The sequence below is a fragment of the Toxorhynchites rutilus genome, chromosome 3, assembly GCF_029784135.1.
Source record: "Toxorhynchites rutilus septentrionalis strain SRP chromosome 3, ASM2978413v1, whole genome shotgun sequence".
Classification (NCBI taxonomy): Eukaryota; Metazoa; Arthropoda; class Insecta; order Diptera; family Culicidae; genus Toxorhynchites; species Toxorhynchites rutilus.
Window position 1 is genome coordinate 235,347,604 of NC_073746.1, and position 125,540 is coordinate 235,473,143.

General features: G+C 38.8%; 2 protein-coding genes and 1 long non-coding RNA gene across 5 annotated transcripts; 1 reads left to right on the forward strand and 2 right to left on the reverse strand.

Annotated features, from left to right (window-relative positions):
• Positions 1–6,131: 6,131 nt before the first annotated feature.
• On the reverse strand, positions 6,132–109,809 carry LOC129778803 (CDC42 small effector protein homolog). 3 transcript variants are annotated; one of them, XM_055785912.1, is made up of 6 exons: positions 109,661–109,809; positions 109,029–109,200; positions 69,713–69,769; positions 22,479–22,825; positions 7,064–7,170; positions 6,132–6,915 (listed from the first exon to the last, which is right to left on the reverse strand). In XM_055785912.1, the coding sequence occupies exons 4-6, from the start codon at positions 22,618–22,620 to the stop codon at positions 6,907–6,909; spliced, it is 258 nt and encodes an 85-aa protein (XP_055641887.1). In that variant the 5' UTR covers positions 22,621–22,825; positions 69,713–69,769; positions 109,029–109,200; positions 109,661–109,809; the 3' UTR covers positions 6,132–6,906. The 3 variants fall into 3 exon arrangements, with proteins under 3 accessions (XP_055641887.1, XP_055641886.1, XP_055641888.1); XM_055785911.1 differs by having other exon boundaries at positions 109,261–109,802; XM_055785913.1 differs by lacking the exon at positions 69,713–69,769 and having other exon boundaries at positions 109,029–109,802.
• LOC129778802 (uncharacterized) lies at positions 63,269–64,647 on the forward strand. The gene is made up of 2 exons (XM_055785910.1): positions 63,269–64,290; positions 64,355–64,647. The coding sequence occupies exons 1-2, from the start codon at positions 63,316–63,318 to the stop codon at positions 64,442–64,444; spliced, it is 1,065 nt and encodes a 354-aa protein (XP_055641885.1). The 5' UTR covers positions 63,269–63,315; the 3' UTR covers positions 64,445–64,647.
• A 1,438-nt stretch (positions 109,810–111,247) lies between the features above and the next one.
• Positions 111,248–111,833, reverse strand: LOC129774735 (uncharacterized). The gene is made up of 3 exons (XR_008742760.1): positions 111,723–111,833; positions 111,513–111,662; positions 111,248–111,446 (listed from the first exon to the last, which is right to left on the reverse strand). It is a non-coding gene; the product is annotated as an uncharacterized LOC129774735 (long non-coding RNA).
• Between the last annotated feature and the right edge of the window lie 13,707 nt (positions 111,834–125,540).

Here is a 125,540-nt window from a genome sequence, read left to right on the forward strand (position 1 = left end):
AAGTACTAGACAATTTATAGTAAAAGGAAATTGTAAAGGGTCAAAGGGTAATCAATCAATGAAGATTTCAGTGATTGGACTCACTAACGTTCACTAAGTAAGAAAACGTGGATGTTTAAAAGTTTTCAAATCAAAAAATCTATTTTGGGCGGGTCAGTTGGGAAGTTCGTCGGGTCAGCTAGTTATTTATAAAGAAAAAACTTGACAAATCAGAGTTATCCATTATACCCATACCTCGCTATACGGCCGCTCTTTATACGGCATTTCAGGCACGTTTTCGAATTACGGCCTAAAATGTTTCGTTATAACGGCAAAAAAGAGGATTGATTCAAAATCACTTTTGTACAGAAGTGAACAAATATTTGCGAGACAATAACTCAAGCAACAAAAAAATTAGGTAAGTATACATACATATATTCCATGTAACTTGAAGTTGTTTCATTTTGGTTTATAGATAATTGTTTGGTTGTATGTATGTTGTATGTATTGTATGTATTTTTGATTCAAATGAAATAAAAATAAAAAGATAAAATGTATTTTGAATAATGAACCATGTTACATATTCAACAAATTTGGAACCGATCTGATTGAATTTGTATGAAATTTTATTAGAATAATTGATTCCTTATACGGCTTTCCGCTTTGCTGCCAAATTTCGTGGAACGTATCTAGGCCGTAAAGCGAGGTATGGGTGTATATTTTTAGGCATCTAAATCTTCGTATAGCTCACAAATGAATAGCATATTTATCACAGCTCAGTTTTTGAGAAAGAATTGGAGCAATATTCACTCAATTAACGGTTTATCAAGTCAATAATCATTTCTAAACTCATAATTTTCAATCATTTATCAATATAAACTTTATCAATATAAACTTCCTAAAGTTAGTTTAATGAATGCTCTATATACAACAATTATTATAAACCTTGAATAATCTAGTAATGAATTTTAGATTCCTTCAATATGATTGTGAAGACATCTGAAGACATTTTTTGCAGCATGTGAAAACATATGAAAAAATCACCTGGCCTCCCTAATTGAAACTCACCGAACGCAGAAATCCACGGCTTACAGAGACAAGGCTAGCTACTCAGAATCAGTCATTTTTTAGTGACGTCATCTGAGTCGTTGAAGTAAACAATGTGTTCTTATTTTTTATTTTTCGTGCTTTGTAAGTTTGTGCGTTGATAATATAGTTGATTATATTTAACACCATGAATAGTTTGATAAAACATTTATCCACAAAGAACATAATACTCGATTTTTCGGAAAGCGAAAGAATCTCTTTTTTGGCCCGATAATGTCATTTTCATAATTTATACACCCGCTCACAGGGCATTGAACCATTTTCGATTTTTCATTTCAGGAACATTTACGCGTAAGTCGGAAAACAAAATACAACTGGCGACTGTTTACACTGACGATTCGGATGACGTCATCAAAAAAAATGTTTACTCGCTAAAGAACTAGCCTTGTCTCTGTAAGCCGTGGCAGAAATCGAAATGTTAACAGCGATTTAACGAAAAGGTTGCCGGCATACATAGTGCGCGACTCGACATGCTAGGTTTAATCAGAAAAGTTAGTTCGACCTAGGTTGCCAATTGCCTAGTGTGTATGCTCCCATTTGATTACACATGTTCTCAACCTTTTTGCGATATTCATTAAGTTGGTTTCCAACCTAGATTGCCTAGTGTGTAGATTGCCTTAGTGTCAGATCTAAACAACCACGGCTTACAGAGACAAGGCTAGCTACTCCGGATCAGTCATTTTTTAGTGACGTCATCTGAATCATTGAAGTAAACAATGTGTTCTGGATTTACTTTGATGAACATCAACAAGGAGGAACATTTTGTTTTTCGGAAAGCGAAAGAATCTCTTTTTTGGCCCGATAATGTCATTTTCATAATTTATACACCCGCTCACAGCGCATTGAACCATTTTCGATTTTTCATTTCAGGAACATTTACGCGTAAGTCGGAAAACAAAATATAACTGGCGACTGTTTACACTGACGAATCAGATGACGTCATCAAAAAAATGTTTACTCGCTAAAGAACTAGCCTTGTCTCTGTAAGCCATGTAAACAACCAGCTGTCAAAACCTAGCGGTGCATCGATGAAGAAAACACAGTAAAACAAATTTACGTAAGTGGATTTTTTATGTCATATGTCATATTATAGGGTAACACGGGGTGAGTTGGACATACGGGGTGATTTGGACCACCCCATTATCTCAAAAAGTGTGGCCCAACTTGGATTTTTTATAATGTCATTCTTTTATTGTTGAACCGTATGTAACTAACGTAAAAAAACTTTGGTAAAATTTGATAGAAGCAAGGAAACGGTAGCATGAACACAGCAAGCACTTTGATTGTCAAAAAATGTGAGTTTTCCAATCGTGGTTTTAAGGTTTTTCCCGCTGATTAAAAAAACTTTTCGTGTATTGTGAAGTAAAGTTCTGTTCGCCTACAGAAAAGGAACAATTTGATGCAGCGAAACAGTAAGCTTGATAACAATAAATGAAATTAATTGCATTTTAATTTTTGGATGTTGTGTGGGGTGACATGGACACGTTTTTGTGGGGTGAATTGGTCCTACAGATTTGAGGCTTTTCTTTGGTCTAATTGATTCCAGATGCCGCTAAATTACAAAAAGAGGATGGGCAGACTACGTTGGAAGAAGGAGGAGCTTGAAAGAGCAACGCAGGCCATCAAGAACGGATTTTTTTTGACCAACAATCGATAGTGTTTGAAGATGCTCGAAAAACAGTGAAAAGATCCATGCAGAATTCGAGATGGTCTCAATCAATCCAAATTTCGAAGGTGAAAAATGAAGACCGACTCTACTCTCAGTAACTTCGCTTCGACTACAACTGCTTCGGCAGTCGCCCACAACAAAAAGTGACTTGACTAGAAAAATAATTGACTAGCGTTGACTGGTGAGGATGACTGGTGAACTAGTCCAGTCAGTGGTTATTTTAGCTGATTCGACTAATGAATACAAATCTGCCTCTTCATTCAACTGACTTCAATCCACATTTCTAACCCCCTAGGAACGAAATTGTTACCCGCGTACGCAATCTTATTTTTGCGTCCAAGTAAAGAGGAAAGAAAACATGATTTCTGATGCAAAAAGAAGTTACCCCATCAATGGACGGTTTATTGTCTACCCATCGTGCAAAGTACGTAGAATAGAAGGTACATAGGCGCGCACACAAAGAAGATAGTAATAAACAATCCTCAATTTGTTCGATGTTCGGAAGTTTTTGCAATATTTCTTGTTTTGAAAAGTTCAAAAAATCGTAAAAAGTGACCAAATCGTAGGTCGAGCCGACGATAATCACGATAATGTACCGCATTTTCACTGCAGGTAAGGTTTGATGTGATTTTTTATCGATTTCATACTGAACAGTGTTTGTTTACTCCAGCAATATGTCGAAGTGCAACGTCCCGCGATGCCGGAGCAAAAAAAATTTGAAGAAAGTCGGATAACTTTCCACCATTTTCGACCAACAAATTGTTGAGACGGAAATGGTTAAACTTTTTCGAATACAAAAGCTCGTTCGATACGCGAAACATATTTGTTTGTTCGCTTTATTTTTCGAAATGTTTTTCTCGTTTTCCAGAAACGCCAATTTGGTCCCTTAAGTGGCCCCACTACGGCTGAACACTCCAAACTGAGACCAATGAAAGCGTCGCGATGATTCATGATGGATGCTTCAATGAAAGGCAAAAAAATCAGCAGTGTTCATCTTTCATCATATTATCAAATTGCGGGAACGACACTGCTTCGATATAACCTCTCCACACATTTGTTCATCGTTTTTTGCGTTACTTTTATAATACAGGTGCGATAATTTCACTGTTTTTAATTTTAAAATGATTAAGTAAACTGTTGTTTCATCCCCTGGAAACATATTTTGAGACAGTTCTTTTGTTACAATTTAAAAAAATTCTAAAATGTTCGAATTTATATGAGTTCAATCGATGGTTTATTACAATTTTTTGCTTTTTTTCTTTGCCTACCACTACTTGAACAAAGCAGGGAGGAGACTACCTTCTATTCTACGTACTTTGCCCATCGTGAACTTAAACCAACGAACTTGGACATTTATCAAGTATGCTACAAAGGTCCTCGCGTTAGTATTAGTTAGTATTAGGCGTGCAAAATAGCACACACACACTGCACGCTATTTTATACGATACGAAAGAATCTAGCTCACCTGTAGCGTATGTCAAACCACGTTCAACTCAAACATCGATGCATGCACACGTACATGGGAGAGAGAAAGAGAGGAACGAATTCGTTTTGGGAGAAGCCACTTCAAAATGCAATGAGGACAATTCGACTGGGAAGAATGAAATGATATTGTCGAGTCGGTAGAGGGAGATAGCGACTAAACGCCCGACTGACTGTTTAGTCGTTTTGGCGGAGAGATTGCGTGAGGAAGCCAAAAGTGATTACTAACTGAATACGGATATATTCAGTCAGATAGTCAGCTGACTATCCTCAGTTGACTATGACTATGCAGAGCCCTGGTCCTACGTCTCTCCGGTTATGTTCCCGATATTAACCAACATTATTCAGTAATTTTTTGGCGCCAAATCCCAACAACATGGCGCAACATCAATGTACACGATAGGAGAATGCTGAGTTTCTTGTGTGTATGTTTTGATCTACGGTTGACTTGTTGGTTGTTGGTTCTGGAATCTACCTGCTACCATAGTTTGTTTGCAAAGTCTAAAAAAAAGTATGTGTTTTCTTCACTTGCCTCGCGATGGAAGAATTAATTCTGCACTCAAAAGTTATGAAAACCAAAAAAGGGACAAAACCACCATCCGCTCAGTGTTAAAACGTTTCAAGGGACGACTGTCTGTTTCCCGGAAGGTCCAATCAAGATTTCGAAGCGGTACAGTGAATCGGAAATTGCACCAGAACGTCATTAAGGCTTCCAAAATGAATCCAGGACTTTCGGACGTGGATTTGGTCAACAAAATTGGTGCTGTTCGCAGTACAGCTCGGTCTATATGCATTCGGGAAGGTTTCTTCAAGTATTAAGCTATCAAGAAACCAAACAGGACCGTAAAGTAAAACTTTACGGCAAAAACGAGGATGAAAGCTGTATGGTTAGGTGCTGACTAGGTATTTCCGTGATTCCGAATTTCCTTCGAGCATGAAAAACACATTTATTTGAATAATAACATGAATTAATATATTATTCAAAGTATTGGCCATCGCTAGCCACTACTTTTTTCCATGTTTCTGGCAATTTACGGATTCCGTCGCGAAAGAATCGTTCATCTTTTGAAGCCAAGAATGAATCCAACTAATTTTTGATACCCTGTTCTGAAGCATCTATCGAAACAAATCATAATCAAAAGGGGCGAGGTCGGGGCTATCAGGCGTGTGAACTAGAATTTCCCATCCACTATTTTCCAAATTGTTTTAAATTTGAACTGCAACATGAGGCCGAGCGTTGTCTTGATGGAATACTATCGACTCTTGTCTGGTCGCATAATCTTAACGTTTTTTGGCCATAGCTCGATTTAAACGGATCAATTATTGCATGTAGTAGTGTTTATTGATCGTTTGACCCTGACAGCTGGTAGTAGCTCATAGTGGATCACGTCCTTTTAATCCCACCAAATACAGTTCATTAAATCAAGTAAATCCAGTTGAGATTTCAACCAGCGTACGAATATGAGTTTGAGTCAGTTTTCATACATTGGTACATACATTCGCCATTCTTGAAGAAATAAAAACCAATATTCTGGAAACAGATAGCAAACCTTTTAACTCTCATAACTTTAACTTTTTCTAAATAGAATGTTCAAAAACATGTTTTCGACTTTCAAACGAAGCGAAAAGAGATCTACATGGTGGAGTACGATTACGAGTTTGAGTCACTGTATTTGATTGAAAGCCTGTCGATTCCGATTTGACAAAGTTTTAGCGAATGAAAATACAAAATAAAATAAAAACAAACAAACTATATAAATTAATTGAAACATTTCGACAAGTTAATAGAGGTGAATGAACTGCAAAGTTTGAAGCTTCTCAAAAACGTACAAGGTAGAAACGACAAGTATTACCCCACCATTGGATGTTTCGGATTAAATAATGCCTCTTAAAATTGACTTTAAATCGATCATTCAACATCATACCCCTTTGTTATTATCTAAATATTGATATCAAACGGTTCCGCTTAAAATATGTGCTTTTACTGTACGTAGATTGTATATTTTTAGTAACATTATAAATGTAAGGCATACGAGAGAATTAACATAGATGCGTACACCAAGTGTACGGTTGGTGTAAAAAACCATAAGTGTGATCATAAATCTAGTACAGCATTAACTGATATTCATCTGAGGAACTATATACAACAATATACACACGCACGCTGGAGAGTTATTAGTTTCATTCATTGCATTCATTACTTTTATTCTAAACAATTACCGTGGAGCACCTCTTATTGTTTGATTTTCTTTATTTGTTTATTGGATAAAACTAATGTCAACTATCATTTCCCAAACGTACACGCTCGAGCAAGTCGGTTCTTCTCTCATCGCAATGGCCGGAGTATATTAACGATAATTTATAGTAGTTGGGTTCTATAGGTAGTTCGCTAATTACTGTTATCTCTATTGTCTTCAAATTGGAAGGATCGACACAACGAACATAGTTTCGCTCCAAGTATCAGTGAGTTTTGATGATGAATCTTCGCATAGGCGCGTAAACACGTCGTTCTGCTCTGCTTATCTACTCCTCGTAGCTCATTGTTATGCCTCCTTCCCCTTCGTGAAATTAGGACTTAATATGTTTGCCCATTTTTCCGCTACGGTGTCGGGGTTCTGAATATTGATAACCTTACAAACTAGGAATAAATACACGGGACTGGTTATTCATCAGCAGGCCTGCAACGGATCGTGAGGGGTGAGAGGAGAAGACAAGAAAACTTTAGATGAGTTACTAATTCCACCGTTTGTGTGGCGTAACCGACCGCAGCGGTTCGGTGGCGAAGCAACTACATTACGGTGCCGGTGGCGATGGTGAATTACTCACCTGCAATCTCAGCGAGTTCGTTTCGTAGCCGCCTTTACTCTGCATCTGGTTCTGGATCGCCGAGAGATGATTCGTTGTAAGCTCCACGTCGTTCGATCCGATATGGCCTGTAGATAAACGGGAGAGACGATGAGTCAACTATAAAATATAAGTATCGTTTTGTCTCAAATTCCGAACTCAAAATGGTACTGTTTCACAAAATTATTTTAATTCTTGGATACAATAGAATCTTTTTTTTTATTATCCAAAATATATATTTTTATTAAGGCTCATATGGCGTCAACCTGACGGGGCCGGGAGTTCAATATTTCGACAATGTTTGCCTTATAACTATGTTAGTAATATGTAACCGATTACTCGCGGTTGGCTCGAGGTTAGTATTACAAGTGTTTTCGTAATGGTGATGTTGCTGTCTTCAATGCTCTGTACCTGTGCCCGACACGGGATACTTCCTATTGGGATGCAGCTGACCATTAATCAGCAACGCCCCCCTAGTACCCCATATCTAGCGTGGTGCGTCTTCTCGACTCGAGGAATCCAGGATAGAATGGTCACTAGCCGGCGCAAACATCAGCTCGTGTAGAGTTGTCATGAACGGTACAACCTTTGGTTCTTGTTGAATGATAAGTGGACTGCACAACCTTTGGCCCGTGTATCTGTAAAGAGTGTGTGTATGTATTGCCGCGACTAAGTAAAAGTTTATAGATCGGATAGGAGGGATATGAAACATGGACACAACGAAGGAAACATCATTAAACGTTGACATCGGCGTTTCTGAGGAACAGGTATAGACGAAGCAGAAGATCAGGATCACGGCTACCTAAGATATCCCGGACGGGGATATCCGATTGTCTGCCTTTTGCTCTCAGTGCTCTAGAGAGCTGAGAGCGAGCAGCATGGAACCGGATACACGACCAGACAATATGCTCGATGTCGTGGTAGCCATCGCCACAATCACAAAGAGTGTTTGCTGCGAGCCCAATGCGATAGAGATGCGCGTTTAGGTTGTAGTGATTGGACATAAGCCGAGATATCACGCGAATGAAATCACGACCTACATTCAATCCCTTAAACCAAGCTTTCGTCGAAACCTTAGGGATTTTTTTTTCTTTATTATAGAGACCTTCAGCCGTAGGCTGGTTCATCTCTTACCTTAGGGATAATCGTGTGTAACCAGCGACCGAACTCATCTTCACTCCACATACGCTGCCAACTAATGAGTGTGTCCTGACGAGGGATGTGAGAAAATTCGTTATAAGCAATTTGCCTTTCAAAAAGTGTGCCTTCTGAAGCGCCCACCTTAGCTAGCGAGTCCGCTTTCTCATTCCCCGAAATCGAGCAATGAGCGGGAACCCATGCTAAGGTAATCTTGAATAATTTTTCGACCAAAACACTCAATAGATGTCTTAAAGGGTGTGTCACATCAAATTGCATCACGGAAAAAACGCTGTAGAAATTCGCCCAGTAAACCGATCCTTTTGAAAATTTTAGACAGTAAAATAAAAACTATTAAACAACTTTTGGCATTTTCTTTTTATTCATACTTCGAGCCCAAGCCCGTATGCTCGCACCTTCCTCTTTACCCCGTCCATAAGGTTCTATACAACGTCAGGTTGTTGTTTTTTGAACAGAAATCCATTTTCTCTTGAAGTCCGCCTCCGATTTGACAACTTTTGGGTTCTTCCGGAGGGCCTGCTTCATAATCGCCCAATATTTCTCTGTTGGGCGAAGCTCCGGCGCGTTGGGCGGGTTCATTTCCTTTGGCACGAAGGTGACCCCGTTGGCTTCGTACCACTCCAACACGTCCTTTGAATAGTGGCACGAAGCGAGATCCGGCCAGAAGATGGTCGGGCCCTCGTGCTGCTTCAATAGTGGTAGTAAGCGCTTCTGTAGGCACTCCTTAAGGTAAACCTGCCCGTTTACAGTGCCGGTCATCACGAAGGGGGCGCTCCGCTTTCCGCAAGAGCAGATCGCTTGCCACACTATGTACTTTTTGGCAAACTTGGATAGTTTCTGCTTACGAATCTCCTCGCTGAATTTGTCCTCTGCGGAGAAGAACAACAGGCCCGGCAGCTGACGAAAGTCCGCTTTGACGTAGGTTTCGTCGTCCATTACCAGGCAATGCGGCTTCGTCAGCATTTCGGTGTACAGCTTCCGGGCTCGCGTCTTCCCCACCATGTTTTGCCTTTCGTCGCGGTTAGGAGCCTTCTGAACCTTGTATGTACGCAGGCCCTCCCGCTGCTTGGTCCGCTGGACGAATGAACTTGACAAATTCAGCTTATTGGCGACATCCCGGACCGAACTTCTCGGATCACGTCTAAACTGCTTAACTACGCGCTTGTGATCTTTTTCACTGACGGAGCATCCATTTTTGCCGTTCTTCACCTTCCGGTCGATGGTGAGGTACTCGAAGTATCGTTTTAGTACTCTGCTGACCGTGGATTGGACGATTCCCATCATCTTACCGATGTCCCGATGTGACAACTCCGGATTCTCGAAATGAGTGCACAGGATTAATTCACGACGCTATTTTTCGTTCGACGACATTTTTTCCAAATTTACGAAAAATTGACAGTGAAGCATGGCCAACGTGATCTATACACTCTTATCTGATTATAAGCGAAAGCTGAAGATATAATTCCTAAAAATTAAATTTCTACAGCGTTTTTTCCGTGATGCAATTTGATGTGACACACCCTTTATTCTTGTTAGGAAATAAGATGAGTGTTTATCAACTTTCATTGAGCGGTTTGCCTCTATTGAGCTGAGACTGTCTGAAAAAAAAATAATGGTCGATGGGCAGTGTTTCAATGATCCCAAGAGCATAGTATATCGCACCCATTTCAGCGACATACACGGAACAATGATCTTTGAGTTTGAAAGAGGCACTGGAATTTTCATTGAAGATGCCGAAGCAAGTGGACCCGTTTATGCATGAACCGTCAGTAAAGAACATTTTATCAGATCTAACTTTCCCATATTGTGCCGAAAATATCGGCGGAATATAATCGGAGCATAGATGATCTGGGATTCCATGGATCTTTTGTCGCATGGACAGATCAAAATTGACAGAGGAATTGCAAAATTATGGGAAGCAAACTTGGTTGGAGATGCCCGGTGAAGGGTGCGCTTCATGGGTAAGGTACTCATGGTATAAAGACATAAAACTTGACTGAGGAGTCAGTTGGAGTAGATTTTCGAAGTTATCAAACACCAATGGATTCATGATCTTGCAACGGATGAGAAATCTGTAGGATAATTCTGTGAACCGAAGAGTAAGCGGGGGTACTCCTGCCAAGACTTCGAGACTCATCGTATGTGTCGAATGCAAACACCCCATGGCTATACGCAAGCAACGATATTGTATTCTCTCCAGCTTGAGAATATGAATCTTGGCAGCTGATCGGAAGCAAAAACTGCCATATTCTAACACTGATAATATCGTTGTTTTGTGCAATTGAATGAGGTTTCCTGGATGGGCGCCCCACCATGTTCCGGTTATTGTTTGGAGAAAATTGATTCTTTGCTGGCATTTCTGTTTCAAATACGCAGTGTGTATTCCCCAGGTACATTTAGAGTCAAAATATACTCCAAGGTATTTGAAAAACCCGAGTGCCTGATCGCTTTACCGGATAGGTGAAGCTGGAATTGGGCGGGTTCGTGCTTCCTAGAAAAAACGACCATTTCGGTTTTCTCCGTAGAGAATTCGATACCCAGCTTTAGAGCCCACGTGAACAGGTTGTTCAGGGTATCTTGCAAGGGTTTTTGCAGAACGGCGGGATTAGTACCCGTGATGGAAATAACTCCATCGTCTGCAAGTTGTCTCAGTGTGCAGTTTCTAGTTAGACAATCATCCATATCATTCACGTAAAAACTATACAAGAGGGGGCTTAGGCAGGAACCTTGTGGTAGGCCCATAAAATTGTATCGAGAAGATTTCAAGCTGCCATGATTGAAAAACATGTGCTTTTCTGACAGTAAATTGTACAGGAAATTATTCAGAATTGGCGAAAGTCCACGATTATGAAGTTTCTCTGAGAGAATTTCCATGGAAACTGAATCAAATGATATATTTAATATCGAGAAAAACGGAAGCCATTTGTTCTTTGCGAGCAAATGGGATTTGGATTTCAGAAGATAGCAGCGCGAGACAATCGTTCGTCCCTTTACCTCGGCGGAAGCCAAACTGCGTATTTGACAGCAAATTGTTCGTTTCAACCCACTTGTCCAAACGAAGTAGAATCATTTTCTCTAACAATTTACGAATACAGGATAACATTGCAGTCGGCCTATACGAATTGTGATCGCAAGCCAGCTTGTTGGGTTTTCGTATGGTTATCACTCTCACTTGTCTCCAGTCATGTGGGACTATATTCAGCTCCAGAAACTTGTTGAACAAGTTCAGCAAACGCTGTTTTGCCAAGTCGGGAAGATTCTTCAACAAGTTGAATTTAATCTTGTCCGACCCCGGAGCTGAATTGTTACATGAGAGGAGGGCAATTGAGAATTCTACCATCGAAAAATTCTCATAATCGCCTTGGAGCGGAATGTCGCGTACGACGTTTTGTGCAGGAACGGAATCGGGACAAACCTTTCTTGCAAATTTGAAAATCCAACGGTCAGAGTATTCCTCACTTTCATTTGTATGGTTCCAGCCACGCATTCTCCTAGCCGTATTCCAAAGAGTGCTCATAGCTGTCTCCCTTGACAAACCATTGACGAACTTCCGCCAATATCCACGCTTTTTTGCTTTAATCAGACCTTTTATTTTGGCTTCTAGAGCTTGGTTCTTTCGAAACCATTCCACTAATCCAGTTTCCCTGAATTTTTTGAAAGCGGATGATTTTTCAAGGTAGACCTTTGAACACTCCTTGTCCCACCAAAGCGATGGAGGACGACGTCGGAAAGTGGTAGCAGGAACACGTTTCTTTTGAGCTTGAAGTGCGCTTTCGTAAATCAAACTCGATATAAAGTTATACTCTACGAGTGGAGGAAGTTCATGCATTGAAACAAGTGCTTCAGATATTATTTCTGCAAATTTTCTCCAGTCAATATTTTTCGTGAGGTCATACGCAATATCGACTGACTCACGAGAACCTGATTCACTGGCGATCGATAAAATTATTGGCAGGTAATCACTACCGTAGGGATCTTGGATTACTTTCCACGTGCAATCCAGGGATAACGAAGAAGAGCAAAGTGATATGTCTAGCATACTTGCCCGTACAGGAGGGCAAGTTCCCTAGTTGCTTCCCCTGTATTTAAAACTGTCATGTTGAAGTTGTCGCACAGATCATAAATCAACGTGGCACGGCTGTCATGGTAGTGTGACCCCCATGATGTTCCATGTGAGTTGAGCAATGCGTCGATGATATCAAAAAACTGATGGCGGCCGACCATGGTTCTTGGAGGAATATATATCAAGGCAATGCAGAAGTCTTTGCCATTGATTTGTATCTGGCAAGCGACAACTTCAATGCCTGTCATCGATGGGAGAGTGACTCTATAGAAGGAGTGACTTTTTATGATCCCCAATAGTACGCCACCAAACGAGTCATTTCGATCGAGGCGAATAATGTTGAAATCGTGGAAATTCAGCTCGTCGGCTGAAGGAAGCCATGTTTCACAGAGGCAAAATACATCACAGTTAGAACTATGAACTAAAAATTTAAATTGATATAGTTTAGGGATGATGCTTCTGCAATTCCACTGTATTACAGTGGTCAAATCCTTGACCTCTTGCACTGAATCAGGCATCGAGGGAAATGAACGCTGCTAAAAATCCACATTTTTCTTTCAAAAATGTTCTCACATTCGGAAGCAAACATAATACTATGCTTTTAAGAGGGTCATTTATATTTAAAGCATTTAAAATGTTGTCAGAAAGCGCAAGCAAACCAGATTGTGGCTGTTGCCTCGACCGCGAATATGGAACAGACGGGGTGGGTGCTGCTCCGAGAAGTGCTGAGGACCCCTGGTGCGTAGAAGAACCGCTTAAACCAGGAGGTACTTGCTTCGGTCTATTCTCAGCACGTTCAATTCGAGTTTTCATTCCAACTTGGGAAGTTTCGGTCGTCTTTCTGGTGAGTGATGGAAAAGAAGTAATTTTTCTTTTCCTGAAGGCACCCTGCGATGTACCGGAACTTCCTGCATTGGGAGCGTCAGCAATAGGTTCGTCGTTCTGCAGAATGGAGTAGGGATTGTCCTGAGTCGTTGGAACGGAACTCTTAAGCATTTCTGCATAAGTCCGCTTGGAATGTTCCTTTAAGGAACGCTTGATTTTTTCCCCTCGTTGTTTGTACACCGGGCATTGAATAATATCATGAGGAGTCCCGCCGCAATGAAGACACTTGTGCTCTTTCGCGCAAGCATTCTCATCATGGCTCTCTCCACAATCTGCGCAACGTTTTTTATTACAGCAATTGTTACAGTTGCATACATTTGTTGCATTTCATTACCCGGGGTACGGGGAACAACCCAACAGGTAAACGAAGTGCACCTATTGCAACGTAGTTTGGAAGAGCGGAACCCTCAAAAGTCACACGAAAAGAGTTTGTCCGATTGGGAACCCTTTTGTCATTTTTTTGTGACACAGATTTCAGTCGATCGCATGCTAGAATCTTCAGTTTTTAGTGAAGAGTTCTTGAAGCGACCGACACCATCGATAATCTCTTTTCGAGTCAAATCCTTTTCGGTTATTACGCCGTCTATTTCGACGTTGCAACAGGGCACGTATACGCGATACTCAATCGCAAAGAGGTCGCAGCGCGTGATTTCGTTCGCTTGGGTCCTGCTTGAGACGACAACTCGTAGTTTGTCTGGCCCCATCCGTGTAATCTCGGTAACTTCGGAAAACTTCTGAGTAAGTTCCTTCGAGATACGAATGACATTGAGAGGTTTAGATTTTCGTCTAAAGTATACAATTAATGGGCATTTGGAGCCTTCAGGGTATTCTTTTGGACGAAAATCCTGTTTTTCGTCAATGTCCTCATCTTCGGAACTTACAACTTCATATACAGAAGTTTCTTCCTCAATTTCTGCTTAATCTTCCTGCTCTTCAGGAGGAGGATCGGTAACGGAAATGGCGTCGATGGGGGATCCTTCCCGCCCTCAGCCATATCAAAAAAATCGGTCAACTGTTCGATATGAACAGAATATAATGATAATCAAAATAAATAAAAAAGTGAAAAAAAAATTTTTTTTTATAAGGTTATGATGCGAATATTAAATTCAATTTATCTTGTCTACAATAAAATTGTGAATTCCAAACACCATTTCAGTCACTGATTGAAATTCCAAAAAGCAAAAATGCAAATTAGATATTCCTCTCTCGTTTAAAAAAATCATAAGTTTTGACCTACTGAACCAATTTAGATGATCGGCATATCAAATTAAAGCTAATTAGCTATTTTTTTTTTGGAAAAAATATCACATTTGCAAAAAAACAAGAAGTGGGTTATATATGTGATATAACCGCAAGGTATACGTACTACTACCTCTGTAATGGTAATCATTTGTTTGAGGGATAGATCACTCTAACATTTTATCTTTTGTATAAAATGATTATCAAATCATATAAATCTTATAATCATATCACTTCATTCGGTCGCCCAAGGATCATTAACATTCAAAATCTTGCACTCCAAGTGTCACGCTCTCGTTTTCGAAGCTTTGAACTTACACCCCGGTACAGAAATGAAAGACGTAGTCCTACGTCAACATTTTGATTTTGTTTTCGTAATTATTGATTGTATTAGTTTTTTTATGATTTACATGGTTCCGGGACCTATTATAAAGAGCGCTATATGTTTTATACTTTTTCTTGAAAGCTGAGTTTTTTACAAAGGATACAAAAAATTAGAGATGTGATTTTTTATCAGTTTTGCGTTATGATTTTCCAAAGTTAAAATGCTTTAGTTTCTGTAGCTTATTGGACCGAAAATAGGATCATGGTAAATCCAATTTTCCTGCGGGTGTAATATTTTTTCGAAGGATACCAACTAATTGGATATTTTTGATCATCTGAATCGGTCCAGTAGCTCAAAAGTTATGAATTTTTGGATAAAGTTATCTGTGGGAAAAAGGGGGAAAATTATTGATTTTTATTATGGCTTTTCGAAGCTCCTGAAATGGAAATGGGCACCCTCATGAAAAATTAAAAAGTACGGTCTAATATTTTGCGATAAGGAACAAAACTACCACTTCTCACGAAATCCTGAGAACCACTACATCGGTTTGGCATGGAATGGGTGTATATTTTTGTTTTTTTTTAAATATAAAAGATGGATTTAATTTTTGATTCATTCCCTTAAAATCAGAAAACACCTTTCTCACAAAAAAAAATTATATGTATCTGGAATCTTTCTGGAGATGATAGAGGACCATATTTGGTGAAAAAGAATATCCTTCTACGCATACGGTCGAATTTCAACAATGATAGATTTATAGAAATTTTTTGTTTCGGGCTCCGTTTGCCTGAAATTGGCTCTCTTTAAAAAATACGCTGCGTAGATCGGTTCTGTTGCTTCCGTTTGAAAGATGAGAAAATGTTATGCTTTATAATTATATTTTTTACTAGCTAACCCAGCAAACGTTATTCTGCCATATATTTTTTTTTCTAGTGAATAATTTGGTTGTTAAATGATAAATAACTAATGTATTTTAAGTGTGTTTAAATGTTTTACCGATCTATAAAATTAATCGAGTGTGATCGGTAGAATAGAAAAAATGAAATTGTTTGAACCAAATTATGTTTGTGCTGCCGGAAATGACGGTGCGGATTGTCATTGGACGGCCAAATTTATAACTGCTGGATCCCGTTCATGAATTGAGAAACTAAAGATACACCAGAAAACGTCATTGGAGCTGATGTTCCGAACAATATGGTAGCGCATTATTTCGTCGTTGTCATTCAATCGAAGAGTATTCACACTGGTATTCTGAATTTGGAACACAGCTTTTCACAGCTGAAACACATTACTTCCCAGCCATAAGCAGTATTTCTTCGTTGATATATTGGAAATCCGCCCACGTTTGTGACCGTATAGTTGATGAATTCTTTAGGAAAACTTTTGTACATTTTCTATAAACATTTCAAATCCTCGCATGGGCCATGAGCCATGTTTGTGGTAATAATATCAAATTGTCACCCATATTCCGGAAACCGATGGATTGAAATTCGATCGAAATCGACAATTTTATTCTTAGTCCATCCGACTCATATTCAAGAGTGCTATGTAAATTTGGCATCTCTGCCTCGACACAATACAAACGTCAAAATAATACAACCGTATTTGTAGAGCAAATTTATTCTCATTCATCAGATTGGCATACACGAAAGCAACTTCAAATTGTTGGGCCTTGAACGAAAATTATTACTCGAGTTATTTGAATATCTGGAATTCATATTCCTGATTGTAATTTAAACATTTTTCTATGAATTTCTGCCAAAACTTTATACATAATATAAAATCGTTATCAGACACAATTTAGATTTTCTCCACTTTCAGAGAACGTGTTACTCTGTTACATAGAACACATATTTGATATCGTAGAGTTATTTCACCCGCAAATCCGTTTCCATTTTTGCTTGAATTTTCACCAGGAATTGTTTATACCGATATTGCAGAGAAATTCAGATAGATAGAAGTTGGGCGTCAAAGAACAAATTGTAGAGCGGTTAGAGAGCTTTAATTTAATTGATAGAAACAATCATGTTTAATATGAATTTTTAGGACAACATAACCAAATAACACATTAAAAATTACTATCTTTTAAGTTTTTCACATCCAAAATGTTATTGAAATTCACTAATTTAGATGTTCCACTACTGTATCTTGTACTAAATTTTCTCATCTTGCAAATAGAAGCAACGGAATCGTCTTCCGTAGCGTAGTTTTTAATGTAGAGACAGTTGGAGGCAACAACCGAAACAAAAACAAAGTTCTATAACTCTGTCATTGTTGTAATTCTAACATATACGTAAAAGGATTTTTTTCATCAAATATGATCGTCTATCACATCTTGAGAGATTCTGGATAAATTTATTTCTTTTTTTAATGTGAGAAAGGTGTTTTCTGACTTTAAGGGGAATAATCAAAAATTAAATTCTACTTTTATATTTAAAAAACGAAAAATAAAAAACCAATTTTGACTCGAATATATACAAGATTCGATTATATACAGTGAAAAGCAATCCGAGATTGTATATAATCGATTCCGCCCTGTTACTTCAGGAAGCCGGTTTAGTTGAAAACCTGGCCAAAACATCAATTTTACTCTCGTTGGTTTGCGCCTGTGACCTATGAGAGTGCAATAAAAGAGCTTATAAACACTTGTTTACAAATGGTGTTAGGTCTTTTTACAGCCAAGCTCTCTATACAGCCATTTCATGCCATACCGATATAGTGGTTCTCAGATTATCGTCAAAAGTGCTAATTTTATTCTTTATCGTAAAACATTAGACCCATATTTTTTTATTTTTTTATTAGGGTGCCCATTTCCATTCCAGGGTGGTCCGAAAAATCAACTTTTTCCTCTTTTTTACAAACTATACCGATTCAGATGATCGATATATCAAATTAAAATTATAAAAAAAAGGAAAAAAAAATATTTTTCGAACCATCGGTTAACTTTGAAAAACCATAACTCAAAAACGAAAAAAAACGCATCCTTATAAAAAAAATTAAAAAATACGGGTCTAATGTTTTGCGATAAAGAGCAAAATTACCACTTTTGACGAAAATGTGAGAACCTCTATATCGGTTTGGCATGGAATAGCTGTATAGCGACATTCTTTATAGCGATAAATCTCTCTATAACGGCATGTCCAAAGGTCCCTTCAAAATCGCATAGAAATTCTTTTCATTATTGCGACATTTCTCTATAACGACCATTCCCTGTAGCGACACATCACCGCTTATACATATCATTCTCTATTGCGATAAGTTTCAATACCACTCCATTCACAGTGCTATAATAATTAGATGAATTGAACCTAGTATATGATTATGAACGAAAATATTCTATGTTATATTTTGTGAACATTAATCATCTGTTCGCGCGTAACTAATATGAATTTTCGAATACAGACAGAGAATGGATTTTGGAACTGGATGAAAGAACGGTGACTGAAGGAAGACGTATCATTTTGTTTATTGATAATTGTCCTAGCCATCCAAATATCCAACAAAAATTGAGAAATTGTAGACTGCACTATGTTCCTCCAAACCTCTGTGCTCCAACCACTTGGAATAGTTAAGGTGAAGGTGGAAGCTAGCCACAAATGGCTGCCACAATGGCGCTCATTTCTTTCATCTCTCTCCCTCATCCCTCGCCCGAAAATCAATAATTTTGCGAAACAGTGTGAAGAAAATGATCGTTTTCGCACACTTCCCATCAAGTAATATCAACCAAATTCTAATCGATTACTCACAAGATGTTAAATTTTCATCTGCTGTCGCACTGTATAGTGAAAAACGTCGGAAAACTCGAGCAAGTGCTCTGAAAGTTAAATTTTCATTTTTCAATCTTCGGCAATGGTTTTGTTTGTATTGGTGAAAGCATCGTTATTTTTTCGACACTGATGCCAGACAACATCATCGAAACAGTTATAAAAACCACTCAATAAAATGTTATTCCTGAGTCATAGCGTTTCATGTCATGAAAATCAATAGAATAAAATTGTGTTGATATCAATACAATTATTATTTTTACGTTCAATGGGTCTATAATGTGAGTTTTAGCAACTTTAACATTGGGTAAGAAAATTGTATTGCAGAGCTCGGAACACTGCCACGGCTGCCTATGCTTTCAAAAACAGTAAACGGAAAAGTATTACGTTCAATCAAAATGCCTCGGCCAACGAAGAGAAGGGTTAAGGCTCTCCAACGTGAATATGTGAAAACAATACGATTAACGGAGGAAAATATTTAGATATTATCAACATCGAGTTACTATGCGGAAGAACTTGTTAATACCAAAAGAGCTCCAGTTCGCATGTGTTATAAATTTGCTCATGTTACGCTCGCGTATAATCAGAATTTTAATTCTTATGCAAATGCACCTTCTATATATATTTATATTTGCAATTGTTCATCGGAACATATCGTTCATACATTTTACTTTAGTATTGAATAATTTTTTTTTTTCAAATGTATTCAGACTCGTGTCAATGAAGCGCCACACAGTCTGATAAGTGAATTGATCTATTTACGTGTGCTTTGCTCTTCTCTCACAAACACTATTATCCCATTTTTACTCGTGGGTTTACCTATACTACTACAATGGCTAGCTTCCACCTTCACCTTAAAGCATTGAAAGTACACTACTGCAACAAATTAGAAAAGATGAATCGTTAAATGTCAACCTTTACAGTGTATTTGTATTCTAGCTGATGCGTGGCAAAATCATAACAAACAATCCACTATTGTTAATAGCTTCGTCAAAGCTTGCCTTGTGACATTTTGATATGCATCAATTAACACTTTCTTCGTCTCGTCATATGGGTGACACTTTTCTCGTTCAAATTGAATAGGATTTTGAAAAGGAATTTGATAGAATAGGCACCTAAGTGTAACTATAGGATATGTAGAAAACTAATAAAATTATAGCCATATCATAATAATGTTTATACTATACTTTTTATTAAATTATAGTGCGGATGGTTTGTACTGCAGCTTTTTGCGAAACCCATATAATATGACTTGGGCATGTGTTATTGTTGTCAATTTATCTTCAAACTAAATAAAATATTGTTAGATCGTGTAAAAGTTGTGTACAAACTAGGTTTAATCTTCATTTAATAATTTATCCGCAAGATGGGTTCCGTCGCTTTGGGCGACGAACGTGTTAAAACAGCATTAATAATGACCCATCAGAGAAAAATGTATTCCGGTCGAACTTTGAAACGCTCGCTGATCAAGATTCAAGATCAAGATCATACAAATGAAACACAAATTTCTGCATTACTAGAGAATTAATCAAGCAAACGAAACCAAATTTGGCATTTGGAGGTTTTAGGGTGCAATAAATGAGTCTGTGGTAGTTAGATACTCCTTTCCCCTCTCTTAGGGGGGGCTGCCATACAAATGAAACACAAATTTCTGCATAACTCGAAAACTAATCAAGCAAATGGAGTCAAATTTGACATGCGAAAATTTTAGGCGGCACGAAACGTTTCTATGGTGAATAGACACTCCTCTCCCCTCTCTAAGGGGAGAAGAGGGGAGGGGTCCCTCTTTATTCTATCACGTTTTCGAATTTCATAGTAAAAGGTAAATTCAACGGGGTCGATTAGAAGATCAATCAATGAACAGTTCTGCGATTGGACTCATGAACTTGCGCTTAGCAAGAAAACGTGAATGTTTGAAGGTATTGATAAGAAAAAAAAAAATTTGGGCGGGAACGAAGTTTGCCGGGTCAGCTAGAATATATATATAAATGGATTTCTGTCTGTCTGTCTGATTCTTACGGACTCTGAACCGATCAACATGAAAATTGGTATGTAGGGGTTTTTGGGGCCGGGGAAGGTTTTCGTGATAGTTTGAGACCCCTCCCCCCTCTCTTAGGAGGGGCTGCCATACAAATGAAACACAAATTTCTACATTACTCGAGAATTAATCACGCAAATGGCACCAAGTTAGACATAAGGAGGTTTTAGGGTGCAATAAATGTTATTACGGAGGTTAGACACTCCTTTCCCCTCTCTAAAGAGGAGGGTGAGAGGGTGCTGAACAACTCGAGAACTAATCAAACAAATGGAATCAAACTTAGTATATAGAGGTTCTAGGGATCGATAAACGTTTCTATGGTGGTTCGACACTTCTCCTCCCTCTCTAAGGGGGGGCTCCCATACAAATGAAACACAAATTTCTGTATAGCTCGGAAACTAATCAAGCAAATGGAGCCGAATTTGACATGTGAAGGTTCTAGGGGGCACGAAACGTTTTTCTGGTAAATAGATACTCCTCCCCTCTCTCTGAGGGTTTTGGTAGAAGAACTAGGAATTTTATAGTAAATTAAACGGGGTCGATTAGAAAATCAATCAATGAACAGTTCTGCGATTGAACCCATGAACTTGCGCTTAGTAAGAAAACGTGAATGTTTGAAGGTATTGATAACAAAAAACAATTTTTTTGCGAGACGAAATTTGCCGGGTCAGCTAGCGACATAATAAGAACAGGGCAAGAGCAATCGTCTATAGATAACATTGATGTTGAAACTCATTCAGTGCCTGACGAAGTAGTTGACAATGGAACTATAAGCCCACGCTCTCAAAACCAGCTAGAGGATGCTCTCCTAACTATTTATGCTGGTTCATTAACTAAAACTAATGAACCAAAGGGCAACTTTTCAAAAAAAATGGATTTAAAGGACAACTGAGCTGAATTTTGTATCTATTGATCCATGTTTTGTTGTTTTTGTTTCAACATAATTGAATTTAATAGTTTCGCGTGAACTTGAGTGGTTCTCTTTTTATAACGACATCCGAATTCTCTATAGCAAAAGTTCTTTATAGTAACGATTATCTATAACGACGGTCCCTTGCGATGTCGCTATATTGAACTTTTGCCACTTACGACTATCCTTGTATCCCGATTTGTAAACTATTGCTGTATTTGCCGGAAAAAGTATGTTCAAACATCTGCTGTTCGGAATTTGAATCATGCATCGGAACTTAATTCACATTCCGAACACTACTAAAATACTTATTTTAATGAAGATTTCTGCATAAAAGATCATATGTTCATCCATTTATACTAAATTTTTACCTTTTCTAACACCTAACACGAAAACAGCAAACAAAATAGCTACAAAAACTGAAAATGAACGATGCTCATTTTTTACGGAATTTGCTAATGCAAACATTTTATCTCTGGTTTTGACAGTCACTTTTTGCAAATGCTTATAATTATATATTATAGGTTGTATCGATACCTGTAAATGATGTTGGAATGAAGTCTATACCCCAAAGAAGGTTTTCATTATTCAATTATTTATAACATTAAAAGTTCAGTAAATTTACATTTCAAAATCGCTAAAGGTCACTTCTATTCTCACTCCCGTGATTCTTCCGAAATGAAAGTGAAGTGACGAAACACCCAAAAGTGTTGAAAGTCACTATAATACACAAAGAAAAAAAACATTTTAAAATTAAGTGTTCGGAATTTGAGACAAAACTGTATCAACTGAATGGACCAAACGAAAAATAGCAAAAACAAAAATTTTTGTGCGAAGGTCACTCTTTTGATCACGCTTATACTTCGTCGTTGAATCATTTTCTTATTAGAATGTTCACTATTTCCTGTCACCATCTGGAAATGTTAATCACTTCAACTAAAACAATCCGAGAATCGAATTTGCTATATCACAATATATCATCTTCGTTCCGCCGGAAGTCATCGAGCAAACTCACCTGTGTGCACAAAGTTGGTGGGATTTCCGATCATCGATCGGTCTATCCGCAGCCGCTGGTGATGCCGGCGTCGCCTCGGGCTCTGCGGCTGCTGGAAGCAACAAGAAAACCACTGCAGCCAAATATCGCCAGTGCTGGCCATTTTACTGCTTTGCAGTTTCTTCTCCACTATGGACCGGTCTTGAGATGCCTGTTGCTGTTGTAATAAGGAAATCGTCGTCGCAAATTGACGACGACGACGAAAGATTGAGGGAAGGTACGCGTTGATGTGATTTTCACACGGAAGATGTTTCGGATTGGTGCCCTTCTCTTTACGACAGTGGAGGTTCCGAGTGATATTTCAAAATCTGTAAAAAATAGAAAGAGAGAACGGGGTTGAGCAAATTGAAAGTTCATAGATCTTGTTCACGTTATATGGAGAATGTTTCCGGCCAAAGTGCGCCGAGGTCAGTAGATGATCTTTTCAAGTTCACTCACAAAAGTAGTTCAAATACACTTAATATAGAAAAACGACAAATGGGAAACGATTCCCGCGGTGGAGATGTTTACTCCGTACATAGAAGATAAGGCAATGATCTCTCCTTTGCTTTCAGGGTTAAACATTAACATTTTCCAACATGATTTTACTGCTGCACCACGATTATGTTTGCTGTTGGGACAAACAAAGACCCGAAGTCGGGCTCGAAAGAAACCTCTTTGCCTGGTAATGTTGTGCTAGACATCGTGGCTCGCACCAATGTCTTAATAGCATTGCAGTTTAACCGCAAAGTGGTTTGCTCTGTTCTCGAAGTAACTAAATTGATCATCGACTAATCAGAATGGAATACTTTAGATTGCATAAAATAAAGGTTAAAATAAAGTACACACAATCAAATCAATGGCAGCAGAAAACCTAAGGTTGTTACATATTCGCTGTGGCTGAACCATTTTGTAAAAAAATGCTACGCTCTGGTTGCTGCTCATCAATATGAGCCACCCAACACCTACGCTAATGTGAACCATTTTCCGATGGATGAACTAACGCTGTTTAATTGAGTTTAAAATCATCACATTCGTTTCAGTTTGTGCGAACAAATTCGATGTGCGTTTTGCCAACATACCGACGGAACACATTGCCCACTAATGGTGTGCGTAATGGGCATTGTTCCATCCGAAATCGGGCGTGACGTGATTTAATTATCAATTAAGGTAAGAGGGTTTGGTCACGGAGAAGTGAAGTTATAATTTGTCATTAATATTTTTAACTTTCTGGAAACTGTTCAAACAGTCGATGAATTAAATACACATTTTTAGAATGAAATTGAGAAAAAAAAATAAAAAAACAAAAAACTGAAAGTGCCACATAGTTCTGATGCCGGAAACTATTTGATGGAGATGAATTGTTTTTTGGAAAGTAACCAATGTTTGTAATGCCAAAAATAATCGTCCTAATGAAGCCATGAATATGCCGAAGTAAAACACCAGCAGCAGCTGCATTGATTACAAAGCCAAGATTGGCACTGCGAGAGAACGGAAAAAAGAAGCCAATTACACCCGCAATGAGATCCCTCTATTTATGTTTATTCAAGAAAATTGGTATCGAATGCAAGCCGCGCCACAATCCGCGTCATGCGCCATCCGAAACGATTGAACCGGAAATTATTGGGTCAGTGGAGTGGCCCCCACAGCAAGCAAATCGTCGTTGTGCTGTCCTCGTTGTTGTTTTCAAGTGGTGGATAGTTGATTAAAGTGCAGCAACGGGTTTCGCAATGTTTGCTTTTCGATTGAACGAGGTCAGTGAGCCTGTTTCTGGGAAGAGTGATCTCAGAGGGAAAATGCTTTCGCTAGTAGTGATTTTCGTTAATTGCGTTAATTGTTGATAATAGCATTTGAATAGAAAATAATGTTCAATAAAATTTTGTTTCGTTTTCAACACGATTATAATTATGGCGAAGTGTTGTTTCTTTAATTGCCATTGACATATTTTTATTCATAATGTGTACATATTTGCTTCCGGTTTTTTCTTCTCGGAAATTAAAGTGAAAATTATTGCGAAGACATTTATGTTTTTTTCCAAAATATATATTTTTATTAAGGTACATATGGCGTTAGCTGACGGAGTCGGGAGTTCTATATTTTGACAATTTTTGCCTTACGACTATGTAATATCATAATCGGTTACATATTATATTACTAATATGAAACCGATTACTCGCGGTTGGCTCGAGGTTAGTATTACAAAGTGTTCTCATAATTGAGATGTTGAAGTCTCCAATGCTCTGTACTTGTGACGCGGGGTACTTCCTATTGGAATGCAGCTGACCATTAATCAGCAGCGCCCCCCTATTCTGTACCCCATATCTAGCGTGGTGCGTCTTTCTCGACCTGAGGAATCCAGGATAGAATGGTCACTAACCGGCACAATCATCAACTCGTATAGAGTTGTCATAAGCAGTACAATCCTCAGCTCTTGTTGAATGATCAGTGGACTGCACAACCATCGGCCCGTGGATCTGTAAAGAGTATGTGTATGTATTGCCGCGACTAAGTAAAAGTTTATAGATCGAGTAGGAAGGATATGAAACAGGGATACAACGAAGGAAGCATCATTAAACGTTGACATTAGCGTTTCTAAGGAACAGGTATAGATGAAGCAGATGATCAAGATCAAGATAAGATATTCCGGACGGGGATGCGATGCAATGCGATGAAGATGCGCGTTTAGGTTGTAGTCACGACCTACATTCAATCCCTTGAACCATGTACTCGTCGAGACCTTGGGGATAATCGTGTGTAACCAACGACCGAACTCATCTTCACTCCACATGCGCTGCCAACTTACGAGTGAGTGCTGACGTAGAATGTAGAAAAAATCATTATAAGCAATTTGCCTTTCAAAAAGTGTGCCTTCTTATGCGCCCACCTTAGCTAGCGAGTCCGTTTTCTCATTTCCTGGAATAAAGCAATGGGAGGGAACCCATGCTAGGGTAATCTTGAATAATTTGTCGACCAAAATACTCAAAAGTTGTCTTGTTAGGAAATAAGATGAGCGTTTATCAACTTTCATTGAGCGGATTGCCTCTATTAAGCTGAAACTGTCTGAAAAAATAAAATAATGGTCGATGGGTGTTTCAATGATCCCTAGAGTATAGTATATCGCACCCATTTCAGTGACAAACGCGGAACAAGGATCTTTGAGTTTGAAAGAGGCACTGGAATTTTCATTGAAGATTTTTGCAGAACGACGGGATTAGTACCCGTGATGGAAATAAATCCATCGTCTGCAAGTTGTCTCAACGTGCAATCTCTAGTTAGACAATCATCTATATCAGGGGTCGATTTCGTTTTCCCAGGAGTCGACATAAAGAAAAACTGATTTCGGGGTCTACGCAGACTGAAAGTCGATTCCTATTAATTAACACAAGTTCTTATTTGAAACATTGAAGATACTGTATAAGTTGTGTTACGTGAACCAGCTTGTTATAAGAATGACTAAATATTAGTAGAAAGTATTATTATTGTATTAGGCTGTCAAAAAAGTCCTGCGGTATTTTTTTGAATTTTCATTTGTTCATAAAATTAGTTACAATCATCTGTTTTAAGTCAAATATGCGCCGTTTTGTTCGATGACTTGTTCCCAACGAGATGCCAACTTCATAATACCCCTGTTATAGAAGCTCGCTTCCTTATTGGCAAAAACCTCGGATAGCCAATTTTCACAGGCCTCTTTTGTGGCTAACTTCTGACTACCTAGCTCGTTCGCCATGGACAAAAACAGGTGGTAGTCACTTGGTGCAAGGTCCGGACTATACGGCGAATGCAAAAGAACCTCCCATCCGAGCTCCCGGAGCTTCTGGCACGTCACCAAAGAAGTGTGTTGCCTGGCGTTGTCCTGATGGAAGACAATGCGGCCTCTGTTTATCAAAGATGGCCTCTTCTTCATGAGTGCTACCTTCAAGCGGTCCAGTTGTTGGCAGTACAGGTCCGAATTGAGCGTTTGGCCATAGGGAAGCAGTTCATAATAGATCACACAGCAGAACCTTCCTGGCCGTTAATGAGGGCTTGGCCACCGTCTGAGCCGCTTCATCGGGCTTCGACCACGACCGTTTGCGCTTCACGTTGTCGTAAGTGACCCACTTTTCATCGCCAGTCACCATCCGCTTCAGAAACGGGTCGATTTTGTTGCGATTCAGCAGCGATTCACATGCGTCGATACGGTCAAAGATGTTTTTTTGCGTCAACGTGTGTGGCACCCATACATCGAGCTTCTTTGTGAATCCAAGCTTCTTCAAATGGTTAATAACGGTTTGATGACTTATCCCCAGCTCTTGGTCGATGCTACGGCTGCTACTATGCCGGCCTTTCTCGGCTAATTCAGCGATTTTGTCGCAATTTTCGACGACAGGCCTTCCGGAGCGTGGCGCATCTTCGACGACCTCTACACCAGAACGAAAACGTTGAAACCATCGTTGTGCGGTGGAAATGGAAACTGTATCGGGTCCATAAACTGCACAAATTTCATTGGCAGCTTGAGATGCATTTTTGCCTTTGTCATAGTAGTACTGTAAAATATGTCGGATTTTCTCTTTATTTTGCTCCATATTTGCGTCACTATAACTCACGAACGATTTAACCAAACAAAACACTGTCAAGGACTATATTATAGCGCGCAAAAATACCTTTCCAACAAGCTATAGTATGACTCGATACAATGAATACAACTAGAACTACGCGCTTACAACGACACCTCGCGGAAATACCGCAGGACTTTTTTGACAGCCTAATATTTATAATTATTAATTAAACTGATTTACTCAATTTTATGTTTCTTCATTTATGAAAAAATGACGTCAAGTTTACTTACTTAACTAACCGCAAAGTTTTTTAAAGGGTGGTTTTTTGTATAGACAAAATAAAGATAATATTTTTAAAGAAATTTGGCTATGGGGGTCGATGGTATCACTTCATTCTGGAAAAAGGGTCTCTTATACAAAATAGTTTGAAAATCCTTGATCTATATCATTGACGTAAAAACTATACAAGAGAGGGTTTAGGCAGGAGCCTTGTGGTAGGCCTATAAAACTGTATCGAGAAGATTTCAAGCTGCCATGATTGAAAAACATGTGCTTTTCTGACAGTAAATTGTACAGGAAATTATTCAGAATTGGCGAAAGTCCACAGTTATGAATCTTCTCTGGGAGAATTTCCATGGAAACTGAATAAAATGCCCCTTTGATATCGAGGAAAACGGAAGCCATTTGTTCTTTGCAAGCAAATGCGATTTGGATTTCAGAAGATAGCAGCACGAAACAATCATTCGTCCCTTTTTCTCGCTGGAAGCCAAACTGCGTATTTGAATCATTTTCTCTAACAATTTACAAATACAGGATAACATTTCAATCGGCCTATACGAATTGTGATCGTAAGCCGACTTGTTGGGTTTTCGTATGGTTATCACTCTCACTTGTCTCCAGTCATGTGGGACAATATTCAGCTCTAAGGACCGTATCGTTATTTATGGGTACGCTTTAGAGTCTCTGTCTGAAAAAGACTATAGCTTGTTTTGACAGCTGTTTATTTTTCTCCTGTTGTTGACACAGTTAGCGTTCAGTTAGCATTGTTAAAAGATCGTTTTTTCCTAAAAGTGCAATCATGAGAGGGCTAACAGAAGAAAAACGAAAATCCATTGTGACCAGATACTGCTCCGAAACAGGAATATCAATGAGAAAATTGGCGAAGGCGGAAGGAGTAAGCGTCCATGCGGTCCAAAACGCTATCAAGCGATTTGGTATGTATAATACATTGAAGGATCTACCCGGTCGCGGCAGAAAACCTGTGCCATCCAAGCCAAACTTTGATAAAAAGATTTGCAGGCAATTTGAAAGAAAAAAGGAATTATCGATACGGGATTGCGCAAAAAAGTGTGGAACATCAATCGGTATGGTTCAACGTGCCAAAGAACGTAACTCACTGAAGGCATATAGAAAGCAAAAATGTCCCAAACGCAGCCAAATTCAGGCAAGTTCCGTGAAAACCCGTGCCCGTAAGCTTTACGATGGGATTTTAAGCAAACGCGAACTGTGCATCGTCATGGATGATGAAACCTACGTCAAACTGGACTACAAAACTCTTCCTGGGGCACAGTTTTACACTGTAAAGCAAGGAACAGATGTCCCGAACGCGGAGAAGTCAATTTTTTGCGAAAAATTCGGTAAGAAAGTGCTGGTTTGGCAAGCTGTTTGTCAATGTGGCATGAAATCATCTCCTTTCTTCACTCTCGGGAATATGAATGGTGAAATTTACCGGAAAGAATGTCTCCAAAAGCGTGTGTTACCGCTCATCCGAAAGCACACTGGTCCGACACTATTTTGGCCTGATTTGGCATCATGCCACTATGCACGTTTGACCTTGGATTGGTATCGCGAGAATAATGTCGATTTTGTGGAAAAGGAGATGAATCCTCCAAATTGTCCGCAAATAAGACCTATTGAAAAATTTTGGGCTTTGATGAAGGGACGACTGCGGAAGAAGGACAAGGCAGCCGATGACCTTGAGCAGTTCAAAAAGGATTGGATAAATGTGAGCAAACAAGTCGATGAGACGGTTGTCCAGAACCTAATGAGGGACATCAAGAAGCAGGTGCGATCATTGGCGCGAAAATCAGAATCTTGATTATTTTTTACTGTTACTCCTTTCTTTCATTCATAAGATACAATATTTTGATATCAGAACTGAAAAATAAATGCAATATTTGAAATAAAGCTGTGTTTTGAGCGTACCCATAATTAACGATACGGTCCTTAGAAACATGTTGAACAAGTTCAGCAAACGCTGTTTCGCCAGGTCGGAAAGATTCTTTAACAAGTTGAATTCAATCTTGTCCGATCCGGAGCTGAATTGAGAATTCTACCATCGAAAAATTCTCATAATCGCATTGGAGGGGAATGTCGTGTACGACGCTTTGTGCAGGAACGGAATCGGGACAAACTAGAAAATCCAACGGTTAGAGTATTCCTCACTTTCATTTGTATGGTTCTAGCCACGCATTCTCCTAGCCGTATTTCAAAGAGTGCTCATGGCCCTCTCCATGACAAACCATTGACGAACTTCCGCCAATATCCACGCTTTTGTTTTTGCTTTGATCAGACCTTTTAGTTTGGCTTCTAGGGCTTGGTATTTACGAAACCATTTCACTAATCCAGTTTTCCTGATTTTTTTGAAAGCGGATGATTTTTCAAGGTAGACCTTTGAGTATTCCTTGTCCCTCTAAAGTGATGGAGGACGAAGTGGTAGGAAGTGGTAGCAGCAACACGTTTCTTTTGAGCTTGAAGAGTGCTATCGTAAATCGAACATGGTATAAAGTTATACTCTTAGAGTGGAGGAAGTTCATGGATTGAAACAATTGATCCAGATATTATTTCCGCAAATTTTCTCCAGACAATATTTTTCGTGAGGTCATAGGCAATATCGACTGAGTCACGAGAACTTGATTCATTGGCGGTCGATAAAATTATTGGTAGGTGATCACTACTGTGGGGATCTTGTATTACGTAGTTGGCGCTTACGACAACCATGCATGTTTGGGCAGTACATCGGATTGACATGCAATGGCTGAATTATAAAAAAAGGAATGCTTCTCGCAAATCCTGCTTTTGGCACAAAATTATCCATTTTCAATGAGATTTCTTCTTCATTTTCAGAGATTTTTTTTTCATTTATTTACGCATTTATTTTTTTTATAGAACCGAAAAGCAAGTGTTAGTTTTTATTGTCCAGGTTAAGCATGCTACCTAAAATGTTCAAAATGATAACCATGAAAACGTATTACGTTATCACATCCATGTTATCTTACTAAGTGTTGTTCATGGATCCAATCGCAGAATTGTTCATTGATTGAAAAAAAACTACCTTTAAAATTACCTTTTACTATAAAATTCCTAGTACTTCTGCCAAAACTCGTCATTATAATATCAGATTATTTTCAGACACAATTCTCGTTCAAGATTTTTCAACCACTTGCAAATAACATGTTTCTCTGTTACATGGAATAAATGTTTGATACAGAAAATATGATAAAATAAAGACAGCCCTAAATCGGATAATTCCTCTCTCGAGTTTTGCTCTTACCAAAACATTCGGAGGTCCATATATTTTATTTATATAGATAGTAGACGATATAGGAATGCGTTTTATCACATTAATTTCCATTTCCATTTTCGAACGAAGATCAATTTCGTTAACGCAAACATCAAATGGACTAAAAATGCTTCAATTTGTAATTGTAGAACATATGCGAATTGAATTTTCCGAATTTTCCTATTTTCCTTCAGAGTTTTCCGAAAATTTTAAATTGTCATGTTCGGTTGGATTATGTTTGGTTGAAATATGTGCATTATTTTGAAGGGACCTCCTCTCCATTCCAGAGGAGGGAGGGGAATCATACCATCGTAGAAAAACTTGTCGTACATAAAATTCGATTTTCGAGTAATGCGCCTCCTAATCTCCACATGCCAAATTTGGTTTCGATTGCTGGATTAATTCTCGAGTAATGCAGAAATTTGTGTTTCATTTGTATGGCAGCCCCCCTTAGAGAGGGGGGAGTGGTCTCGAACTATCATGACAACCTTCACCGGCCCCTCTTACATACCAATTTTCATGTCGATTGGTTCAGTAGTTTCCGAGTCCATAAGAATCAGACAGACAGACAGACAGACAGAAATCTATTTATATATATACGCGGGGAATACGTGCCGCGTAAACAAAAACCGCGTAAATTCCAAAATCCGTGTAAAAATAAACCGGGTGAATTTTAAAATCCTTATAAAAATGTAACAAACAGTGAATTATTAATTAAAAATGCAACTCATATTTTAACAGTTGATTGACTGATTTTTTTTTGTATGCTGCAATCATGATATCTGTATTTCCTTTTATTTCATAGCTACTAATCAGTGATACAATACAAACTTATTTCGTGAAAAGTCACATCAATTAGCACATTGAATTTGTACGCGGTTGATACGTGCTGCGTAAAAAAAACGCGTAAATATCGAAATACGCGTAAAAATAAACCGCGTAAATTCCAAAAACCGAGTAAAATAAAACCGCGTATAAAAACTGTGTATTTTTTTATATTCTTTTATTTTTATTATTAGATATTTGAAAAAAATCAGCTTGAAGATATTTAATAATCTAGAAAAGCCGTAAGAGCACATTTAAATATGAATTAGAGTAGTACTGAATCTCTAAATCCCAAAACAATTTTTTTCTAAATTTGGTCTAGGGGCACTTTTTACTCCCTTACCTAACCACTCTTTGGAAATATAAAAAAAAATTTTTAGATCCTACGTCAAACCACATAGGGGTTCAAATAAACCGCCAAAATTTCTTATTTAATATCCTTTACAATATTTGCCATAAAGCTAGTGATTTGGTTTGGGGGCACTTTTTACTCCCTTACCTAACCACTCTTTGGAAATATAAAAAAAAATTTTTTTTGATACCGCGCAACACTGAAAAAAATCTGAAAAAATCACACATATCTAGAAAAGCCGTAGAAACACATTTAAATATGAATTAGAGTAGTACTGAATCTCTAAATCCAAAAAAAAAAATTTAAATTTAAATTTTTTTTAGTACTAAAATTTTTGATGAAATTTTTTTTTGATAATTTTTCTTGATACACCGTAGTAAGATGCACATTCAGTATTTTTCAAATTTTTATCTCGGGTCTTTTGAGGATGACGTGAAATAATCAAAAAAGCACGTTTTTCAATGTAGATCCTACGTCAAACCACATAGGGGTTCAAATAAACCGCCAAAATTTGTTATTTAATATCCTTTACAATATTTGCCATAAAGCTAGTGATTTGGTTTGGGGGCACTTTTTACTCCCTTACCCGGCCAGGCCCTTTCATTGCGGAAAAATAAATATTTTTTTTCCTGGTAACGATTTGCAGTATTACATGTGTTCGGCCCCACTTCTTGAAAAATGCGATAGAGAGCATACGCGATGACTCTGCGTTACGCTTTCAAAAATACGACTTAGAGTATTACGCAGAATAACAATGATCCATTCTATGATAATCATAGTCATAGGATTTATATGGTCTTTGGACACTTCTTTGTGAGCCAGTTGCTAGAGGTAGCCGTTCTGTGGAACTCATGGCGATTTTGTAGATTTTCGATACGTTCCCATGCAACGAGTGCGATATGAACTCCAACACTATTTGACAGTCAATGTAAGTCAGACTGCGTATATTATTTTTAAAATTAAATTAATTATCATTAAAAAAAATCGAGATAACAGTAAATCTCGACGTTTCGTGCAATTATGAGACATATGGCATCAATTTTTCAATTAAAAAAACTAAAATTTTAACGTCTGCGACCCTAGTAAATATAGTCCGATTGAGCTAACATTTCGCATCGGGTATTTAATTGCATACATTCATTTGCACCCTAATGCAGCACCTTATTGAAGCATTCAGCTCTCATTGGATGAACCATTTTTTCATATTTTTTATGAAAAATGTCGAAAGCTTATTGAACAAGATCGAAACTTATTCTATCCTACACCTCATGTTCTATTAAATTTCGTCTTGCGCTAAGAGTACTGGTGTCTCCAAGATGCTTTTCGTTGCTCATGTGGTCGTTGAACACTCTCTCGATAACTTTGAATATTTAAATTTACACCCAGTTTTTTTTACGCGGGGGATACGTACCTCGTAAAAAAACCGCGTTAATAGGAAAATCCGCGTAAAAAACTGCGTTAATTGGAAAATCCGCGTAAAAAACCGCGTTAATTGGAAAATCCGCGTAAAAAAACCATGTCACCTAATGATAGATATCAAATGGGACTATCTTTACGTAGAACGAAAGTAAAGTGTTCAGTGTTGCTCGCTTCCGAAAACCCGTAGTTTTTTCCTGCAATTTCGTTGGTTACTGGGAGCTATAGTTCGGTTTTCCTCACGAATGAGGTCATCTGCTGTTGCTAGAAGATTCCCTAGTAATTTGAACACTCTTCTGCCGATGCACGTGTAGTACCACTGTTGGACCGTCCAGCGCTAAGTAGACAGGGAAAGACATTCACGAATCGCTGCCCGTAAAACCCTGTCCCGTTGTACCGCCCAGCGAGCTTCCCGTTACTCAACACCTAAAATCCATGTAAGAATCGTGATAAGGTGAGGCACTAAGCGCTAAACTCCGTTACAAGCACTAATTACTGTAATTTTCTAAGGGAACATGAGAGAAAAATGTGAGCTGAGGGGGAGATGTGATATTGCACTAGTCTTTTTTTATGCGTTAATTGGAAAATCCGCATAAAAAACCGCGTTAATTGGAGAATCCGCGTAAAAAAACCTGGGGGTAATCGAGACGCATACAGAGTTATTTCTTGGAACACCAGTATTCACTGAGGAAATACAATATATAAGATAGAAATTGTAAACGTGGAATTTCATTTGAAATAAATTGATACAATAACCTATTCAAAATTGATATCAACACTCGAAATGGGGACGCAATTATGTTCGGTCTCGCCACTATAGGGAACGTCAATATTATGCTATTCCTTTCTGTAATAAATCACTCCGCAACGAATCTCACTTGATTTCGGTCGTAAAATCCCAAATATCAACACCAACGAACATCTTTCATTCACATTAACTACATCTTTCATCACGATCCGATGATTGTCTCTTATCCGGAGCGCGCAGCTGACCAAATGGAATGACATAATCCCTATAGTATGACATAAAAATCCTATTTTTAATCACCCCCGGGCTATATGCTCTCCGATCGTGTGCGTTGGGGGCCTGCAGCCACCAGTCAATGATCAGAAGCTAAATCGCGTTCGGCAGCGCATTTGGTAGCATCAGTTACCCAACATACTCACAAATAAACCAGATGAAGTGATTCAGATCCGGTTCTGAGCGTTTGAGCAATCTTCTGGGGCTGGAAGACCTTCGATATTGATTAGAATTCACCGGCCGAATTTCACCGGTTGCTATTCATGACGACACAAGGGATGGATACGCTTTTGCATCATCTGTTTGATGATTCGAACGTAACCATCGCAATTACTATTCATCTAGCGTCAATTGGATCGCACGACACAAGAAAGGAGCAAATTTCATGTTTCAAATTAACACGTGCATTTCGATGATCATTCATTGTATGCACCGTTCGCCAGCCGAACGTGGCATAAATTACGGAGTTCGACTGTGGGCGTTTTTGTTGTGATCTGTGTGCTATTTTGAAACATTCGAGCACCAGTCAAAACAGAAAACGATGAAAGGGCAGTCCACGAGCATCAATGAATAAAGCGCGTTTTACATTCGATTCCTTTCACTCTCGATCGAGGGGTAGGCCTGAGAGAGAGGCAGCACTCACCATCGATTGTTGGGAGAGTTCGGTTTTTTTGTTGCTATAGGTGCTACTGCTGGATAATTATCGATTAGTACACGCATAATTCCATGGACGATTATAGTTATAAGAGCTGAGCGACAATGGTACTGCTGACCTACATGCTGGAATAGAAACGTGAAATTACAACTTTATTGTTGATGGGACTGGACTGCACAGATGGGCTGGCAACTCCAGTTTGATTTGAAGAGGGACGGAACGTTAGAGTTCGGAGCTTCGAGGGTTTCGAAATTGAATCATTCGGATTACGTGTATTGGTCAGATTGAGTACGTTGAATGGCACGAAGAAATTTACGTAATTTTTCACCAATGTCAACTGGATCTACATGCACGAACTATCACAGGTCTATGATGATGAAGTTTGGAATAATTTTCTTCTCATTTGCGGTTTTACTCAATCGTTAGATAAATGCATAAATAAAGTTACAACAAAGACTTTCATGGCAGTGATTATCTACTTAAACACTTGTTAATTGCTGATGATTCGGTGAGCTACTACCTCTTGAAGACTATAATTCAATTACAGGCTTGATTTACAAAGATGGAACGTGTTTCAACCGTCCCATTCCGGTGCCGTCTCCTACCAACACCATGGTGGGATCAAGACTGCTCCAAAGTTATCTTGTAAAGTCGACTGCGTGCAAGAAAAAAGAATATAGAACAATGATCATGCTCCGAGCTAGACAACAAACTAGTGAGGATGATTTGAGCAAAGAAGTTTGAGTACTGGCGACAATATGTACGGGGGCAGACCGCCTTGAGTACTCTTCGGAAGGATGCGCTGTCAGAACCACAATAACGGAAGTCGGAAGTACTTTGATCGTTGGATATTCAAATTTGCAAGGACGATTTCACCAGCTTTCGGTCCAGCTCAAAATGTCGCTCGCCTCAGAGAGGTCATGAAAATAGTGTCATTATTCGCGTAACAATTCAGATCGTGGATTGTGTAACCCTCGGTCACTAATTAGAGTTGTAGCTTCGCCACAAATAGGTTTCACCTGAAACTCAACTACTTGCTACTCGTTCGGTTGTCATTTGACAGGGAATGAATCTGCCGTTGTAGGTACCTTGGGACGGAAGTTGAGTAGTTTGAAGGTTGTAGTTGTGCGTCCAGGAGTTGAATAACTCATACATTTTTCCAACCCGATAGGACATTCGTATTAATTTGTTCTCGGCATGTCCTGTGCTCGTTCATCCTGTCGTCGACTGTCTCCGAGAATTGTAATTTCTAATTGTTAAATGTTAAAATTAAAATAATTTAGTGTTGATTTGTTGTAGGATTAAAAATATAAATAATAAGTTTGTGGTTTAACATAAGTCGTCATAATAAAAATATATTTTAAATAAACTGGTCAGTATGCTAAAAACAGATAGTTAAAACTTAACCTAACCTTAATCTACAGTTTTAATAAAAGTTTCGATTCAATACAAAGGAACAACGGACATATAGTTCACATAAATCAAACACGTTAAAAAAGTAATAATAAAAAGCTAAACTGGACCGATAAAACCCAAAAACGGTGATACACATGTGCTAATGCTACCTGTTGGTCAGGTCCGACCAACTGGCCTTTTTGTCTTGGTTCTTTACTGTAGGCTCGCACGGAGAAACTGAGGCAGATCGCGCAGAAGGCCCTGACGAGGGACGATCAAATACGGCGCAACTTTACCCAAATACCGGACAGCGTTCACCATATGACAATTATCCGCGCTGAGAACCTCGAAACCAACCCCAAAAACTCACCAAATAAACCACTCACACACTCCCCCACAAATCAAACCCAACGAATAAATACAATTGTTTCAAATCTCCACAGTTTTAAGAACATTTCCGCAACAAACAGCCCTCAATTATCTTCCTGTTGTTCGTCACTCGGGTTCAACCGGAACCACCAGGCCTCGCTCGCAGACAGTGCCCAAAATTACAAGCATAGTTGCCTTTGAGCAACCGTCAGTGAGATTCGGGTTTTGAAGAATCGTGTGTCGTTGGCGACTAGTGGGCATTTGTTCTTATTTTGTGTTCCTGCTTACCAGAGTTTCCTTGGTCCCTACATAAGACGAAAGGCTGCACGACTTAAAGAGTCTCCTCTCGAGCGTAGCCGGGGAGTGACAATTGGATCAGATAAAGTTCAATTTATTGAAGATAAAGTTCAATTTATCCCGATTCTTTCCGAGAAGACATATGTTAAACCTGTTCATCAAATCACTGGAACTCAACATTGTTCTACGAGACTGGAGGAAAGTTAGAGCTCAAATAATTTCATGACTTTATGCACTGTTTATTCTATTGCGGTGCTTTTAGTGGTTGGATCTGGAATGTTTTGACGGCAGTTTGTTTTAGAATGTTTTGACGACAGTTTGTTATGGAATGATTACTCTTTAAGCACTTAAACATTCCCATGAGCGGCATACTATCGATCGGAAGGATCATAGCAAGCGCCGTAATGGAACTAAGGACCGGGAGCTATATTCGAAGGTGTTGAGAACGATTTGGACAAATCCAGAGTTGTGGATGATATCGCCGAGACATTCAATGCCAACCAAAGTACCGCCAGAAGAATTCGTCTTCGAGAAGGATTTTGATCCTTACGGGCCAACCAAACAGGACACTTAAGGAAAATGTTGTGGCCAAAAGACGTGCCCGGAAGTTGTACAATGACGAAACGTACGTGAAGATGGATTATGGGCAGCTTCTCGAACAAAAGTTCTATACGAAATGATGTCTCTAGCAAGTTCAAATTCGATTTCGACTCAGGTTAGTAATAGTCATACCAGCCCTGCAACCACAATTCGTGCAGGCCAATTGAACTACCCCACTGAATTCGGAAATTGTTGTAAACTCTTATTCTTTACCGTTTAGACCAGCTATACTCAACCTCGCATGTGGCCCGGAGAGCTCTTTTGGTTGGCCCATCTGGTGTTATTTTATTTGAATAAATCATTACCTATTTTTATGATGCAAACTACGTCTGTTAGCAATGGTGCCGAATCTTAAAACAGAGGCGAATAACTGTAAAATTTAAACCCTTTTTAATTCAAACCATGACCATGATCATCATTATTCAAGATAGGACTAGATACTAGACACGATGTGATGCAATTTTGTTCGGAGAAGGAAGCGTTCCGATTCACATGTCGCCTGGTGGAGAGTGCTTCTGTATTTTTGCACCACATCAAAAATCTACAAATATGCTTGAAGGTCAATCGAAGTCAAGATTGGTCGGCGGTTGATGCATGCTGCCGGATGGCCGTGAAAGCACCATCAATATTGTGCTCGCCCTGACCAACCTCAGTTTCTATTTCGCTACCGTGTTGAACATACGTGCAAATTTTTTCACCTCAGAATGCATTCTCATCATATGCACGAATATGCAACGCTTGCACTGACGGGCAGAAGTAAACCAAAAGAAAAAAATATATCGAGAAGAATTTTCACATATTTGCATTGATAATAAGGACACAAATCTCGTGTATCTGGCGAAAACAAGAATGAATCATGAATCACCCATCTTCATCTGTTTCTAAAAAAACCACGCAAACATGTCCTTTTCGGACCACCAAAACTTTAGGCCCAAGATTTAAAAAAAAATCGATGCATTCTGAAAAAATATCCGAAGTAATCAACAGCGAATTTTATAATTGTTTTCTAATTTCATAATTGAATTTAGTTTATCTTTAAAACTTTATAATTGAATTTAGGGGCGTGTTCGGATTTATTGGTATAATGATAATTGTGTTTCGAAGTATAGAAGAATTATAGAAATTCTCAGATCCCAGACATTCTTAGTTCATTCGCTATAAAAAAATAATTTTGAAAACTAAACTAAGAACTCAGTCTTGAGAAAGGCTCTTTTGAAAACAACACTGTCGTTGGTTAGATTGATAAATCGTGAATTACTTATTGGTAACTTTTTCCGATCGATTAATTTATTTTTGCGAATTCGAGCATTGTTTCCGGGTTAAAGAGGTTTCAAAGGGCAGCGTATTTCAAGCCGGATGTGAATGAGATATTTTTCAGCGATAAGAGCTGCGTTCTTCGGTGGAAAATTGAAGGTGAAATTTTGTTCAGCAATGGTCGCCATCACTACACATCCGATTCGGTTCGGATTTTCTGTTGCTGTTCTGAGTGTATTTTGAAGCGTTTGAAATGTAATTTTGCTAAGAGATACTGAAAAATACTTATATTTAGCCAGTTCGGCGCTTCAGTGCCACTCTAAGACAGCGAATAATCAACAGTACATGTTAAATCTGAGAATTAATTTGAAAACCTGCTCAAGTTGGCGTTTTATTGCTTCACGAGACGTTCGCGTTCCTCACTCAACGAAAGCATTCATTCCCCTTGTCAGTGCTATCCAAAGTTTGTATAAAGAGTTTAATTTTTGAATATGTTCGTTTTTCGGCGGTTAAAATTTCGTAGTCCTACATTAATAATGCGATCGTATCTTGGACACCACCCTTCTTTCTTTATCTTTTTTTTGCGGCCCATGACACAATGACTAACTCAGGTTTGTGGCCCTTCCGATAAAAAGGTTGAGTACCGCTGGTTTAGACAAATGGATTAAAACGAACAGGTTTGCTTTCATATACGCAGTTATGGTTTAGAAGAGACAAGGCATATCTTACGTCACCGAGAGTAATAAATATGCGTGCTAAATAAGATCGACGATTAATCGCGCGGTACTCCCTCAGTGCGACCGCCGTGTATTGAAACACATTCGATTTTTGGGAGGTTCTTTCTTTTCGTTGCTAACAAATATCCATTCAATGATAATCACAAGGGAACCAGACTATAGAGGCGACCCCTTTGACAGCGAGACTTATCCCAACATTCCTTGTCTACCGCTGGTGACAGTAAGGACGTGGTTGACGCCATTAGTGTATATTTGAAGTCCGGATCAGGGTTACCATATCTACAGAATAATCTGTATTTATACAGATTTTTCAGACTTTTTGAAACCAAGAATCTGTAGTTACAGATTACAGACTTTTTTGATATGCATACAGATTACAGATTTTTTTTGATATGCATACAGATTTACAGATTTTTCAGAATAGCGATCTAATATTAATTATAACTCGATCTCAATAATATTTTTTCCCATCTCACCATTTTTTTCCAATCAGTCTGAATGAGAGTCGTGCTGGCATTTATATGTAGCGTGTAGTACTGCTTTCTCATATTCAATTTAAGGCGAAATCATGTAAAAGTCAGCGGCTAACTTTACAATGAATAAATAACACTGTTCATCTCTTTCATAGTAAGGCGCAGTGAATGCGAATTTCTACGTGGATACCATCAACATCGTCAAATTCATAATAACTTTGTCAATCAATGCTAAAATTATGCTTCAAATTTGAACTTATGAATGTAATACAGTTTTCGATATAGATTTTCTAGGAAAAAACTAAGATAACAAGATTTTTTGAGATCAAAAACACAGATTTTATTATGGCAACCTTGGTCCGGATAGTTACTCCGAAGCTACATTCAGTTTGTTATTTGAGCTATTTCACTGGTTCAGCTATATCACGGAGAGCAACTACGAAGTGTACCATCTACAGGGGGTCGATTTTTGGTCGATACAATTTGAGGAATATGAGTTGGATCAATTAAAACAAGGGATTTAGCGCGTTTAAAAAATGCATGCCTTTTTATAATTATTGTTTTATTGTTGTTAGAATTGTGCACAGGTAACACATAATTCGCTTAATTGTGATAGATGCGTAGAAATATTTCCAATCAATTGATGCAAACATCTTCGCGATCTATTTACCTCTTGAATGGAAATGACGAGTCCAACTCGACATAAACTTTCCTGGACAAACTGACGTTATGACGTTAAATGACAGATATGGCTAAAAGAATGGGGAATATTGTATGCGAAAGTGATAATGATAGTGTTGAATTGAGTGAATACGAACCGTAAATTTCTATATCAATCCCTCCTCTCAAAACTAAGAAATTTAAATTGTTTGCCAGAACAGTGCTGACTGAAAATAAATTGTCGTTCAAGGGGTTAAGGTTAAAAGGCCGAGTTAAAAGCGTTCGGAATCTTTCATTATTTCCTACATGCGCAGTATTAAGATTTTCATTCTACCTCCCGTATAGTCCTGTTAGACGCATTCCAACGTCAAAAAACGGAAATCAAATATCACGACCCGCGAAAATCAAAAGTTGCGATTCCCCGTATAATAATACTTACTCAATGTCCTGGAAAAAAGGTAATGAAGATGGTCGAGTTTCGAGCGACATAGCATGCGCTGCCATAACTATTTCGCAAATAGTGACGTCAGTCGTTGTGTTTATCTTTGATTGCTCACCGCATCCATGTAAAAATGCTATTTTCAGGAAGTAATTTATCAATTAAAAATGTACATTTTTGTAGAGCTTCCGCTGAATATCAAGCTGAATATAGCGTGGTGTGAATATTTGTTAAATCACGGCGAAAAAGACGGATACAAGTGATATTTCCATGTGCCGTTTTCACTCCCCCACGTTCATAGAAACAAACGAAGTTTCATTATTTTACCGTTATGAAGTTAATGATTCGAAGGCTCTCAGTGTCAGTGTGTATGTAGTTAGATAATAATCACCAATTAAAATTTCCCCGAAAATGTTACTGCTTTCAAGAACTAAGCATACGACTGCTCTCTGGACCTTTTTACCACATGAATAATCGAAATAAGCCACGATATAATTGTCATATGTTAAAGAACAACCAGTTGAATGATTTCATGAGAATATTGGCACAAATTATCATGCAACCGTGAGTACTTTCAACAATGTTTTGCTTCTTCCATATACATTCCATATTGAATGCAAATAATTACGACACGATATTTTGCTTGCCAATACAGATACACTTCGCCTACTGCTTTACCTTTATATGTACCTCATTGATACATACTAGTTCGTAAGCTATACATGTACAATACAATACCGTTGAAACTTCGCATCCATGAAGCAATTCCCGTAAAATCCAATCCTCATCAGTAAAAACCAAATACATCCGATGGTTGGTTCAATTAACTAATCACGGTTCAGGCTCACAGTTCCTGGCTTCCCACAGCTGTTAAACATTATCGAAATAGGTTACACAGTTCGTTTAACTTGTTTTGCTCGAACACATTCCCCCAGGGGAAAAAATCACCGTATACTTCAAGATAGTGTCTAATTCTAGGTGGAAAGTGTTATCACGAAAGCATCCAATCGTGGAAAACATAATTCACGCTCCCCAAACAAGCTTGAAAGAGGCTAACGATACTATCGCAACACCTCCCACACGCCACCGTCCATCCGGTCGGTCAGAACGGCGCGAGCTCAAAAGCAAGGGTCATACCTACTTCGATTTTTGTTTCTCAAAAATGAAACACAAAGCGAGGAATGAGAAGCAGAGAAGAATCCGAAATGTATACGAGTGTGTGTGTGTTAATTAATTTGAAACAAAAACAAAAGTCTCCCGGTAGACTGCGGCGGTAGCGCACGATGAATCACACTTTCCCAAAATGCGGTTGTAAAATACAAAAGCACGAAAGCCGACGACGACGAAGACGAAGACGACGACTACAGCAGATGCATTAGTCACTCTCGTTTTAATGTTTTCGTTCCATTTTCTTCGGGAAACGGCTCGTGATTGATGCCATCGTTTACTACTCTTCGTCACAATGAGAGGATGGCATATTGTTATTCCGAGTGTGCGTCTTTAATTTACTGTTGGCAGCTTTTCTGTCTGTTTGTTGTTCGAATGATTCGGTTGAGGCGGTGGCGTAATTCGATGGAAGTGAGAAGCCAACTAGAAAAATCTTATCTCTACGGAATTTGAGGAAGCAAATTTGCTGCATTGGGAATTTTGGAGATGTTCTTCTTCCTGATGCCACAGTTTTCGACTTTTGTCTCGCTTTGTCTAAATTAGAAAGAAATTTCACCGATATTTTAAGAAAATTTCAATGGAATGTATTTTAACCTTTGATGAACTTTCACACTGCAAACCCGAGACCTCTATCCAATAAGCAGTTACAATGACCTTTTTCATGGGAGTATGGGAAATAAGGGAAAATCCGACACACCCATTAGGGTTTTTTCATTATTCATTTCATTCAATTATTTTTCAGTTAAGGTAACACCGATACCTACAGTCAGGGTAAAACCGACACCTGGTTTGTTTCACAGAAATGCGAAAAATACGATCTTACTTTTTGTAGATGCCTCGTGTTTTTATTCGACGGCAGAGCTGAGCTAATAAAACAGCCAGAGCTAACGTTGAATCGGGCATGTCAACAAAAAAGCCTGGCAGAGCTCATGGTATCCCTTCGTTCAACGCCCATCGGGATATTTCACATGGATGCTCACCGAAACTGGGATCTTAAAGTTTCCACATAGTATATAGACAACCTCCTTATACTTTGAAATTATTGTAACAAGTTTTCATTCGTTACGTCAAAGGTGTCGGTTTTACCCGATAGGGTGTCGATCTCACCCGCACTCCCATTTATTTCACCTGAAAGCATCAATTTTTGTATTTTATCAGAATTCGAGTACTAATCAAAAAATGATCAACAAATACTGTAGAATGGCTCATGAACAGTTGAAGAGAGGTTCTGTAACGATTAAGTCGAAGACACATTGTAGATCTTGGAAATATGTGGAAATCCTTAGGGTTTCGGTTTTACCCTGATTTCCCCCAATCCTTTAAAATCAGATCATAATTTGGATTTGCGAAATGTGCGAAGCGGCATAGGTACATAAATAACAAAAAAAAGAGTGAAAATTGTAAAATGTATAAATCCTGCCTGCCCGAATCCATAGAATCCATAAAATTTAAACAAATCCATAGATCTGGAATCTCCACCACAAAAAATCTCTCAGTTGTTGACAGTAAAGATCTGAGTTTAGTCTTAGGCCATACGGAAGCAACTCATAATAAATTATTCTTTTCAAGTCCCACCAAATACACAGTAGAACCTTCGTTTCCGCACAATGATGTCGTATGTGACCCATTTTCCATCCCGAGTCACTATCCTATAATTTGCAGATGATGGAGTGGTTTCTATTAGAGGGTTTTCCTTCGTTGATCTGCAAATTGCAGGATACTTTTGACAATTTGTCCACATGGGCTATTAAGATGGGTATCGAATTCTTCATAGTAGTTTTTTTTTCTAAAAAGCACAAACCCGCATAATGTCTGCTTCATTTATTCGGCAAAACAATAACCCACTCTTAGGATTTCGAATATCTTGGTATCTATTTCGATTCTAAATGTACCTGGGGGGAACATATTACGTAAACAGAAATGCCTACAGAGGATCAATTTCCTCAAGACAATAACCGTTACATGGTGGGGTGCCCACCCAGGGCACCTCATAAGTTGTACAAAACAACAATATTATCGGTCCTTGAGTACGGTAGCTTTTGTTTCCGAACGGCAGCCAAGACTCATATACTAAAGGTGGAGAGGATACAATGTCATTGCTTGCGTATTGCTTTGGGTTGCATGCTATCGACTTCTCCTACATCTCCGATTTACAGAACAATCATACAGAAATCTCAATCGCTGTAAGATTAAGAACCCATTGGTATTTGGTTCAGCTGTAAATTTTGATTTAACGATGCATCAAGAAATACGTATATGCTCTGAAATCATATACGCATTGTGGTCATCCCACGGATCTTTTCATCGAAATTTCGCGAAATGAAATCTGATAGAATGTTCGCTACTGATGGAACATACATTAACGGCTTCACTGGTTTTGGCATATTTGATGAAAACTTCAGTGCCTTTTATAGATTGAGAAATTTCTGCTCGGTGTACGGTTCAATAGAAGTTATCCGATCGATGAAACCTTTAAGAGCATCATGTTATTTTCTTATGAGGATAAGACAGCTCATGGGTAGTCTGGTCGAAAATCACATTGGCATGGATTCAGCCCATTGCTCCATTCCAGGTAACGAGAGACCGGATTCGCTAGCTAAGATCGGCCCCTTGGAAGTCACCAGCGACAAATAAACTATCATGATTTTTTGGGTACTCCGCGTCGGTACGCACTCCCCAATTGGCAACACAATTGGAGGGAAGATAACGTGGGTTGCAGGTTGCATATTCCTAAGGTATTGACAAACACATGGTTCAAGAGATTGAATGTAGGTCGGGACTTCATTCGCGTGGTGTCCCGCCTTATATCTAATCATTAATTGTTAGATGTACATCTGTATCGCATTGAAATCATTGATAGTAATATTTGCGTTTGTGGTGATGGTTATCATGACATCGAGCATGTGGTCTGGTCATGTACAAACTTTCAAACTGCCAGGGCTCATCTATCGGAATCACCCAGGGCACTAGGAAGATAATCTAACGTACCGGTTAGAGACATCTCAGCTAGTCGCGACCTCAACAGGGAGCATAAGTCCTAAATCCTAGTTCTGTCCAATCAATCAATCTAGTATCTAGTATTAGATTCAGTTATTATTAAATTGTTAATCTTAATTGTATAGCAAATGAGTTTTATTTTAAGGTGACTTTAAGTTGATAAATCAAAAACTAAATTCTTCTATATTCAAGAAGCAAAAAAATATGTGTACATAAAACAATTAAAAAACTTTTTTTCAATTCGATTATATACATTAAAAAAATTGGAGACTATATGTAATCGAGTCCGCCCTGTAGTATTGAGTGCAATGGGGTTTCGAACAAACTGGAAGCTTTTTTTAGCTATCAGTTGATTTAAAACTATTTCTGGGAGAAGTACCGCTATTTTTTATGCGACATTCGCTTTACGCCGAGTCATCTTATAAATGATTCACGATCCTTCTTAAAATTCAATAGGTTGGTTATATCAACCATGACATCATCGATCAGAGACAATCTAAAGCTGTTGAAAGTAATCTCAAATGCAATCATTCAATGGTCGAAACATGCACGAGACCTTGTCGAGAAACCACAGCCCGTATTCAAACGATCCCCGGCCAACAATCACAACAGTGAACACTTTCGTTTCTTCTTTCCCTGTAACTCACCGTTAGCACTTTCCACTCATATAGGTCGAAATGCCTCGTCAGTCAGTGCATGATCAATAAATTTCAATGTCAAGTCAAATCGATGTTGTCCGCGGGCATGAAGTACGAACCATCGATCAATGTGTTAGAAATGTTTAACGTCACTCGGGAGTGATTACACTTCTGATTTTATACATGATGTCTCACGTGAGTTTTTTTTTGTTTTTCGACCCACAGTTTATGATTTTTTTCCCAATATGAAAACTGGATTGATTCACCAGTGCCCCCTTTTGCACGATTGTCTCGCGGCGCTGTTCGACGGAAGAGTGGAACTCAAAGGGTCGCATAAATCCGCAGCAACATAGGAACACCGAACGATGGCGCGTCGCAAGGCCACCTTCTGATAGACGCGGTTCCAGAGATGCGAATCATGAGTTATTGAAATAAATTGTATGCTATGCGGATCGTTAAGTTCGAGTAACGCTTCTTCGTTTATCCTCCACAATTGGTGCGGCGTTCGTTCAATGGGAGTTCCCTTTTTATCTGTCCGCATAGCTGATGGGATGGAACGAATGTGCCGATTTCTGTGCCGCACAATAGCACTCCGACGCAAGCCGTGCTGTGCGCAAGTGCAGAGCGATTTTCTGCGTTCGAGAGAGTATTAGAAATCATAAACCATAAATTGGGGATCACGGCTTTGTCGATATGAAGTAAATGTTAGAACGTGACTTGAATCGAAAATTCTTGTTTTTTTTGGTTGGTACACAGATATAATCAATAATTTATGAATCATAATTTTTGAAACTAGAATGGATAATGATTAAAAGGAAACAATAGTTTACGCTTTGTCTTTTTATCGTAGTATTCTCTACGAAATTTTCATTCATAGGACCTTGCATGGGTTCAAAACGTTACATACCAAATGACCAGCACGGTTCATCCCCAGTAAATCAGTGGCTACTTAACTCGTGGATGTCATATACACAGATCTAAAAGCCGCATTAAATTAGATTGAACACAAGATATTGTTATACAAGCTGTCCAGATCGTCCGAGCAGCTAAAATCGTGATTAAGATCGTCCTTGATCGGAAGGGCTCTTCGAGTGCGACTTGGTTCTGGAGTGTCTTCCGCGTTCAAGAGTATGTCCGAATTGCCTCATGAAAAAAATGGGTGTCTCCTGTTCATGTTACATGTAATAATCCATTCGATAGAAAATTGTCATCATCTCCAAGCTTTACTGAACTCTTGAACTTTACTGAACTTTTGTGGACCGGTGTCAGCGCAATAATCTCATCATAAGGGTCCCAAAATGAGCAGTAATGGCATTTTAGGACAATCCAATTCTCTACGACTATGGCATTAACGATGTTACTTTCGCAGGGTTTGACTTGTATCTGACTTTGGTGTTCTTCTAGACCCGAAATTGAACTCCAATCTTCATTACTCGTCAATAATCTCGAAAGTGAACCACCAGCTGGGATTTATTCAGCTTCCATCGGACTGCGTATGAGACGATTCGAGAATTCTCTGCGGTAGAATCAACATTTGGATTTAGGCAAACTTCATCTCACTTGCGTAACCACTAAGGTTAACACCTACAGCGAGTTAGTCGGTTAGCGCCACATTTATTGGGTTCGATTCCCGTTCTGTCGGGGATATTAGGTTTGAAAAAATTAATCCATTATTTTTGCGTGAAATTCAAAACTTTAATTGCAAAAGAACGAATATGGTGGAGTTGCGAATCGAAATTCATAGATCACAAAAACAAAGCTATGAGAGAAAATCTTCGAATTATCTCACCCTCCCGAGATGAGTCAGTGAATTTGTAGATTATTAGTCCATATACGCTCTGTGGGTCATAAAATGGTTTCTCGACCTAGTCAGCCACTGGATTCAGATACAACCATACACACACACACACTCGCGCGCTTGATGAAAAAATAAACTACAGATAGTAGGTCAACCGAATAAGTGCCGGCCCCCGGAGTTAGCATAAACAACAACGAAAATAAATTATGCAACCAACAAAAACTGGTTTCCTGTACGCGCTTTTCGGAAATTATGGCCAGCTAGTCTGCCGACAACTTGCGTCGCTCTCGTCGGTTTGATGGTTTGTCTGTGGTGGAGAAGCTAATGGCAGCGCAATAAAAATAAAGAAGTCGATAATGTATGCATTCAAGATAAACAGCCAAACGCCAGACGGCCGGTCGAGATCAGGTATGAAAGGTGTTTTGGGCTGGTGAAAAACGGATCATTGAACGCAAACATGTCGAGAGAGTATACGGTTATAGCTTATCATATCCTTGTGAACGTGATTTTCAAATTGGAGATTACACGGTAGATATTATTTTTGAGACATGAACATATAGAATTATATCTGATAAAAAAAATAGTTAGGGAAGATTAGCAAACTGCGACTAAGTTTTCCCGATGTGATCCAAACAAAAAGCACGCGATATAAAAAAGCGAAATTGTGGAGCAACTCAGAATGTATACCAAATTGCATAATGATTCTTGGAACAATTCTCAGAGTCTAAACACGGGTCAAATCAGAAAGCTGTCGGCTGAGTTTCAGAGTAGGAACTGTGCCCGACAAAAATTCCCTGAAGTCCGTTTCCTCTTCAAACTTTGAAAACATAAGTACCTGTATACGATTATGTTTTATACAGATTTATTGAACCTTCTCTCCCAATTCAAACAATAGTATATTTGGTTCCACCATGATCATCATTTTTTTTTGCAATGGCAGGGTCGAAATTTCACACCACACTTTCTTTAACATTTCCATTCACATCTGCGGTTTCACGAAGGTTTAACTTAAAGATGGCCCTAATTTTCTCGACAATGCGAAGTATATCGAGGTATGATAAAAGCATTATTTATTTCTGTATAAATTGTGTGAAGACGAGTCAGACATTCTTGCAGGATACCAAAGTCAAGCTGAACAATGTCAAGGCTCTGTGAGGCCACAAGAATAGCATCTGTCGCAATTTGGAGGCGTTCGCCTCCGTCTCTGAATTTATATGGATTCGATCTGATTCGTAATCATTTTGGATAAACAATTCAAACCCACTATGGATTCCTCCTCTTTCTACACGCTTCAACCAAGTATAGAAAAAAAAACAAAATTGTATAACAACTAATCCACTCACAGTCGCCCACAGTGTTACCCACTTTTACTGCTGCTAAATTGCCAAAAATACAAACTCGCTTATCGATTACGGTTTGCCAACCCATCAACCATGGAAACATAAACACGAAGCTGTGAAAGTGAAACTTTATTTCTTTTTTTGCATGTTTGGCCACGCATTTGCAAACTGGGAGGCCATCTCTGCCAGACAAAACGTAAAATGAACAAATGATCAGTGACATAAACAAAATGCGCGCGCTCGCACACATAACAACGGCCGGACGCATCGAAATCGAAAGTTGTAGCCAGACGTCGTGGTGCAGTATGCAGCCAGCAGCAGCAACAGTCATGCAATGGTGGTATAAAACCCATCAAAGTCAGACGGAAAATGCATTTCTTTGGCATTGTGTGGGTCCGCACGGGTGAAAGGAAATTGTGCATGTCTGGTTGTTCTCTTTCCCGTTCGGTTTTCGCCACCTCTCGCCGCCACCAGTTAACAGACCGAAAGGGTGGCCTTCGAATGGACCGGAATCGATGAGCATTGCTGCCGTGGCACGAGTTTGCACTGCCTGAGGTGATCTGTTTTCCCGGCTCGATGAAAGGCTCGGATTTGTCATCCGCTATGACTAAACAATGCGTGATGAGTGATGTCTGGTTCAAAGAATACTTCGTAAACCAAGTAAACAAAAAAATAAGGCAACAACAACTAAAGTTCAAACAGCGCAAATTTATTACTATATGCGCTTACTCATTTCTTTTTTGTTGTAGTAATCTCCAGAGGATGATTGTGCGTGAACCCCCAGAGAGAAAGATACTGACTTGACTGTTTAATAGACGATTAATTTGTTTTGTTCTTGCCACTTTCCCGTGATTTAAAGTGTGATTTCACTGTTGTCAAAACTTGAAAATTATACAGTAGAACCCCGATTATCCGCGAAATAGTCGGGCTAGATCACCGCGTATAACGAAAAAATGAGGTGCAAGCAGGGAAAAAAGATATTTTTGGCATGAAAACTATGATTCATCATTACAGAATCTATTGAACTATCCATCTGTAAGGTCGTGTACATCAGTGATCAGATAATGTGAAAGCCACGACCAAAACAAAAGAGCATGAGTCTACCACTCAGTGGCAAATTTCGGGAAGGAACTCGTAGTCGCGGATCATCCGCTCGCGGAAAATCGAAGTTCTACTGTATATGCAGTAGAACTTCGCGGATGATCCGCGACTACGAGTTCCTTCCCGAAATTTGCCACTGAGTGGTAGACTCATGCTCTTTTGTTTTGGTCGTGGCTTTCACATTATCTGATCACTGATGTACACGACCTTACAGATGGATAGTTCAATAGATTCTGTATTGATGAATCATAGTTTTCATGCCAAAAATTTCTTTTTTTCCTGCTTGCACCTCATTTTTTCGTTATACGCGGTGATCTAGCCCGACTATTTCGCGGATAATCGGGGTTCTACTGTATACTGATTTTTTGGGTTCATACAGAAAATAGTTTTTTTTTTCAAATTACGATTTTAACATCATGTTAACAAAAAATCGTTTTGTAGCACAATTTCTGCACCATTTTGATGCAATTTTTTTTAACTCATTAACACGTTAAACCCCGTGTCGGTCTATAGGAACTGACTATGAGCTTCCGTTAAAAAAACGTTGATAACTGGGACCAGGGCTCGGCATAATCATAGTCAACTGAGGATAGTCAGCTGACTATCTGACTGACCATATCCGTATTCAGTCGGAAATGACTTTTGGCTTCTTCAGGCAGTTTCTCCGCTAAAACGATTAAACAGTCATTCGGGCGTTTAGTCGCTATCTCCCTCTACCGACTCAACTATATCATTTCATTCTTCCCAGTCCAATTGTCTTCATTGCATTTTGAAGTGGCTTCCCCCAAAACGAATTCGTTCCTCTCTCTCTGACATGTATCATTATGCATGCATCTATGTTTGAGTTCAACGTGGTTTGACATACGCTACATGCTAGATTTTTTGTAGTTTTCGTTCCTCTTTATATGGACATAAAATAAGATTGCGTACGCGGGTATACAATTATTGTCAGGGGGAAATGGAAGTGTGGATTTAAGTCAGTTGAATGAAGAAGCAGATTTGTACTCATTAGTCGCGACAGTTAAAATAACCACTGTCTGGACTAGTTCACCAGTCATCCTCGCTAGTCAACGCTAGTCAATTAATTTTCAAGTCAAGTCACTTTTTGTTGACGGCGACTGCCGAAGCAGTTCTAGTCGAAACGAAGCTACTGAGAGTAGAGTTGGTCTTCATTTTTCACCTTCGAAGATTTCGGGCCCTGACTGAGACTAACAGTTACAAAATAGGGAAATATAAAAAAAAGTTTGTTTTCGGATGTTTTACAATATGTTACTACTTTCTAGTCGAATTTCTGACTATTTTCTTTATATACAAAAATATCTTTGGTAGCGGGACCGACACTGATATTGTGAAAATGTTTTTGATGCGGGCTGAATGAGAAGCGTAGCAAGCACAGTCTGGGACTCAACGTTTTAATGACCAGCTGTTCTAAAAATCGAACAACAACTTTGATGATTCTTTATGTTTTTGAAAAGCAACCATATCGTAATGTTTTTGCCCCAAATGATTAATTTATTAGCTATCACTTACTATCAATTTCATTAAATTTTGTATAACTTTATTGGGCAATAAATTTGATTTAAAGCAACCGGAAATGCATAAACTAACAGCGATTCGAACAACAGAAGACGGAGGGAAAGGTAGCTACATCGATCCGGGCTTTGGGCCGAAAAATATCTAGCGGAGATAGACATCATCATGGGAAACCGTAAGTCAACACAGCTTAACTTCTGGTGATGAGACCACTTGAGCATCGTCAATCATAGTAACTCATTAGTTTTCAAACAAAATTTGACATTGCCATCAGTTGGTAGTTACGGCAAAAACAGTGAAACAACTGCGCTCCATGGTGTGTAATTGGAGTACTGGGAACTCCATCTCGTTGCGAAGAAAGTGGACATCGTCAAGTACTTTGAGTCCGCCGGATACGTTCGTTCCGGTATCTATAATATCCCTCAACTCCTGGAGAAGAATGAGAGCATTGAACGGAAGCCTGGATTCGATGCGAACACTTCTTCTAAATCTTTGCTCGCCGAGCCTTGACGACTTTCTGGATGCTGGGTTCGCCGTAGAGTTGCGCCAGTTTCAAAACCACGAGTAATAAGTTTTCTAAATTGGAACCATTCCATAAAACAAGGCGCTTTTCAGGGCCATTAAACCTTCCAAAAAAGAGTTTAGGAAATACAGTTCAATGCTTTCTAAAACAATATCCAAAATAATAATAAAACACAAATTGATTTTTTCATAATTTGTTTGCCAGGATATGATGAGTATGTGAATTTGGCAGTTGTTCTGAGCTTATTGATTTTCACCAATTCTTAAATTGCTTCTAGATTGAAAGTACAGTAATTTACACTTATCTCGACATTTAGCTAATTGGACGGACCTGTAATGCGACATATTTAGTTGGACATTTTTGTAAACATAGAGTTCCAAATTATGACCCCACATTGAAAGTCGACACTGTACCACTGTCATCGCAAATGTTCAATTACAGGTTAAAATTACCTTCAATCCGATACTGAGTGGTGGTAATGCGACGTGCCATTGAATGTAATTTACTGTAAAATATGTCACAAGCTGGATGGGAAGAAATTTTCCAACTGTGAAAGCTGTGGCGAGTGGCAAATGCAATCGCTAAACAAAAAGGTTTAGCCGAACAAGATGGGGATATCGAGTGATAACAAAACAATAAACTCTTTAGATTGAAGATAATTTTGTGATCCTGAAAAGGACCCTTTTTAGCCTGCATATGAATCCAACGAGCGAACAAATCGTAATGAATGTATTTTTTTGCCATCGCTCCCTTTTAACGCTCATTCGTTCGTCTCGTTGGACTCGCCCCTCTGGCTGAGTCTGCCGATTTGTCTCTATCTTGTGAGTGTGTACCGCAAGAGTATAAAACACGCGGATCCCAAAAAAATATCTTATTTTCTTTCAAACCGTAAACCCGTGTGGTTGTACGGCATCGGCATCGTGGACGTAACAAAGGAGAACAAGTTAAGGGAAAGGCAAAGTCTCACTCGAATCGTGCAGGTCTCCAGTTCCTTGTTGGTCGCATTCACTGATTGCTCCGCAAGGGTAATTAGGCCGAACGGATTGGTGCCGGAGCACCAGTATACCTAACAGCGATTATAGAGTTTCGGCCGTCGGAGTGCTTGAGTTGGCTTGCAAAACTGCTCACGACAATCAGAAAACTCGCATCAAGAACAGAGCAGCTTCGGTTCGGCGCTCATCAAGGCAACAATTAGTTTCAGTGAGTGGCAAAGTGTTTCTCCGGCATGTCGCATTATATGTAATTTACTGAACAACATGTCACAAGCTGGATGGGAAGAAATTTTCCAACTGTGAAAGCTGTGGCGAGTGGCAAACGCAATAGCTAAACAGGAAGGTTTAACCGAACAAGATGGGAATATCGAGTGATAACAAAAACACAACACCAAAGGTTCTTTTCAGAACCATCAACATATTCATAAAGAGAGAAAACAGTAAACTAATCCATTTTTCAGGTAGATAGGTAGGTATTCACGTAGGAGAAGAAAATAAAACAATATATTTAAAATATATATTTAACAAAAGCTGTCCCTTTTTGTATAGTCCTACGTCACTCCGGTTATGTCCCCGACATTACCCACCCGTCTTTTTTTAACGGATTATATTATGTAGACTATATAAATTTTTTAAATTATCTTTTTTTAAATTTGTATTGATCTCTATTATGTCTGTCATAATCTGGTGATGATGGACTATTTTTATGATGATGATGATGTTGGATTAAACAGGCTTTAAACTTTTCAGTTTATTCGCCTCTAGAGGACTATTTTTATTTTTATTTAGTTTTTTTTTTCCCCAAAATATATTTTTTATTAAGGCACATGTGGCGTTAGCCTGACGGGGCCGGGAGTCCAATATTTTGACAATTTTTGTCTTACAACTATGTTAGTAATATGTAACCGATTACTCGCGGTTGGCTCGAGGTTAGTATTACAAGTGTTCTCATAATTGGTATGTTGCAGTCTTCGATGCTCTGTACGTGTGCCCGACACGGGATACTTCCTATTAGGATGCAGCTGACCATTAATCAGCAACGCCCCCCTAGTCTGTACCCCATATCTAGCGTGGTGCGTCTTTCTCGACTCGAGGTATCCAGGATAGAATGGTCACTAGCCGGCGCAATCATCAGCTCGTGTAGAGTTGTCATGAGCGGTACAACCTTTGGCTCTTGTTGAATGATCAGTGGACTGCACAACCTTCGGCCCGTGCATCTGTAAAGAGTGTGTGTATGTATTGCCGCGACTAAGTAAAAGTTTATCGATCGGATAGGAGGGATATGAAACGGGGACACAACGAAGGAAACATCATTAAACGTTGACATCGGCGTTTCTGAGGAACAGGTATAGATGAAGCAGAAGATCAGGATCCCGGCTACCTAAGATATCCCGGACGGGGATATCCGATTGTCTGCCTTGTGCTCTCAGTGCTCTAGAGAGCTGAGAGCGAGCAGCATGGAACCGGATACACGACCAGACAACATGCTCGATGTCGTGGTAGCCATCGCCACAATCACAAAGATTGTTTGCTGCGAGCCCAATGCGATAGAGATGCGCGTTTAGGTTGTAGTGATTGGACATAAGCCGAGATATCACGCGAATGAAATCACGACCTACATTCAATCCCTTGAACCATGCACTCGTCGAGACCTTAGGGATAATCGTGTGTAACCAACGACCGAACTCATCTTCACTCCACATGCGCTGCCAACTAACGAGTGTGTCCTGACGAGGAATGTGAAAAAATTCGTTATAAGTAATTTGCCTTTCAAAAAGTGTGCCTTCTGAAGCGCCCACCTTAGCTAGCGAGTCCGCTTTCTCATTCCCCGGAATCGAGCAATGAGAGGGAACCCATGCTAAGGTAATCTTGAATAATTTTTTGACCAAAACACTCAATAGATGTCTTATTCTTGTTAGGAAATAAGATGAGCGTTTATCAACTTTCATTGAGCGGATTGCCTCTATTGAGCTGAGACTGTCTGAAAAAATAAAATAGTGGTCGATGGGCAATGTTTCAATGATCCCTAATGCGTAATATATCGCACCCAGTTCAGCGACATACACGGAACAAGGATCTTTGAGTTTGAAAGAGGCACTGGAATTTTCATTGAAGATGCCGAAGCCAGTGGACCCGTTTATGTATGAACCGTCAGTAAAGAACATTTTATCAGATCCAACTTTCCCATATTTTTCCGAAAATATCGACGGAATAACATTGGAGCGTAGCTGATCTGGTATTCCATGGATTTTTTGTCGCATGGACAGATCAAAAATGACAGAGGAATTGCAAAAGTATGGGAAGCAAACTTGGTTGGAGATGCCTGGTGAAGGGTGCACGTCGTGGGTAAGGTACTCATGGTATAAAGACATAAAACTTGACTGAGGAGTCAGTTGTAGTAGATTTTCGAAGTTATCAATCACCAATGGATTCATGATCTTGCAACGGATGAGAAATCTGTAGGATAATTCTGTGAACCGAAGAGTAAGCGGGGGTACTCCTGCCAAAACTTCGAGACTCATCGTATGTGTCGAATGCAAACACCCCATGGCTATACGCAAGCAACGATATTGTATCCTCTCCAGCTTGAGAATATGAATCCTGGCAGCTGATCGGAAGCAAAAGCTGCCATATTCTAACACTGACAATATCGTTGTTTTGTACAACTGAATGAGGTCTCCTGGATGGGCACCCCACCATGTTCCGGTTATTGTTTGGAGAAAATTTATTCTTTGCTGGCATTTCTGTTTCAAATACGCAATGTGTCTCCCCCAGGTACACTTAGAATCAAAATATACACCCAGGTATTTGAAAAACATAGAGTGTTGGATCGTTTTGCCGGATAGGTGAAGCTGGAATTGGGCGGGTTCGTGCTTCCTAGAAAAAACGACCATTTCAGTTTTCTCCGTAGAGAATTCGATACCCAGCTTGAGGGCCCACGTGAACAGATTGTTCAGGGTATCTTGCAACGACTTTTGCAGAACGACGGGATTAGTACCCGTGATGGAAATAACTCCATCGTCTGCAAGTTGTCTCAGCGTGCAGTCTCTAGTTAGACAATCATCCATATCATTGACGTAAAAACTGTACAAGAGGGGGCTTAGGCAGGAGCCTTGCGGTAGGCCCATAAAACTGTAACGAGAAGATTTTGAGTTGCCATGAGAGAAATTCATGTGCTTTTCTGACAGTAAATTGTACAGGAAATTATTCAGAGTTGGTGAAAGTCCACGATTATGAAGCTTCTCTGAGAAAATTTCCATGGAAACTGAATCAAATGCCCTGATATCGAGAAAAACGGAAGCCATTTGTTCTTTGCGAGCAGATGCGATTTGGATTTCAGAAGATAGCAGCGCGAGACAATCATTCGTCCCTTTACCTCGGCGGAAGCCAAACTGCGTATTTGACAGCAAATTGTTCGTTTCGACCCACTTGTCCAAACGAAGTAGAATCATTCTCTCTAACAATCTCTACAATAGTACGACTTCCATTGACTATGCGTCTTCGAATTTCACGACTGTTGTTGTTGTCAGTGGTTATAGTCGAGCCAAGGTAGACCAATTTCCTAGCACGTTCCGATTATGCCCACGTCCATTTCCTCACACTCTTTCTCTTCCAGGCGGTGCTTTTTCCCTAAAGAGATGTGTTTCTGCCTTCGCTTCAATCTGTCTCGTTCCACATTTTGTCGAGTCACTCACTGCAGCGTTGCCAATGTTCCAGTTTAAACTGGATTTTTCCGGTTTTTTTCAAAGATCCAGTCAAACAGTTAAATTCTGAAATTTTCCAGTTTTTCGAAATATTATCCAGTTTTATCCAGTTTTTTCATATGTGCGCTTCATTTTTATCCAATTTATGTAAAATGAATTCACATTGTATAAATATTATCCCTTTCAGGGTTGCCACAATAAAATCTGTTTTTGATTCTAAAAAAATCTCGGGTATGTTTTCATTCAATTTTTTTATTCGAACTTTCTTCGCTGAAGTATTTGACGATTTCGCAGATAATCTAAAATGTCATTTTCTGCCTCATCCAGTTCAGTAACTTTTGTTTCTAGAACTTCAACACCGATGTAGATATATTAGGCTTCTTCGGACAGGTTGTCGGCTCAAACCCCGAAAAAAAATCCCTGATTTTCTAGTAACTAAATTTCTACTAGTTATGTAGTTTTAGTTTTTAAAACATTCAATTGGCTAAACCGATGAAATTTTTGAACCTTTGTGGATATCTTAAAATGAATAATTGTTTGTGATTTTTGTTTGCGTTTCACGAAACTATTACGATTTTAACGAAACTATTTTTCTGCAATCTTAGGGCCTCCTTCTATGCGTTTTCCAAAGTATCCTTCGTTTCACCTCGAGAAATTTCACTTCTGCTTCTAGTAGTCGTTTCATTATTTTGTATCATTTGACGCAAAAGCTCTTCTGTTCCGGCATTCCTTGCCTTCTAAACGAAGTGAATGAGAATTTATCGATACTCTGTTTTTCTCTTATGTAATTTGAATTAATTAGCTCGTCATTTTTATTTATGTTATCCCTCCAACGTGAAACACATGTCGCATTGCACAAAAGTATAGTATCTACTGATACGTCCAAAATCCATCAAAAGCTTCTCGTTTGCAAACCAATTAACCCAATTTTTGATAGGAGTCAATGACGGAAGGATCAAGAGAGGATACGATTTTCGTCGTAGGATACATCAACGCTTCATAAGTTTTAAAAATAGTGCATTTAACATCCCTACGCATCCCGGATGAAATTGCAAGGTATATTTCTTTGGTACCATTAAACTTTCTAATTAATTCAATAATTAAAATAATAATCGACGGAATTGCATTTTTTTCCTTGATTGGTGACGAAATTCCCTGACATTTCCTGATTTCAAGAATATTCCAGGTAGTCGCTGTTAGATGCTGTTAAAAATCTCCAAAGTCCAATCCTGCTACCTTAGATTTGTGTATTATTGTGGGCATATATTGTTCAAGAGAGAAAGACGAATTGTTGTGGTTTCCGAATTAATCTGAGTAAATTCGGGCGTTTCAGTTTGTTTGTCCGACTTACTAACCAGTAGCGAAACGTTTAACAGAACACATGTTTGGTCTTCGAGTCGTTCAAATGATTCAAAATTAGTTTCACTATTTGGTTTTGGTCGTAGTTGAACCTCTCCAGGTTACGTTTAACGACGGATTCCAGCAAGAGCCATCTTGTTGCGAACGAATTCACTATTTTCAACATGGGATAGACCTAAACACGGCCTTGTCTGTGTTAGGGAAACAACCCGAATTTCTGGGGAGTTAGATGCTCTATTTTCAACGCTATCCGCTATTTGCCATCATCTATACGAAATTTGATAATCAAATTTTGTGATTGAATTTTATTAAAACAAATATCAAAAATATCCCTCATGAAATGATGTGTATGCTCAGATTTGGACATTTTATTTATTTATTTATTCAGTCTTCGCCAAGAAATTGTCCGACAGACTAAAATTCAATTATTGAATCCTTATAACAAACACATTTCTCATTCCTCGCTAACAACTTGATGGAGCTGGATGTGCTATTCATCACTCCTCAAGCATTGTTCTCGAAGTTTTTTTTTTTCTCTTCTCCCCAACGAGTTGGTTTTTTTTTCTCGTGTGTTCTGTGGTGAATTAGTGCCCAAAGTGCCCAAAGCAGCCAGAACCGAGGAAGCAGCGCCTCTGCAGTGGTCTGGATCGGCGTCTGTAGTGGATCAATAACCATAACGGCATCGTCAACACGTGGTTGACAACAATAACAACAATCAGTTGAGTACAACAATAACTTCTGCTATTGTGTTGTCTCCGTAGCGCGTGACTTTTGTGTCTCCCTTAATAGGGTAACAGAGCGCATATCGGAACAACAAATTTATGTGATTATTTTTATTTTATTTAAGTTTTTTTTTTTACAAGTGAGATAAAAAAATTGTAAAGATAATAATCGTTCGTTCTAAGAATGGAGGAGGGTGGGGGTCTAGACATGGACATTTCAGACTCCCCCTCGCTTGCTCAAGCAGGGTGTAGTAAGTCCCTTAAACGGACTCCTATGCCCGAAGATTCTTCTTCTGGGGACGAGTCAACTCACACTACCAAGCCCCCCTCCAAAAAAAAGATTGCAAACCTTTCCCCAGATTCCTCCAATACTTCCACCCAATCATCGACATCCCTTCCCCCCTCTGATGTTACTGTCCCCACTCAAACCTTGTCCTCGAATTCCTCTCCTATTGTTTCCGCTCCCCGTGTCAGGGTTTATCCGGACGATGCGCCTGACGCTGGTCCTTGGGTTGTTTTTTTCCGGCCCAAACCTAATGGTAAAGCCTTGAGGGTCGTACAGATTATGACAGATCTGAAAAGATACACCTCTGTTTCGGAAATTTGCAAAGTAAGACCGAACAAACTGCGAGTTGTCGTGACTAACCGAAAGGACGCGAACGATATTGTTGCTGATAAGCATTTCATCCTCGAATATCGAGTTTTTATTCCCTCCCATAACGTAGAAATTGGGGGCGTTATATCTGAAACGGGTCTGACGTGCAAAACTATAGAAAGTATGGGAGTTGGCAGGTTCAAGAGGCTTCCTTCGATGGAAGTCAAAATCTTGGAATGTCGCCAACTTGGAAAAGTTACCCAGGAAGGAGTAGAAAAGAAATTTACGCCGTACGACTCGTTTCGAGTCACTTTTGCTGGTGCCGCCCTCCCTGACTACGTTATGGTGGACAAATTGAGGCTGCCGGTGCGACTCTTCGTGCCAAAGCCCATGACTTGCAACAAATGCAAGTCAGTTGGTCATACAGCAGCTTATTGCGCCAACAAAGAGCGCTGTGCCACATGCGGAGAGCAACATGAGGGGAAATCCTGCAGTGCGACTGAGCATAAGTGTCCATATTGCGGGGGATCCCCACACGTGCTCTCAGCTTGTGAAACTTACAAGAGTCGCTGGGAGAAACAGAAGCGCTCTTTAAAGGAACGCTCGAAGTGCACATTTGCGGAAATTTTAAAGGGCGCTTCTCCACTGGCCCAACAACAACCATTACCAACAAACAATGTCTTTGCTTCACTGCCAGTTGACGAATTGGAAGCGGATACAGCTAACGAGGGCACACCGTTTATTTTCAAAGGGAATTCCCGGCGCAAAAATGTGTCCACTCCCAAAGTTCAACGACAAGTCCCATCGGTGGTACCCCATGTTAGCTTGCCTAAAATATCGAGTGCAGCGGACAAGCAAAATCAGGTTCCTCCTGGCTTCCGTGGGAATAGTTCACCTTCGAACGACCCAGCACTCGAGGGGACATCAAAAACCCCAACTGTCCCTTTTTTTGCGTCCAGCTCAACTTCCCAATCGGGATTTATAAAGTTGACTGACCTTGTGGATCAAATCTTCACGTGTTTTAATGTTTCCGATTCCATCAGAACCATTGTCATCTCAATGCTTCCAGTACTAAAGACAATTTTGCAACAATTGATGCAAACATGGCCCCTCCTTGCAATGATTATCTCTCTTGATGTCTAATTTGAATAGAGAGGTCGGAGATATCACTGTTTTACAGTGGAATTGTCGTAGTCTTATCCCTAAATTGGATGCATTCAAATTTTTAATTCATAAGTTCAATTGTGATGTTTTTGCTCTGTCCGAAACTTGGCTTTCTTCGCGAGATGATCTCTCTTTCCACGATTTTAATATTATACGCTTGGACCGTGATGACAGATACGGAGGGGTGCTATTGGGGATCAATAAGTGCCACTCATTTTTCCGAATTGACCTTCCACCTATTGGAGGGATCGAAGCTGTTGCTTGTCATGCAAACATTAAAGGCAAAGACCTCTGTATTGTCAGCTTGTATTGGCCTCCGAGAGCTGCGGTTAGCCGCAAACAACTTGTTGACATGTGCTCACTCCTTCCTGAGCCACGATTGATCTTGGGAGACTTCAACTCTCACGGAACTGCCTGGGGGGAACAGTACGACGACAATCGTTCATTGTTGATATATGACCTTTGTAACAGCTTCAATATGACCGTTTTGAACACTGGGGAAACAACACGTGTGCCTAAACCTCCTGCTAACCCAAGTGCTCTTGACCTCTCGCTTTGCTCGAATTCACTATCGTTAGATTGCAAGTGGAATGTAATCCAGGATCCCAACGGTAGTGATCACTTGCCAATCAAAATTTCCATCACCATTGGGTCGAATTCTTCTGAATCTATAAACATGGCATATGACCTCACAAGACACATTGACTGGAAAAAATATGCGGACGCGATTACTCTAGCCATCAATTCCAGAGATGGTTTACCTCCATTGGAGGAGTATAACTTCCTTTCTCGTTTGATCCATGACAGCGCGGTTCGCGCTCAAACGAAACCCATCCCAGGTTCCACCATTCACCGAAGGCCTCCCAATCCATGGTGGGATAGCCAATGTTCAAAGCTTTATGTAGAAAAATCGAATGCATTTAAAGCTTTTCGGAAACGAGGAACCATTGACAATTTTCAAACGTATTTAGACCTTGAAAATCAATTTAAAAACTTGATCAAAGGTAAAAAACGTGCTTATTGGCGAAATTTCGTGGGAGGTTTGTCACGAGAAACGTCAATGAAAAAATTATGGAAAGTGGCTCGAAACATGAGAAATCGCTCTTCATCGAATGAAAGCGAGGAACATTCACATCGATGGATTTTTAATTTTGCGCGAAAGGTTTGTCCCGATTTCGCTCCCGTGCAAAGAATTGTTCGAGATATACCACAAGATAGGTGCGATCTTGATTCCGAGTTTTCGATGGTAGAATTCTCTCTTGCTCTCCTTTCAAGTAACAATTCGGCTCCAGGATCGGATAGAATTAAGTTCAACTTGTTGAAAAACCTCCCCGATGTGGCCAAACATCGCTTGTTGAATTTATTCAATAAGTTTCTGGAGCATAATGTTGTTCCGGATGATTGGAGACAAGTACGAGTTATAGCTATTCAAAAACCCGGAAAACCCGCGTCCGACTTCAATTCGTACCGCCCAATAGCAATGCTGTCTTGTATACGGAAATTGTTGGAGAAAATGATCTTGTTTCGCCTTGATCGTTGGGTTGAAACGAATGCCTTACTCTCAGATACACAATATGGGTTCCGCAGGGGCAAGGGGACGAATGATTGTCTTGCGTTGCTTTCTTCAGAAATTCAAATGGCTTACGCCGAAAAAAAACAAATGGCTTCAGTATTCTTGGACATAAAGGGGGCCTTTGATTCTGTTTCAATAGAGGTTTTGTCAGACAAATTACACTCTCGGGGTCTGCCGCCTCTATTGAATAATATGTTATATAACTTGCTTTGTGAGAAACATTTGAACTTTTCTCACGGAGATTCGGCAGTAAGTCGGTTCTCTTACATGGGCCTCCCCCAGGGCTCATGTTTAAGCCCCCTTTTGTACAACTTCTATGTAAGCGACATCGACAATTGCCTTACACAAAATTGCAGCCTAAGACAACTTGCAGATGATGGAGTGGTGTCTGTCGTAGGATCAAACGAATCCGACCTGCAAGGACCCTTACAAGATACTTTGAACAATTTTTCAACCTGGGCCATTGGGCTAGGGATCGAATTCTCCACGGAGAAAACAGAGATGGTGGTTTTTTCTAGGAAGCATAGACCAGCAAAACCAAAGCTTCAACTTTTGGGTAAACCGATCACTCATGCTATGTCATTCAAGTATCTTGGGGTCTGGTTCGACTCCAAATGTACTTGGGGGGTCCATATTAGGTATCTGAGTAAAAAATGTCAACAAAGAATAAACTTTCTCCGTACAATTACCGGCACCTGGTGGGGAGCCCATCCCGAAGATCTTATAATGTTGTATCGAACAACTATTCTCTCAGTGATGGAGTATGGCAGTTTCTGTTTTCAATCAGCTGCCAAAACACACCTCATTAAACTCGAGCGAATTCAGTATCTTTGTCTCCGTATTACGTTGGGATGTATGCCCTCAACGCATACCATGAGTCTCGAGGTTTTGGCAGGCCTACTCCCACTAAAAGATCGCTTCAATTTATTATCTCTTCGGTTCCTCATCCGGTGTAAGGTTATGAACCCATTGGTGATCGGGAATTTTGAGCAGCTGATCGAGCTAAATTTTCACTCCGGATTCATGAGTTCATATCATGAATTCATCTCCATGCAGGTTGATCCTTCTTCGTATATTCCCAACCGTGTTTGTTTCCCTGACTACATCAATTCCTCTGTGCATTTTGATCTGTCCATGAAGCAAGATATCCATGGATATTCAGATTACCAACGATCGAGGATCGCTCCAACGATCTTCGATGAAAAATATAGGGGTATCAATTGTGATAATATGTACTTTACTGATGGGTCCACTATAAATGAGTCCACAGGATTTGGAGTGTTCAACGAAATTTTTAGCACCTCCCACAGTCTTCAGAATCCTTGCTCAGTGTATATTGCTGAATTGGCAGCGATATACTGGGCGCTGGACAGCGTCGCCTCACGACCTGTTGAACACTATTACATTGTAACGGATAGTCTTAGCTCTGTCGAAGCTATCCGTTCAGTGAGGCCGGAAAAGCACTCGCCGTACTTCCTTGAGAGAATACGAGAAATTTTGAGTGCTTTATCCAGACGCTGTTATGTCATTACCTTTGTCTGGGTCCCTTCACATTGCTCAATTCCGGGTAATGAGAGGGCTGACTCATTAGCAAAGGTAGGTGCGATTGAAGGCGACATTTATCAGCGTCAAATCGCCTTCAATGAATTTTTTTCTTTAGTCCGTAAAAATACCATCGCTAACTGGCAACGCAAATGGAACGAAGATGAATTGGGCCGGTGGTTTCACTCGATTATCCCTAAGGTTAGCCTCAAACCGTGGTTCAAAAGTCTGGACTTGAGTCGGGACTTTATTCGCACCTTCTCCCGACTCATGTCCAATCACTGTTCGTTAGATGCGCTTCTCTTTCGTTTCAATCTTTCCAGCAACAATCTCTGCGTCTGTGGTCAAGGTTATCACGACATCGAGCATGTTGTTTGGTCGTGCGAGATGTATCTTGTCGCCAGATCGAATTTAGAAAACTCCCTTCGGGCCCGAGGAAGACAGCCCAATGTGCCGGTGAGAGATGTGTTGGCTCGGTTAGACCTTGATTACATGACCCAAATATATGTTTTCCTTAAAGCTATCGATCTTCGTGTGTGATTGTACCTATGTCCTTATACCCTCCTTTTCATCCATTGCGAGCGATTGGCCCCCATGGTATAAACAGTAAAATAAGTTGAAATGTAAATATACAATAGATTTAAGAATCGAGTGTGATCATCAACATTGTAACAATTCCCTTATATCCCATCCCTTTCCTGAAAGATGTCACCCTCTAAACTCGAGTAAACCGCGAGTAATCGGTTTTCCACCTTACTAACCATAGTGTTAGGAAAATTATTTATGTATAGTTTTAAAACATATACTTAAGAATTCGGCTCCTTTAAACTAATGTAACTGAGCCTGTAAAAATAAACGATTTATATAAAAAAAAAAAAAAAAAACAAACACATTTCTGGACATATCGAATTCAAACAAATGATACACTTCATTGAACCGTTGGCAACAAACATCCAAGGGATTATTCTGTCCGTATAGAGTACGATGTGCTGCTTGCCGGAAGAAAACAAATTGTCTGGTTGTTCTACCTGGAGCGTTGATTCGAAGCTTGCCCAAAACTTCAGCACAGTCAAGATTGCTGTTAAGAAGGTCGAAAATCAGCAGTCTCTGGAGAAATTCTCGTCGTTTCTGCAGTGTCGGTAAGTGAATCAGCGCGCAGCGTTCTTCATATGTGGTCAGATGTTGGTCGTTGCGCCAGGGGAGATGACGAAGAGCATATCGGATAAAACTTTTCTGCACACGTTCCAGACGAGCGATGTGAACAGCGTAGTATGGGGCCCAAACAGTAACACCGTATTCCAATATACTGCGTACGAGCGACACATACAATGCTTTGAGGCAATAGACATCTCTAAATGCCTGAGTGTGGCGTCTAATGAGCCCAAGAACGGTGAAAGCCTTAGCGGTGACCGTTGCAATATGCTGCGTAAATTTTAGCTTGTTGTCGAGCACGATACCCAGGTCTTTGACGGCTGCAACTCTTTCCACTTCGGTCGACCCCATCGTATATTCAAATGTGATTGGTGAGCAAAGTCGCGAAAATGTTATCGCATGACATTTCCTAATATTCACCTCCATGCCATTTATTGAGCACCATCCCAGCAGAGTATCTACATCCATTTGAAGAGCACAGCAGTCCATACTTGATGTTACTACACGAAACAATTTCAGATCGTCTGCATACATCAACTTAGGCGATTTGAGAACAGCGCAAATATCGTGAATAAAGAGTACGAAGAGCAGAGGACCCAAGTGACTGCCCTGCGGCACGCCAGAGGTGACAGAAAAGGGCGATGAAACTGACGAGCCAATCCGTACGTGTGCACTACGATCAGTCAGATACGAATTAATCCAATTGGTTAGCCAAAGTGGAAACCCGTATCGCTTCAGTTTTTCCACAGCAAGGGCGTGAGGAACGCGGTCGAAAGCTTTCGAAAAGTCCACGTAAATGGCGTCAACCTGCTGCCTTTTCTCAATTTTGTCAATCAGCAGAGAAACGTAGCTCGTGAGATTTGATGTAGTTGACCGTTTTTTGACAAACCCATGTTGTTCGTTTGCGATGATGTGGCGGACAGATGGGTATATGAGATCCAGCAGCATACTTTCAAAAACTTTCGGCATGCAGCTCAGAATCGATATTCCTCTGTAATTTTGCACATCGTGGACGTCACATTTTTTGTGACGTATTTTTTTTATTTTCACTTCCCATATGTTCCCGAAAACGTAATCCAACGTCAAAACGTCTCGATAGTACTTTTAAAAAATTCAAATCCTTAAAAAACTTTTGAAATGAAAATGTATTTTCACGACACTGTGAGCAATCTTCCAGTTTTTGGAAAAATATTATTGGCAACCCTGACTGCGAGTGCTGCGTCCTTCTCGTTCAGGAGCGCTCAGCACTCGTCGTCAAACTATTCGTTACGTTGTCCTCGTTGTTCATACCCGATGACGGTCTCTGCTGTGCTGCAAATTGCTGCTTTCAAGGTCTTCCAGCATTTAACGAGGGGAGCAGCATTCAGTTCGTCTACCCCCGGTAACGCAGCTTTAAGACGTGCGAGTATGTTGCAGCAACGTTCCTGCAGTCGTCGTAAGAGGTACCGTGGTGAGTGCTGGTGTTTTATGTTATTGAAGACTGACAGTTTAGAACGCAGTTTGCCATCGCCAGATAGTGGTCTGAATCGATGTTAGCGCCACGATAGATATCCGAGAAGTGCCGACCGTCAATCAAAACGTGGTCAATTTGTGTTTTTGTTAATTGAGGTGATCTCCGGGTGTAACGGTATTGGAGGCTGTGCAGGAAGAAGGTGCTACGTATGGACATGTTCTTGGAGGCAGCGAGGTCGATAAGTCTTAGGCCGTTTTCGTTGGTTCGCTGATGGGCGCTGAACCTACCAATTGCCGGTATGAACTCCTCCTCTTGGCCGACCTAAGCGTTCAAATCACCGATGACGATTTTGTTGTTTGGGCAGCGATTGTATTCACGCTCTAGCTGTGCATCTTCTTTGTGGTCATCGCTGCTAGCTAAATGGGGGCTGTGGACGTTGATAATGCTGATGTTGAAGAAGTGGCCTCGCATACTCCATCTGCACATTCTTTCATTGATCGGCCACCAACAAATCACCAGTTTCTGCATCTCCCCCATCACGATGAAAGCTGGACCCAGCTCGTGTGTGTTGCCGCAGCTCTAGTAGATGGTATACCCACCTTGAAACGATCGCACCACCGAACCGCTGACACGAAGACAGTGGTCAGCCGCCCCTGACATGGGGAACAGACGCTGTTTTGAGCCGCACCTACATGGCGAACAGACGCTCGGAGAAGTGTCGCTCGGCAAATGCGTTCGAGATGCACAAAAATTAACGGCGCAGATATCAACTAGTCCTCCAGAGATCCAGATTGATTCAAGCGAGCTAGTTTTCGGAATCGATATCTACTTTGATCCAAATAATCATTTCAAACCGTCGTGCAAAAAAAAGCAAACTACCAAATGACGATGGTTTTGAAAGCTTGCAATTGTATCACGATTGTATCGCAAATGTATCTACTAATATCGAACTAAAAGACGTATCCGATTACCTTTGGACCTGCAGAAAAATCCTGATCACGACACCAATGTTCCGACCAGTGTTGCCACATTTAAATCTGTACCAGAGGGGTCAAAAATATTTCTCATCTGTAATTTTTTTTCCCAAAAATCTGTGCCATCGAAAATATTCGTTGTAGAGAAAAAATGTATTAATTAATTTATAATTTATAAGCGTTAAACATACTCATTTATTTACTACAAACACTACATTTACATTTATAAGTCATTCGTGTGTTTGATGATGCTTATACATAGTTTTGCATACTTAATTGCATTTTTTTTAAATTTTCGAGCTGCCACCACGATATTTGACCAAATCCTTTGATCTCAAAATAGCGTTTATCGTATCGTTGCTGAGCAGATTTCAAAGCTTATTTTTGTTCTGATTATATTCAGAAAAAAATCGCTTGACAGTTTCCTAGGAGTGTGGTGTAATGAGAACGTTACAAACAAGGCATCGAAGCGCCGAAAAGCCGAGCGAACCGTCAATTCATTTTAGGCATCCATTTTTTGTCCACCAACCCTGCACATGCTCGTTTTCTGAAATTGTGATTTCCTTGCGTAGTAATTTTAGTTTTAGGCTACAGAGTTAATTCTGCACATCTTGTACATTCCCATTGTAGAATCCTGGAAACGCTTCTAACACAACGTTAATGCTAATCAAACTGGAAAAGTTTCTGGGATTTAACATTGCCGTAGGCTTGAGCGTGGAATCATCAAAATAGAATCTTTTTCTCATTTGTTTGCTCAGATCCACGAAAAAATTGCAACAAATATCCTTTGAAATGGTTTACCTTTCGCTGTCCATTGTTCTGATAATTTCTTCTGCTGCTATTCCAACCTAAAATTCTTATCGCTTTTAAAATGAATTTCAAATTTTATTAGCATTGGACATTGAAACAACGTAAGATTCCTCACAGATATTAGTGAGAATGATCAAATAAAAATCTTTCAGCTCTTCATGTAGCATCGTGAATTCAGGTTTTTCAGCGTGGAACAAACGATTCAATCTGCTAATCTGGGGAAAAACATACGTCCCACCGTCCGACGCAAATTCTTTCAGACGTTTCTTGTAAGGAATTTCGTGCTTATGAAACTGATCAATCATTGCATTGTCAACGCTTTTATGATCAGCAGCACCAAGCGATACTGCGGCGTAAAAGTCGTCATGTACCTCGATGTTGCTTTGTTCAAATGAAAGAAATTTCACAAATGGAAAAAATCTGTACTTTTTGACGAAAATCTGTACTCTGTACCGTACAGAATCTGTATCAAAAATAACCAAAAAAAAACACTGTACCATTCCAGATAAATCTGTACGTGTGACAACACTGATTCCGACCCTTCTTAGACCATGGTCATTAGGTCTGGGTTCACCCGGTTCTCCTTCTCCTTTTAACGAAATACGATCCAAAGGACGGCAATCAGCAGGGACAATCGTCACTTGTTTTTATTTGACTCGTGTTGCATCGTGTTGCTATTGTGTATAGTGTGCGTAAATCCAGCAGGCTACACTTTGCCTAAAACTTGCCTGAGTGAAATCCCGGTTCAAAGTAAAACCATAATTCAAAAATTTTCAAATGTATTGATCCCCGAATAATTCTTTGAACTGGATTCTTTCGACTTGCACTGGTACACACGAATCTTTGACCATTGAACTAGAACAATGTTCTATTTCTCTGTAATGTTGTTGTGGAAGCAAAATTTCGCTAGATTTTTTTTTTCAATTCTTCGTGGAAGGCAATTAAAAAATTGCAACGGTAATGGTCAGGAAGCAAATTAGTGAATACTGTTTCAGTATTTTGTCCTCAATCTTAAACCATGGTTTACCAACGTGGATGCTTTTAGATTGATGATTAAAACATGTCTGCTAGGACTTCAAATAACTATACTCAAGAATGTCTTTTCAAAAAATCTCTGATTCTGACCTCTCAACAATTGAAAGAACTATACTGATCAAAATCAAACAATTTCAGAGATATGTTCACAAAATTGGAATCCAATTTCAATTTGAGGTAGAAGAAAAACAAGAAGAAGAAGAAGATTGTCCTCAAAACTAACCTAATCTAACTAACTAAGCTTCGACTTGCACTGGTACACGCATATTCTTAAACTTGCCACTTCAAAATACAGTCAAAGCTAGTTATTAGGCATAGTAATCTCAATCAAATACTGATAAAAATGACGCAAGTAATACTATGCTAAGTAGGCGGAATTCCTTTAGGAACGTTCAATAGTTTAACAAAATAATGTTTTAGAATGAAAAAAAAAGCATACGCGTTTCTCACTTACCACAACAGCACCGTTGTAATCGATTCACGTTATCCTATTATTAACGATCGCGAAAGCCTATCGAAAAAGAAAAAAACAAACATTACGTTAATCCAAATTAGCATTCACCATTATATGTGCAAATGCAAATGAGACAGCCAGTGGAAATGACCTTTCCTAACTAGCATACGAAGCCGCCATCGGCAGGAAATATGCTCTCCATTTGGCAACCCTCCGGATTCGCTAACGGCTGATTTTATCGACGCTTCATTAACGGTTCAGCTTTAATTGTTAATTGATCATATGTGGACGGAGCCATGAGTGGCGATTCCCGCTCGAGACCCATCCAAATAAAAAAAGCGGTAGCGGTGCAAAAATGGATTTGCGAAAAACATAAATGGAACCGTTGTGTACACAGTAGAGCTGCAGCGCATTAGTGATTCAAGCTTTAACTATAGTGGTAAGATCTAACCCACCAATTTCGAAACAAAAAATTATCTTTCGCATCTTTGACCAAAGGAAGAATGAGTTTTATCGCTACCGCCCACATGTATTAGCGACCAACTAGTTTGCTATAGTCATTACAACTAAATGCTGACCGAATTATTTATGAGTTTTTATTTAAACAATACACACTCTGCTTTTATGTGCACATTAAAACTCCAAAGCTGTTATCCGGAAGTCACTGTTCTTCACTGTCACTGATCATTATGAGAAAAGTACGCGCTCTGCTCGGGGTAAGTCCACTCATAGGGCACTCCAAAGCTCTGTAAAAACTCACTCGCGAAAAAAACACATCCGAAAGCTACAGCAAACCGTGGAAGGTAGGCATTATAATATTATATGTACATAAAATAAACTGCAGCCAGACAGCATTAAAGTGAAAGGAAAGGAAATCGTTCTGAATATCACGCGCAGTTCCGTGAGCTGCTATACCTATAACAATACGGGAATGCTGGAGCTAAATCTGTGTGGCTGCAGCATGACCTGAATTTTGGTCGCCTGTGCAGCCCACCCTTGAACCTTTCCCAGCCGGACATTCGACCAACGGATGAGGGTCCTACGAGTGTTGAATGAGGTCAGATCGCTATCTTACTAATGTGCTCATGGACCCGATGTGTAGTCAGCTTCCTAGAATCAGTAGGTTTCGAACAAATTACAAGGCACCAGGAGAAGGTATGGTAACGGAAAAAAGTAGAAACCACTATTTGCATAATTATTATGTACCTGTTTAGGATCCGAACAAAAATCGCGTGAATACAAACCTATAGAAACAAACCGGATTAATTCACTTTTGCAGTGTAGTGGATGTCTTTTTCGCATAATTACCTTGCAAGGAAATGCCTTCAAAAATGGGTGACAGCTTAGAGAAGTAATTAACGTAAATGGTTTTCAAAGAGCAAAATCACGTCAAATCAACCGGCCACTGTCCCAACCCTCTTCGTTTTTTTTAAATGTGTACTTTTTTAACTTAACTTAACATTTTACAATTTTTATTTTCATAATACCAATTTCATAGCGATCGAATCTTGGAAGGGTGTAACCAAAATCATTGATCATTCTTTACAAAAAAGCAACTCGAGATCCAGCTGTCTGATTACAATATGGTATTGTTGGAAATTCTATGATCTTTCTAGTATTATTAAACACACTGTTAAAAAAACTCTTAAAAATTGTATTTATTATTAAAAACTTCCCCTTAGATATTAGTTTGACATATTTTATTAGAATACTGTTTTAACCCTTTGTAGTCGAATCCAAATAGATCTATTTTTATCATTTTTGGAAAGCTAAGACTTCTATTTTTATGGAATTGCTGTTTATAAAGCACAATCGATTCTTTACAACTAATCCTCATTCTTACTTCCATTCTTGAGTCGTTCCTAAAGTTATCTTCTGATTTTCGTTTTGGAAGATTATCATAATGATGACTCTTTCATCCTCCTCTCAAGTTCTTAGAGGTCAGCTTTGCTCCATTCTACCACTTCAAAACGGAAGGTTTAGTAGGGGAATCTCGAAGAAGTTGATCACGCGTACCTTGTCCGTGATTAGGAAAGTCTTAAGGTTCACCCGTGACGTCAAGTTGGCGCGTCTAAGTGAGCCATTGGAATCCGAGATATTTATTAGATTTACCACGAACCATGTCTTTGCTTAAATCGTCAACGTGGACCTCGTAGACTCCTCCGATGTCGCTTAGTTATCCTTTCAGCCGATGAAAAGTGCACCACTTGTCAAGGCCCAACTCAATGCTGAGGTTTCTGCTGATAGCTAGAATTAATTGCCCATGTGAATCGATATAAATCTTCAAATCGTCCATGAAAAGATATGGATCACTTCTTCGTGGGTGCCGTTGCAATAACTCATGTTGTAACTGTGGTCGTTTCGCTTCACCGTTTTATTATAGCAGCAATTAGGATAGCGTTTGGGTTAGAGGAAATATGAGTTTTCCACAGCAATTGGGAATTTTTTGACTCAAGCGTAACGTTTGAAAAGGGCGTATCGATTTGAGTAAGAGAAATCTTTGATAATTTTTGTCTCAAAAACTATGAGTCGTACCGAAATAGTGTCTTGGAAAGAGTTATAGAGTATTGATGGTTAAAAATGAAAAAAATGTACACTGAGAAAAAAAATTAGTACTCTTTTGTTTATTTACAAAATAAAAATTCAATTTACAATATCCAAAATACATATTTTTAATTTTTTTTTATTTTTTCATACAAAATAGAAGTAATGCAAAAAATTTTAAAAATGGGCCCAAGATGGTAAAACTATTTTTGACGAACTTTGTGGAACATCGAATTTTTAGGAATTTTCAAAACTTCGAATTTTTGTATGTTAACAATCATTTTTTGTCACAAATTATGAATCCTGATGTGATTTAAAACAAAAAAGATTAATATCAATCTCCTTCTAAATGTAGCCATTCTCGAAATATTTAAAAAAATATTTCTAATTTATTGTTTGTTTTTTATAGTAAATAATCCTTTTTAACAAGTTTGTCGTGTTATACCGTCATGTTCATGAAATTTTAAAAAAATTGCTTATAATTTACTACAACTTTTCCAAATACATCATCATGGTTCATTTTTTGACTCAAGCGTAACTTTTGAAAAGGGCGTCTTTGTTTGAGTAAGAGAAATCTTTGATAATTTATATTTCAAAAAATATGAGTCGTACCGAAATAGTGTCTTAGAAAGAGTTATAGAGTATTGTTGGCTTAATTTGAAAAAAATATACACTGAGAAATAAAAATTAGTAATCTTTTTTTTAATTACAAAATAAAATTTTAATTTGCGATATAAAAAAATATGTATTTTTTTCAATTTTTTTCAATTTTTTCATATATAATAGAAGTCATGTAGAAAATTTAAAAAATGGGCCCAAGATGGTAAAACTATTTTTGACGGAATTTGTGGAACATCGAATTTTTAGGAATTTTCGAAACTTTGAATTTTTGTATGTTAACAACCATTCTTAGCCACAAATTATGAATTCTGATGTGATTTAAAACAAAAAAGGTTATTATCAATCTCCTTCTAAATGCAACCATTCTCGAGATATTTAAAAAAATATTTCTAATGTATAATCTTTTTTATAGTAAATAATCTCTTTTAATATGTTTGTCGTGTTATACCGTCATGTTCATGAAATTTTATGAATTTTCTTATAATTTCCAAAATTTTAATTTAATTTTCAACATGAAAAATAATTTCCAACATTTAAATTTTTTGAATTTTCTATGACTTCTATTTTGTATGAAAGAATTTAAATAAAAATTAAAAAGTATGTATTTTGGATATTGCAAATTGAATTTTTATTTTGTAAATAAAAAAAAGAGTACTAATTTTTTTTCTCAGTGTACATTTTTCTCATATTCAACCATCAACACTCTATAACTCTTTCTAAGACACCTTTTCGGTTCGACTCATAATTTTTGAGATATAAATTATCAACGATTTCTCTTACTAAAATCAATACGCCCTTTTCAAAAGTTACGCTTGAGTCAAAAAATTCCCAATAGCTGTGAAAAACTCATATTTCCTCCAACCCAAACGGAATACACACTTTCATTGGAATCAAAAATACAAGTTTTTAAAATCTGCATTTTTAGGACGATTTCATTTGGAATTGCTGATAGGGGTAAAATGTCAGACATAACATAACGTGCTCTACTGCCTCATCACATACTGCAGAAATTTTTTTGTGGATCTACAACACCCTAACAAGAAACAAGCGCGGTACGGAGTCGTAAACCTTCCGATAGACGATGTGAGCGATATTTAGGTTTCGAGGTTATGAATTGCTTGTCCGACTATGACTGTTTGCAAGTATGAGTTTTATACATCTTTTCTGTTCAGCTGTATGGATCTTGCACTGTTCGCAGTGTGCAGTGTAAGCGTTACACTATCTGTTAGCACTAGCAAAGATGAAACAAATTATTCAAATCTTCAAATGTTACAATTACCACAAATGTTTGTTCGCGCTTCATTCGAGAACGGATAGTCCGATTCGTGTTGTATATTTCGTTATATTATGAGTCTAATTGAAACTCGCGTTGACGCATTTAGTTTCGTGTACCGTTGGTTTGAAACGAAAATAACCATGGAGAAGCCATCCACCCCCATTCTTCGCCGATTGCCCGAAGTAACCAGACGAAGGAAAGTCGCGTCCAAGTTCCGTTATCGGTTACCGCGTGATTGTTGTTTTTTTGCCGCTGAAGAGTTCATTTCGCTATCTGGATAGTGAGTGAAGTGCCCTGCCTGCAAGTGGATAGAGGCTTTCATCCTCGGAAAGCCAAGCATTGGTTTTTGTTTTGTCGCTGCTTCGCCGACATTGGAGATTTCGCCGAGTCATCGTGCCAACAGTGACAGTGCGGGTAAGCTTTCACCGACGACTGTGTGTAGTGGTGTCGTAGGCACATTCCCACCACCAACGAGCTTTCAGCACGCTCCCTTTCATCTGCACTGGAGTGCGTTCATAGGTGAATAACATTAAATATACTGAGAGAAAATATTTAATAATTATAAATTTTTTGTTTTTGTTTTTGTGAATTATTTTATTGTGAAATATTGTTTAAAAAAATACTTAGAATATAAGTGAAAATTTAAAATGGCAGAGAGTGGGGGACCTTCGGATATGGAGGTCTCTGACTCTAGTTCCCTCCTAACGGATAAAAAAAAGTCACTCAAACGTGTTCCAAATACGGAAGATACTTCTTCTGGGGACGAGTCAGCTAACCCTACCAAGCCTCCCTCCAAAAAACTAGCAAATCTCCCATCTGCCGTTAACGATCCCACTCTACCTTCAACCTCGTCTTCTCCCTCTGTTCTTCCCGCACCTTCTCAACCTTCGCCTTCCCACTCTCAATCCCCGTCCTCGCCTTCCCCCCTGTTATTCCCACTCCCCGTGTAAAGGTCTATCCAGAAGATGCGCCCGGAACTGGTCCCTGGGTTGTTTTCTTCAGGCCTAAGCCAAATGGAAAGGCGTTGAGAGTCATGCAGATCGCGAAAGATCTGGCAAGGTATACCTCCGTTTCGAAAATTTCGAAGGTTAGACCAAACAAATTGCGAGTTGTCGTGAATGATCGAAAAGACGCAAACAAGATTGTTGTCGATCAGCATTTTACAATTGAGTATCGGGTCTACATTTCCTCTCACATAGTCGAAATTGAGGGTATGATAACCGAAACGGGCTTGACGTGCGAATACATTACGAGTGAAGGTACCGGCCGTTTTAAAAAACTGCCCTCGACGACTGTTAAGATCTTGGGTTGCCGCCAGCTCGGAACAGTCTCCCATGAAGGAGAGGAAAAGAAATTTACGCCGTCCAACTCGTTTCGAGTCACCTTCGCTGGTTCAGCTCTCCCTGACTACGTGATGGTAGATAAATTGAGGTTAGCCGTGCGACTTTTTATTCCAAAGCCAATGACTTGTCTAAAGTGCAAGTCAGTTGGTCACACGGCTGCTTATTGTGCCAATAAAGAACGATGTGCCACTTGCGGAGAACAACATGAGGGGAAATCCTGCAGTGCGACTGAGCATAAGTGTCCATATTGCGGGGGATCCCCACACGTGCTCACAGCTTGTGAAACATACAAGGCTCGCTGGGAGAAACAGAAGCGCTCTTTGAGGGAACGCTCTAAACGCACTTTCGCAGAAATTTTGAAGGGCGCTTCTCCACTGGCTCAAGAACAACAACCAATCAATACACACAATGTCTTCGCTACGTTGCCAGTTGACGAAATGGAAGCGGATACAGCTAACGGGGGCACGCCGTTTATTTCTCAAGGGAATCCCCGGCGCAAAAATGTGACCACTCCCAAAGTTCAAAGACAAGTCCCTCCGGTGATACCCCCTGTTAGCTTGCCCAAAAAATCGAGTGCAGCGGATAAGCAAAATCAGGTCCCTCCTGGCCTCCGTGGTAATAGTTCACCTTCGAACGAACCAGCACTCGAGGGGACATCAAAAACCCCAACTGTCCCTGTTTTTCCGTCAAGATCAACTTCCCAATCGGGCTTTATAAAGTTGTCTGACCTTGTGGATCAAATCTTCACGTGTTTTAATGTTTCCGACTCCATCAGAGCCATTGTCACCGCAATGCTTCCAGTACTAAAGACAATTTTGCAGCAATTGATGCAAACATGGCCCCTCCTTGCAATGATTATCTCTCTTGATGTCTAATTTAAATAGAGAGGTTGGAGATATCACTGTTTTACAGTGGAATTGTCGTAGTTCTTCTTCTTCTTCAATGGCACTAACGTTCCTAGAGGAACTTCGCCGTCTCAACGTAGTATTACTTGCGTCATTTTTATTAGTACTTAGTTGAGATTTCTATGCCAAATAACACGCCTTGAATGCATTCTGAGTGGCAAGCTCTAGAATACGCGTGATCACAGTGCAAGTCGGAGGAAATTTTTTTGACGAAAAATTCCCCCGACCAGAACGGGAATCGAACCCGAACACCCGGCATGTTAGTTATGACGCTAACCACTCGGCCACGGGTGCACGGAATTGTCGTAGTCTTATCCCTAAATTGGATACATTCAAATTTCTAATTCATAAACTCAATTGTGATGTTTTTGCTCTATCAGAAACCTGGCTCTCTTCTCAAAATGATCTCTCTTTCCACGATTTTAATACAATACGCTTGGACCGCGATGACAGATACGGAGGGGTATTATTGGGGATCAATAAGTGTCACTCATTTTTTAGAATTGACCTTCCACCTATTGGAGGGATCGAAGCTGTTGCTTGTCATGCAAACATCAGAGGCAAAGACCTCTGTATAGTCAGCTTGTATTGGCCTCCGAGAGCTGCGGTTAGCCGCAAGCAACTTGTTGACATGTGCTCACTCCTTCCTGAGCCACGATTAATCTTGGGAGACTTCAACTCTCACGGAACTGCCTGGGGGGAACCGTACGACGATAATCGTTCATCGTTAATATATGACCTTTGTAACAGCTTCAATATGACCGTTTTGAACACTGGGGAAACAACACGTGTACCTAAACCTCCTGCTAACCCAAGTGCTCTTGACCTCTCGCTTTGCTCGAATTCACTATCGTTAGATTGCAAGTGGAATGTAATCCAGGATCCCAACGGTAGTGACCACTTGCCAATCAAAATTTCTATCACCAATGGGTTGAATTCTTCTGAATCAATAAACATGGCATAGGACCTCACAAGACACATTGACTGGAAAAAATATGCGGACGCGATTGCTCTAGCCATCAATTCCAGAGATGGTTTGCCTCCATTGGAGGAGTATAACTTCATTTCTCGTTTGATCTATGACAGCGCGATTCGCGCTCAAACGAAACCCATCCCAGGTTCCACTATTCGTCGAAGGCCTCCCAATCCATGGTGGGATGGCCAGTGTTCCAAGCTTTATGGAGATAAATCGAATGCATTTAAAGCTTTTCGGAAACGTGGAACCATTGAGAATTTTCAAACGTATTTGGACCTTGAAAATCAATTTAAAAACTTGATCAAAGGGAAAAAACGTGCTTTTTGGCGAAATTTCGTGGGAGGTTTATCACGAGAAACGTCAATGAAAAAATTATGGAAAGTGGCTCGAAACATGAGAAATCGCTCTTCATCCAATGAAAGCGAGGAATATTCACATCGATGGATTTTTAATTTTGCACGAAAGGTTTGTCCCGATTCCGCTCCAGTGCAAAGAATTATTCGAGATATACCACAAGATAGGTGCGATCTTGATTCCGAGTTTTCGATGGTAGAATTCTCTCTTGCTCTCCTTTCATGTAACAATTCTGCTCCGGGATCGGATAGAATTAAGTTCAACTTGCTGAAAAATCTCCCTGATGTGGCGAAACATCGCTTGTTGAACTTATTCAATCGGTTTCTGGAGCATAATATTGTTCCAGATGATTGGAGACAAGTACGAGTTATAGCTATTCAAAAACCCGGAAAACCCGCGTCCGACTTCAATTCGTACCGCCCAATAGCAATGCTGTCTTGTATACGGAAATTGTTGGAGAAAATGATCTTGTTTCGCCTTGATCGATGGGTTGAAACGAATGGCCTACTCTCAGATACACAATATGGGTTCCGCAGGGGCAAGGGGACGAATGATTGTCTTGCGTTGCTTTCTTCAGAAATTCAAATGGCTTACGCCGAAAAAAAACAAATGGCTTCAGTATTCTTGGACATAAAGGGGGCCTTTGATTCTGTTTCAATAGAGGTTTTGTCAGACAAATTACAATCTCGGGGTCTGCCGCCTCTATTGAATAATATGTTATATAACTTGCTTTGTGAGAAACATTTGAACTTTTCTCACGGAGATTCGGCAGTAAGTCGGGTCTCTTACATGGGACTCCCCCAGGGCTCATGTTTAAGCCCCCTTTTGTACAACTTCTACGTAAGCGACATTGACAATTGCCTTACACAAAATTGCAGCCTAAGACAACTTGCAGATGATGGAGTGGTGTCTGTCGTAGGATCAAACGAATCCGACCTGCAAGAATCCTTACAAGATACTTTGAACAATTTTTCAACCTGGGCTATTGGGCTAGGGATCGAATTCTCCACGGAGAAAACAGAGATGGTGGTTTTTTCTAGGAAGCATAAACCAGCAAAACCAAAGCTTCAACTTTTGGGTAAACCGATCACTCATGCTATGTCATTCAAGTATCTTGGGGTCTGGTTCGACTCTAAATGTACTTGGGGGGCCCATATTAGGTATCTGAGTAAAAAATGTCAACAAAGAATAAACTTTCTCCGTACAATTACCGGCACCTGGTGGGGAGCCCATCCAGAAGATCTTATAATGTTGTATCGAACAACTATTCTCTCAGTGATGGAGTATGGCAGTTTCTGTTTTCAATCAGCTGCCAAAACACACCTCATTAAACTCGAGCGAATTCAGTATCTTTGTCTCCGTATCGCGTTGGGATGTATGCCCTCAACGCATACCATGAGTCTCGAGGTTTTGGCAGGCCTACTCCCACTAAAAGATCGCTTCAATTTATTATCTCTTCGGTTCCTTATCCGGTGTAAGGTTATGAACCCATTGGTGATCGGAAATTTTGAGCAGCTGATCGAGCTAAATTTTCATTCTGGATTCATGAGCTCATATCATGAATTCGTCTCCATGCAGGTTAATCCTTCTTCGTATATTCCCAACCGTGTTTGTTTTCCTGACTACATCAATTCCTCTGTGCATTTTGATCTGTCCATGAAGCAGGATATCCATGGAACATCAGATTATCTTCTATCGAGGATCGTTCCAACGATCTTCGATGCAAAGTATGGGGATATCAATTGTGATAATATGTACTTTACTGATGGGTCCTCTATGAATGAGTCCACAGGATTTGGAGTGTTCAACGAATTTTTTAGCACCTCACACAGTCTTCAGAATCCTTGCTCAATGTATATTGCTGAATTGGCAGCGATACACTGGGCGCTGGACAGCGTTGCCTCACGACCTGTTGAACACTATTACATTGTAACGGATAGTCTTAGCTCTGTCGAAGCTATCCGTTCAGTGAGGCCGGAAAAGCACTCGCCGTACTTCCTTGAGAGAATACGAGAAATTTTGAGTGCTTTATCCAGACGCTGTTATGTCATTACTTTTGTCTGGGTCCCTTCACATTGCTCAATTCTGGGTAATGAGAGGGCTGACTCATTAGCAAAGGTAGGTGCAATTGAAGGCGATATTTATCAGCGTCAAATCGCCTCCAATGAATTTTATTCTTTAGTCCGCAAAAATACCATAGTTAACAGGCAACGCAAATGGAACGAAGATGAATTGGGCCGGTGGCTCCACTCGATTATCCCTAAGGTTAGCCTCAAACCATGGTTCAAAAGTCTGGACTTGAGTCGGGACTTTATTCGCACCTTCTCCCGACTCATGTCCAATCACTGTTCGTTAGATGCGCTACTCTTTCGTATTAATCTTGCCGACAACAATCTTTGTGTTTGTGGCCAAGGTTACCACGACATCGAGCACGTTGTTTGGTCGTGCGAGCTGTATCTTGTCGCCAGATCGAATTTAGTAGTCACCCTTCGGGCCCGAGGAAGGCAGCCCATGGTGCCGGTGGGAGACGTGTTGGCTCGGTTAGACCTTGATTACATGTCCCAAATATATGTATTCCTTAAAGCTATCGATCTTCGTGTGTGATTGTCCTTATACCCTTAGTTTTTCCTTTTCCTTTTCCTTTGTGAGAGATCGGATCCCTTCTTAAGATGAAATGTAAATACATATTAGATATAAGATAGGTTTAAGAATTGAGTGTGATTGAGAGTGTGAGTGTGATCATTGTCAACATATCCTCATATCCCCTCCTTTTCCTGAAGAAAATATGTCACCCTTCTAAACTCGAGTTGACCGCGAGTAATCGGTTTCCTATATTATTAACATTAGAATTAAGGAAAATGTATATATACTAGTAACAATACAGTAAGAAGTTCGGCTCCTTTAAACCTATGTAACTGAGATGAAATGTAAATACATATTAGATATAAGATAGGTTTAAGAATTGAGTGTGATTGAGAGTGTGAGTGTGATCATTGTCAACATATCCTCATATCCCCTCCTTTTCCTGAAGAAAATATGTCACCCTTCTAAACTCGAGTTGACCGCGAGTAATCGGTTTCCTATATTATTAACATTAGAATTAAGGAAAATGTATATATACTAGTAACAATACAGTAAGAAGTTCGGCTCCTTTAAACCTATGTAACTGAGCCTGTAAAAATAAACGATTTAAATAAAAAAAAAATAAAATAAAAGCCATCAACCCTCCAGAAATAATTTTCATTAGTTTATCCATTCAGAACGCAGGACCCATCACGTACAGGGCCACAGAGGGCAGATACACATTTCACTTCCGCATTTTTTATCGTGATAAACACCATCAAACGACTAAACACAATCCTTCCGCCATTATCGTTCGATTATACCACTGGTGGAGTGAAAAACAATTCCAAATATTAAAACTAAACGGTTCTCCTCGGGTTCACCAAATTATTATCAAACAATTTAATAATGGAATTTTTCAAACATATCCAAAATCAATACGCAACAAATAGCCTAACGTAATCCTACGTCAACTATGCGATTGTATTTCGGTCATAATTTTACCTTCTTAAATTTGTTATGAAGAAATTATAAAAGAGAATATATTTTTAATTCCCAAGTTATAAAGGGTGTGTCACATCAAATTGCATCATGGAAAAAACGCTGTAGAAATTTAATTTTTAGGAATTATATCTTCAGCTTTCGCTTATAATCAGATAAGAGTGTATAGATCACGTTGGCCATGCTCCACTGTCAATTTTTCGTAAATTTGGAAAAATGTCGTCGAACGACAACGACATGCTGGGAATCGTCCAATCCACGTTCAGCAGAGTACTAAAACGATACTTCGAGAACCTAACCATCGACCGGAAGGTGAACAACGGCAAAAATGGATGCTCCGTCAGTGAAAAAGATCACAAGCGCGTAGTTAAGCAGTTTAGACGTGATCCGAGAAGTTCGGTCCGGGATGTCGCCAATAAGCTGAATTTGTCAAGTTCATTCGTCCAGCGAACCAAGCAGCGGGAGGGCCTGCGTACATACAAGGTTCAGAAGGCTCCTAACCGCGACGAAAGGCAAAACATGGTGGGGAAGACGCGAGCCCGGAAGCTGTACACTGAAATGCTGACGAAGCCGCATTGCCTGGTAATGGACGACGAAACCTACGTCAAAGCGGACTTTCGTCAGCTGCCGGGCCTGTTATTCTTCTCCGCAGAGGACAAATTCAGCGTTCCGGAGGAGATTCGCAAGCAGAAACTATCCAAGTTTGCCAAAAAGTACATGGTGTGGCAAGCGATCTGCTCTTGCGGAAAGCGGAGCGCCCCCTTCATGATGACCGGCACGGTAAACGGGCAGGTTTACCTTAAGGAGTGCCTACAAAAGCGCTTACTACCACTATTGAAGCAGCACGAGGGCCCGACCATCTTCTGTCCGGATCTCGCTTCGTGCCACTATTCAAAGGACGTGTTGGAGTGGTACGAGCCCACGGGGTCACCTTCGTGCCAAAGGAAATGAACCCGCCCAACGCGCCGGAGCTTCGCCCAATAGAGAAATATTGGGCGATTATGAAGCAGGCCCTCCGGAAGAACCCAAAAGTTGTCAAATCGGAGGCGGACTTCAAGAGAAAATGGATTTCTGTTCAAAAAAAACTACAACCTGACATTGTACAGAAACTTATGGACCAATGAATTCCAATGAATATTTTGCCATTTCTGTTAAAAATTGGTTATTGTTCATGAAAAATCGCTGTTTAAATGCTCATAGAAAATTTAAAAAAATTAGATATCAAAAAACTTTCAGCCAAATCGAGTAGATCTTGAGATATCAATATCCTCAGCTGAAAAAACATAGTTCCGAGAAAAACGCGATTCAAAATTCGTACAGCTATATCCCTTGAGTTACAGACAAAAGTATGAGGTTACCTCATACTTTTGTCTGTAACTTTCCAACGAAATCAAGTATCGAAAAATCATTTTAGAACAACATTAGATAATGAACCAGACTCTTGATGACATTTCAACAACAGTTATTACATTACAGACATCTGTACGTATACACTGGATTATTTTTTACGCGAATGATACATCCGCGCAAAAGATATCGCTTAAAAATCGTACAACTTCGAGCAAATCGCGTAAAAATGATTGCCTCGTCATCGTCACGCTCCCCGTCACAGCCACATTCGCAGGATTTCTCTTCCCAATGAGGCGAAGAGACAAATATTGGGGAAAAAGAAATGTCGTATTTCTGATCGACATTTGATGCTTTATTTAGCATACTTAAAATTATCCAATTTAAGATCCGAGCTCCCGCTACTTTCGGCCTCACTCATCAAAAATGTGTGAGGCCGAGCGTTGTCCTGGTGGAAAACAACACCATTCCTATTGATCATTTCTGGCCGCTTCTGATCAATCGCCTGCTTCAAACGGTTAAGCTGCTCACAGTAGAGAACCGAATTGAGGGTCTGGCCATAGTTGAGCAGCTCATAGTGGATGATTTCCTTCCAATCCCACCAAACACACAGCAAAACCTTCCTGGCCGCTTCGACCACGACTTTTTTCGCTTTTCGTTTTTACGTGATCCACTTTTCATCACCAGTCACCAAGTCTTCTTCAAAAATGGGTCGAGTTCGTTCCGTTTCAGTGCATCGCAGGCGTTGATTCGGTCTAAAAGATTTTTTTTGCGTCAACTTGGTGAACTACACGAATTTTTTCGGTAGCCTTCGTTGCAATTTTACCTAGCAGGTAGTAAAAACGTAAAATATGGCGAATTTCTTGCTTGGTGGACTCCATCTTTGACGCGCTATAACTTGAGACTGAAAATGACAATCACAACACTGTCTAAACGACACTTGTAGCACAGATTGTCGTCTTTAAATAGCTGTATAGTATGACCCGATGCGATAAGTACAACACAAGATATGTTTAAGTGTTGCCATATAATGACAATATACGACATTTCTTTTTCCCCAACCCAATATATTTTCATGGTGAAAAACTAAAAATTACATTAATCACATTTGTCTCAAATTCCGAACACCATTTATGTCACTGATTCATATTCCGAACACTTTTGTCTCAAATTCCGAACAGCCAAAAGCTAATCTTTTGTGGAAAAATATTTTACTCGCAAGAAAATTGGATTTTGTTTTCATAATCATCGATTGTGTTTATTTTTTTCTAGTTTACATGGGTTTCGGGACCAAGGGTGCTATACATTTTTATATTTCTTCCTTGAAAGCGCATAACATATCCAAAAATCAGAGGTGTTTTTTTATCGTTTTTGAGTTATTATTTTTCAAAGTTAACATGATTTAGTCTTCGTTCGATATTCCTATGCGACTAGATCTATGCGATAGGATATTGTTGCTCTAGAATTGGATTGTCCTTGTACCTAAATTTGTGAACTATCCGCTGTATTTGCCGGAAATAGTGTGTTCAAATATTTTCTTTCGGAATTCGATTCATACGTCGAAACTTGATACAAATTACGAACACTACTTTAACGCTAATTTTAATACAGATTTCTGCATGAAAGATTTGTTAACAGTTTATAGCAGTTTCGTAACAAGATTCTTATCGAACGAACAATAAACAGCAAACAGAATAGTTTTAACTACAAAAATTTCAAAATTCACGACGCTTGTTTTCTATGGAATTTGCTAATGCAAACATTTTATTACTGGTTTTCGATAGTTTTGAAATACGATGTAACTGCGTCACGAATTTCTTCAGTGTTGTCGAATCGTTGAACGCCTGTTTCATCACCCTACTATTGTGAAGTTTTGGACCGATTAAGAACCGCGATTAAGAGCAAAAGGCCAGGTTTATTGACGAAAGGAGTGTTCCTCATCCACGATAATGCACGGCCCCATTCTGCTCGCGTAACTCATGAGCAATTGAAAAATTCAAATGGACTGTGCATCCTCGAGCATCCTCCCTAATCCCCAGACCTCGCCCCTAGCAACTATCACTTATTCCCGGTGATGAAACAGGCGTTCGGCGATCAACGATTCGATGATACTGAAGAAATTCGTGACGCAGTTACATCGTACTTCAAAAAGTTGGACGCTACGCACTTCGCGCTCGGAATAGAAAAACTCGTGCCACGCTATGAAAAATGCCTCGAACGTTACGGCGTTTATGTAGAAAAATAGAAAATAAAACCTAGATTACGAAAATCACCTTGTTTTTTGTCCTAACTTTATTTTTCCGCGAGTTCTGAGGCATTGAAACTTATTTTTTGAACGACCCTCGTACAAAGCCGAATCATTGAACTATATATTGTTACTATATACTATATATTAATCATTCATTGATTCATTGATTCATGTTCGATGTTCATTTACCCTAATTTTGTTAGCCTGCACACAACACAAAACCCAAACCAAAAACCAAAAACCGTTGAAAATGAAGGCAGGATTTTGTTTTCGCCTCTAACCCTTAACTTTAAAGGTCTGCTTTCTCTCACGTTGGCGGGAAGAGCAATTTACGTTCGTAGAGACCGTTATTGATACAAGTGAAACGTAAAGTTACATCAATAATTACAACAACTGCACCAAATTGAAAGTAGGATGTATACCAATGGGGCAATCTTCTGATAAGTAATAATTCTCATTTTGAAATCATTCTGTGTACTATGGACCACTTATCACTAAAACCCTGTTCGTAAGTCTGGTTCCAAAATTTTATTTCGACTTTGTAGGTCGGACAGTTTCTTAACATTAATTATCCTAAAGTGAACTTGCGTTAGTTCCAAGCGGTCATCAGTCACGATAGCAACGCATTTTGTCTGCGGAATAGACAAGGAGACTGGAAACATCACAAACAAAACAATGTTCGAAAGATAGTCGCTAGATACGTAACGAGTTTTGCTTGATTCGCAACCCAACAATTCTCACCAGCTTCCGAAAATGACACTTAGCTTGGAGCCTTTATTACTTACAATTATTACAAGTTACGGGTCAGTTTTTCTGTAACCACCACTTGGTAGCGTTGGACACAACGAGTGCTGCGCATACTGAATATATTTTATGGTTCACTTTTTTCTCACGCCATTATTGCGATAATTAAACGGCTTGATCCACAGCATTCATAAATTTCTAATATCATTCGAAAAATGTTGTTCACTGTAGGTATACCTATGTCTGGCCTGTGTGACCACTGATTTTAGCAATGAATATATCCGAGGGGAATGAACTCTTTCTTGTATAACCTTCGCTCTGCTGCCGGTGGTAATGGTTTGGCTGACAACTCTGTTTGCCGCGTTAATCAACGGACAGCTATGATTGAAGGAACAATTACTCCCATTTATGGTTTAGAACATGGCTCGAAATTATGGTAACGCAACAAGCCCCGGTTTCAATTGAATTCGAGCAAAACGGCGATACAAAAAAAAAATGCGATTCACGCGGATGTTAAGTTAATGAGAGTTGATGTCCAATCAATTACCACGAAATTAATATTTTACTACGCTTCTTATTAGGCATCATTTCAATGAGGATTTCCAGAAGAAAAAGGGCGCGATGCAGCCGGCCAAATTTGTAATCAAACATGGGAAGTGTCTCAAAGCGGAAGGCCTAGATTAAAATTTTAATTTGCTATTACGGCATGTAATCATTTTACAACCTTTGAAAAGTGAACGAAAGCATGTCTGCTGATAGGTTTGAAATGTCGACACCCGTGATATTCACGCTGTAATCGAAGAAGAAAGCCATGCGACTTAAGACTAATGAATAAGTGACAGTCAATTACACAACCGTGAAGCTGACAGAGAAAAGTAACAACAGGAAGTTTACCGCATGGAGGCTGTGCGAGTCGTGTTTGTCGGCTCCGACTAGAGTTTTCTCAGAGCTGCTTGCATCAGGGGAGTTGGGACCGAAGAAAAATGAAAGCAACGTCATACAGAGTCGGAAGCATTTGCGCTCGGTCAACCATTATGATTAGCGGCGAGTAATTGAGTGTTATTTTGCATTTTAAAAACATCGACTGAGGAAGAAATTCTAGTTGTTCAAATCAGGAGCATATTTTTTACATGGTATTAGTTTAACTTGATTAATAAATTTAACGACGTTGATAAGTACCAGGTCAGAAAATCCCATCTTTCGGATCTTTCATTTCAAAGTTCTCGTTCCGAATTTCTTCATAACATTATTTTTCTTGCATTCTTATTTGGTTTTGTTGATTGTGTAAAAAATATCTTGCAAACGATCTACGATTAAATATAATGATTAATGAAATATTCGCACAACTCTTACAAAAATAAAAAAACAATCAAAGTTTTGGACTGAATGTATACAAAGTTCGGAGATCACCGAACTGGATCGACAGAATCAAAACTCGCGCGAGAAGTTGTACAAGGGAAGGTGGCTCACAAAACCGTTGTGCTTGAGTATGAATGATAAGTCGGATAATCCGATGGTATTTGATAAAATCACATCTCTTGTTGAGCAGTTATTTGCCTATTTTATCTTGTTTTACTCCCTGTACAAATCTACCTGATATCACGAAATACCAACGCGAATGAGCCTTTTACAGCAAACAGCACATTAAGATGATATCATCAAATAGTATCACGTCCGATAAACGCGCTCAATAAAATTCAAGCGCAATATTTGCACGGTCTATACTTCTTAACTCTATACAGATAACATTTTGTTGAGCATCCAAGCTATTGCGCTCAGGTTGATTTTTTTAACTCATTAAATGTACACAGCACTACATTACAAGGCTGAGTTAAAATAAGTCTATTTCACACATAACGTAGTTACATCTTACACATGGAGCCTTGCAACCGCGCGGAAGGAGGACTATCACAGTTCGATGGTGCTCCTGTTAGGGTTGCTTGGAAGCATTCGTCAGCAGCAGAGTGAAAAACGTCATCAGATAGGAATAACGTTGTCACGTTTGCAAGAAAGAGACTGCAACAAGTGACTCAACAAAACGCGAAACGATAACGATGTTGCGAAGACAGCAAACTCTTCGTTTCTGGATTGTGTGGACGAAGATAACATCGATGCTAAAACAATCATGTGACGTCTCGTTGTGTAGGCGAGAAAAAAGTTTATAAACTGATCTAAACTTTTGCGTGCTGATTTGCGAAAAATTAGCACATTCCAGTCTTTATGACACCAATTTAGATACAGGAATGCATCTCTACTGCATAAGAAGATAGCAATACGATTACTGTTTTAGATAAATGGTTATTTCTCTTCATACATCACCTCATTTGACCTCGTTGTCTCTCCACTATCAAACCTTGATTAGAGTAATTGTGATCGCTGTAGGGCTTTCGGTATTCATATTGAGAGTTTGATTCGAGGCTGGCAGCAATGTGGATAATGTGATGTCCTGCTTAAACACCAGATTAAAAAGACGATCGTTATGTTATGATTACCTTGGGAGAAACGCGATCCCTGATTCATAATACATATTCGAGATTCGAATCCGGAAGTTTCAGATTCGCATTCCTCCTCAACAAGTTCCCTGATTTCAGATTCAAGACCCCAGGTTCGCATTCTAGATTCCAATGCCTAATTTATCGTCCATAGTTTCTACAATTTCTCCCAATTCCTATAAGCGCATCCAGTTTTTTTACAGCATTTTTGTAAATAGTATTAATCCAAACCATTTCAATCATGAAGTTTTCGTAAGTGTATACGTGTAGTAAATATATAGTTTCCGCTACCATTTCACTTTCATCGCTACAATCAGTTCTTCCTATACGTTTTTGAAGTCAGATTTTTATAGTGAAATATTTTATAGTTTTTATTTATATTTTATATATTTTTAAGCGAAATTCCTATACGCGCAGTTTAAGGATATCGGCTCAAGTAACCAGGCGATAGCAAAGAGGATCTTCAAAAGAGAAACAGTGTTATGAAATTATGACATACTGAAGAAAAACAAATGCAACTCTTAGATTTCAAACCGGAACCGGAACCGCATTATACAGCCTGGAGAGACTGTAAATATCAATGCCTCGGAAATAAAGCAGAAACATAACCTTCACATATCGAAAAGACGTGTATCTCAAATTTTACGAGGGTCTGACCATTTGGTTTACACTAAAAAGGCGAAGAAACCTTACTGAGCGGAGTGAGATGAGATATCTTTTCCGCTGAAAAGAAGTTCAATCTTGATTGTCCTGATTGCTGTGCGTATTTTTGGCATGATCCTCGAAAAATTACTCAGGTGAAATTAAACAGGAACTTTGGAGAAGGCAGTCTTATGGTATGGGCCGCTTTTTCAAGAAGAGGGATGACGCCTATAGCAATAATTTCGACAAGACTGAATTCAGAAATCTATTTGGAGCTGCTGAACAATTTACTGATACTGTTTACTAAAGAAGTAATGGACGACACCTTCATCTTCTAGCAAGAAAATGCGGCCATTCACGTCAGTAAGAAGTCTTTGTCATGGTTTTCCGAGAGAAACAGTTTGGATCGGCCAGTTGTAGCCCGGACTTATACCCTGTTGACCTTTGGGGCATTCTGGCAAGGCAAGTTTACAGTGGCGCACGACAATTTGGAACTGGAGCTACAAACATATGAGCATAAAGAATGCTGGATAACCAGATTGATTCAATGCCAAAACGAATTTATGAAACGATTCAGTAAAATGGAAAACCAACCAAATATTGAACTTATCAATTCCTTGTTTTAATCTATTTTCGAGAATGAAATATTAGAATAAAATTTCTACTCCGAAATGAGTTTTGATAATTTAAAATAGCTATTGACAATTGGAATGCGACATTCAATAGCGAAAGTTCCTTGATAATTGAAGCTCTTGTAGAGGCTATGTCTATATTCTAAAAATCTAATTTATAGCACCGAAACAGTTGAAATATATGGGTGCGCTAATAGAAATTTCACGCACCGTATTATGAATTTTGATTCGAATATCAGGTCAAAATCGAAATGCAAGATTTAAATTTCAGGTGAAAATTCCAAATCTAGAACCTAATCCAGATTCTTAATCTGATCTGAACATCTAGATTCGCATTCAGATTCCATACTAAATTTATTGCCACATTAGAATTATTATTCCAATCTCCTATCAATTCAATTCACATTTAGATTCTCCTGGTCTCAGATTTCAGATTTCGAATTCGAATAAAAAAAAAATGGATTCTTAATTCAGATTTAGGTTCCACGTTCCATATTCGGACACCCTATTTAGATTCCATGTTTCATGTTTCGGATCCAGATTGAGTTTCTATATGTGATATTCGACCTCCAAATTTGGATGTATATTCCTGATTCGGATAACACATTCAGCTAGTATATAAATTTTTTTTGTAGATCTCTTACATTCAGCCTTCATATCAAGATTCATACACAAATTCCGGTTCAGGTAACAAAGTTGTGTTTTAAACTAAGATCGAGATTTTTTTTCACTGAGCTTAAAAAGTCCAGATTCCAGATTCAAATCCCATATTGATATACATTAAAAAAGGTTAACAAAGTCGGGTTCTAAATCCAGAGCCAGATCATAGATTCAAATTCTATATTCAGAATTCATATTCAAAGAAGTCAAATGAAAAAAACTTTAATTCTTCAGATTCATTTTCTAGGTTCAAGTTCCAGTAATTGTAAGATTTGAATCCTGATTTAGATTTAGAATTCTTGAATCCTAGACAAATTTCGGATTCTAAATTCGAATTTAAATCAAAGTATTGAGTTCCACATTAAAATTTCACAGAGAAAACGGTGCCAGCCAATCAAAATTTCTACTGCTTCTAAACCCCAAAATTTAGGAATTTTTTAGAATTTTGTAATATATTGTGATGCAATTTTATTTTTTCATTGACAGTTGTTGTATACGGTAGAAACATGTATAATTGAAATTAGTGCAATATTGTAGACAATTGGGTTGATTTAAAAAAAATACAGTTATAGTAGTTTGCAGTGTAAGTAAATTGTGAATATTTGTATTATATTGAGGGAGGAAAATAACAATATTCTAAATATATATTTTATCTAGTTATAAAACTTAACCCAAAAATACCGAGACACCCGAACATATCTAGAGTTTTAGAGGACGTAACAGATTCAAGAGAAGACTTAGAGATATCGATCGAGGTGTTTATGAAATTAAATTCTGATATTTTACCAGTATCTGAAATGTAGATTATCAATCAGAAGAAAAATTGTTTGTTTCCTCAGAGAGCATTAGTAAAGAGAATCAATTTACGTAGACCAAGAAGAATACTGATACTGTCGTCATCTTCGGATGAGAATGACCATCAACAAGCTGAAATTTCTGCTGATGGAACTATCTACACAAAACGTTGAATTCACTCCAGGAAGCATATAAATAATTTCAAAGGAATAATTGGAGGGGTGGAGTAAGTGTATATGTGAGAATACATAAGTATATGTGTCCTTACAACCGTCATACCCACAAACGCATGAAAACGAAAGTTACGAATAGTTCATTTTGAGGGTGTGCATTAGAGTGCCAATGGATGTATGGGAAAAAAGTGACCCTCGAATTTTCAAAGCGAACTTGATATAAAATTTTGGTTTCCACGAAAATCTACCCTATGCAAAATATCAGCTCAATCGGACTTCATTTATTAGTGTCGCACAGCGTTAAAAGTTTGAGTTTTTTGGAAATCGAAAAATCACCCAACTAGGGAGAGTAAAGGAAATCGTGATTTTCGAAAAAATTTCTTCGATACCAAATGTCTTCAAATTGCATGAAACGTCGAGATCTACTGTCATCTCGAAATTTTTTTTTGTCAAAGATCGACACTCTGGGACTTTGGTTTTTTTCCGGAGTACAAAACGAAAAGTATGGTTTTGGGTGCCAATAAAAATAATTATCTCGATTTTTCATTCATAACTTGCTGCGAAATGTTGATTTGCACAATAATATACCCAATGCAAAATATTAGCTCAATCGGACTTCATTTTTTGTGTCGCTGACGTTAAAATTTGAGTTTTTTAAAACCAACAAATCACCGGACATCGAGGTTTTTAAGAAAAAAAATATTATGCCAAATGTCTTAAAATTACATGACACGTCGAGATTTCAAAACTTAAAAAAAAATCGAGATCTCACAAAAAAAATTTTGAAAAAAATCGATTTTTCAGGCAGAAAAACGACCAAGTGCCAAAAAAATTCTTTTTTTGACAAAAAAAAATCGAGATGACTGTAAATCTCGACGACTAATGCAATTTTAAGACATTTGTCAATGTTTTTTTTTTTGAAAACCTCGATTTTCGATGATTTTTAGTTTTTCAAAGAAACTCAAACTTTAAACTTTGTGACACCAGTAAATGAAGTCCGAATGAGCTGATATTTTGCATAGGGTATATTATCGTGCGAATCAACACTTCGTAGCAAGTTCCGAAAGAAAAATCGAGATAACTATTTTTATTGGCACCCAAAACCATACTTTCCGTTTCCGAGTCCCAGAATGCCGATTTTTGAAAAAAAAATTCGAGATGACACTAGATCTCGATGTTTCATGTAATTTTAAGACATTTGGCATTATTTTTTTTTTCAAAATACTCGAGTTACAAGCATTCGAAATACGGGTAGTGTTAGTACAAAAAAATGGGCAGAACAAATGTTTGGGAAAAAAAGGAAGTTCTTCAAGTTTTCATGAATTTAAACCGTTTAGAGATAAGCGAATTGTAATGTATAGCATATAAAACAAATCTTAGAGAATTTCCAATGAGAATTCATGAGAATTCGTTCACAGTGGAAATAGTTATTAACGTTCACTCTATTTCATAAAAACGTGACGCTGTTAGTGTTACACTCATTTACACGCTCCAATTTCAGCAAATAAACTTAAACCTACAGAAGCGGCGAACAAGTATCGTAATCAACGAGCATTTTTACAATAAAAGTATAAACATATCTATGTATCAAACCCAATTAAACTCACTCTACCAGTTCCCCGACAGTCATGCTATTCATGCACAAAATAAAACCAATATACTCGTTCCGGCAGTCTAATTCCGTCACCGGTGGAGTGAATGACTTCGCCGGTACCATGCAACATGGACCTATGAAAATGCAATCTGAGATGTACCGCACACCGCACAAATCACACGTCGTACACAACGAGATAGACACATATGGTAAATCAGCCATTGTCAGCCTCATTAGCATCACAAACAAGCGGCTAAATGTAGGATCTTGAAGAGAGCTGAGCGCTATGGGTGATCTTGAAGCTTAAAGCTGAGAAAAAAAAAATGAGATGAAGCATATTGAACAACAGCAGCATACGGCTGATGGCAAGGTTACATACAACATACAAATGCGGGGTCCAACGAGGAGGTAAAACTCGTTACTCGTTGGTCCTACTGAAGGCGGTGGCGGCTGATGATCACCCAATCCGTGTGTTTAGGATCGACGCCCAACTGATGTTCTCTTCTAGACGTTTGCGGTTTTTGCGTTGATGAATTTGCTATGGAATTAGCGGTTTTTGCGTTGATGAATTTGCAATGGAATTAGCGACAGCTTGATTAACGTCTTCCGTTTACAGTGCACCCAAAATTGTTTTTCGGGTGTGCAAACAAACAAAAATTAACGATGTTCGAATGCTATTTCCAGACCAGAACGAGAGCTATAAATTCGTTCGGGTATCCCGTCAAAAAAGTTTGGTGTATTGTTCTAGATTTTCGCACATTCCTGACATGGGAAATCATAGATAATGTGTGATCATTTTTGTATTCTAATCATCAGAGAGTTAAAACTCATTTGTTATTCGCAGGTAGCACAGCAAAAAAACTAAGAACTTGGCGTTCAGTTTTTTTTCTCAAGTTTCTGTGACCTGACAACGGCCTGGTTGAACTCCCAGCTGCAAAACACAAAATCTTGACTTCGGTTACCATGAAAAACACGCCGTCAGTTCAAGTTGATTACCTGAGAGGAAGAAAAACAAGACAAGCAGCAAAACAACACTACGCTGCTACTTCGGCCTCCTTGAGTTCGCCAAATTCGTCGCTGCATCTATTTGCATAAATATGCAGCCAACAAGCGAACGTAGCAACGACTATCCATGTATACACGATTTAGTTATGTGAACACGATCGAGCTAGGAAAACACTTGGTAATCTCTTGAAGAGGGGAGTTGAAAAGATTTTTCCAAGTGCAATATAATCGCGGAAAACAACGAATGCTTTTAATTGTGCAAGACACTTAATTATCAAAAACATTTCTCGTTTCTACGTATCTACTGACTGCATGGAAGTCATGCGGAAGATTTGTACCTTCTGGTCGGCTAAAATACCATTCGTACCAAGCTGTAGACTCGGACCTTACAGAAACATTTTTCACGCGCCGGTTGGCATATGAATTTTAAACTGTGGAGCATAATTATACGATGCTAGAGGCGGTTATAGAAATAAACAATGGAATTAAACGTCGCTCGCTTGAAAGTAGCTTTGGATTTCAATTTTCCATTATGAAAGATCAATGGTTATATCACAGGTTCCGTTCCTGGCTCGTAAATCCAGCGTAATTTACTGAAATGTTAGCAGCTAAATGTGGCCCCATAAAAATGATGAATCTCACCATGGGAGAAAGTTGACTTACAAGTGTGTTCGGATATCTGTTCTCGGCAGTGCACAGCTGCGCTGCTATTCGAATATACTATGAGAGGCCGAGTGAACAACTCTTGAAGTGCCACCACTCGCGTTATATCTGTTTCTTTTCTACTGTCTTGCACTCGCAATGCCATCTACGCTCGCTGTCGGGATGAATGCATTGAAAAGCAAAACTTGATCAAAAGATGTACATGATTATTGCATGAAAAAACACTATTAGATTGCTTTAAACGTTTGGACTAATTACAACGCAATTTTCCGGTTCCATTTTTTCACGACAAAAGATGTATTCCAATCGCAGTTGCAGACTCACATTTTTCTTCTATTTTTTGCACCACTATCGCGATAAATAAGTGTGAGAAAATGTTATTTGACAATTGCACTATTGCAAACAATTGCAGTAGTGATTGTTTTGTGTTTTCAAAACCGTTCCCTTTCAATGTATTGTGGTATATACATTTCATTGAAATTAGTCATGATCATGTTCTGTTTACCGCAAAATAAGCAGAAAGAAATAATAGAATTAGTTCAGTCTTTGCGAGCAATTCAAGTCAATTCTAAATTCAAACGTTTCAAAGAATGATGTAGCTAAAAAGGTCGGACAATTTAGGGTGATATAAATTCGCAACGAACGTATCATCCTATGATGATTACCATGCCCCATTTAACGACCTTGAAACACTATGGAAGCAACTAGGATAGTAAAATCTCCCGCAAGGGGTACTCTAGCTAAATACATTTGCTCACCTTCTATATTATTGGATTGTGCGTGAAAGGTAATCGAAGACCCCAATGGTAACGATAATTGACTTACACATTTATTGATTGCTAATGGTCCATACCTCATCTATTGATTCAGATCTTGAAAAATTAAGCCTGAAAAAGAATTATGTTTTTCGAGAGGTAATTTCGAGGGGTAATCTCGAAGAATATAATTTTACTTCAAGCTTGAATTATAAAAGCACACTGCAGGGCCACACGAAACTTGTTGCTACCGTCTCTCTAAGTTCTATCTTGAAAAGTTTATTCCGTTAAAAGCACTTACATTACACACAACGACATCATGTGTCATCGCGGTCGTGAACATTTTTCGATTGTAGAACTCTCAATTGCCCTCCTTTCGTGCAACAATTAGGTTCCTGAAATGGATGAAATGTAGTTCAGCTTATTGAATCTTCCCGATTCGATCAAAAGACTACGCTGATATTATCCAAATAATTTATTAAGCTAAACATTGTTCCGTACGAAAAATTAAGTTGTGGCCATACGAAAACCCAACGAGCCAGCCCGGTCTCCCTCTATATCAAAGGGGCATATAATCAGAAAATGTAATAATTGTTTTCACCAACTATGAATGTATACTTGTATAATTTACTATCAGAATATACACGAGTTTTGCTCTTGAAAATTCGGCAACCACTCGACTAAGCTTCATGAGCCTTCCACAAAACTCAAGTTACAGTTCCCTATAACTTTGATGTTTATGTTATAATTGTTTTAAGGAACAGTCCACGCTATAACTTGCTGACGATGATGTGGTTTCCACCGGATCATTTGTTATTAACAGATACTGGAAAATTGAACTGGTCATTTTTTTTCTAAAAAGGTCAAGCCTGGCGAATTCCTGCTTAATTAGTTTAGTTTATTTTTCACTTACTCCATTGCACAATGGTCCAGGAGATGTATTTAAATGGAAATTAGCATTTAGAACTCGACAGTTATTCTCTAGACGTCGTACACAAATTACGTAACGCTCAAAATCCGGATGTTGAGCTTTGTCGAAGACAGTTTTTGTCTAGAGAATAACTGTCGAGCTCTAAATGCTAATTTCCACTTAAATACATCTCCTGAACCATTGTGCATTAACCAAGATCTTCAAATATCTTAGTATCAATTTTAACTATAATTTTGCCCACAGGAAAACATATTGCGTACCTGGAACAAATTTACAACAGATAATCAGTTTCTTCTAAATAAGAACCACACAGGACAATCCCTACTCTCTTCTGCAGGACGACGAGCCGGTTGCTGACACGCGCGGGGAGTTCCTGGGTATCGCAGGGTGACTCTAAAAAAAATAATAATGCCGTCGATGGGGGTGAGATTGGGTCAAAAACGGAGAAAGTTACTATTAGTAATACCTTTACAAATATTGTGAATATTTTGGAAAACTTTGAGCCGTTTAATAGGAGGCAAATTTTCACTACTTCCAATGCATAATACTCAACTGTAGTACAAATAGTTATTTTTTTAAAATTCATCAAAGTTTGATGTGTAGATAACCTTCAAATAACACCCCAGAAAAATTTCATGTCCAGCATTATACAGAACTACTATAATGTTAAATATTGGATGTAGTCATTCTTTTAAGTTTTGCCAGATGAATCATTATTGATTTTGAACATCAAAAAAGTATTTCTATTGGAATTTCAAGATTTTCGAAAAAATCTCTTATTAACGCTAAGTGCGGGGTGAGAATGGGTCAGACATAAAATTAAACATATACAATTAAGTTGCAATGTACCTGCAAAAATACACTAATACACTCCCTATTCAAGGCGATCTGGCGTAGTGGTAACATCCATACCTCTCACGCTGAAGGTCACGAGTTCAATTCTCACTCCCGACATTCTTCCAAAAATGGAAGTAAAAAGTGACGAACCAACCAAAATGTGCTGAAAGTCACTATAATAAAGATAAAAAAAAAACTCCCAATTAGTATCAAATTTCCAAATTCAACGCTCATTACACCGCCCCTAGATGTGGCTTTTTTTAAAGGAATTGGAGGCAAATTTTTCGCACGTATAAGGAGAAAACCGTTTCCTTAGCGACAACTTTACAGAAACCACATCTTCCAGGATTGCTGAAGCCGCTAAATGAAAGCCTTAACCCTTTCACTACGGCAGTGTGCTCCGCTCGAGTGCTACCGCTGAACGGAGCACTGCGCCGAAAAATATGCATATCACGCTGGTGTGATATGCATATTTTATGCAAATGGGCAATTTTTCAGATTACTGCGAAGCCGCTACTAAAGAGCATCTCGCATGTTCCTAATTCCCCAACTCACATGTTGAGAAATTCCTCAATTAGAAACGAGACAGTCGTACACGGAAATGACTATTTATTTATTTTGGCTTAACGTTTTTACTGGGCAAAGACGCTCATAGCGGCGTCAATTCGCTGTTTCCTGGTTTTTGCGGCTTTTCTTGGAGACTGGCAATGCTCATTTGCTCTTCCCACCACACCCTAGGCAGTGTTCACCTGAACCAGTGCAGGCCAGAAAAAACGACCTTTGTCGATAGAATTTCTGACCCGAACGGGAATCGAACCCGAAGCCACGCCAAGGTAGTCATATATAAACATTTCCATCGCACTTCTAGGTGGATTGATACTATTTTTGTAACTGAAATATTTATTCAAGACACTTACATCTTGTCAAATTATGTTGAAATTATTGAGAAATTGATTTCTAAGCATAATTCTTAATAGAAAGTAATATTCACTACTTTGACCCATTGTCACCCCCTCTAAGGGGTGAGATTGGGCCAACTTTCATTTAATCACAGTTCAGTGAAAAATTAATATTATTCAACAATCGTAAGTTCATCATTGAAGAACATATCTACGTAATCCGAATTGCGCTTTACTCCAATTTACGATAGTTATTCAACGAAAAGTTTGAAAACTACCTTTTTTGACCCATTCTCACCTCCATCGACGGTTCTTCTTCTCTGTCACTCTCCAGGAGGAAGTTCGAGACTTGTTGGAATGAAACCTCGAAGAAAACGTGCTATCAAAAGTACGAATCAAGTAGATCCTGGTTTACGAGCCCTAAAATAGAAAAATTCAAATTTGTAACTCACAACTTCGATTCATTTGCCCTTTGTAAAATGTGGGTCTGTTCTGATACCGACCTTAACTTCCACTGTCGTTTCGATGCATGCATTTCTTCGCCTTGAAGAGTATAATTATATATCTAGCTTGATTTATGATGCGCACTATATGCTCAAAAGAAAAGTGTATCTGATACTCATTTTTGACGTCGTCCCTCATCACCATGGTGGGACAAATCCGCTTTTAAAAAACTGAAAACGTAAAACGGTTTCGTAAGAGCCGGGCCCGCTTGTCATTCTTTTTAGGGCAAACATGAAAAATTTTCGTTGACGGCTTAAAAGAGCATACTTGACCCTACATAATGTGGGATTTCCAAAACTATCTTTCTTAACTTAGATAGAGGCAAATATAGTTCGACAATATATAGCCTTGTAAAACAAAGTTTTATTCTATCTCTTGTAATATCCGATATAGCGCTTTTTATTCTAAGTTTCATGAGGGTGACCATAAAAACGGGTTTTTTGCTCTAACTTTTATATTTAAAATCCTACATCCAAATTGTATTAGAACGACTTTTAGAGCTTATTAAGACAAATATTTTGCGATGCAGAACTCCTCAATATCTTAATCCTACTGAAAGTTATTGATGCTTTTTCACCAAAAAACTCATGATTTCAATTTTAGTTCACACATACAAAAAATAACATAGTTTTGGAAATACCACATTATGTAGAGTCAAGTATGCTCTTTTAAATGCCGTCAACGAAAATTTTTCATGTTTGCCCTAAAAAAATGACAAGCGAATGAAGAAAGCGTATTTTTTGGGAAGAAATGTCAATAACTTTGAGTAGAGTTGAGATATTGACAAGTTCTGCATCGCAAATTGTCTTAGTAAGCTCTAGAAGTCTTCTGAAGACAGTTTGCATTTAAAATTTGCAATATAAAAGTTAGAGCAAAAAAAACCTTTTTTTGATGGTGACCCTGACGCAACTTAGAAAAAAGCGCTATGTCGGTTATTTCAAAAGATAGAAAAAAACTTTGTTCTACAAATTTGTTTTAAATAACTGAGGCTAAAATATTGTCGAATCATATTTATCTCTATCTATAAAGTTAAGAAAGTTAGATTTTCTATTTCATCGAAAATTTTAGTAACCCTATTTTAGACAACATCAAAATGAGCGCTTTATTATATGTAACAACTTTGTCGAAGACAGTTTTTGTCCAGAGAATCACTGTCGAGCTCTAGATGCTAATTTCCACTTAAATGCACTGGACCATTGTGCAATGATATGAGCTAATCATGAAATTGCACGCTGAGATAACTTGCAAATAATTAAGTTATCTGCAAGGAACTAGTCCCGTCGTTCTGCAAAAATCATTGCAAGATAGTCTGGATAACCTGTTCACGTGGGATCTCAAGCTAGATATTGAATTGAGCACGAACCTGCCCAATTCCAGCTACACCTATCCAGAAAGATGACTATTCTAATATCAGGGTGTGTATTTCGACTAGAGATGAAACGGATATCCGATAACTATCCAGCCGGATACCGGATAGTGACACACTGTCCGACCGGATACCGGATATTTGAAAAAAAATTATTTCTTATCAACATAAGTTCAATTATAACAAAATAGCATATAAACATCATTCACACGATATAAAAAATAAGGTGTGATTACTGACATGTCAAAATGTTGAAATTGAATTATTATCAACCCATATCATCCAAGTTTTATTCAGCTCCATAGCTTTCGTTTCGTTGAAGACGGCAATGAGCTGTTGTTCTCAGAAGATTCGTCCCAAGTGATTTTTGTAAGATGGTTTTGATTTTAATGATTTTGTGTCTGTCTGTTAACCTTTCGAGAACACCTAAATGATCAGACCTGAACCTCGCCTAAAAAGATTGCAATCAGATATTTTTTAAATTTTCTTCTAAATAATTAAAACGACCTCTCCAGCATTTAAAGATGTTCTCATACGAAGTAAATTCGGTGTTCTTTGTGCAGTCTCGTCCTTATCCAAATACTTTTTTGATGCGGGAACATGTGAAATGACCTCGAATATATAAAAGTCCACCGCACTTTTCCACCAAGCCTAACAGTTGTTGAGTCTTTAAATCAGTGAATTTATCGCCAATCATAATAATTTTGATTTGCAGTGAAGTAAGAGTACCCCCTCTCAGACTACCATCCCTGAAGACAGTTCTAAGTTTGTTTCCAATTTCAATGAAAATAATTTATTTGCTGATTGCATGTAACTCTTACTCTTGCTCGGCCAGTATTCGAATAATCTCAACACACACAAAAAACTATTTATAATAATATAAAACCATTATTAGAATAAAACTTTCCTAAATTACTTGTAGAAAACATGATACACTATTAAATAGGATTTTTATAATCCTATTATAGAATTGGATAATCGGCCAAACCACTATCCGTTTCATCACTTATTTCGACTTTAAATGCGCCTCGGGATAACACATTGCCTATCTGAAACAGTAATGCCAGCAAGAGCTTGAGCTTGGGTAGACTGTACAATTCGTAGTTGCTCTTCGTGATTGACCTGAACCAGCCAAATTGCACACAGAACACTCAGAATGACGCTTGGGACTAGCAAATCATTCTCGTTGTGCAATTTTCGGTGATTCGAGCTTTGAATGGTCAATAACGACGCCGGCCACGTCCTTACTGTCACCAGTGGAAGGGAAGGAATGTTAGTATGATATTCGCCGCCCGAAGGCCAGAAGGGTCGCCTCTATAGCGTGGTTCCCTAGCGTATATCAAGGAAGGGATAGTTGTTAGTCGGAGAAGGTAAGAATCAGGATTCACTGCGGTAAGTGATGTGATTATGTTAACGCGAACGTTAAATATAGTACTCTATTGCAATCTCTGATCGTGACGCAGGAGATAGTTATTCAGCTGCCTAACAAGGTAACCGAAAGAGCTCCTCTAGAATAAATCGCTTCGTTCATATACACTATGACTTTTCACGAACTATTTTAATGTCAAATTGCGACGCCGGTGGTTATCAATTGGCTACCTTAGAAGGTAACAGGATAGACTACTCTATAAGGGTTCGCATTATGTGATATTCCAAGCGTAGTACTCTATTGAGTACTCAAATCAGGACTCCGAAGATTATTAGGGAGCTACCTAAAACGTAACGGAAAGAACTCCTCTATGACGTTTCGAATCGACGACTGATGCTGTGACTAACGATAATACTGTATTGTATTCTTAAATCGCGACGCCGAAAATTACTGGGATGCTACCTAAGAAGGTAACAGAATGAACTCCTGTATAATGAATCAAATCAGCGATATATTCTATGATTTTTAATACCTAGTACTTTATTGTATACCTAAATCGCGGCACCGGAAGTTGTGGGCTACTTGAAAAAGTAACAGACATAAGTTCTCTATGAAAGCTGGAATCGAAATGTCCTGTGTCTTTTCGCGCATAGTACCATATTAAATGTATAGAGTGCAAAGCTGAAAGTTATGAACGAACTATCTAAGAGCTTTCAATAGCATAGAAACACACAAATTCATATAAACCACGCTTAACCCTTCAACAAGACCCATCCGTCACGATCGACCTTATTCATTGACATTCTCTACAACTCATCGATAATAGCGTTTCCTCATCTGTTCGAAAACCAGGAGTGTAGAAGGGAATCTCGCTAATCAAACTATGGGGTAAAACTGTTGCAAAATTTGTTTGCAAGGCCGTGGTAATCGAAAGAGAAAGTAAACAGAGAGAATCGATCAAAACAGACAGGTCCCATTGAAAAGTTAAGCATGAAATACTAACTACACACAAATAGAGTACATTATCTTACAAAGCAACCAAATTGAACGGTTTTAATGGCATTTAATTGAGATACTGAATCTAAAATCTTAGTTTCATGAGCTTTTTGAAAAAATGCACAAATACTTCACATATTAATTTTAACAAATACAACATATAACTAAGATAGAGATGAACACTAATCAAGTTAGCTATAAAACATATAATAGAACTAATCGGCAATAAAAATTGGGATCCATCGCTAGTAGATTTATTATTAGACACAAAGATCTGCAGAAACGCACGAGTTCATATCCACATAACTAGCCATTATACGACACAAAGTTTCTATGGTATCAAAAACAAATCGAAACATCCAAACCAACACAGGCACTCATATACACACAAATATTGAGCAAAATAAAATAGTGAAACGGAAGAAAAATGCATTCATTTCTTAGATTTATAGTTCAGCTGCTGGCGACGTTCTAATATGGTGATAGCATCACTGCGCATTTCAAATACTAATGCAAAAGCGCTTCTTGCAGTTGAATATTTTTATGCTAGCGCTGACACTGTGTTGCTTCAATTTAGCGTAGTGTTCCATTTCTATATACACACTTTTTCTACATTTGATGCTGTTGTGGTGATAACTTCATTACGCAAATCAAATACGGGTGCAAATGCACTCAGCTGACACGAGCTAGCACTTTCAAGCCTCTCAATAAAAATGCACACTAACACAGACAAGAGAGATACACAAATGCTTCATCGATCACCAAATGATTTTCCTCCGAACCAATTTTATCAATGCTAATCGCGAAAACAAATTCCAGCACTAGAACTAGATATCACTATTTTAACTTTTGATAGCACGGGTTTTTATCCTCATTCCATAACACACACGTGCAATGGAAAAACATGTCGCGGCAAGAAATCGAGCGGGTGACGAACACGAACGTACTAATATTGGCCAAACAAAATGGAGCACCTCCAGAGAACATTTTCTTCGCCGGATGATAATGCTTTCTTTCTCGAAATTTGTCCAGAGACTTTAAGTGAATTCCACTGGATTCGAGTACACTAAGAAGGAAGGCACACTTTTTAAATTAATTAATACAGTAACTACTGCCTGAAAGACGAAAGACATGAACATTTGAAGAGAGAGTAACACACGTACGCCTAGTCAGCACAGACGCTCAATCCGAACTCCTGAAACAGTAATGCCAGCAAGAGTCACCTTTCCCCGAACAATAACTGGAACATGTTGCCTATGCAGGAGACCTGTTTAGGCTACAAAACAACGATATTATTTATCCATATTAGAATATTTTATGTATTAGAATATTGTGATTATGACGATTACCACGTCATCGAAGATGTTGTCTGGTCGTGTACCCAGTCCCGTGCTACCCGCTCTCAGCTTTCCAGAACACTGAGGGTGAAGGGTAGACAAACTGAAATCTCTGTCCGAGAAACCTTAGTTAACTGCAATCCTGATGTTCTGCTTCCCAAATTCTTCAAAAAACGCCGATGTCAACGTTCAGCGATGTTCCCTCCGTTGGTCCTCTCTCCCAATAACTTTTCTATCTAACTACAAATATCTTTGGATTTGGTTTGTGTATCCGAAGGAAGCCATGCTGAAGTATTGACCGCCGTTGATTCACTAGTGTCCGTTGATCCTCATCACCCTCCTCTGACCATTCGCTTCAACGCACCAGCTAAATCAGTGACTTCGCTTCCGGTGGGAAATGTAGAAGAAAAGAAAATAAATTACCGCAAAATTGATTTTGTCAGCCTTTCTGCCCATCTGTCCGGTTCGGATTAGAGATGTATCCACAATTGTATGAACGTCCATGACATGGCATTCAAATTTTGCGACATCATTCGCCAATGCCAGATTGCGAACGTTCCTTTGAAACGGTGCCCAATTTCACCTCCTTGGAGTACGCCTCTCCTCCGGAGGGCAAAGCGTGTACGCAATCAATGGCAGTGACGTATGCGAACTCATCGATCCAACTTTACAAAAGCCAGTTTCAAACATGCAAGCGATGACTACAGGCATCTAAATGCGGCACTCTACAAATCACATGTATTAAGGGTGCAGTTTGGTCTACGTCGTGATCCAAAGTCCTTCTGGAGCTTTGTCAATAGCAAACGCAAAAACTCCATAGTTCTGTCCAATTTAGTGTATGAAGACAAGGAATCCAATGATGAAGCCGAAGCATGCGACTTCTTTGCGAGACATTTTGCTTGCGCCTTTCAACCCGAGCCATCTAGCGATTACGATGCTGAGCTGGCTGCGTCTAACATCGTTGCGGATGCAGTAGATTTGGATACGTTCGAAATATTACCTGCAATGATCATCCACGCCTCCAAGAAATTGAAGAATTCATTTTCTCCTGGACCGGATGGTATCCCTGCATCTGTCTTCCATCGCTGCATAATTGTAGTTGTAGAGCTGCTTGCCTTCGTTTTCAGACACTCGTTTGAAAGAGGAGTGTTTCCCATGTGCTGGAAAGAATCATATATGTTACCTGTACACAAAAGTGGGGATCGACGTAATATGAAGAACTAATAACCAGCCTCCCCGCTGCATCGAAAATTTTTGAAATTATCGTCAGTGATCAAATTCTACATGCTACTAAGTCTCACATTTCGTCCGATCAACACGGTTTCATTCCCGGTAGATCCGTAAGTACCAATCTGTTGGATTTCACCAGTACTTGTTTCGATGCTTTAGAACAAAAGGCACAGATAGACGTGATCTACACAGACCTAAATAAGATCGACCACGAAGTGCTACTATGTAAACTATCACGGATGGGCGCATCGAACAGATTGGTGTCGTGGTTGTCGTCGTACCTTACTGATAGGAAGCTTCGTGTCAAGCATGGCTCTAGCGTATCATCATCGTTTGTGAGCGTATCTGGTGTCCCACAAGAAAGCAATTTGGGACCTTTATTGTTCGTGCTATATTTCAGTGACGCTGCATCTTCGTTAGGCTTCAACACAAACTTATGTATGCTGATGATCTGAAGATCTATGTCGGGGTTCGTTGCATCGAGGATTGTCTACGCCTTCAAAGGCTACTCGATGAGTTTGTTCACTGGTGCCGCAAGAACAAACTTGTTATTAGCATCGGTAAATGCCATGTAATGACCTTTCATCGATCCAAGGACCCAATCATTTTTGACTATCACATCGTTGAAAATGTTCTTGAGAGAGTAGATGAAGTGGTAGATCTTGGCGTAGTGCTGGATCCTAAACTTTCCTTCCATTCTCATTATACCTGGACCATATCTAGGGCAAAGCGACAACTTGGCTTTCTATTCAAGATTACCAAAGATTTCAAGGACCCGCATTGCCTAAAAGCATTGTACTGCTCACTTGTTCGCCCGATCCTGGAGAATGCATCTGCTGTTTGGGCTCCTAATGATGTCACGTGGAACCTAAGGATAGAACGAGTGCAAAAGAAGTTTGTACGGCTTGCGCTCAGAAATTTACCGTGGCGTGACCCATTGAACCTACCGGCATATCCTGACAGATGTCGCTTGCTTGAACTTGAAACACTTGATCGGAGACGAAAGATTCAACAAGCGACGTTTGTAGTTAAACTACTCAATGGCGATGTCGACTGCTCTTATCTCTTATCGCTTTTGGACTTTCGAGCTCCGGGTAGGATGCTAAGATACCGATCTCTAATACAGCCGGGATTTTTTCGTACTTTGTATGGATACAACCAACCTATTTGTGCAATGATCCACATGTTTTCGTCCGTTGAATCAGTGTTCGAATTTGGAATGGCCACGTCACAATTTGTTAATAGTATAAGAAGACTGCATGTATTTTAAAACGTGATAGATTATTCATTAAGACTATTTCTGTCAGATGAATCAAATAATAATAAAGAATAAAGAATTAACTTTTCGCGGCCCATACACTCCTTACAGATCCAGACAGAACGCGTCCGCCGTTGTAGTCATGGACCATGCAATCCCGGCCTCGAAGGGATAACACAAAAGAAGCCTACTCAATATTATTTTTCAGAAAAAAATAAGTACCGTATCCAGAATCCGGGTCCAGAAATTATTGCAAAACTTGAAAATGTATTTTTTTGAATGATCTCCACCTTGAAGCTAACGATTCGTTAACGAAGGATTGAGAGTTTTGCTGGTCATTTTCTTGAGAACGAACAGTTCAATCGCATAAAAGAATCGAGGCAGCATTAAAAAGGACCCAAACCTCTCTTTTCGTCACCATTCTCAAAAAATTGTCACCCGTAGCCACACTGCACCAAATTTCAACAAAGGATTTGGTTTTCCATACCTACAAGGCCCAATCAACATTAAAATAGAAGCTAACCGATCACCAGCAGCGCCATCTGTTCTGGGATTGGATCTTGAAAAACATGAATGTTTATTGTTATCAAGAAATTTTGACTTTGGATCAGGCTTAATTTGATATTGGTGACTACCCCAACACGCAATCTTTATACACTAGACATGTTCGTGAACTTCCATTCGGCTCCATAGAAAAGCCAAAAAAATTCTGGAAGTTGGTGAACTGCATAAGGATGTGTGATGATTTTCCAATTAGCATGTTCTTCAAGGACAAATCGTCAGAATCCAGCAATATTTTTTCTGAACATTTTTCAAGCGTTTTCGACGTGGATCAGGATAAAAGCCTTAGCTTTTTTCAAAAATTTATAACTTTTGAACTACTAGACCGATTCAGATGATCAACATATTAAATTAAAGCTGTGTTCGGCTAATAAATAACAAAAAACGTTCTATGCATATGGTCAAATCTCAATTATTCTCAACAATTTTATACGCAAAATTTAGTATACATTGAAGTTGTAAAATATTTCAATTTATACAAATAGGTATCATTCAAGAAGTAAAACTGAAAAGTAAGTGTTTTCAGGAGTTTTCATCAGTTTTCTCCAAAAGATCCATTTTTTTCTGTATTATAGTGACTTTCAACATTTTTCGCTGGTTCGTCACTCCAACATGGCTTCACTTCCGTTTCGAAGGAAGAGTCGGAAGGGGGAGTGAGAATTGAACTCGTGACCTTTAACCACTTCACCAGATGGCTTCCCTTCGAAACATCCATGATAAATTTGATTGTTACTGTCAACCAAATGAAAACTCGCAAACCGCTATACAATTCGTTCCTTGGATCAAACTATTATCTCACTTACTTCCGCTTGAATTTATTTTGAAGTACGAATATAGAGCAATAGAACGATTTTTCTTCATCAAATATATAGAGGCTAATGAATCACCAAAGTTTAAAGTCTCCTAAGAAAAAAGAAAAAGAATAACATTCATCAAATATAACTACCCATGACACCTTGAAATTTTTGCACTAGGATACAACACCCAAAAAATTTACAGAAAAAATATATTTTATTTATAAATTTGATTGCTGTCAAACAAATTGGAAGTAAACAAGCATTTTTACGGACGTCAATTTGGTTAACTCTAATATGAAAACCATAACGATTCAGTTGCAGTTTAGGGAGGAAAAAAAACTAAATATAAGATTAAGTACGACTGGAACACACAGTTACCAGAAGATAATTGACCACTTCCGTAGATGTCCAATTTGGTGCCCATCGTTCGTCGCCGATAAGCACGAGCGGATGCCACGTTAAGCTACCTCAAAATCATCGTTCTCTGCATTCACAGCACAACTACACTGCCGTTATACGCATAGTTGTCCCATGTTACTTTTTGACGATTATCGCTTTTCTTCATAAAACGTTGTTTTTATGCATATTCTTACGGAAAAACACAAAAAAAACATATGGTTTATTCCCAACTTAAAAAAAAAACAACATCAAGTTCAATTGTCCCATATTCTATTCATAACTGTCCCACCATGTATTTTTTGTAGATCCATATCGAATAAGTCGGAGTATATTCACTTGTAATGCTTTTGTCCAGCAGACTGTGCTTCGCTAAGCAGCGATAGTGTTGATTCACTGTTCAAAGGTAGAACATTGCCACCAGCAATGGTATTAGGTCGAGTACTTCCAAACAAAATAGAGAGGAGAAAGAAGAGAACACCACAACGCGAATACTTGCTCAATGTCAACCACATGCGAAAGGTTTGTATTGCCACGACGCTGTTTGTTCTGTGACTGGCTCACAAGATCATGTGATTAAATTTGCACCTGGAATGGTTCGCGACAGTGTCGCTCTTAGCACTACTGAAAATCGAAGGTTTGGACAGTTGAAAAAGTGGATATAAAGACTTCTTCATCGTTTTATAGCTTAACTAGGTCGTGGAGAGGCACGATTTCTGATTTGAGCAAGTGTACCGAAACGTTTTTGAATCGATCAACGATATTAATGGGATGGTGCCCACATATTAACCGCCACTCGGAGAGAATACATGTATCCACGTCGTAATTTTTTATCTTCTCGAGTCGATAAATATATATTCAGTGATTGAAACTACTCGAACCGCAATTCTTCTAACGGGTTTTGGCCCTCGACTTGCCTGCCCAATTTTACCAACAATGAAAAACATAAAAAAAATAAATCCCATGGTTTGTATCAACTACGAAAGTACATAGTGAGAGATAAATACTCTGTGTGTTCTAATGTTAATTTCATTCTTATAACTGTTAGACCCTGATCATATCATACTTTTCGTTGATCGTTGTTGTTTTGTGCATAGGGCTACTTTTAATCTAGGTTCGAATATTCCCGAATCGGGTAACATTATCTCCCTATTATCATTCAATATTTTTTGGCAATAGTTAATTAGAGATAATAGTACCATTATTCGCGGATTACGCAATTGCTTGCATTATTCTGGAGATTGTGACAATATGAATTCATTTGATTATTTTACATATTTTGAAAAAGAGAAAGAGGTCTTATGATGAATTTCATTGCAAGCCGTGAGAAAACCCGCACAACGGTAAACAACTCTGTAGAATTTGGGTCTGCTTTATCTAAAAATCTCTTGTAGTGCAACTGCTACATTAGACTCGAGGTAAAAAAGTGTCTTTTTTATTAACCCACCCTAACAAATTAAGTAAAATCGGATATGGAATATTTCAATCATAGAACTACTTACCGATAACAGCTTGCTTTTACAGGAAGATATGTTTGTTATCAACCAAATTTCAAATCATGTTCATTTTGCTGGCATCAGATTTCATATCTCCAAAACGACTGATGATAGGATTCGAAGCAGTATATTTTATCGCCCAAACAATCAAACCAAGGCACTTCTCGCTTCGAGAACTCTGAAAACAACCGACCAAAACGCGTCAAGATTATGCAAATTTTTAAATATTCACAGGCACTTGATCACACAGCTGCATAGAGATGCTCCGCTCGCCCACATAATGAATATTCAGCAGTAGATGGGCAGCACTTATTCTTCAATGCCACAACGGTAGAGGCAACAACATAAACCACGAGTTTATTCTTCAACTTCAATTGAAATCAAAGACCGTGAACGTGTGCTCGAGATTTGATCACTTTCACTCCAATCACTAGCAATGCGTGTTTGATCTTCACTTCTGTGATTGCGCTTTTGTTGTGGTCGTTTTAGCATAACCCGTCAGAAGAAATAAACGATCACACGTCGGAGGCGCCACGTTCCTGGGCGGTTGTGCCAGCAGGAGACGATTCTCATCTGCTCGTTGTAACTGTATTTTTGTAACACACAAACTGAACAACACAACACGCGAAAATCTTTACGTGGAAAACGACGAAAAGGAAATCTATCCGGTTCTCCTCGTCATAATTGTAATGCAAAGCACACACCACAATCCACATCCGCGCACAAGGAAGAAAGAAACACGAATGGAGTTTGTGTTGTGCATGGGATGGATCGCTAGGGGCTCTCTCCGGCTGAAGAAGTTAATTCAGTTGGCTCATACGCGTCAGTGTACTGTAAAAAAGTGTGGCATACAATCAACAAAGCCGGTCACTGACAGAACCATTGCTGCCAGACCTACCAATGGGGAATCCAAGATGTGTAGAATAAAGGTGTGACCGTGTGGTCAATAAGTGCGCGTGGGGAAACGGTATAAATATACAGAGGATTGTGGGAAGGGATTTGACTGCAAATAGAGATGTCTAAATTTTTCGTTTATTCGATTGTCGATTAATCGTGGGGTGATTTTTATATATTCGATTGATTCGAATAATTGTCTTTCAGTATTCGATTAATCGAGCGAATATTTATTTCTTGTAATCAAAACAAACAGACATTTATGATAAAAAAAATATGTCATAATTTTGAAGTTCATGATTTTTTGAGGATGATTGAAAAAAGAGGACACCATGAAAATGATGCACAATACAGGGCGGACTCTATTAAATATAGTTTCTGATTCCTTTTCACTGTATATAATCGAGTCAGAAAAAAGTTTTTAATCGTTTTTTGTATGTTTTTTTCATTTCTTGAATATAAAAGAGGAATTTGATTTTTGATTCACCCCCTCAAAGTCAGAAAATACCTTTCTCGCATGAAAAAAAATAAATTTATCCAGATTCTTTCAGGATGTAATAGACGAGCATATTTGATGAATCAAAATCTTTCTACGCATATGTTCGAATTTCAACAATGAAATAGTTATAGAACTATTTTTTTTTGTTTCGGACTTGTTGCCTCAAACTGGCTCTACTTTAAAAACTACTGTTGCTTTCATTTGAAATATGAGAAATTTTGTACAGGATATAGTAGTGGAACATCTAAATTAGTGGATTTTAACATTTTGGAAGTGGAAAACTTGAAAGTTAATAATATTTAATGTGTTATTATTAATTTTATCCTGAAATTTATATTGAACTAGATCATTTCTATCAATTAAATTAAAGCTCTCTAACCACTCTAAAATTTGTTTTTTGACACCCAACTTCTGCTTTTTTAATTTGGCTGCAATAACTATATAACGATATAACTGGTGAAAACTCAAGCAAAATCTTCAAAAATGACGATTTTCACCCCACTGTACAAGTAATAGCCACTTAAATTTCACCTTATCGTTAAAAGGTTACCTTCCTTCTTGAAATAAATCATACTTAAAATATAAAAAAAATTATTTTTTTCCAAACTGTATATAATCGAGTTCAAAATTGTATATAATCGAATCACATATTATCGAGTCTGTCGATATTAGTCGAGTCCGACATGCATTTTTTTTGAACCAACCAAAATTTTGGCTGTTCAAAATTATCTGTTCTTCGAATGTTGTTTGTTGAAATAGCTGATTTGTTTGAATATCTCTGCTTGGTCATAGAATCATTGATCACTAGTATGGCATTTTTTCCTCGGCGCTCTGAATTTGAATACTACTATTTTAGAACGGGAGCTGAGACCACCTTCTTCAAGTCCGCATTTTACTCCTGCAGACCCTTAATTCTTCTTCCCAGTCTCCTCCACCACCTAGGAATCAAGCTTCTACCGTAAATGATTTAGCATATTCTATGAATTTCGACGAAACACCATGACGGTTAAACAAATTTTGCACTGTATTTTCTGAAAAAAATGGTTCCCTTTTTCATTAATCGCGATTACTTTGATAATTATTCGATGTATTCATACCTTGATTTTTCATTATTTGGTATAAAATTACTGTTACAGATATTCGATTATTTGAATTAATCGAACGATTAACCGACGTCTCTAGCTGCAAAACGCGGGTAAAATATCTCCATCACCAACCGACACTGAGAGTCGATTTATTCTCTTGAGCTGAAACATATAATGCGATAGAGTATATTACAAACCTAACTTTAACCGTAAAAGACTTACCTTTCAACTTTTCAATGCTCTTATTCCCACCAATACAATTCCACACACAAAGAGCAAAAAAAAGATATTGCAAAATATTGCAGATTGTTTACATACAAATTCCAAGATGGCTGGAAGGCCTTTTTCATAAGTTGCGCTACCGTTGGGTTAGATGATTTCTGTATTCATAAAACATAATAAAACAACTCGGATTAGTTGCTGATTGATTGATGGTTGTAAATAAGCATATTTTTCCAACAAATTCTACGGAGTTATCAATTATACTTACAAATATACTTCTACCTGATGAACTTACGGTACATACTCTCAAAAGGGGACACACCACGTGGACACGTGAAATGAATATTTTGAAAACATATCTTCTGTGTTATTATTCAACACAGAAGATGATGATGATGATGATGGTCCCGCCTCCTTCCCCTACAGAGGTTTGAGCAAGATGAGTTATCTAAAAGATAATTTATTTATTTTTTCTCAACATTGAAATCAGTTTAGCAAACACAAAAAACGCACTGATTTTATTCACAGATATAAGTTCAAAAAATTGCAATTACAAAAGACAAGCCAATACTCAGTCATGTCCGCCACAGAGCCGATACGGTCCCGACGAGGCCCTTGCAGCCAAGTGGTCCACCAGAGCACAAGTCCAATCGCCAGCCTTGTTTTGGATTGACTATAAATATCCTCATTCAGAGAAATCGAGAAAATTTCCTTTACGAAAAATTCCTAGACCGGCACTTAAAAATCTTTCAATTTAATATCCTTTATATCTGTGGCACGCGAGACGCTCAAACTTTTGTAGACTACTTTTTTTAACTAATACAACTATAAAAAACAACTGAATAAAAATAAAAATAGTCCTCTAGAGGCGAATAAACTGAAAAGTTTAAAGCCTGTTTAATCCAACATCATCATCATCATAAAAATAGTCCATCATCACCAGATTATGACAGACATAATAGAGATCAATACAAATTAAAAAAAAAGATAATTTAAAAAATTTATATAGTCTACATAATATAATCCGTTAAAAAAAGACGGGTGGGTAATGTCGGGGACATAACCGGAGTGACGTAGGACTATACAAAAAGGGACAGCTTTTGTTAAATATATATTTTAAATATATTGTTTTATTTTCTTCTCCTACGTGAATACCTACCTATCTACCTGAAAAATGGATTAGTTTACTGTTTTCTCTTTATGAATATGTTGATGGTTCTGAAAAGAACCTTTGGTGTTGTGTTTTTGTTATCACTCGATATTCCCATCTTGTTCGGTTAAACCTTCCTGTTTAGCTATTGCGTTTGCCACTCGCCACAGCTTTCACAGTTGGAAAATTTCTTCCCATCCAGCTTGTGACATGTTGTTCAGTAAATTACATATAATGCAACGTGCCGGAGAAACACTTTGCCACTCACTGAAACTAATTGTTGCCTTGATGAGCGCCGAACCGAAGCTGCTCTGTTCTTGATGCGAGTTTTCTGATTGTCGTGAGCAGTTTTGCAAGCCAACTCGAGCACTCCGACGGCCGAAATTCTATAATCGCTGTTAGGTATACTGGTGCTCCGGCACCAATCCGTTCGGCCTAGTTACCCTTGCGGAGCAATCAGTGAATGCGACCAACAAGGAAATGGAGACCTGCACGGTTCGAGTGAGACTTTGCCTTTCCCTTAACTTGTTCTCCTTTGTTACGTCCACGATGCCGATGCCGTACAACCACACGGGTTGAATGAGAATGATCGTTACGGAAGGAAGGAAGGTATTGTATTATAGAGACTTTAAACTTTTGCAGTTCATTCGTCTCTAACCTTGAGAAAGGCTCTTTGAAAACTCTACTCTACTCTACTCCAGCGCTACCACCTCCGCCCTCTTGCCTTGAGAAAGGCACTCGATCCCTCGCCGTCCAGCTCGTCCAGCAACGATGTTGTCCAGTCGGTGTCCACACAAAGAATGATCGTTACGGCAGCGGAGCGGGGATTTTTAAGCTGACTGACTGGCTCGAGAATTACGCATGTGTGAGACTGCGACCAATGTTTCGTTCATTTTTTTCTTTTTCCTTTCCAATCGTGCTTCATTCTATTTCGCTGCTGCTCTGGTTGCCCGTTTTGGTCGGTACGATTTGAGGAGCACAGAATGGACCAATCAAAAATGGGCACATAGTGCATTTTAACAATGCTTGATATTTCACAATTATTCAATTATTTATCTCAAGAAATATGAAATGTTATTCGTTATGATAGATGCGTATATAAATTTCCTATCAATTTATGCAAAAACCTTTGCGATCTATTGAGAAATGCTCGAGTTATAAGCGTTCCAAATCTTGCATTTTTTCCTACTTGTTCAGTGCCCAGATTTTCATTTCACCCCCTATATCTTCCGGTTAGACGTAGTCCTACGTCAAAACTTCGTCAGGTTAATTGAAAATATTAAAACAAACTACAAAAAATTGTCCACATTAATTATCCGTTCGTATTAAACTTCGTCAATAAAAATCTTCGTCATAAAAAACAGGAAGTGGGTTATATCTATGGTATAACCGCAAGGGTGACGTAGGACTATCGTTGATTTAGAGATCATTTGTTTGAAGTTGAATCTAAATCCATTCTGAATGAATGAATAAATGAATATTTGGGAGACTTCGAAAACGAGAGCGTTACGTTGGAGGCACAAGGTTTTATGCATCCAATATAGGATACGAAAAACCTTGTTCTGAAGAATAATCTTCAGAAGCTAACCTGCTAACTGTACTTGATTGACAAATCACAAACCCAAATGTATTATATGGATATTTTATGGATAGAAAACATTCAATTAAACTCTTTCACATGAATATATTTTGAAAATTCCCAGAGGAACTGGCAGATTATTTTCAGTAACGATTAGTTATTTCCACATTTTCCTCGATACTGGAAGCCCACCAGTGGTTAATACCAACTCGATAACCACCTGTTAATAGCACTTGATTGAAACATATTTGGTCACAATGTTACATGGATAGAAAACATTCAATTAAACTCTTTCACATGAATATATTTTGAAAATTCCCAAAGGAACTGGCAGATTATTTTCAGTAACGATTAGATATTTCCACATTTTCCTCGATACTGGAAGCCCACCAGTGGTTAATGCCAACTCGATAACCACCTGTTAATAGCACTTGATTGAAACATATTTGGTCACAGTGTTACATGGATAGAAAACTTTCAATTAAACTCTTTCACATGAATATATTTTGAAAATTCCCAAAGGAACTGGCAGATTATTTTCCAGCAATGTTTAGATCTTTCCGGAACTTTCTCGATGCTGAATGGCATCCCAACGGAAAGAGTTCTGCGCGTGTATGCGTCGATCCTTCGCCGTCCACCTCCTCCAGCACGTTAGGCAACGATGTTGTCTTGTCGATGTCCTCACGAAAAATGAATGTGTCTCACCACCAGAATATCGCTTAAGTATGCTTTTTGTGTGTGATTGAATCGAGAGAAGGTGTGGTTTACGATGGCAATTTGGAAGGCAAACTAGAGGGGAATGAACTCTCTGAGCTCGGAACTTTCGGCGACTGAGCAATAATCGATTGCGGGCGCATACAATATTGGATACGGAAATATCCTACTGATGGGGAAGAATAATCTTCTGAAGCTATCCTGTTAATTGCGATTGATTGAAAAACCACAAAACCAAATGTATTTGATCACAGTGTTACATGGAAAGAAAACATTCAAATAAACTCTTTAACATGAATATATTTTGAAAATTCCCAAAGGAACTGGCAGATTATTTTCAGTAACGATGAGATATTTCCACATTTTCCTCGATACTGGAAGCCCACCAGTGGTTAATGCCAACTCGATAACCACCTGTTAATAGCACTTGATTGACACATATTTGGTCACAGTGTTACATGGATAGAAAACATTCAATTAAACTCTTTCACATGAATATATTTTGAAAATTCCCAAAGGAACTGGCAGATTATTTTCAGTAACGATTAGATATTTCCACATCACAGTGTAACATGGATAGAAAACATTCAATTAAACTCTTTCACATTAATATATTTTGAAAATTCCCAAAGGAACTGGCAGATTATTTTCAGTAACGATTAGATATTTCCACATTTTCCTCGATACTGGAAGCCCACCAGTGGTTAATGCCAACTCGATAACCACCTGTTAATAGCACTTGATTGAAACATATTTGGTCACAGTGTAACATGGATAGAAAACATTCAATTAAACTCTTTCACATGAATATATTTTGAAAAATTTGGCAATTTGGAAGGCAAACTAGAGGGGAATGAACTCTCTGAGCTCGGAACTTTCGGCGACTGAGCAATAATCGATTGCGGGCGCATACAATATTGGATACGGAAATATCCTACTGATGGGGAAGAATAATCTTCTGAAGCTATCCTGTTAATTGCGATTGATTGAAAAACCACAAAACCAAATGTATTTGGTCACAGTGTTACATGGATAGAAAACATTCAATTAAACTCTTTCACATGAATATATTTTGAAAATTCCCAAAGGAACTGGCAGATTATTTTCAGTAACGATTAGATATTTTCACATTTTCCTCGATACTGGAAGCCCACCAGTGGTTAATGCCAACTCGATAACCACCTGTTAATAGCCGCGCGTGTATGTGTGTGTAGCGATGTTTTCCCAGGGAACCGTTTGTGGCATCACTCTCCTCCTGATAGATTCCCTTCTGGCCTAGGGTGCACAAAAAGGCTCTTGGTGACACCGTTCATCCGCGCTTTCATGATAAATAAAGAGCTTCACCGCAACAGCGACAACATGCTCCAATCGCTGTTCAATTAGAACTGAGTGGATTTCCGAGCGCCGCTCGCTTATATACCGATTGGTGATTTCAATAGCATGTTTTGAAAGCAATTTTAAGACTATTGAAACAAGTTTTTGGATCAAAAAGTAACAAGTATATAACGCGTAGACATTTTATCTTTCGAATGAAGTGTTTATCATACCATTTCGTTCAGTTGTTTAGGAGCTATTAACGCTCAAAATCTCGGTATCCGGCGTAACGCTTTCGTTTTCGAAACTTTGATTTTACACCCCGGTATAGAAATGAAAGACGTAGTCCTACGTCAAAAAAAGTCGTTCGACTGCTAATTAAAGACAGCTTTCACGTGTGAAATACAGTGCCTCCTCAATTCTGTAAGTGTTGTTGCGCATTTAATATGTCTTGGCATAATATATGAAATCTATTCGGCATTTCCAGGAAATTTTCCCCTAATTATCAATAAAAAAGTTGAGCTGTCTGATAGTGCTACCAGATCGAATTTATATATTTTCTTAATAACGTTAAACTTCTTTGCTGAATTTTGCTTTTGATTTTTTTCTAAAAATCGACATGATTATTCCGAACAATGAACATATTTTCTAAGATTTCAGAAATTGTACGAAATGATGATTGGCAGATGAAATGTGGGGATGTATCATTGATGTTCAGACGAGTAAAAATCTTGCAATAGTAATAGCAGTCTTCCGACAAACACTTACACATGTCCACCCGATGTGAAAATTACATGTCTTTGTTTGAATTCAAACATGATTTTCGCTAGTGTTGAATGTCTATCCCAAACGCGAACAATGATACACAAACATAAACATTGTAAACAAACACGATGTTCATAATTCACGAACATCATGTACAAACATATCACCCGATGTCGCAGTATTCATTGCTTTCGTTTCGTTTCTTTTCACGCACGGAAAGAAATTATTCATCCTAAAATATGTCTTCGTAGAATACTTTTTCACAGAAACGAACTTGAAATTTAGTTCGCATTACAAAAATTGCATGAACTAAGAGGCTATGAGTTCATGCACATTTTGCAAGTCTGATTATATAATCCTTGGTTTCGTGCAAAGAAAACATTCTCTGAATAGAAAGAAGTTTCTATGAGATTTTTTTGCGTGCATGTTGCCAATTGAAGTCTGGGGAAGCGACTGCACCATTGTCATGATAAATGCTTCCCTTCCCTTTTCATATCAACGCACCAACACACCGTGTGTTGAGTGGTGGTGGTGTGCTGTCTAATTCGCTTCTTTTACTCTACACACTGCTGTTGCTTGGGATGAAAATGCGAGAGAAACTGAACATCATGTTTGAACATCATGGGAAACAAACATGACACATTCTTAAACAACGGGTACAAAAAATAATGTTTGTCTGCAAACATAAAACTGCGAGAGTAGGGAGAACACTGTTCGTCTCGTACCCAGTGTTCAATGTGAAACACGGAAGACTGAGTAATAGGATGATGAATTGCAATCTTAATAGGATGATGAATTGACGGATCAGCTAGGTGAACGGCATCAGATACACTCTGTCCATCTTCTATAAGACCAGGTGATGATTTTGCTGCTTTGTGTCATTGTAAACAATCAACGCTTCAATTTATATTCTAGTGTATTTGTATTGGTAACTATCATACACTGCATGATTTTCATATGTGTGTGTGCAAGCGTTGAGCGTAAACAAATGTTTTTGTATTTTTCAAGTGTCATGTTTCTATAAGACCAGTTACGCTTTCCGCATTGTTTTTGGTTAGTTTGATCAATAAATCTAAAAAATGCCGGAAGGAAAAGTGCTCACGGATAGAGAAAAAGGACAAATCGATGCATTTCACCAAGAAAATGTTGGAATTAGAGAAATAGCTCGTCGGATAGGACGATCCCATCAAGTAGTTCTCAATCATTTGACGAATCCTCAAGGATACCGTAAAAAGAAGATAGCTCCACGTAAATCGAAGCTCTCTAACCGAGATTCGCGACTACGAAGCTGAATTTGACAGCTTGTGTGCGTGAAGCGAATGTCAACAAAGAATTGCAAAAAAAAATGTGATTTTTAAACGCACCGTTTTTAACGTTTTTTGCAGAAATTTTCGTAATGGTGAGTATGTATCGAAAGAACTATCCTCTAGGATGCTAATTTAGTTAAATCACATAAATTTACTGCAGGGGAAAACGATTTCTTACCGCATCCAAAGGACACTGTCTTTACTTGTGAAAAAGTAAACAAACTTTCAGGATACTAAATTTTAATGAAAATTAATAATTGTGTGCAAAATTTATCTTCCAAACGGTTGGAAAATGAGTTTTCCTTATGCAGTGAAAAAAACTTTGCCGTAGCTTAAGCTGAATTTATCTTATAAGTGTTTTTCTGTGACCTTGTTTCATGCATTATCAGAAGCCATCAGTCGGAGAAAATGAAACCTGCTACGTGGCTGTGGAGTTTGCGGATGTGTTCGATTACGCTGCGGGTGGAAGCCGTTTAGTCGTCGAAGGCGAAAGAGTATTCAAAGCTGGACATATTTTAATAGTTGGTGTTGAAGAAGTTCACGATGAAGGCTTCAGTATTTTCTCGTCCTACCTCCAGTCATCATCTCCAAGCTCGGAACCCCATACAATAAAAATTCGTACGAAAATCTCTTTCTCCGAATAGTTGTTTTCGTGTTCGTGTAAAGCTGGCAAAGGGAAGTGCAAACACGTCATGGCTGTTTTGTGTCATTTGCTTAAGTATGTTTTATTTTATTTCTTTATTATTGCACATTTTGCACCAAGTTGGACTGCTTCACACTTTTTCAAAAGTGCGAAAATGTGAATGTGAATACTTGGAGAGTAGAAGTTCGACACGGTGAAATGGAGGCTACAAATACGGGAGGTTTTTGTAGGTTCTATCTTTAGCCGTAGTCGTTGGATCCAGTCTAGATACCGCGATTTGTCCATTTTCGGAGGGAAGGCATGAAAAGAAATTCCGGGGCGATATCTCTGCTTACATCCGGGGACGACACAAACAATACGGCTTTTGAATTTTGCAGATTGTTCGGAGTCAGCTTCAAGCTAATTTCGTCCGACTTGCATGTTCTCCGGGCAATTTGCGCAGCTTTTGACGTCCATATTTCACACGTTCTAAGGAAAATATTTTGAAAAATATTAGAGCACTGATTGAATAGAAGCCAGATCTTTGTATTTTAGGTATTTTATGAACACTAAGCGGATATTTTTATATCAAATTTCATTAATTCGGTTTACCTCTCTCGCAGGTAGATTGACAGAGGGTGTACTTCAACGGCTTTTTTTCACTACTAAATGACAATAAATTTTGGTTCGGAGCATCGAAACAGCTAAGGAAAACTATTTTTCAACAATTTCCACTAATTGTAAGATAAACACAGTACAAGTTTTCGAGAAATCAGTATATTAATTACAGAGAAAATATGCAACGGTTTGTTTACATATTTTTCACTCACACGCGAAACTTTCATAGGTGGCGACACCGTACCTTCGATGACGCGAATAGGAAATAGCTAGAACAGCTTCGAGTACCTCAAAATCGCTCATGCAAATAAATCAATATTTCAATTTAAATGTTACTCGGGTGACAAATCGTCAAGTTTTGATAAAAAATTCTCACATAAAGAGGGCTAAAAAGGTTAAAGTTTCTAATCTTACACTATCTCACATCGGAAGACGTATGAGTTTTGCTAAAGCTCACATGAATCAACATTGGGACATGGCATGTCATGATGAAGAACGTTTTCAAAAGAATACATTTTGCTATATAAACGAAAAGTTCTTTAATTATTGACGTAGAACTACGTCTTTCATTAAAGGTGCCAAATCAGAAAACAGGTCACGTTTTTTATGAAATAAAGTTAACGTTAATAATTATTTTTGCCGCGAACGGATTTTGGCGATTTACATACCAAACGAATCGGAAATTCCCTAAGATTTGTTTGATATGCTATACATTATAATCCCATAGTCTGCATATGGTTTAAATTGATGAAAATTGGAAGCCCCATCCATTTGTTTTGTCCATTTGTGTGCTTTCCCGAACAGAGCTGTCAATAACGAGCAACTTTCGACGAGCAACGAACGGGAAATCATAGTATGAACAGTGGATCTCGCGAAGGCAAACTTTCATTTTTCGTGAGAAAATCGACTGAACAACATCGTTGCTGGGCGAGCTGGACGGCGGGGAATCGAATGCCTTTCTCAAGGCAATGGGTGTGGAGGAGTAATATGATGGATAAAGTAAAGTTTTCGAAGGGCCTTTTTGAAGTTCAGAGACGAATGAAATGAAGAAGTTTCGAGTCTCAAGCAAGGAAGGAAGGCAAACTTTCTGTATCGTTCTGTATTCAAAGCAATGAATATCACTTGTTCTTCCTTGTTTTGTGTCATCACATGTCTTCGTTTCGGATTGAGCTGTGGATTTTTTGGGGAATACCAAGTCATTCAATAAGTTATATCAGGTTATTAATTTATTTTGGCTCGCGTGCCAGTCGCAAGACTGCTTTCAACTAGGATTGTATTTGCGCTAATCTTGATCATAATGAAGCAGTGCTACTCTTTTCGAGGTTATGGAGATTAACAGATAGAGTTTATTTCGTTTATTTAGTCACCAAGAAAGTAAATGTCGTTTTGGAGTTTTGTATGTAATTTGGTTTCGCTTGCCAGTAGTAGAACTTTCTCCACTAAGGATGACAGCTGCGCTTTTCTCGAGCATGTTCTGCGAGCACAAGAATGAATCATCAAACAATTATCGTCAAATGATTCTACAATAACAAAAACATTTCAGGGCGACCAAACTGGTAGAATGGTTATTTCAACATTTTTGTAGCATTATAAAATAATATCTGCAGTTATAAACAAGCGACTTGAATTAAACCACCGTGTAATTTTACGTCAACAATGCGGTCGTGTCTTGAACACAACCTCCTATAATTTTTTTTTACTTTTAGCTTTGCTAGGTTATCTTATGTGACGAAAAAAGTTCGATTTGCATGGTCCTGATGGTTTCAATGGGTACTGGTGTGATTTACGGAAGAAGAAAAAGTATTTTTCAACCAAGAATTTTGGTGGAGGCTCGTGCATGGTTCGGGCGGGATTCTGTGAAACTGGGAAGCTCAAGATTGCTTTCACATCATTCAAAGATTACATACATGTTCTGAAATCTTCTCTCCTACTGTTTTTGCGTGGATATCATTACAAAAAAATCACATTCTAGCAAAACAATGCTACTAGTCAAACCAGCAAGGAATCTAAGCAATGAATTAAGGACCAAAAACTTATTTTTTTTAACTGACTGGCTCGCTCTTCAGACTTGAATCCTGTTGAAAATCATTGGGAGATCCTTGTATGCAGAATCTACACTGAAGGAAAGCGATACGCCACGGTTAAAGAGCTCATGGTCGCAATTTTGGAAAAATGGAAAAAATATCGAGAAATCCGTTCAGAAAAAATTGGTAAATAGTATGCCAACACGAATTTTCCAGGTTAACCGAAATGGCTTCTTGGGTGGCACTAGCGTTCCGATGGAACTTCTGCCTTCTCAACGTAGCATTACTTGTGTCATTTTTATTAGTAGTACTTGGTTGGCATAGAAATGCCGAAAAACACGTCTTGAATGTACTCTGGAGTGGCAAGCTCTAGAATAAGCGTGACCACAGTGCAAGTTGGAAGAATTTTCTTTGACGAAAAATCCCAGAACGAGAATCGAACCCAAACCCCCGGCATGATAGTGTGAGACACTAACCACTCGGCCACAGGAGCACTTGCCGAAATGGCAAGGTTGCCAATTATTGACGTCAATAGTTTTGATATTTTCATTGATAATACTTATGAATTTTGAAATGGTTTTATAGAAACTGGACAACTGGAATTATCATATTTAAGCGCAATAAATAAACAAACAACACTTTTGAACGAAATTGATGTCGAATAAACTTTATTCTAAGCATTCTACAATGTATGAATGTATTTTGTCGAAGTTCTGTTGCAACGAAATATAATCAGGGTGATCTTATAGAAGTTGGACGGAGTGTAATAGGCACTGACTAACGTCTATTAGTATGAGCAGCAATTTGGGAATTGAAAGAGCCAAAACAACATAATACAACACAGCATGTTTATTTCTTAATCAGCGTGATAATATTTATATCGAGTTGTCATACTCCTACTGTCTTGTTTCAATATTCAGTTTTTCTTCGAAGATTTTCTATGACTGAATTCCAATATCAAAGCCCTTGACGTCGTTGTCTCATTTATTGAAAACAGTTCAGCCAGCTTACATCGGTTTATGGTAGCAAATGTCCGAAATTGTTTGAGATGTTTTGATTTAACGGGATAACGGAAGTTTAATTTAGAAGAATCCAAACAGCGATGGGGAACAAATCAAAGAATTAATAACAAACCGCTACTATTAATAAAGCTAAAATTTCTATAATGTAAAAACATAGAATAGCAAACAAAATTAAAATGGAATTTAAGCGCAATTCAACTATTTTCCCGATTTTTCTCACCCAAAAAGGAGAAATATCCACGTAGACAACAGGGGGAGGTGTATGGGGAATATCCACGCTTGTCCACGGTGGAAGAAAGGGTATCTAAAATAGTACTTTCAATGTGGTATGGTATGAGGACAGCCCCAAACTAGATTTGATAACGAAAACCAAGTTGTTGCATATAGAAAATATGGAATCATTTTGACGTAGGACTACGTCTAACCGGAAGATATAGGGGGTGAAATGGAAATCTAGGCACTGAACAAGTAGGAAAAAATGCAAGATTTGGAACGCTTATAATTCGAGCATTTCTCAATAGATCGCAAATGTTTTTGCATCAATTGATAGGAAATATATCTACGCATCTATCATAACGAATAACATTTCATTTTTCTTGAGATAAATAATTGAATAATTGTGAAATATCAAGCATTGTCAAAATGCACTATATGCCAATTTTTGATTGGTCCATTTTGTGCTCCTCAAATCGTACCGACCAAAACGGGCAACCAGAGCAGCAGCGAAATAGAATGAAGCACGATTGGAAAGGAAAAAGAAAAAAATGAACGAAACATTGGTCGCAGTCTCACACATGCGTAATTCTCGAGCCAGCCACTCAGCTTAAAAATCCCCGCTCCGCTGCCCTAACGATCATTCTCATTCAAACCGTACACCACATCGGTTTGCATCACAACACATCAACAAACCAACCCAAGCAGCCATGTCTGGACATGGTAAAGGAGGAAAAGTGAAGGGAAAGGCAAAATCCCGCTCGAACCGTGTTGATCTGGAGTTCCCCGCAAGGGTAGCTAGGCCGAGCGCGTTAGTACCAGTGCAGCAGTCCACCTAGCCGGCGTTATATAGTTTCGGTCGCCGAAGTGATCGAGTTTGCTGGCGAAGCTGCTCGCGACGATAAGAAAACCCGCATTCGGAACAGAACACATTCGGTTCGGTGGACATCAAGACAACAGGCAGTTGCAGCGAGTGGCAAACGCAATCGCAAAACGGCATCAGGTAGCAGAAGAAAAAAGTTTGTTCTTTATACAAACTGCTTTGCTGGCAAATCCAGAACAAGGCGGCATCGAGGGCGTTCGAAATGGTTTTTTTTTCAAAACCACGAGTACTAAGTTTTCTAAATTGGAACCATTCCATAAAACAAGGCGCTTTTCAGGGCCATTAAACCTTCCAAAAAAGAGTTTAGGAAATACAGTTCAATGCTTTCTAAAACAATATCCAAAATAATAATAAAACACAAATTGATTTTTTCCTAATTTGTTTGCCAGGATATGATGAGTATGTGAATTTGGCAGTTGTTCTGAGCTTATTGATTTTCACCAATTCTAAATTGCATCTAGATTGAAAGTACAGTAATTTACACTTATCTCGACATTTAGCTAATTGGACAGACCTGTAATACGACATATTTAGTTGGAAATTTTTGTAAACATAGAGTTCGGGGTCCAAATTATGACCCCACATTGAAAGTTGACACTGTACCACTGTCATCGTAAATGTTCAATTACAGGTTAAAATTACCTCCAATACGATACTGAGTGGTGGTAATGCGACGTGCCAATGAATGTAATTTACTGTAAAATATGTCACAAGCTGGATGGGAAGGACCCTTTTTAGTCTGCATGTAAATCCAACGAGCGAACAAATGCGAATGTATTTTTTTGCCATCGCTCCCTTTTAACGCTCATTCGTTCGTCTCGTTGGACTCGCCCCTCTGGCTGAGTCTGCCGATTTGTCTCTATCCTGTGAGTGTGTACCGCTAGAGTATAAAACACGCGGACCCCAAAAAAATATTTTATTTTATTTCAAACCGTAAACCCGTGTGGTTGTACGGCATCGGCATCGTGGACGTAACAAAGGAGGACAAGTTAAGGAAAAGGCAAAGTCTCACTCGAACCGTGCAGGTCTCCTGTTCCCTGTTGGTCGCATTCACTGATTGCTCCGCAAAGGTAACTAGGCCGAACGGATTGATGCCGGAGCACCAGTATACCTAACAGCGATTATAGAGTTTCGGCCGTCGGAGTGCTCGAGTTGGTTTGCAAAGCTGCTCACGACAATCAGAAAACCCGCAGCAAGAACAGAGCAGCTTCGGTTCGGCGCTCATCAAGGCAACAATTAGTTTCAGTGAGTGGCAAAGTGTTTCTCCGGCACGTCGCATTAAGTGTAATTTACTGAACAACATGTCACAAGCTGGATGGGAAGAAATTTTCCAACTGTGAAAGCTGTGGCGAGTGGCAAACGCAATAGCTAAACAGGAAGGTTTAACCGAACAAGATGGGAATATCGAGTGATAACAAAAACACAACACCAAAGGTTCTTTTCAGAACCATCAACATATTCATAAAGAGTAAACAGTAAACAAATCCATTTTGTAATAGGCACTGGTAGATAGGTAGGTATTCACGTAGGAGAAGAAAATAAAACAATATATTTGAAATATATATTTAACAAAAGCTGTCCCCTTTGTATAGTCCTACGTCACTCCG

Coding starts and splice junctions, on each gene's coding strand:
- LOC129778803 (XM_055785912.1), bottom strand. CDS start 22,620: ATGGCCAGCACTGGCGATATTTGGCTGCAGTGGTTTTCTTGTTGCTTC. Junction 7,171..22,478: donor CACCAACTTTGTGCACACAG/GTGAGTTTGCTC, acceptor GTTTATCTACAG/GCCATATCGGATCGAACGAC.
- LOC129778802 (XM_055785910.1), top strand. CDS start 63,316: ATGAGTTCATATCATGAATTCATCTCCATGCAGGTTGATCCTTCTTCG. Junction 64,291..64,354: donor GAAGACAGCCCAATGTGCCG/GTGAGAGATGTG, acceptor TTTTCCTTAAAG/CTATCGATCTTCGTGTGTGA.